Source organism: Cheilinus undulatus, linkage group 5 (assembly GCF_018320785.1).
Source record: "Cheilinus undulatus linkage group 5, ASM1832078v1, whole genome shotgun sequence".
Lineage (NCBI taxonomy): Eukaryota > Metazoa > Chordata > Actinopteri > Labriformes > Labridae > Cheilinus > Cheilinus undulatus.
The window spans coordinates 31,652,451-31,774,346 of NC_054869.1; the positions used below are offsets into that span (position 1 = coordinate 31,652,451).

General features: G+C 38.8%; 8 protein-coding genes across 9 annotated transcripts; 3 read left to right on the forward strand and 5 right to left on the reverse strand.

The window, feature by feature from the left end:
- Nucleotides 1–43,082: 43,082 nt before the first annotated feature.
- On the reverse strand, nucleotides 43,083–52,497 carry psat1 (phosphoserine aminotransferase 1). Its single transcript, XM_041786698.1, has 9 exons — nucleotides 52,343–52,497; nucleotides 48,857–48,917; nucleotides 48,566–48,635; nucleotides 47,777–47,982; nucleotides 46,298–46,470; nucleotides 45,507–45,676; nucleotides 44,972–45,100; nucleotides 43,611–43,748; nucleotides 43,083–43,484 (listed from the first exon to the last, which is right to left on the reverse strand). Exons 1-9 carry the CDS (start codon nucleotides 52,397–52,399, stop codon nucleotides 43,382–43,384), a joined length of 1,107 nt encoding a protein of 368 aa, XP_041642632.1. The 5' UTR covers nucleotides 52,400–52,497; the 3' UTR covers nucleotides 43,083–43,381.
- Nucleotides 52,498–55,710: 3,213 nt separating this feature from the next.
- Nucleotides 55,711–62,676, reverse strand: kiss1rb (KISS1 receptor b). Of its 2 annotated transcripts, none has more exons than XM_041787600.1 (7): nucleotides 62,511–62,676; nucleotides 62,011–62,245; nucleotides 61,665–61,789; nucleotides 60,225–60,360; nucleotides 59,268–59,506; nucleotides 59,043–59,195; nucleotides 55,711–56,694 (listed from the first exon to the last, which is right to left on the reverse strand). In XM_041787600.1, exons 2-7 carry the CDS (start codon nucleotides 62,228–62,230, stop codon nucleotides 56,470–56,472), a joined length of 1,098 nt encoding a protein of 365 aa, XP_041643534.1. In that variant the 5' UTR covers nucleotides 62,231–62,245; nucleotides 62,511–62,676; the 3' UTR covers nucleotides 55,711–56,469. The 2 variants fall into 2 exon arrangements, with proteins under 2 accessions (XP_041643534.1, XP_041643533.1); XM_041787599.1 differs by having other exon boundaries at nucleotides 61,665–61,813.
- A 3,765-nt stretch (nucleotides 62,677–66,441) lies between these two features.
- On the reverse strand, nucleotides 66,442–71,467 carry isca1 (iron-sulfur cluster assembly 1). The gene is made up of 4 exons (XM_041786575.1): nucleotides 71,345–71,467; nucleotides 69,045–69,098; nucleotides 68,005–68,110; nucleotides 66,442–67,401 (listed from the first exon to the last, which is right to left on the reverse strand). The coding sequence occupies exons 1-4, from the start codon at nucleotides 71,423–71,425 to the stop codon at nucleotides 67,253–67,255; spliced, it is 390 nt and encodes a 129-aa protein (XP_041642509.1). The 5' UTR covers nucleotides 71,426–71,467; the 3' UTR covers nucleotides 66,442–67,252.
- A 1,027-nt stretch (nucleotides 71,468–72,494) lies between these two features.
- Nucleotides 72,495–95,968, reverse strand: tut7 (terminal uridylyl transferase 7). Its single transcript, XM_041787300.1, has 29 exons — nucleotides 95,838–95,968; nucleotides 94,478–94,913; nucleotides 94,082–94,230; nucleotides 93,469–93,585; nucleotides 93,135–93,312; nucleotides 92,888–92,976; nucleotides 88,631–88,682; nucleotides 88,454–88,523; nucleotides 88,198–88,324; nucleotides 87,962–88,081; nucleotides 87,699–87,836; nucleotides 87,389–87,566; nucleotides 85,070–85,773; nucleotides 84,743–84,893; nucleotides 83,775–83,861; nucleotides 83,494–83,594; nucleotides 82,656–82,713; nucleotides 79,708–79,811; nucleotides 79,502–79,591; nucleotides 79,286–79,399; nucleotides 78,405–78,482; nucleotides 78,120–78,297; nucleotides 77,782–77,829; nucleotides 77,576–77,667; nucleotides 77,377–77,492; nucleotides 77,080–77,276; nucleotides 76,785–76,858; nucleotides 75,238–75,304; nucleotides 72,495–74,261 (listed from the first exon to the last, which is right to left on the reverse strand). The coding sequence occupies exons 2-29, from the start codon at nucleotides 94,893–94,895 to the stop codon at nucleotides 74,203–74,205; spliced, it is 3,954 nt and encodes a 1,317-aa protein (XP_041643234.1). The 5' UTR covers nucleotides 94,896–94,913; nucleotides 95,838–95,968; the 3' UTR covers nucleotides 72,495–74,202.
- A 2,003-nt stretch (nucleotides 95,969–97,971) lies between these two features.
- LOC121509759 (cyclin-O) lies at nucleotides 97,972–99,929 on the forward strand. The gene is made up of 4 exons (XM_041787421.1): nucleotides 97,972–97,976; nucleotides 98,099–98,693; nucleotides 99,132–99,317; nucleotides 99,396–99,929. The coding sequence occupies exons 1-4, from the start codon at nucleotides 97,972–97,974 to the stop codon at nucleotides 99,927–99,929; spliced, it is 1,320 nt and encodes a 439-aa protein (XP_041643355.1).
- A 1,513-nt stretch (nucleotides 99,930–101,442) lies between these two features.
- Nucleotides 101,443–104,431, forward strand: LOC121509282 (multicilin). The gene is made up of 7 exons (XM_041786533.1): nucleotides 101,443–101,526; nucleotides 101,605–101,677; nucleotides 101,768–101,847; nucleotides 102,303–102,363; nucleotides 102,549–102,775; nucleotides 103,782–103,892; nucleotides 103,991–104,431. Exons 1-7 carry the CDS (start codon nucleotides 101,443–101,445, stop codon nucleotides 104,429–104,431), a joined length of 1,077 nt encoding a protein of 358 aa, XP_041642467.1.
- Nucleotides 104,432–107,950: 3,519 nt separating this feature from the next.
- LOC121509760 (cell division cycle protein 20 homolog B-like) lies at nucleotides 107,951–121,449 on the forward strand. The gene is made up of 12 exons (XM_041787422.1): nucleotides 107,951–108,062; nucleotides 110,297–110,364; nucleotides 114,563–114,782; nucleotides 115,770–115,879; nucleotides 116,165–116,285; nucleotides 116,518–116,634; nucleotides 117,320–117,537; nucleotides 117,697–117,791; nucleotides 119,451–119,679; nucleotides 120,317–120,442; nucleotides 120,527–120,650; nucleotides 121,352–121,449. Exons 1-12 carry the CDS (start codon nucleotides 107,951–107,953, stop codon nucleotides 121,447–121,449), a joined length of 1,638 nt encoding a protein of 545 aa, XP_041643356.1.
- gpx8 (glutathione peroxidase 8 (putative)) lies at nucleotides 111,625–114,082 on the reverse strand. The gene is made up of 3 exons (XM_041787786.1): nucleotides 113,828–114,082; nucleotides 113,407–113,668; nucleotides 111,625–112,222 (listed from the first exon to the last, which is right to left on the reverse strand). The coding sequence occupies exons 1-3, from the start codon at nucleotides 114,032–114,034 to the stop codon at nucleotides 112,059–112,061; spliced, it is 633 nt and encodes a 210-aa protein (XP_041643720.1). The 5' UTR covers nucleotides 114,035–114,082; the 3' UTR covers nucleotides 111,625–112,058.
- Nucleotides 121,450–121,896: the final 447 nt, after the last annotated feature.

Below are 121,896 nucleotides of genomic sequence, written 5' to 3' on the forward strand. Positions count from 1 at the left end.
CATACTCACGGCCTCAGCCATTCAAATACACATCTCTATCTGCCGCACATACAAACTAATATCTCAGGTAAGCACAGGGCCTAAAGTGACCTGCTGTCGTGGTGCGTGAATCCACTAAGGCTCAGGAAAGGTAATATCATGCCCTCCCTCGTTCTCCTCCAAGGCTTGAGCGGTGATGTGGGCGAGCATGGAGGGGGGTACAGAGGTGAGGGAGGGGGGCAGGTGAAGAGGAATAAACAGATTTATTTGCCTGCGCCCCTCTCTGATTATTTTGCCCCTGCCTTTTGTTCCAGACCTTATGAAACCCAAATGTCAAGTGAGGCGAGGGCCTCATATCGAGCCCTGTCAATCACATCCCTCTGCGCACCTGAAGCCCTGACGCCGGATTATTGGCTTCAACACAAGGGCTGCCTTCGCCGCCAGCCTCAACGCCTCAGACCGTTCGACAGCCAAGTTTTTTTTTTCTAAAGAGGAACTTCATTTGGCAGCTGATGTGCGGGAGATTGCATAGGAGCCGATTTTAAGGGAAGCAAGCTAGATTCATGTGTGTGTATGGGGGGGATGGGTGGCTTATCGGGGGAAGGGGATTAAGGTGAAGAGGGGGCTGTGCTTGACTTAGGCGGAGGTGGGGAGTGGGGAATGGGTGGTGAAAAATCCAGCCTTAACATCTTGCTCACTGCACTGATCCTGACCAGCTATCAGCACCTGTACATATGTCTCTTAATCTCACTGCAGCTCTCTCTTTCCAGTCTGCCCTCCTTTTATCCTCTCTCTCACTCACATCTGTGGTTTCCTACACTATCTTCTTATCTCTAATATTACACTCCCCCACTATTACTGGCCTGTCATCACTCACAGCCCAGTGGTACAAGTATTAACTTCTGTCAGGCTTTAGCAGAATTTGACACAAATTTAGCGTTAACTCCAGTCACAAAGTTGAATTTCTAATGAACCATTCTCAAAGAAAACATGAAAACAGATGTGCAAAACCTTGTATACTTCTGAATAAAATTACAAGTGTTATTCTCTCTTGTTTTCAGGAAAATACATTTCTCACAATGCAACTTAATCACAAATACCTCAGTCTGAAGCTCAGTTATGGATCACAGGAGTTCAGATGTGGCCCAATTTGAACACAAGTTCTATCTTACAGCGACAATGAGTTTGCAATCTGCCATCATTTAAGGTGTTCCACAAGCTAAGATAGTTTCAATGCAGGCTTCACTTCTAACTTGACTACTACACCTACCTCCTGGTAGGTGTTCAATCCTCCTTAAAGTGGATTTTCATAGTGACAAGGCTGCCGACAGAATTGGATGAACTAGTGGTTATTTTGGAACCAAAAAAGCCACTTTAACTAATTTTTCATGTATTTTTGCCAGTTTACCAATTTTTGTTGTTTTTGCCCTCAATTACCACTCTTTTACCACTTTACACTCATTTTTGCCTCTTCTTTTGCCTTTTGTTGGTCAATTTCAACACTTTTTGCCACTTTTTACCCATTTTTGTTGTTTTGGGGCCATTTTTTACTACTTTTAACCCATTTTTGCCTCTTAACAATTATGTTATTATTTTTCATCTAAGTTGTCTAATTTCTTCTTTCACCCTTTATTGCCACCCTTTATTGCCACTCAACACAATTTTACCACTTCTTTTTGGCATTCATATCTTATTTTTGCCACTTTCTGCCCATTTTAGTTGCTTTTTAATAATTTTTGACAGTTTTTGACATTTTGTTTTGCTATTTTCCCCGATTTTTGCTGATTTTGGGCCATATTCACCACTTTCTTTTTTGCCTCTTTTCACTATTCTGGATTATGTTCCATCGAAATCATCTTTTTTTTTTCTGGCATCCGTTTGTGCTCATCATGGTAAAGCTTTGAAGCCTAATATTACTTTCCAAATGGTTTAGTTCAGTGTGCCTATCCACACTGTTAACTTTAACAATAAAAAGACCATTTTGTTTTAAGAATGGGGATTTACTTCTTGAAAAGGACTATATTTGTACAATAGCATAAATACATCAAATTCAGGTTTTGCTTTGATAAGAGTGGTTATTATTTAGGCCAAAATAAAATATGGTTATCACACCTAACTTTACACCAGACTGGGATTTTGATGACCTCCATGGGCCCCCTGTTTGACTGGGCCCCAGAAAGCTCTTGCATTTATCCCCCCTTATGGGCAGCCTTGCCCTGCATGGAGATAATTTGAATTTTAGGATAACTTGAAAGGATAGTGAGGAACTAAGGAGTTCATTGGCTATTTGGTGTCAGCAGTAGTCTACTTTCTACATGTTACACACTCAGGAATGGACAAGGATTTGCTTTTGTTTTCCATGAGTGGACATCATTCCCACCATCCAGCAAGATCTCAACACTTGATGTCTTGTTATTTTACACTGGCTGAAGGTTTGAGGAATATGCTGTAATCACGCTATTGTAATGTTTTCACATATTTCATGTACTTTTGCTGCAGTTTGTTCATGAATGGCAGTTATCTAGTTAAGATAATTGAAATACTCAGTGCACTTAATGCCTGTACAAGTATGCTAGCAATAGCCAAACTGATGACATGAGTACCTAAGCTTTTGCTCACACAAGTATTGGCTCATGATGATCACAGACACACAAACATTAGGGATGCACATGTCATAAGTACCAGACTACAAGAATTTTGCAAGTTACTAAACAGTCAGTCAGTTTATCTGTTCAAAAGATGAACAGCCTTCTGATATTTCTCTAAATGTTTCTTGAATGCTGTCAAGAACTGAAAATATTCAGCTAATGTGACGTTATTTGGGTTCATGTCACAAGCCCATGAAGTCCAGGAAACTAATGTGAGCATTTTAACTTGGGAGATTACATGTGGAGGATATAATACAGCATCACCAAGGGCATTTTCAGTGCCATTTCCTTCTTTAATATCTAAAGCAGGACTATTCACAGAGAAGAGCTACTCATCATGTGCATGCACCCTCAGCTGTAACCCGGCTAGAGTACTCACTGCAAGAAGAAACTTAATGTTCCTCAAGACACTTGGGGGTTTGTTGAAATTGTCATTGGAAAGGCCAGGATAACAAGACCTTGTTGAACCAATGGCATCATGCTGATTAGCTCCAAATTTGAAACAAGATTCCTCTCATAAACAGAGAGCGTGAACTCTGTCAGCAGACAGGCACGTCTGAAAACCCTGAGTCAGAAAATTCTCCCTCTGCAGTGACTTCATGGTAACAAAGTTGAAAATTAAGCTTCAGAAAAGTACCTACTTTGTTAACATAAATAAAATATGGATTATTAACAGTAGGCAAATGATTGAAGTTTTTCCAGTCTCCATCCAAATATTAAAAGCATTAACTTCTAACTGATTACATAAATAGTTGACAACTCCTTACATCTGAATACTGTCCTTTCATTCTAAACATCAGATGTTCTAATATGAACATTTTGTTACAGAGCTTAAGTTACTGGTATCAATAAACATTTTGGCTATGACTTATTGTGCACCACATCCATGCAAGTCTATGCATCAATGTGAAGCATGGGAAAAACACATTTGTTGCCTAAAAGGGTTAAATAATTAAATTATTGTCTTTCAGTAGATTGCACCACCAGGAGATCTGCCCTAGCACCTATTTTTTTTCTGCATTTTGATTTATCTTGTGCAGCGTGCCCCTACAACAAAGCTTTTTAATCGTGTTCTCATCTTGGGACCTAAAGTGTTCATCCTTCACCTTTAGACATCAATGACATATACATTAGTCTTAATGTATTTATTACTGCAGTGCGCTATAGGTGAAATCTCCCAAATACTTTTAAACAACAGTGCAGTTTGGATCCTGCTGACATCATAGCTTCTTCTTGTTTTTTTATTTAATTCTTGAGCAGAAGGTTTCATAAAGTTTCCCAAGAAGAAGATTCACGTTTCAAAAAGTTTTACTTTCCTGTTGAGCCTTGTATAAGACGGTTCGTTATTTATGCCAGAGAATGCAGAATACCATCTGCAGAAACCATCTGCAGTGAACATTTGAAACAATAGCATTAGAGGACTCAAATTTAGAATGAGACATTGCACCACAATCATTGTGTTTAACCCCTTAAAGCCTGAAAACACAAATAATAGCCAGGAAATTCTCATTTTTTGTAACTGAAAAGTTCATTTAACTTACTGCTGAAATTTAAAATCAATCCAAATTTCCATAAAATTTAACAAATATATTTCTTGTATCTCACTCTCTCAGGTATCATAAAAGTATGCATCAAATATGCGACAACAGGAGTTAAGGGGTGAACATTTTTGCTGATATTTAGAACTGATATAGCAGTTGTAATAACCAGCCTACATCAGTTGAATGTTAAAAGTATGATTATGAAGTTTTGGGCAAGAACAAATCCATCAGCTGAAATCTTTTTCTTTCTTCATCCTCATTCCTTATAGTGCCTATAAAAGTATTCAGCCACTTCAGTGTTTTACCCCTTTTTTAATAAATCAGTGATGGTCAGTGTAATTTGGCTGTTTTGATCTAAAAACAATATTTTTGAAAAATCCCTGCTTAATGTCTTAAGGAAAAAAGATTTCTAGAAAGTAATGTCAGTTAAACAAAAATATGTACTGTAAAATAAGTGACTGCATAAATATTCACCCCTTTTAAGTGACTGACCTATTTCAACAGGGGACCACCCAATTGGTGCTAGTGGTCTCACAGTCCGTAAAGTAGGGATCACCTGAGAGCAGTGAATGTGTCTCAAGTGATTGTAGTATAAAGACACCTGTGTCTGGAAGGTCCATTCACTGGTTAAATAGTATTCCTGGCTACCATTACACCGTGAAGACATAAGAACACTCCAAGCAACTCAGAGAAAATGTTACTGAAAAGTATAAGTCAAGGGGTGGATCAGAAAATTTCAAGGCTCTAAACTGAGTTCAGTTAAATCCATCATCAAGACATGGAAAGAATATGCCGCATGTGTAAATCTGCTTAGATCAGGCCGTCCTAACAAACTGAATGACCGTCCAAGCAGGAGACTAGTGAGAGAGGCCACCAAGACACCTATGACTACCCTTAAAGAGTTACAAGTTTCAATGGCTGAAATAGGAGAGACTCTGCTTACAAAGAACTGTTGCCTTACCAGTCAAATTTTATGGGAGTGGCAAAGAGAAAGCCATCACTGAAGAAAACTCAGTTTAAATCTATCTAGACTAGAAGTCACCAAGGGCATGTTGGAGACTCTGTGGTCAAGTAGAAGAAAGTTTCTTGGTCTGATGAGACCAATTTGGTGCTTTTTGGCCTTCAGATGAGACACCAAACACTGCACATCTTCACAAACACACCATCCCCACTGTGAAGCACAATGGTGGCAGCATCATGCTGTGGGGATACTTCTCAGCAGCCGGCCCTGGGACAATCTTATTCAGTCTGCAAGAGAACTACAACTTACGAGAAGATTTATTTTCCAGCAAGACAATGACCCCAAGCATACAGCAAAAGATACACAAAAATGGTTTGAAGACAACAAGAAGAATTTTCTGGAATGGCAAACTCAAAGCCCAGACCTAAATCCGATAGAGAACAGTGTTGGGTAGCGTTACTTTTTAAACTAACTCGTTAGATTACTGCATTACATACTGAGAAAAGTAATTTGTTATGTTACTGCGTTACCTACTTCTAAAACTAATGCGTTAGAGTACTTTTGTGTTACTTAATATTAAAACCCTTCAGCCACTTGTTCCACTCAGCAGTTGTAAAAATGACAGATAACGACCACATGTCTGCATTTGAATGTGTAGATTCTAATGCCAATATACAGCCTAATTTACAGCCCATAATCTGTATCTCTGCAGCCTGAGAACACCGCTAACAGACAGGAAAACGTTTACAGCTCTTTAACATGCTCACAATCTGACAAGCTGAACAGAGGCAGACAGAATCACTCGCATGCTGTGCGTAATAACAGTGCGTAATTGGAACAGCTGCACAGCTGAAAGCAAACGGAGCTTTTAAACTTACGTTTCACCATGATGCTGTTCTTGTCTCTTTTATCCAAAAATCCAACATGATGGGGATAATTCCACAGTGGCCTGCTGTCCTCTCTGTCATGTCCCTGGTTCAGCAAGCCAACAATGCGCGCATAATGGCACAGCATGTTTACCTTCCGCTGGCACGGCGCTACGTGTCAACGTGACTACAGGAAGAAAGAAGGACAAATGAGCAAGGAGTTTCTTCTTTTTTCCTTCTCTCTTTTTGAAGCCACGGAAGAGAGAGGACATTTGGGATTTTTCTTTCAGTAATTGATTACTTTTATAAAAATGTAGCTAATAATGGGATTACTTGAATCGTAAAACTAACGCGTTACATTACTCGTTACAACAAAAAGTAATATGAGCACTCTAACGAATTATTTTGTAACACGTTACCCCCAACTCTGATAATTTGTGGCTGGACTTGAAAAGGGCTGTTCACGCCCGATCCCTGTGCAACCTAAGAGCGCTTGAGCAGTTTTACAAAGACGAATAGAGTAAAACTGCTGTTTCCAGAGGTGCAAGCCTGATTGAGACCTATCCACACAGACTCAGTGCTTTGATTGCATAACTCAAGGAAATCGGCCTTCCTGATGTGAAGCTGGATATCAAGTTGTGTGTTGGCAAGTATATTGCTTGTTTTTGCTCCTAGTCATGTGAACCAACTGTATGTCTCACAAAGTTTCCCTTTGACGTAAATTCAACTAACCAAGAATAGAAATTAAAACCTTGAAGGATACAGACAATACTATTCACAGCCTCATGAAGGTAAACAAGGGAAGGTCATTTGTCTCACTGCATGTCCAAGAAAATCTTAAACAAAGAAAAATAATATAATAATAAATCTCAAACTTTCACAACCAATGTAATGAGGCACATACTCACAATGCAGAGACCATAACCCTGCAGACCTCTGCTTTTTTCCTATAGGTCAGATGAGTTATTCTGATATATTTACTACAAGACAAGCACAGTGTTATTGTCTTTTCACCATCACACCATCCTCTTGGTTTATAGAATCATAATATAGCACCTGTCTGTCACTGTCTTGTGTGTGCAGGTGTATGATGAGGGTCCACTGTCTAACTAATCATACTTCAATGAGCACTAACCACTGGTCTGTGTTCCTAAATCTCCTGTCCTTACAACAAGCTGCGTCTAAATCCCCATGCTCGCCCCTTTAACACGTCATTAATCCCCGGCGGTCTCCCCTTTGAACAGGGAGCTTGTGTGAAGGGATAACCAGGGCTCCTCAGACACAGAGACAGGGAGGCGGAGGCAGCGTTGGATTTACCCCGCTACCAGCAGGTTAATCCTGCCTCCACACTGAGTGAGTAAGGGGAGGTAGAGTTGGTGTGTGTTTGTGTGTGTGTGTCTTTATTGGAGACAGTTAAGGATGGGCTCCATCGCGGTAACGACTCTGGGGAAACATCAGCATCTGGTGCTCAAAGTCATCCAGTCCCCCAAAAAGGAGCACACAGATTGCTGCCATTTCTTTATTAGATTACAAATAGATGGATGCAAGTGTTTGTGCTGGTAGAAACCGAAATAGCACAGAGCGACAAGATGACAAACAGACCGAGACGCTGAAAGCAGAAAAAGGGAGAGACAGTCTCAGATGAGAAACAATTAATTATCAGGGAAGTGATGACAAAGAGGAGAGCTGAAACAGAGGGACATCCTCAGGGTCCAAATAACGCAGCAAACTGATCAGAGCTGTGTTGTGTTGTGATGGACTCCAGGAAGAATAGCTGTTTCCTTAGCCACAGCTAATGGAGATCAAAATAAATGAGAACATAACTGATACTTGCTTATACAGACCCTACGAAGACTGAACCATTAGAAAGTTTACACTGAAATCTAGTTTTTATAGCCATGATACACAATTTTAATAAAAATGGCTTTACATCATATTATTGTGTGCTCTTGATGTTAGTTTATTGACTTAGGATATTTTTAGACATTAAAAATGGAACTCATCAGATGTTTTCACCACTATTAGGATGCTTTAGAGAGGACAAACCTTTGTGAGCTATAGAAGAGGTACATGAGTGAGCTCTGGCTGTAATAAAATAATTCCATCTATGCTTTTTGCAGATGATGTGGTTCTGTTGGCTTCCTAAGCTGGGGACCTCCAGCAGGCATTGGGACGGTTTGTGGCTGAGTGCGAAGTGGTCGGGATGAGAGTCAGCACCTCCAAATCCAAAGCCATGGTTCTCTGCCAGAAAACAGTGGATTGCTCCCTCCTGGTGGGGAGTGAGTCTTTGCCACAAGTGAAGGAGTTCAAGTATCTTGGGGTCTCGACGATTGAGGGTAAAAAGGAGCATTAGATTGACAGGCGGATTGGCGCAGCATCATCACCATCATGGTGAAGAGGATGTTGAGCTGAGAGGCAAAGCTCTGAATTTAACGGTCAATCTACCTCCCAATCCTCACCTATGGTCAGGAACTTTGGATAATGACTTATACAAGTGGCCAGAATAAGTGGGAAGAGCAGAACCTGTCATAGGTGTACAATGGCTAGGTGAGTAAAATACATCACACAAGGTGTTTGTTTTTCAGTGGAGCCAGCTGGAGAATGAAACTCTTGCCGAAACTGTTTGGGAGGAGAGGGAAAACATCTCTTCCGCCAAGAAAAAGCTTTCTGTGAGATTTTTAACTCTTCTTTTAAAAAAAATATGCTGTCCAGTTCTGATAAAACTGCTGCTATAGCCACTGTACATTCAACAGAACTAGATAAACTCATCTCAGCAAAATCTAGGAACACCTGCCAGCCCAAAAGCACTATTTAGCACTCATTGTGAAGCTCTACACTTTTATATTTCAAATTAAATATAAGCAGCAAACAGAAAATGACATGTTTGAACCCAAAGCTTTCAATGTTTCAACAACACCTGTGGGTTGTCGTATTTACCTGTCCATTAAATAGGTAATTATTTGAAACATGTTTAGTTTAAAAAAAAGCATCACTTTGAGAAAAGCAGGTTAGATATACCCCATCAAGCAAAAACAATGACTCTCCACACATGTATTAACTCTTATCTCCTTGTTACCGTTTACCCAAACCAACTCCTGATGTTGATTCTTTCAATCTGCTTACTGTTTCTACTATTTCTGTGTTATATGCTATGGTCCCGTCAAAACTGTACATTATGGAAAATGTATGGTCTGCAAACAAATTAATCTCCTTTATTTTATCTGGGGTGAATAACTTATTATGGAAAGTGAAAATTAAGTCTTGAAGAGTACAGAGGGTTAAAAAAACACACAAATCCATACAATAAAATGAATACATGTTACAACCTGACTAAAAGGCAGTTTTCCACCAACTGCCATGCCTCTATTGATTCCCTAAACGCTTGCCCCCAAAAAGCTGTGTAACCCTGGCAAAAGTCATTATTGTTCAGTTTAGTGTATCATATTAAACAACAGGGCTGCTAACTTTTCTTTTCAAAATAAAAATGGCCTTTGTCTGGTGTGCAGCAGAGTCTGGGACAGGCAGTCAGACTTTTAACATTCTGCCTCCTCCTCAGTCTAAAAGACTAATCAGCCACTCGGCGGGGCTCTGGCTGCTAACCAGGACTAATTCTGCCTCCTGCTGGCTGGCGACACACACTGAGACAGCCATGATTGGCTGTTTAGCACCAGGGGGTACACCTCTGATTGTCTGCTTAGCATATTTTCTCCCTTCATTCTGATGGCACACTCTCGCTCTTATCCTTATTGCAGGGCGCAATTCACAGGGACATTACAGACGGCTGTGTGTGTTTCTGTGAGGATGTGTGTTTAACATGAGTGTATTTGGACAAACAGAAAAATCCAAATTCATCACCATGCGACAACCTCCCTCCTCCTTTTTCTTGTCTCGTTTATTGTCCCCCCTCCCTTTATTCCTCCTTCTTCTTCTTCTCCACTGCGGCACAGATCAGATAGAATGTCACCTCTACAAACTGCCGCGAGCTAATTAGCTGTTAGCCATGTTTGTGTTCTTGACTGATGACAGGATCATTTACTCTGGTCTCCAGCTGGCTCTGTTTGTCGGAGCCATCTCATTAGCATGGCAAATTAGTCCCACTCAGTCAGGGTTCTGCCTCGCCCAATGAGAAGTGATTGGAATGCAAATCAATCAGGAGGGCGGGGACATGGACAAAATAAAAATTGTGGTGAAGAGGGGAGGATGAGAATATTGTGTAAACTTTTATTATGATGAAAAATTACATCAGGTTGTTTGCAGGAAATTAGACAGAAAAGGGTAAAGGTCAAGATTGTTCTGATTTGAGATGTATTTTTAAGAGAAAGAGTTCAGAGAACAGATCTCAGCCTGTGTCGGCTGCTGGTAGCTGAAAGAAAAATATAAAAAGGAGATGTATTGTGCTACTGCGAGCAACTGCTGTTATTCCAAGAAAATCTGCTGTAAATAATCAAAACATTACTACGAATTTGTGAGTTTAATTCCACTCAAAGCTCAGCTTAATTTGTAATACCACAGCCAAGATTAATTAACAACAGCCAATCATTGAACCAACATCAATCCAACCAGGTGGAGTATTTCTCTAAAAGAAAAATTGAACAAATCCTTGAGGGTTTATGTGAACAAATCCAAGAAAAAACAAGGTTCAGCTTATTAACAAGTAGCTTTGCTTGGCTAAGGAACCATGTTTGTCATCAGTGCTTTATAATTCTGCTAACAGAGATGTTAATGTGTTCCAAGCGTAAAACAATCACTAATTTAATATCCTGTCATCAGTATTATTTCTCCACATCAGCAGAAAGTTATTGATCACACTCAAGAGCATTTTCTCTGAGTCATTCACAGTAGTTTAATTTCCCTGCTCATACACCTTATTTATTTCTCTATTTAATCTTTATTTAACCAGGAGAAAAGAGACACAGAGATTAAAAACCCTCTCTTGTAAGAGTGTCCTGGCCAAGACAGGAAGTAGCACAACAAAGATACAAACAATAAGCAACCATACAAATAAAATGTCAGACACATTAATACATAGAAAGACAAGATATAGCAAACTAGAAAAGCACTCGGAGAGCGCAGACCTCCGCCATCAGCCTTATCTCCCAATAGTGAAGAATCCTTTAATAAAATTCCTGGTTCCGTTCCCCTGTGCCCCCCACCACGGTATTCGTCAATTACTCCCTCCCCGGTGGGGTGAAAACACAGTGAGGCAAAGCATTGGGTGAACATGGGTGAACTGACATGGTGGAAGCATTGCCTGCTGGAGCCAACAGATGTACTGACAGTCTCATCCATGGTCTCACTGGACAACTGGAAGTCATGGCAGAGGGTGAATATTCCTCTATTCCTCCCAGCATTGTGAGTATTCTCTCTGCAGTTCGCTTTCTCTCTGTTATGCTCCAACTCGTCTCCTCGACCAGGCGTGCGTCTTTCAAACTCTTAAAAACTCCAAAACTTTGAATAAAAACATACCCAAAAATGCTGCTGGGATTGAAATTACTCATGTCCGCCATCTCCTGGTGTAAAGTGGTAACAGTACAGACCTCCACCATTAGCCCTATCTCCTAGCAGTACAGAGTCCTTTAAAAAAATTCCTGAATCCAGACGGTGATCTGAATCACTCACAAAATCTAATCAGTTCTGACATTTCTGACATTTCCTGAAAATTTCATCAAAATCCGTCCACAACTTTTTGAGTTATGTTGCTAAAAAACAAACAAATGAACAAACCCATCCGATCACATAACCTCTTTGGTGGAGGTAATAAAACAGTTCGTTAAGGTATTTGTTAAGGTCAACTACGATGAAAATACATCTGCAGCATTTAACTTCCTCTTAAAAGCATCTAATGAGACCTGATCACTTTATCATCTTTAAATCATTCCTGGCACAAGGGGCAGCTAACTTGCACACTTTTTTTCCAGGTTCACTTCTGACCTTTGGAGCAGACGTCAAGAAAAGATCCTGAGATTAGACATTTTGAGTTCCTGTACTGTTCTGACCGATGTAGGTCAAAAGATATGAAGGAAGTAGACCAAGAATAGCCTGGTAGAATAGAATACCTTAAAACACCAAATAATAGCCCGGGCGTTTATTTGTCTCAATCACTGAGCAGACCAGGTGTCTATTTGGGACCAGGCAGCTATTTGGAACAGGCGTTTAATTCCTTTCTCACAAAAATCTTGCTTAGCAAAAATTGGAAAAATAAGGTACATTTGATCAAACTATTTATTTACACCAGTATGAATATCACTTTTACATTTCTAAGACAAGATTACAGTACCATAGTTATACTTTTGTCTTCTTCTGTCAACTCAACACTCTCTAAACACTTTAAATACATGAAAGGAACTAAACAAACACAAAGTTGACGACAGTTAAAAGTTAACGTCAAACTTTTTACTTTTTGGCTGCACCGGGGCATGGCGCTGCTATCTCACTTGAGAAAACAAGCAAGGGACGGGGGTGCCCCAGCCAATGAGGAGGCTAGTACTTGCAGCCAAAGCCAAGAGCTTAAAAAAATTAGCTCTCAGATGAAACATGCATTTACAAAACATTACCATAATCCAGCACAGAAATAAAAGTAGTAGTAACTAGGGATGATAAACACTATTATTGTTGTGATTTGGTATCAGCGGATATGAGAATTTCTGCCGCTATGTACGGCTGATTTATCTGCCATACATAATGGTCATAAAAATAAAAAACGGCCCCTTAGTACCAATTCAGCATCATTAAAATCCCAAAGCCTATCTGAATACTGTTGCTGACCATGTCCATCCCTTTATGGCCACAGTGTACCCATCTTCTGATGGCTACCTCCAGCAGGACAATGCACCATGTCACAAAGCTCAAATCATCTCAAACTGGTTTCTTAAACATGACAATGAGTTCACTGCAATCTGCAATCTCAATCCAATAGAGCCTGTTTAGGATGTGAAGGAACGGGAGATTCGCATCATGGATGTGCAGTCAACAAATCTGCATACTATACTACTGTCAATATGGACCAAAATCTCTGAGGAATGTTTCCAACACTTTGTTGGAAGTATGCCACGAAAAATAATGGCAGTCTGAAGGCAAAAGGGGGTTAAACCTGGTACTAGCAGGGTGTACCTGACAAAGTGGCCAGTGAGTGTAGGTGATTTTGTAGGGAGCTACACAATCAAGGAGGCCTAACATGAGTCCTGAACATTTTGAATGGTGCCTCGAATGTAAAACAACTACCAGACTGTCTTCTTCTCTGCTCCTCTCAGCTCTGCTTGACTCAGCCTCTCTTTGCACCAGGGATACCTTGTGTATTTTACAATACCAAAAGGTGTGTATGCATCAGTATCAGCTAAAATGATTTTGGGAATATCTTATATTGGTAAAAATCCAATGGATATTGTGCATATCCACCAACCAGTCCCTTTTTAGACTAAACGAAAGTCATAATTTGATTATGAAATAAAAGCCAAGTGTCATTCTGAGCCTTTAAACCATCTGCTGAACATGAGGAGAAAAATAGAGATCCGTCAATTGAAATACCAAGATATCTGTAACACAAATTAAACTTGATCTTGGTATCCTGAGGAATGATCAATGGCAGTCTCTGAGGCTTAGATTTAGCATTTGGTAAGAGTATGACTTTTGTTTTGTCTTTGTTTAAAACAAGTTTCTAGTCGTAGAACTTTGTTGGACAGTCTGAAAATCAAGTATAAGAGGAAGAGAGCTTGGTCTGGGGTGGTGGCTGAGCAGTATATTACAGTGTCATCAGCATAAAAATGAATCTGGGATTTCATTTAGTGGGGGAAGCATAACACTATAAAACACATATAGGTATGAGGCTGCACAATATAGTTATTTTTAGTCCAGTAAAGAACAACACATGTCAAAGCCACTTGGGTTTTCAAGGTACAGTTATGTTGTTAGAGGTGCAGGAGGTCTCACTCTCCCTCTTCTGTGTGTGTTTTACTCCTTCTAGTCAATCTCTCTGAAGCTGCCGCTTTCTCCAGTTTCATTTGTCGACAGGTCTGGCAGCAGGGAGAAGGGGGGGCAGTAATGTAAGAAAATTGGAGGATTAGACGGCGAGCCCTCTTCCTGTCTGCTGCAACCACCCCGCTCCTCCTCCCTCTTCTCCTCATCTTCCTCCTTCTCATGCCTCCATCCAGCCCTCAGACTATAATAACACAGCCTGACATACTGACGACCTCCCCTCCCGTTTCTCATCCCTAACAGATCTGTCATCCCTCCTGGTTCCTCTCTTTAAACCCAGACTTTCTTCCTTTTAATTCGCCTTTTTCACTTAAAAGCAGGATTAAAGCCCATCTGTGTCCTCTCTATCTTCCTCCCTGTCATTCTCAATTACCTGGCTCACCTGCTGCCATAATCAGCTCCTGTAATCTTTACCCAGACCTGTCCTTGCTGCAATGGAGGTGCGACATCTCTACATCCAAGTTTGAGTCACATTTTCATTGTCAGAGTGTTCTTGCATGTGAGTAACAGAGTGCAGCAATGTGGCACTGACACGACACAACATGACACGACACAAGGCTAAGAGGTTGTAGGGGTGGTGGTGGAGGTGGAGGAGGAGGAGGGGGATGTGAGCTATGAGCGAGAGTTTCAGAGTGTATGTGGAGGGGTCTGAAAGGGCCTAAATGGATCCGCGATTGGACTCTCTGAGGTCGTCATCAGCCCAGATTGGAGGCCATTAGGGCCTATTTAAAAGAATTACTTCCAGGATGCAATCAAAAACCCTGATAGGTAATCAATGGCAACTCGATCAGGGCACAAAGGCAGTCCATGTGTCTCAATCAGCCACTATTCAGCAGGACAGGGAGATCAGTACTGCACAGAACCTGCAGTCACTTTTTTGCATTGCATGCAGCCACATACAGAAGCATTAAGTACAATCATAAATACCTGGAACGCATGCATGCACACAAATACACACCATGATAAAAGTGTAAAATCACTCATTGCAGGGATAGAATATCCAAGCAAGCACGCACAAATGACAGTAAGTTGATCTGCAGATGGCAATGTTCCCCTGACCTGCTCCCAGACAGTGATTTATCAGGAGGCATGTAATGCCTCAAACACCACCCCTTGAGCTTTATAAGAAGAATTACAGGACATAAAGGGGAGGGATGAAGGGAGAAAGAGAGGAAGAGCATGAAAGGATGAGAATGGAGAAGAAGGGAGGGGGGAGTGATGGGGGAACCAGGCATGAGCAAAAGAAGAGAAGAGGTTGATTTATAAGACCTTCTAGTTAACTGAGCCCTCTTCTGTACAGTGCACACATACACCTGCAGCATCCAGTGAGAGTGATGAGCAAGGAGGGGCTGGTAATGCTGCTCAATGATGCGTGTGGCATTTAGTTCAGTCTGAGTGCGCCCGTTTCTACAGCCATGCAGACTCACAATATGCCCCGGCAGGTGGACAAAAACGAGAGAGGCAGACAGAGAAAAAGAGGGGAGGGGGGTGGTGAGGGTGGGAAGGATCCAAGGCCACAAATTGGGACAATATGCTCGCTTCATAAACAGAGCAGAACCCTCAAAGCAGCCCGGCACACTGTGGGGCCAAAATTAGCACCCACATCTGAGCTGGAGGGACTTCAGGGTGCACGCAAACATGCACACGTACATATGCAAACAGAAAGAGACACTCAAGAATGTGCAATAACTTGATTTATTAGGTTATATACACCAGCGCATATAAATGCAGAAAGACACACACACCAATAGAAACAATAATAGTCCTGACATGATAAAACACCATCGAAAAGGGGATATGAAACACAGCGCGCTCTCTGCAATAAGATTACAGGCTATCAGCCCTCAGTAGATTTGCCAGCGGGAGTCCCCAGTATAATAAAATCAGATTAAAGGACAATCATATTTATTTCTAGTATATACAATATATCAAGGTTGCTCAGCAGCTCTTATTGTGATAGGCTGTGAAAAGGCGAGGCCTCTGTGTACTCTCCTTCTTCTAAGTTGACGTTAGGCTGTGTTTAATGAGCTTCAGGTGTCAAGGAGTCGCAGATGTAACAGGATATGTTGGCGAGGCTTATTGATTTATTGTTTTTCAAAGAAGTTTTTGTGCTTTTGTTATTGCCTGGCTGTCACCAGTAATGTCATTTCAGAATCATTCCAGGTGAATAAAAGTTGAGGGACGGTGTGTAAATGTGAGCATGTGATTGCTGTGCAGTGGGGTAAAATATTAGAAAATAAGACGACTTGGAGAGGTTAATATGACTTGTGACATATAAACACATCTCCAGCTCTGGGAAAAGGAAAATATATGTGATTATATGCCAAGATTTTAATTTAGATGTACTCAGAAGTCTAAATTACTTATTGCCACCCCTATCACTGCAACCAACACTCATACACTATGTGCATACATAAATAGATGGCAGAATCGCACCATAAAGCTTCTTCTGTAAAGAAATAAGCTGTCACAGCTGTCACTAAAGCTAAAAAACCTATCTGACTTGGTCCTATAGCAGAAGAAGCTGTGAAAGCCAACTTTTGCCTCCACTGAATTGAAGCTTGGTGCTCTTTGCCCCCAGCCAGACTGTGATTATGCAACCAGCTGTTTGTCTGCACTGCTTGTCTTGTCCAGGGAAAACATCTGTCTAAACAGTACCTGTATCATTGGATCATAGAGGCTGTTACCACCGCCTGATAATACAAAAAAAGGTGACAAGCCCGAATAGATCCAACAGATTCAACCAGAGGGAGAGCTGTCTCTTGTGATATTTAAGGCTGTTGAAAGAATTTATATCAGCTGTAACTGTGTCATGCAACATGTCAGATTTTACTGTCAGGACAGAGGAGTAGTAGGACAAGTTAAGACTTAAGGCATGAAAACATGATTTTCTGTTAGGTTCATTTAAAGCCAGAAATAAACAGTAACACTATCAGAAATTAGTCCACAAAGATGTGAAACAGAGTGAATTTGCAGTCAAATCATTTGCAAAGTATCCTAATGTTCTCTTTTAAGTCCTATATTTTAGGATGTTTTTACCTGTGCCCACCAATTCTGGCAAAAAGAGCATCACCCTTTCTCTGCCTGATCCGTTCTTACCCCTTAAATCCATAGCATCTGTGTGTCCCGTCATCCATCTGTGCCATGGTTTTGCTCTATTCGATGGTGTACACTCTGCCTCTGAGGCAAAGTGCAGCCACAGTTCAACCCAGAGCAGCTGGAATCCAGAGCTGACAAGATCACACAGAATTAAATAGTTGCATACGAATGACATGTTATTAGCCTTTCTAAGGTTGATTTGCTGCTCTATCATTGCCTGTTTTGACCTAATGTTGACATACTATTGGATCATAAATGATTGACAGTCTGTACATTGTGTTTTATTTTGAAATTTTACAACCATAATCGGCTGTGTGTCTATCTGTGTGTCTATCTTGATTTGTTTCTCCAATTATCCTTGATACCTCTCAGAAGACTTCTTGGATGAACTGGTTTGAAACTGGTGCCATAAAAAAATCCTAAATATGTACAGATTTTCTATAAAATTGGTTTGTGCCTTTTTTCCTCAGTTTAAAGAGAGTTTTCGTTCATCCACAAACACTGAAAGATGGAACCTACATCTTGCTAATGACACGCTGTTGAAACACACCTGCACCTGAAATACACCTGCTCCACAATCCCTGATTTAAGTAGGTTCTCTTTAAAAGCACTTCTCCACACTCAACAAAATAGTACAGAAGATGTCTCACACATTGGTGTTAGAAATTAGAGATGGGCACGATTAAATCTGTGTATCAAATTAGCCAGCACAACATTTATGAGTCGTTTAAACTGATTACCTATCATTTTTTATGAACACAGGTGTGAAATCCCGGTCTACAGCTCTTTAAACCAGAATTGAAGCCCAGCCACAGGAAACTGCTGTAGATGGTCACAGCCTACCTGTCAGAGCTTTCCCTGGAACATCACTGGACGTCAAAATGAAAGGCTTAGCGGTTAGCATGTAGTAGGAACAGTGCAGTATGACCGTTTTTTTAAAGTAGAAAATGGAAATAAAGTGGTATGTAGGCTGTCAAGGGTTATACTTGCGTAAAGCTACTGAATCAACGTAAATAGAGGCCACATATCAAATATTATTGTCCAAAGAGGAACCAAGGCTGGTGGAGATAGCTGCTAATGTTAGCCATGCTCCACAGAGTATATCAGGCTGATATCCTACCCACAAAAACAATGACACTGTGATGAACTTGACTGTTCTCTAAGTATTAAATGCAATTTAAACAGACTTTTAGCTGAATGGGGAAATAGATGCCTTGGAACCTTATTTTATCTGTCTTATTATCATTATCTGTGTTTATTTGTTTATTTCTCGATCGTATTTTGCAGTGCTGCGTCTCCATGCAGCCAAATGATGTGATGCTTTCGTAAAGCTTGACAATAAAGTGCACACACAAAAACTTTGTAAAAAAAAAAAAAAAAAAAAGAAAAGCTTTACTTCTCCCCTTATTGTGTTGTAGGTCAATCACCTCAAACATGCACTGGCTAGTGGAGATGCTGAGCCATCATGCAGTTATCTGTGAAAAAAACACCTCGTTCCATGCAAATTGGCTTATGGCATCAAGCATCTAATGACAAGGTTGATTACAGCATAAATAGAGTAAAGATTTGTCTACTGTCTGTGAGAGCTAATGCCAGTATGTTGGAGTTTTATGACGCGCACAAGTTTCCAGAGATCAGGAAACAATTCCACCTCTGTGACTTAAAAATATATGATGATAAATGATGTGTAAATCAGATTGTAAATATTACTTTAACATTGCTATTACTAAGGCATAACCAGGAGTTTAATCAGTCTGAGACTCTAGCTGTTCTTTTTAAACCATGTGTGGACCCTTTGAAATGTCTAACATTGTGCACTACAAAGGTGTGAGTGTTTCTTAGAGATTTACCCCATACAGAGAGGAAACTTTGTTTAGTTGGTGCATAAATGAACACATTAATATTATCATTCCTTTCATCAATCTGTAATCTGTTATTCTGAATATTAAACATTGATTGTCAGAATCTGTGCGGGATGTGAGTGGGATTGGACACACCTGTTGCAGGTGCAGGCGGGAGTGGATGGCATGCACTGGAGCATGGCTGTAGTGGGATTGACAGCTCTAGCTGACCTAATCCTCTATGCATTTCCATATCTGACTTCCCGTCTGCATAATGCTTGCACCAGCTGGTTATGTTCACAAACTAGTTACTGCCCGTGTCTGCTGCTGTTTCAATCAGGAATAGTGCAATGAGGACTGGTAGTACATGTACTGTAAGTGTTTTAAGACCCTCCCACTAAAGAAACAGTAAGATACCACTATTGTAAATTATGCTTATGCTGAAAAGTGCGTGAAAGTGAACCAAAACAATGAAGCCTCATCAAAAATATGTTAGAATTTCCTGTTATTAATTTCTGTGTTCATTTATTCTTTTGAGACTGTTCTAGCTCCATAGATAAAAGTTTCTGACAAGGTGAGAATTATTGATTGCTGCATCATCCACGAGGTCATCGGTTTATTTTAGAAGATTGAGCAAATTTTATGAGCATAAATTCTGGCTCTTTTCAATCACACATTTTTATACCATGATTTTCTTGCTGATTTCAAGAACTAATTTACAACTTAAAAATGTTGCATTCATTAGAGTCAAATCCTATATACAAGCTCTGTGTTAGACACCATTTATATTTGCAGCCCACCTTTTCAAGCTTGGACAAATTACAAATAATCATTCTCAAACAACAGCCTCAAATAAAGGATTTTGAGGCTCAGACTTTCAGCGGTAAACTCACCCACGCGCCTTGATGTCCCTTTCCACAGCCTAAATGCCACACAATTATGAGTGGCTTCAGGTCCTGCAGGCCAAGATGGCTGGAGGTTGTTGAGGAATGAGATTGCATGTGTGAGTGCATAACACATGTGTGTGTGTTTGTGCATGTGTACATTGTGTGAACAGGGAAGTCATCTTATTTACCCACCTTGGTGTTAGGGGTGGCCATCGCCCGCCCGGCTAAATGCCATGCAAATGCTGCCGCTGCCGTCAAGCTGCCAATCACACCGGCGTTGGCATTCACGGCGTACCGCGGAAGCATTTACAGCGTATGTGATCTTTACTAAATGAGAAATAACCCAAGCCTGTCCAAGCCGGCCGCAACGTTTAAACAACGCCATCCTCAAATTCCCATTGGAAAAATGCTGTGAAGCAAAGACATCGCATTGTGTCAGAGGAATGATAAAGAAAACAAAGGAGGTGGAGGGGAAGTGGGTGGATGTGTGGGTGGTAAGGGAGGTGTCTTACTCCCATAGTACAGCCTCATTATGATGATGTGATTTGCTGGAATGGCAGCAGTGGCTCTCGTCATTAATACCAGCTCCCCTGAGCCACGAAACAGCGCTTTATTAAACTTTATGAAAGGCTTAGCTGTCCAATTTATGAGTCTGCCTGCTGAGGACATGAGCGTGCACAGACAGGGGAAACACTGCAGCACTACATCAGATGAGATTACACAGAACAAAAAGTTTTACCCCTGACAGCACTTTTTCTCTCCCAGTATTTAGAAATGCAAACACAAGACAATGTGGTAAATTGCTCTTACAGGATGTAAACGAATTAGATCAGATCCCTAACAAAAAGACATTTTAATAATCTTACATTTACCCATTTAGACCTAAGAAAAGCACCTCCTACAACCTAAGTATTGTCTGAAAACAAACCTTCTGAATAATGGACTTTTCTCCTTTTTCTAGTTCTCAATGATTTAAAAAAAAAAACACTTAGAAAGAACATTTCTGTGTGTCATTCAGTGTAAAGTAAATACAGATTTTTCATATTGTTATGTTTAATGTACTTAGGCATCATGTGTACATTTAACTGGCTGTTTTACATCTTTTAATGTGTAACCTTTGACTTTATCATGTGACTTCTAGTAGTCATGTGACTTGTTGAGAACCTTTAAAGGAAGCAGCTTTGTAACTACCCTGATGAAGGCCTGTATGGCTGAAACATGTTGGCATGTTTTTATGATTCTGTAGCCCTCATGAAATAAAGTAACCTTGTAACACAGATGGATTTGCCTGTTCCCATTTGAACCGTTTGGGCCAAGTTAGAAAGTGACAGGACCAATCAGCGTTGGGGGGCAGTACTTTTGGGCACGGCAGAGTCGTGATGTATGCAAGCAGCGAGAAGAGGCCAGCGCAATTATGGCAGAAGACATTAGCATGGATGCTGCTAAAGCGTAAGATTTAACAGAACTTGACACATTTCTTCATTTAAAGAAGAACAAAGAACAGCAGATAGTTGTTTTCTTTTCAAAAACGACAAAAGTCGAGCACTGACATGTCTACAGTCCCCGCTGTTCATGTTATGCAGCTCTCTATGGAGTTTAGCCTACTCGTTGGTAGGGGTGCACCTCAGTTCAAGGCTACGACGTCATGTGTTTTGTTGTTCTGACTGGCCCATAAAAGTGTGATGGACAGAACGTTCATCCAGTCACTCTATTTTTTTTTCCAAAGGCTCTGCCCTTTCACAAACGCCATGTATGGAAGGTTTCCCAGATGGATGTGTGAAACGTGTCAGGTTAGAAATAAAGGCTTTTATCAACAATCCCTCTGAGTGCCTCAGATTTCCTCAAAGCAATAATACAATGTTTGTGAATTTAAACAGAAGAAGACCCAATAAGTAACCTTGAGGAGCCTCATGTTGCAGAACATAAACTTTATCTATTAAATGTCTGGACATAGTGGATAGGTGTGTGCAACTCTATGGCACCTAAGGGGTTGCAGGTTGCAATCATCTACAACTGCTCTACCTTTACAAGCCTTCAAGGGCCAACTGCTGAGAAGTTTCCCCACAGCTCGATGCTGCCACCACCTTGCTTCACAGTGGGGATGGTGTGTTTGTGGTGATGTGCAGTGTTTGGCGTCCATGCCAAACATAGCAACTAGTCTGATGGCCAAAAAAGCACCACTTTGGTTGCATCAGACCAAGGAACTTTGTCCACTTCACCATGGAGTCTCCTACATACATTTTGGTGAACTTGAGATTTAATGAGTTTTCTTTAAAAGTGGTTTTCTCTTTGCCACTCTCTCATAAAGCTTTGACTGGTGAAGAACCAACAGTTGTTGTATTCAGAGTCTCTCCCTTCTCAGCTGCTGAAGCTTGTGACTCCTTCAGAGTAGTGACAGGTGTCTTGGTGGCCTCTCTCACTAGTCTCCTTCTTGCACAGTCACTCAGGTTTTGAGGACAGCCTGATCTAGGCAGATTTACACATGTACCATATTCCTTCCGTTTCTTAATGATGGATTTAACTGAACTCTGGGGGATGTTCAGTGTCTTGGATTTTTTTTTTGTATTCATCCCCTGACATACTTTTCAATAACCTTTTCTCTGAGTTGCTTGGGGTGTTCTGTTGTCTTCATGGTGTAAAAGTAGCCAGGAATACTGATTAGCCAGTGACTGAACTTCCAGACACAGGTGTCTTTATATTACAATCACTTCAGACAGATTCACTGCATCCATTTCACAAACTGTAAGAATACTAGCTCTAATTGGCTAGAGATCTGTTGAAATAGGTCAGTCACTTTAAAGAGATGAATATTTATGCACTCACTTATTTAACCTTAAACATTTTTGTTTGTCACTATACACTATAACATTAAAGTTTTTTAATAATGTATATTGACCATGACTGATATATGAAATCAATAGAAGGGTAAAACATCCACAGGGGTGAATACTTTTTTTGGCACTGTAATTAGCACTGGTGGCCCAGATCTGGCCCACGGACCACCATTTGGGATCACTGCCCCACAGTATGAAGTCAAAACTTTCTGCAAATTGCTGAAAAATGTAAATTCTAAAAAACAGAAATCATACTTGTACTTGTTTTCAGTTAAGTAAATATAATGAAACATGTTTTTAAAATTGTATTCCGTTTCCTCCAGTTCATCCCTGTAAATCTAACATATAAGTGCCTTAAAGAAAAGTCAAATGGAGATGATTGCTTCACCTTGATGCGACAAGGTAATCTATTCTTTCTGTACGCTGATGAATAAAATATTGAAGATATTTACATACAATTAATGTGCAAGGGTGAGGTGAGGTGAGTATCTACAACAAAGAAAGTCACCATTGTATCACAGAAGTTTATCTCAGTAAGCTATGAAAGGGAGAAATAGGGAACTATTTCCTGGTGCTTGTTGGCAAAGCAATTTCATCAGCATCCAACATGTTTTACTCTGGATTCAGTGATCTATTTAATCACAGTTGAGTTACAAATTCTCACATATCTTTGCATCCATATTAAACAAGATGTGTTTAATCAAATCCAACATACAAAGCAAATTAACTCATCCTTAAGTCAAGTTGCACTCCGACATAGTAAAAAAAATTGCTTTCAAGTCACATGCCTGTCTTCAATAAGGATGCAACCTCCCCACTGTGACAAATTTTAGTTGATATACATTTAAATATTTGTCAGTTAGTTAATAATGCAAAGATGAAAGAATCAAAATATTCATTAAACATTTGGACTCAAACAAAGTAGCCTGCTTCTATACTGATGATGTATTTGACTTCTGTTCTGATATCTCTAAATCACATCTGCACAGATTACTCCTAACACACAGAGGTTACGTCCATAGAGTTTTGTGCACCTTTCTCAATCCCCTCCTGGTGGCAAAACCCACCTCATTAACTCTTGTGTCTTTGCTGACATTCTGTTATCACACACTGACAGACACTCTCTGATAATAAACACTTGCATGAAATATAATCTAATGTGTTTATTTTGGCAGACAGGCAGCCAATCAAACACGTTTGCATGCTCATACGTGCAGACACTCATATAAGAACACAGATCCCCAGGCAGCAATTAGTTCTGCCCCACTAGAGTTCCCTCCCTCATCTCACTTAGCTGTAGGTGCAAATTAAATTTGTCTTAATGCACTGACTGTGGTCTCTCACCACGCACTGCAAAGACAGGTGTGCTAAATCACACCAGGATTTTTATTTCCTCTGAGAGGAGTTGAAGAGTTTGGATATTTAAGCATGGTGAGGGCTGATAAACATAATCTGATTAATCACTCAAGGAGCTACAGGAGCTTTAACAGAGCTAAGACAATACAATAGTATTTTAACTTTCCATTATTAATGTGTGAAATTATGTAAAAATGCCTGTCATGTCAATGTGGTGAATATATTTCTTTCATCTTTTCTCTTTACACCGCATTCCAAATTATTATGCAAATTCGATTTTAGGGTCATAAACAATCAGTGTTTTGTTTTCCATTGAAACTCATGGATGGTATTGTGTTTCAGGGCCTCTTTGGATCACTGAAATCAGTCTCAGACACCCATGATAATTAGTTTGCCAGGTGAGCTCAATTAAAGGAAAACTACTCAAGAAGGACTTTCCATATTATTAAGCAGGCCACAGGTTTCAAGCAATATGGGAAAGAAAAAGGATCTCTGCTGCCGAAAAGCATGAAATAGTGCAATGCCTTCGACAAGGAATGAAAACATTAGATACTTCACAAAAACCTTAGCATGATCATTGTACTGTGAAGAAATTTGTGGCTGATTCAGAGCATAGACAGGTTTGTGCAGATAAAGGCATAATGAGGAAGATTTCTGCCAGACAAGTTCATGGGATTAAGAGAGCAGCTGCTAAAATGCCATTACAAAGCAGCAAACAAGTATTTGAAGCTGCTGGTGCCTCTGGAGTCCCATCAACCTCAAGGTGTAGGATCCTCCAGAGGCTTGCAGTCTTGCATAAACCTACTATTCAGCCACCCCTAACCAATGCTCACAAGCAGAAACAGTTGCAGTGGGCCCAGAAATATGTGAAGACTCATTTTCAAACAGTCTTGTTGACTGGTGAGTGCCATGCAATCCTGGATGGTCCAGATGGAGGAGTAGTGGATGGTTGGTGGATGGCCACCATGTCCCAACAAGGCTGTGACATCAGCAAGGAGGTGGCGGAGTCATGTTTTGGGCCGGAGTCATGAGGATAGAGCTGGTAGGCCTCTTTAGGGTCCATGAAGGTGTGAAAATGACCTCTGCAAAGTATATAGAGTTTCTGACTGACCACTTTCTTCCATGGTACAAAAAGAAGAACCGTGCCTTCCATAGTAAAATTATCTCAATGCATGACAATGCACCATCTCATGCTGCAAAGAATACCTCTGTGTCATTGGCTGCTATGGGCATAAAAGGAGAGAAACTCATGGTGTGGCCCCATCCTCCCCTGACCTCAACCCTATTAAGAATCTCTGAAGCATCCTCAAGCAGAAGATCTATGAGGGGGGGAGGCAGTTCACATCAAAACAGCAGCTCTGTGAGGCTATTCTGACATCTTGCAAAAAAATTCAAGCAGAAATTCTCCAAAAACTTGCAAGTTCAATGGATGCAAGAGTTGTGAAGGTGATATCAAATAAGGGCTCCTATGTTAACATGTAACTTAAGATGTTTTTGATTGAAATAGCTTTTGATTTCACTAAATATGACCTCCTAATGCTGCAACTTTAACAAATGAACATTTTTAGTTCTTTACAACCTATAAAATCTTTTGAAACTCTGTTGTGCATAATAATTTGGAAAAGGGCATTTAGAGTTTTTTATTTAAAAAAAAGTTATCATTGGGAGGTTAGTTCAATAAAATCAAAATAATGCTCTAACGGTTGAAGACTTGAAAATTACACTGACTGTCATTTGCATCAACTATTTAGGAAAATCAGAGAAAAATATCATTCGCATTTGTATTTGGAACAGGGTGTAATAGATAAAGTTACTTTCATGTTTGTGATCATTTTAAGGTTTTATTGAGCATTTGTGAAAGATGAGTGGGTCTACCACACAGCATCTTAACCTCTCAGCCTCTAGAGGATGTAACTACAGGCTCGCAGGCAGCTGGTTCAGTACCATAGATTCAGGACTATAGATCTAGGGCCCGTGTTTTTCGCTGAAGTTACACAACTTTGATAGGCAGAAATCTAAAGTTCACTTGAAGTACTTTTTATGTTAATAGTTTTTTTCTTTAATTTTATATAACTGCTTTATGCATGTTCAGTTGTGTCAGCCATATTTTTTCCACTAACATAACTCATTCAGTACTACGCCCTGATTGTCATCCATTGCTGTGGTGAGTAGTAGCAATAGTAATAGCTAGCAACCTGTATTTAAAAGAATGCCCATGAACAAAGTGCATTTGCACAAGCAGGGTCCTCGATCTATGGTCCAGAACCTGCAGTCCTGAAACTGCTGCCTGTGAGCCTGCAGATACTGTACATCCTTCTCTCAGCCACTGGAGTCATTAAAGCGTAATTGCATTTCATCATCTCATTTACCTGTTAAGAAAAAAGATGACATCATTCGCTTTCACACTTTTTGGAGATGATTTTGGTACAAAAATATAAAATTATGTTAAGTTCACAGTAAGTTTCATACTGCATGATGAAAACATAACAAGGAATTAAATGCTATTCTAGTGTAAACCAACATTCTGAGCTCTCTCCTTTAACAAGTAACTAAAAGTACTGGGTGATGCTGCAATGAGCAATTTACTATTAATACAGTGTTTTCATATCTGTAGTGAAGGAAAATATCTATGTTATTTGTAACTGATTTATCCATCCTGATTGGTTCTGCCACTTTCTTTCAAGATCCAAAATGTTCTGATGGAAGCTTTGCAAGATGGATTCTCCAGTGAGAAATTCGGACACGAATCATTCTGCTTTGCAAGGTAACAAAAAAAAAAAAACAGCAATACTCGCATCGAGCACATGCAACATGACAAAACTAGCTTTGCTGGTACCTTAGCTCATAGATCTTACCTACCTTATTAATGCAGCCTACATCTCCTCACTGGTATCACCCTGGTTATTCTCTCTGGTTACTTCTAGTTCTCCTCTGTTAGATTAGCAATTTATTAGCAATCCACTGTACAAAATCAATACTTGAAGTAATTACTTGACTAGATAAACATGCTAGCTTATGGTTATGGCACAATGCAAACAGGCCTGAATAAGACAGCTAAAGCTAACAAGAATAAAGCGAGCCACCTTTCATTCGTGTAACTACTTCTAAAACCGGTCTATATATGATTTACTCCTGGATTAGACATCTTATCTTTTTCTGTTTCATTTATGAGATGTTTCTTAGTCTGTAACTGCCACACTGTGTTTTATAAATGACCTTGAATTAAAAAATAAAAATGAAAACATTGTACAGGCAAATTATGGCTCAGATATACGGTCTGTGAGAGTGGTCGTCAGAGATGTACTGTCTGCAGCCAGACTCTGTTGGGCACATTTTTGTGTCTATCATAGAAGGGGAGAGATGTCTGAGGAAAGCTCATTAACGGGAAAATTTCTCTAGGGGTCATGTTGGAGCAATTAATCCCTCAGGGCAGGTGCCCTTGACATAATGTCATCAACAGAAACACTCAAGTAATATGATGCAAGATTTTTTGTTTTTGTTTTTGTTTATGTCATACTGTTTCCAGGTGACCTTTGTTGAAGTTAACATCTGAGAAACTTCTTTGAAATGTGTTAATTCCCCTCACCTCTGGTTTTGACTTCTTACTCAATGCCCTCCTCGGTATCTCCCCATTTGCCTTTATGTTTGTACTGAGAAAACTTGGCTAGGAGTAATAACAGGAATGTTTCCTATGTGCTAACAAGAAATAGCATGGCTTGAACCAGATGTGCATTTGCATGATAAAGCCAAGGACAAGTAGTGTTTGTGTACCACTATAAAAGGGGCCGCAGAAACCGGTATAGCAATTTAAAATCAGGATTAAATAAATGCAATGCAGAAACAGGTTTCAGGCATTTCAATACCATGATTTACCCCAGTGTGCTTCTAATTGTTTTAAGTGACTCAGCAAATGAATGAAAAAACTGTGCCCATGACTTCAGCACATGAACAAGTTAAGCACACTTGTACCACAGTGCTGCTGAATGAATGGGTGTTAACATTGGCAAAACTTAACACTCAAATCAATGGCACTCTGCTGCTAATGAATGACAAGGCTAATTGCGGGAATGGCTTGTTGCTCTTTGGTTTAGATAAATACTCCGACAAGTGAAGTGCTTTAATTATCCCCCGCGTGTTTGTGCCTGAGTGGCGACGCCACCGCTTCACTCGAGAAGCCTGCCGAATGAGACAAGCTAATTAAGAGTGATTTCCCCACTCCCCACTCATTAATAACACAACAGCAATTAAGAGGAGCTAGCGGAACACGGTGCATTTGGTGCTAACAAGATTAGCCTCATGGAGCAATGAGTTTACGAGAGACGGAGACACAAACAGAGACAGAAAGCTGGGAAGATTCAATTAAGAGAGGAAGATATTTCAAGGTGTTGGCAGGAAGCAGAGTGAGGAAATAAAGGGAAAAGTGAAGGGAAATTAGACTTAAGGAGGAGTAGAGGAAACAGAAAAGATTTGATAGGAGTGAAAAGGAAATGGAAGGTGCAGAGAAGACAAAACATTGATATTGCTTTATTTAGATTCAGCCACAGCCTCTGTCTCATTTTTTCCTTCATGAATCGCCAGAGTGGCCTTTAAATGAGCTGCTGCATAAAGGACATTTAGTTTAATAGCCCACTGAATAATAACGGAGGAGGGAAGAGACTGCACCTCTGAGCAAGACAGCATTTAATTACCAACAATACATGGGCCATGTGAGAGGGACCATATACAGTGGTAATAAATGTATTCAAAAGAGTGTATGTAGGTTATGTTTACATTCTGGTTCCAGCATGATTCATCACTGCAGACACAACAAACATAATGAAATTAGATGACCCCCTGCAGTCAGCCACATGTGCTGTGGTTTGCTGTAAAAGTAGGCCGACTGGAGCGTTCAAGCAGTAACGACTAAATTGAATAACAGGACAAATTAAATCAGGGGTTATACTGTATGTGACAGGACACAACTGTTGATCTTTTGGTTGTTGAGTGAGTCCTTCGAGGGCAGCAAAAAACAGCAGACAGACCAATAGCCTTATCACACATGCACAGATATTAATTAGCTTATTCATAGCTCTCAGTCACGTGACTAGCACAGAGGCCTGAAGGTCAACATATGCTTAGAACAGTGGTAGCTGCCATTGAACACTACGTGGAGCTGCAGCACCAAGCATTTTATTCTCCAGCTCCTCAAAATGATGCATGTTTGCATGGCCTGACAACCACAAAAAAAGCTGAAACATTAATTTAAATTTAAATTTGCATGTTTTTGTCATGTTGGACCCATGTACATCCAAAATTCAGTAATGCTAACATAAAGGTACATTGGCCATAGCTGAGAATCCTTCTCCTTACAGCCCCAGGATGCAAGTTTACAAAAGCATGGACAGTACACATTTTGATATTTTGGGGTTGATTATGCTGCCATTTGGGAGATGGATAAGAAATTCTTCATCACTGAATCACAGGTGAGTGATAAAGAGCTATAGTGTTCTAGAGCTGTAATGTAAGTTAAAAAGCAGTCATATTTCTATAGAGTTAACATTATTTGATGCCAGGAATGAAGCCTTGCAATAGTTTATACAAGACATGGTAGTCATCTGAAGGCCAGCTGATCCTTACTATTGTCTACCAGCTCCCACAGCCAACCATCTTCTTTCTCTCAACACAGGGGTGTATTTAAATATAATGTACATATCACTAATACCTGCTTGCATTAATGCTGATGCACCACGCAGCTGCTGCTACTGGCAAGCTTAACCTCCTCCACCCCGGCCTCCTCCTTTATAGCACAAAGCTTGTTGCACCCTCATATTCAGATTCATGCTACTATGGGTTGACTAATTTTATTGGGTTCAGTAGGCATTGTCATAAATGTGTCTGTCCATATGGGGGTGTCTGGCCATGCGCTCTCTGGAAAGTCAAAGCATGCTGCTTGACTAACCCAGGCAGCATCTTTTTTAGCAGTGCCAAGTAAAACTGTATATCCATTTGCAATAAAATGGTTAAATGTATGACTAGAGTGTTCCTGACTAAACTAGAATAAGTCTGTTCATTGTGCTACAGTGGAGCATATAACAGCATTAACCCACGTCCTACATCTCTCTGGGTTTTTCCTTCTCTGATGGGGTTCTGTAGGGGTATAACATGGCCTTGTTCCCCTGCTGGTTTGTGCATCCCATTGAACAACAATTTTCTTTTATTAAAAAATAAATATAACTGGCTAAAACACCTAGGTGGTTACCTGGACTGTCAGCTTTTAATAGCATGCACAGTAGGAAACCTCTCTTGCCTACCAGAGGACGCACCATGGGTGTGTAATGCCACATGAAAGCTAAAGCTAACTGTAGCCCATCTGATAGGCTGTGCGTGGCCTTTATCAATTATAGCTCAGTCAGCACTCTGTCAAGAAACACATAATTTGTGGCTATAAATATGTATTTATTAGCAGTTATCAATTAGTACTTTTGCTGTTATTTATGTTTGGCGGTGTGGCTGTTCTGAGATCCCCCTGCCCTTCCATGAGCCTGTGTGGAGAGCATTAAGCAGGATCAGCACACTTTCCTGCTCTTCCTATGCACATAAGGAAAGCATAAGGCAGTAACCTGACATGCCAGATGGGTTTTTTCTCTATTTGCTTGCAGGTTGGCTTGTTTTTTTTTTGTGAACAAATAACTCAGAGATCGGGGCAGGGTTTCCTGAAATGTTGAGAAGTGAATTTCTAAAAAGGGCTGAAGTTCAGGACTAGCTGGTGCACAATTTTGAGCATCTAAAGCCAATTATTTCCCTCAACAGTTGGTGAAGACCATTACTGAGCAAAATGAGCGAGAGAGTATAAGACTAACATCAACTGCATGGAAAACAAGACGAGGTAAAAACCTAGTATACGGCTGACCGCAACTATCTGGTATGCCTGCTATAATGCCTGACTGGCAGAGTGATTTTGTCATTATTATTTTTTGTTAGCCAAATTTATTGTGGCTTTTTAAATGTACATAGCTACATGCTGGTGTCTCTCTGTCTGTCTCCTCTTAATAAAGCTCTTCTATGTGTACACATGAAACTCTACAGAGCCCTGTCAGAATTCACTGATAGATACAGACAGTGTCACTGGAGATTTTTTTTTTTTTTTTTTTTTTGGTCAGATTTAAGTCTTTAATGGTAGTCATTTTATATTACCAAAAAAACACTAATTTTTAATGAACAGTTTGTTATACAATAAAATAAAAACTGCAGCAGGTGTCATGAACATTTCTAATTCTCCTCAGACAGGTGTGTAAGGGTCTTTATATGTGTAAAATTAAGCTGAATTTCTACTTTAGTGTTCCTATCCTTTTTTATATCCGTTAATTGTCTATTTATTCATTCATTCATTTATTTTGCACATTTTAAAATACAATAAAACAAAACAACAATAACAATAATGGACTGACATTAACAATAAGCAATTAAATTTTAAAAGGCATGCCAGGGAAATCCCAAAAAAAACTCAAGGGGCTTGAAAAGGAGGGCTCCCCAATATAACACTTAAACTTTAACTAAAGAAAAAAAACAAGACAGAAAAAAGGATGACAAGACACCAGACAACAGAAACACAGTAGAAAACAGAAAAAATAAAAAAAACAATTAGAACAACAACAATATCGAAAAAAACAAATAACAACAGATGATGGATTATTCACATAGTAGTAAGTTTTTGAAAGAAATTTTAAATGACCTTGGGGAAAGTTTGACCAAGTGAGAAGGAAGTGAATTCCATATCCTGGGACCTCTAGATGTTATACTAAATTGTGATGAAGTGGTACATGATTTGGGGGGGGGGGGGGCTGAAGCTGGAGAGCTGTTTGGATAGGATAATTATGAAATTGATTATTGGCTTTAAAGAAATCTATAAACAGCCCATTTATCATATTTCCTGCAAATGAAGACGTGCTAAATGTTTAAGTAGCGTTCTCTCAACACAAATGTGGAGATTTTATTATTATTTGTTCCCCATAAACATCTAGTATCAAGGGAATATTTACCAAATATTTTTTTACTTTTTTATTTTTGCTGCGTAAAAGACGGTCAAAGAGAAAGGGCTGATAGGAGAAAGTGTGACGGGGGGCAGGAGCTCATGATGGAAAAATTGAAAACTGAAGATTGTGCACAAGTCTCAAATCACGAAATATATTCTGTGCACAAGGCAAGCTGTCAGTGTGGCTCTGTGCTCTGGATTTAAAAATAGCAGTGGCCCAGGTCGGAGTAAACTGCAGCAGTCTTACAGCAGCATCCAAGCTAACAGCTAACGGCATACAATATGTACAAGCCCACCGCACGATTGGAAAGCCATGCCGAAACAGACCAGGAGTAGAGCTGGCATGACTGCGTTTGTTTGGATTTAGACACGTCTGGTTCAGACAGAAATGCTGCTGTGGCTCAGTACCAGCTAATGACTAGCAGGCCTGCTGGGGAGGAGGGGACAGAAGTGCGACAACATAATTTTCCTGTCGCGGAAAGATTTCCGTGTTGTGAAATGTGTTGGTCTGGCTAAGGCCAAGCTAACGTGCGGCGAGCAGCCGTTGTATACAAGTACAACAAGTAACCCTTTCCCCCTTTAACTATCACACATGCTGAAGCGGTTTGGCAGAGGAGCAAAAACACCCTTTCTGTTACAGAAAGCTTTTAGTGTTGCTGTCTTCACTTGTTTTAATAAGGAAATGTCCAGTTTTGTCTAAGTCCTGCTGTGACTTAGTCAGAGCTAATCGCTACACAAGCAGCCGTTGTACACATGCATTGACACAAGAAGTTACCTTTTCCCCTCAACTATCACATAGTCATGCCAAAGCAGGTCAGCAGAGGAGTGAAAACATCTTTCCCAACATGAAAAGCTTATAGGGTTGTTTTATTCTTTGTCATACATAAATATGGCCCAGTTCTGGTGAAACAGAGGCTAAAGCTATATCTGAGGTATTTAGTGCAGTGGAGGCAGCCGTTAGAGGGCTTTCAGTCCCCCTAAACCCCGCCCATAGTGCAACTCTGTATGTATGGGTCTAGTTAACACAGTGGAGGCAGCCATTAGTGACAGCATTCAGTCCAAGCAAATGCAACTCTGTATTCTCGGGCTTATAAATTAGCAGCACTCAGTCAGTCAGTCATTCAGTCAGTACACGGACAGAGCCATATTTAGGGCTGACCTCAGCGGTCAGCAAAAAAGACATTAGGCATCAGTTTGCAAATACCTTAGGACAGCTCCAGCTGCCATCCTTTTGACATGACAGGTGTCATTTCTGCCACCAAGGGTTTCTTAAAGTGGGGGTATTATGCCTTTTCTCAAGGCTTTACACCATCTCTCTGATACCCACGTAGTAGCTTTACATGGTTTACAGCTCAAAAAACTCTTCATGTTTCTCGCACTGGCATCCTGAAAAACCATTATTTTAACCTCCATCTGAAACGCTTCATTTTCACTGCTGTCTCTTTAACACCCCCACTCCCCATGGACCTGCTTTCCTCCGACTGGCCTATTTTCCGGAGGCTGGCTGGCAGCAGGACTCAATGTTTTGTGCCCGCCCCCTCCAATGTGGCTAATGTTGTTATGCTAGTAGTTGTAAACTTTGAATGAACAGGTCCAAATGAGTAAAATATGGCGAATTTTGATATTTGTCCGTAAGTGTTAGACCCGGAGTCTGATCCGGGTCTAACTGATAGAGCAGGACGTATCTGTTTGGTAAGTGTTTAATTACTGTGTTACTAAATGGCTAAATGGCTTAAAGGCCTTGTGGGGGCGGTCTGTTCCGCTTTGCCGGCAGCACGGTCGAACCACGAACCAGTCAGGAGATCCTACTGCGATGACCTCATCAGTTCGCTCCATCGAAATCTCATCTCGGGTAAATCTCGGAGAGATTTTCAACAAACTGTTTTCATCAGTTTACACGCAAATTCCAAGATCACTGTCGCATACGTTTATCTCACGATTTTAAAATTTGCATACGTGGAGTATGGACACCCAACATTGTGACTTTATATTTATGTTTTAAAAATTGGAAAGTATTATACCCCTTCTTTAAGCAAAGAGCTGTTAGCATTAATTCATTAATAGTGATGAGATGACGGTCCAGAAAAGAGCACTCTTAGGTTTTTTTGTACATTAATCCCATGCTGTATTGTCCCTTTCAGCACATGTTGGCTAAGCCACTGAAACGTTTCCTTGCAGTTCTTTTGCCCCTGGATAAGTTCATGTCATAATCTTCAATCTTCATTGACAGCCCTGATTGTTTGCTGAATGAGGAGGCTGAAATGTTGGACATTTTTGTCTCCTGGCCAATACAAAGATCCAGGCATTTGGGGATGACTTGGATGCTGTCATTGAATCAGTGTCCGTGAATGATGAGCACATGGAAGTTGTAAAGCAGTTCACCTACCTTGGCAGCGTAATCCATCATGGGGCGACTGGTTCGCAGGGCAAGGCAGTGTGGCAGTCCCAATATCTGAGCATGCAGAGGAAAGTCAGTCTTTGGTCCTTGGTCCTCCTGGTCTTTCTATACTCTGGTCAGGCCTAGATGCTGACTCATGGCAAGACACCTTTGTGACAACCTCTTTTCGAAGAATTTTGGGGTATTGGTGGCATTACCATGTGTCTAATGCTGATGTGTTCGGGAGAGAGAGGATAAAGGGGAGGCAGCTGCACTTCTACAGGCACTCTTTCCTGGATCTGATCCAGCTTATTGGTCATGGATGCCTAGGACCTGGTGGGCTGGACCAGACTTCGCGGGCAGTTGCGGGCAAGCATCGTAAAGTGGTCAGCTTGGAGGATACCTGGAGAGATGGGGCATGGGCCTGGCGCAGGCCTGGACGATGGTCATCAGGAGGCCAGAGCAGTACAGGACCAAGGCTGAAGTGCTGTAATGTCAAACAAGCTACATTTCATCCACATAAAGCGGCCCTTTTTTCTCATAGCTTGGCTTTGAAATTTTGTGTGCAGCAGGAAGGTAACATATTTTAAGGGGAAAACAATTATTCTCCTTCTTTTGTGAAAAGTGTTTATAATTCTCCATATGCTCTGAGTATTTTCCATAAATGGGAGGAATTAGTTCAAGGATAAATGTGGAATACTTTGAGCAGACAGTATATACATTATCTGTAGAAAACAGATACTGAGGCAGTGCATGTGAGTGAGTGTATATGTGTGAAATAGACTGTATAAAGGGCGTCAGTCACAGTAAGTTTTCATGCAGCAAGCATGGAGCTCTTGACAAGAGACTCAATCAGCAGCACTAAAGCCTTCCTCTGCCTCTGCCACCCTACTTTTGTGTCGACTAATCTCCACCGTAGGATGTAGAGGAGCCTTTTGATATTGTCTTCCCCGGTGTTTTTCATTATCACCGTCTTACCGCAGCCTGCCAGTGGCATTACCTCGACATTAGTGGGCTTGACAGGCCGAGAATCACCACACAATCCAGTCACAACCTCCCATCTCTGCTGTAACCCTACTCACATTTCAAAGCCCCTCTGCCTCTTCTTATCTTTCACTGTCTTTTTTTCCTGCTTTGAGGTGGATCTGCAGCACCGTCATGGACAATATTTTGGGGGGAAACTGCAGAGAGGTTAGACACTTTTCTTAAAGAATTGCATTTAAGCCAGAATAAAGTATACAGAAAAAAAAATGCAGTACATATAGCTATGTATTTTTTCCAATACCTCCCTCAAAAATATATCATTATTCTTACATATCATTATCTAATTAACCTTCTTAAATTATTCTAACAAGGACTCTTTTCCTGCTCTCTGTCAAGTCTTTTCCTGTTGGGTATTTCTGAGCTGATTTTTCTCATTCTCCACAGTCCATTTCACCAGCACAAACAGAAACAGCATGGTTTGTTCATCACAGTAAGGCTCCTCAAAAAATGCACAAATTGTTGACATACTTGATGCAATTTATGCATCACCGCTATCGATGACTGTGCCCACCAGTGGCTGTTGTAGCCCACGACGGACTATCACTGCTTCATCATCAGCACTCAATGAGGGATCTTAAATCAGTGCTTGTCATTGAGATGGCTTGATTTTTAATCAAATACGCTAGAAAAAAAAAGGATCTTACTGCATTTCTTTTTAATCTTGCTCAGCGTGAATGCTGAAACTCTGATTCACTCATAACTTACTTGTTTGTATCCTGCTGTTTCCCACACTCGTACACAAGCTAATCCAGTCATCCTCACTGCAGGAAAAGCCAACCACAATCTTGACTTCTGTCTATGTGAAAGGCTGAATTAGCTAACAAGACAACTTTGGTAAAAGATGACTCCAATTTCTGCAAATTAGTGCTGGAGTATAAGTCTAATAATGCTTCAGTTGTATTAATTGGATACTCAATATAATAAGCTGCACAGCAAACCAAATATCTGATAATTGTTGGAACAAATCCTAAAGAGTTCACCATTTAGTGAATGTTTTTTTGTTCTTAAAGGGAAATTTATATATTAAAAAAGAGGGTTTCATTAATTTTCATTTAATAAAAACTACATTGAAACAAAAGTGATTCTCTTAACTGTTGTCAAAAATGGATGAGCAACAGTTTGAAAATATTTTGAATTTTTGTTTATATTTGTTTCTATTTTTGTTCATGTTTTGTGTTCGCGTTGAGCAATGTAGCCAACAATTCAGTCTGTTACAGCACCTGCAACACTGCTGATGCTGTACCAATCTGCATGTCAATCTCACAGTCTGTTCTACCCCTAATCATAACCAAACCCTGAGATACTTCAACTCCTTCACATGGGGCGAAGACTCAAGACTAAATCCATCATTTTCCAGTAGAGAACCATGGCCTCAGACTTGGAATTGTATATTGTCATACCAGCCACTATCCTCACCTAGCTGAGAGGATATTTGTATGAATCGGAGTACACAGAAAAAGAACTTATACAGATAGAGAGTCAGCGGGGTGAAAAAGAGAGCAGAGAAACTTCATTTAAAAGTTTTGAACAGGAGAGACCTCGAGCATGGGTTTGGTTTTTCCACACCTACATCACCAGGTAACTCGGGACACAAATATCCTCTCCTTTGTTTTAGAATCACTTAGGATCAGTGCACGACGGAAGGAGACAAAATGCCAAAAGCTGCATCGTAAATTAGTGCCTGACACAGAGGGTTTCTTTGGGAGAAATGAAGTGCTTTGTACGTTTTCGACACAGCATACAGGCGAGCCAACATACTTTATTGGCCCATTTTTTCGTAAAACTGGTTAAACTACGCAAATAAAATGTTCCCATCTATAGCCATTACGCCGTGGATCTCTCTGAGCTCGTAGCAACCACAGGAGCAACTTTCACGGAAAATCACTGGAGGCTAATGCCACTACTCTAGCCAACTTGAAAAATCACGGAAGACCCCTTTAATGCCAGTGGAAGTCTGAAGCTCTTCAAGTAATGGAATTTGCAGAGCATTGGTGACTTGTATCTAATGGTGACGCTGATCTGTGATTTTACGTGGTCTTTCGCTTTGTGGCTGAGTTGCTGTTGTTCCTAAATGCTTCTACTTTCTAATAATATCACTTACCGTTGACTGTGGAATATCCAGAAGGGAAGAAATTCCATGAACCGTCTTATTGTTAAGGTGGAATCCTTCAAAATACGTTTGGAAATGGAGACTGCATGGCTAGGTGCTTGATTTTATAATCTGTAGCAACAGGTCTGATTGACAAACCTGAATTCAGTTATTAACAGGTGCTGCCACATATGTTTCTTTGGTTCTCATATAACCTTGCAAGAAAAGTTCATTGATAAGATTTTAATTAGAACAAAGTCAGAGTTTCTGACAGCATAAAAAGGTTGTTTAAAAACACCATAAACAAAGACAAGCTGTGACTTCAGACTGAGAAAGCTGCAGGTTTAAATGTAAAGAGAATAATGATGCGTTGTCTCCTCATACTGACACAAAACTTGTCTGTATTAAAGCAATACCACGCTCTGGCAGAACATTTTTACCTTTCAGCACACAAACCTTCGCAGCAGGTCCAACATCTCCCGCCCAGGGGATCCACAGTCAACAGCAGCACTCACACTCTCCCCGGCTCTCGGTATTGATATTTGCTAACAGCCAAAATTACTTTTTTGGAAAGAATCATCAGGGATGTTATATAAAATAATAACTCCTGGATCAACTTTACCTTGTGTTTCATTACATCTCAAAATGAAAGTAAGAAAAATAGCTGGGTGTTTTTTTTTTTCTGGGTTCACCAGCCAGACTTAGTGAGTTGCACTTCATGATCACACCATATCTAGTTTTTAAGAGGTGTCTGAAATCTACAAGGAGAAAACTACTTAATGAGAAATAGCACTCAAGGTTTTTTCTCTTTATAAAAGTGGCTGCAGTATGAAACAAATGCTCAGCCAGGAAACATGATGAGAGGATGCAAGGTTAGGATAGTTTAATTGCATCCTATTTTATGCAGTCAGTGCATTGAAAGAGATAAAAGCAGCAACATTACACCCCATCCAGTCAACAGTCAGGAAAACAGCAATCAGGAGCTCTTCCAGTTTGTTACAATATTTAGTACCTTTATAGAGTTTTTCAAAGATTCTTTGCATGCAGTGATGAGTTGAAATAAAAGAATCCACAGGAATCAGTGAGTGATTGACTGTGTTTGTGCATTTGTAAGTATTAAGGTGTAAAAGTGAGTAAACTATTTTTTCACTTGTATGATTCAAAATCTGGTTTAAATGCTTTTATGCATGAATTGGCATTATTATGTATTGGTTTATACTGTTATTTATCATTTTAATTCCTTTCTACCAATCTACAAATCTTATGTGCTTTGTAACATGTCTTATTCAAATCATCATGCAAATAAAGCCTCATTGACCGGGGTGGTGAACACTTAACATTACTCACAAAGGAGGCAGACCCCCATTTGATGTCTTTTACATTTTGAGTTTCTTGCTGAAGACTTCCACCTAGAGGTCACTTGCGGCAAAACATCTTCTAGCTTCATACACTGCAACAGCACAGCATGCATGTCATGGGTGATTATGAGTGAGTTTCTTCGTTGGACGGAAGTCTGTAACAATGATATTTTTTTTTTTACTTTACACTATAATACCAACAGTTAATTCACATGTCTATTTCAACACTATTTTTCTGAGTCAATAGAACACATCTAAAGTTTAAACATTACTCAGTCATTTAGAGTGTGTGGGCAGTTTCTCCAGCATGCCCTTGGTCATTGCACTTTTGGACTAATAGTCACAGGAAAGTGTTTTAAATGTGGTCTGATGTTACCTGATGTGCAGTAACCACAGCTGAGATTCTTTTTCACATTGGTATTAGTCATTTTTTGTGTTAGACCCTTTTGCACCCTGAGTGAAATTACCCAATCAGTTACTAAGCTGCTGACAGGACACTAATGTAGTGTAATATGAATGGCATGTTAAAATTAACGGATGAGCTCTGTCTCACATTTCTGTCATTGTTACCTATAAATCTCAAATTTAGCCACATGGAGATGTACTGTACAACCAGACAAGTTGTAACTGCCCACATTTCTTTGTTGAAACTCATTATGTCAAAGTTTTAAAGTAGTGGAAATACTGTTCCTTGTTTTTTTTATTATACATTTATGTTGGGTTAACTTTATTTTTGTAAGTGCAACTACACTGTGGAAACTTTTTAGACTTTGAAATTGTGTTTAAATCCAACTCAAAACATGTTTAAACTCTTTTCATAAAATTACATGGTCTTCATTGGTTGTAGATTTTCTCTAATATCCATCATGTACCTTAATGTAAGGGACTATAAGTTACAATGAGTGTTTTAATATGCACGCTCAAGTCAATATGTTCAGTAAACCACCCACTATGATTTAAAGGTGCTTCGTACAGATGTAACTTCTCTTACTGAATCAGTAACTTCACTCATGGTGCAAAAGTGTTGCATGACCAAAAGCATTCTGGGAAAAATTACAAAAAAACACTTCAAATGATTGAGTAGTGTTTACTTGCAACTAAAAATGTGTTCAATCAACCCAGTAATAGCTATTTTTTTAATTTTTAAGTCATAACTTATTTTTTTAACAACCTTCAACTGTTTGGTCTAAGTGTGGACTGTGTGAACATAAATCAAAGATGTCGAACCATCTTTTAAAGACCATCTTTAAGTTTTGTGGCCAAAGTGTGTTTCTTGAACTGTTTAAAATGTGTGAATGTGTTTACAATTTAAAAGTACATTAAAATATGTGAATAAAGATGTCAAACACATGGCTAAAATTTATAAGTACAGGAAAGTTTCCACAGCTTAGTGAAACTTATTAGAAGTTAACAAAAAAACAAAACATTACTGGCATCCGGCCAAACCTCATATCTCCAATGTCACCACTTTTCAGGCAATGAAAAAAAAAACCTGTATATTTTAATTATTTTAACACTGAATGTTCATAGAGAACATCTTTTTGACAATTTATGTTGCTTTAAAATTGGTGACTTTTTATGGAATAGTCAAAACCATATAAAAAGGAGGTACAAGGTTTTGGCCAGTTATATGTAACATGTATAAGGATAATGAGTCAATTCACCTTAAAATGGCAAAGTACCATCTATTTAACAATTAATATTTCTTTGTGTAAGTGTTACTTTAACATTTGTAGGTATTCACTTTGACAGTTTTTCTTTAGTTCTGTAAACTTATCGCCTGGCCAAGATAGGCGGCAACAGTTAACAGATTTTCAGACAAACAATGAGCAGTCATACACTGAAAACACAATACACTTCATCAAAATGCATTAAAAGACGCGAGAAAACAAATGTCAGCAGTAAAAATTTTCCAAAATTGACCACATTTCTATTTTTAATTCTGGCAATGGAAAAACTGTGTGGTGCATATTTTTCTTTTTTATTTTAAGCACATTTTCACTCCATTTTTATTGGCCTTGCCTGTTTGCTGGGTTTCAAAATTGTCAGAGGAGTTCCAAGTCTGTAGTTTTTCACAGGTAGAGTGGTGTAGATTAATACTCCAGTTCCAGTATATTTTTATGATGTTGTGACTTTTTTCCAGTTTCAGTTAAGTTTTAATGAGTTGTGGAAGCAGCTTTGCTGGTTGTGTTCAGCTTTTATATTTTGAAAATGCTATATGGGGGCGTTATGGTGGTCAGAGATGCCTCACAGCAAGAAGGTTCCTGGTTTGTATCTACATCAGACAGACCCTTTCTGTGTGAGTTTGTAAATTCTGGGCAAAACAGAAAAGTCTGAACATCAGAAGCTGCTCTGAAGCTTGTGTAATAAAGATTATCACCACATACTGAATGTGACGTTTCGGACCTAGATCTGTTTTTATGTAATGAGATACCTCTCAGGCATCACAGCATTTCAATAAAAAAATCACACAGCAGTCACCTCACCCCTTCAAGACATCTTTAGTCATTTTAAACCAAACGTTCATTACAGTTTTGTATTCTTGAATGGTCTGAACGTCCACTACACTGATCCCTGTTGATATTCTCATTTTTCTCTCCTTCTGCTTCTGTTACTTCCCCTTGAGGTAGGTCAAAGATCAGGATTAGATACTCTGAAGCATAGCCTCAGCAGGGTGGTTGCAGCTGGGAATCAGCCTCTAGACATCCAGATGGAGGATGGTCTCTCCTGCCGAGAAGCCGTCCTGCCGCCCTGCTGATGTTATTTGGACCTGTTCACTCCTACACACTGAGCTGTCAGCGTGCAGTGAAGAGAACGTGACTGTTTGAACCTGCAGAGATGAGATGAACTGTGTAGGGAAAATAGTTGTGCTGAATATTATTAGGTTATTCAAAAGATGGCAAGATGTTTTTAATGTTCTCCCTAGTGGAAAGTTTCATAGCATTGGCACATTTAGGTATACTATATAGTAGGTAAGGTAGCATCTGAACGGTCACTACCTGGAGATTTTGATGGGGTAGCTGAGATAAAGGAGGCCTTCATGCTGTAGGATGAGAGAGGGGGTTAACCCTGGGACGCCAGAGCTCACTGTCTGGCTTTCTCCAGGTTCACCTGTGAAAGGAGGTTCCCACTTCACATCCTGAGTAATGTCTGGGCTCCACTGTCCATCTGTCTACATAGTTAGGTTGGGGGTCCCATCAGGAGCCGTGTGGTAGGATAGATAGCATTGGAGTTGTCACTACCTGGAGCTTGCAAATATGGAGCCTAGGCAGTGATTCTGTGTCGACTAAAGGCCATGTGGTGTAGGGTAGGTAATGCATCAGTAGGGCATAGGGGCATAACTGAGATTAGGGGCCTCTTTATTTTCATTAGGGCACAAGAATCTTGTGTTTATTTAAAAAAAAAAAAAAAAAAGTAAGATGTAGTTTGCTTTTAAAAGCCACACTTATTTATTGAAAAGCATTCACACAAAGGTTGAGGTGAACAGTAAAAAGACGAATGTTTGAAAAAGCAGGGAGCGGATGACTTTTGACCTGTCCACTGAGATGTCAGAGTTTTTAAACTGAAATTAATCATTAAGGAGCAGTGATGTACCTATTTTATATCACCGTTGCTGCAGGAAGGTGCTGCAAAGTGCAATTTTAAAAAATTTTGCTGTAGCCTCAATTGTAATTAATTGCATTAATACTGGCACCAATACATGTAATTTAAGAGCTATCAATGAAATAGAAATGATCTGTTAAATTGATGAGCTTCTTTTCATTTGTCTTCACACTGACAAAGGTGTTCCACTTTCGTTTACTACTGATATGAACATAATAGTCTACTCTGTCTCTGTTCCTTTAAATGCTGATTTTTTTCTTTTTAATTTTGTGTTGCATTTGTTTTAACATACCTTTGCCATCAATGCAAGTGAAAGCATGCCCTCAATGACATCAAGATTAAATGAAGGTTAAATAAACAATGACACATCAGTATAGTCACTTGATGAAGCTATTAATCTCACAGAAGAAAAATTACTGCATTCTTTTAGTTTTTGTACCCCAAACTGACCATAAGTGCAAGTGAGAGCATGGCTGCATGTGTCAGTCCAAAGACGGACTGGGAATCAGTCCAGGGTGTACTCGACCTCTCACCCAACAAGGGCTTGGATGCTTGATACTTTTGATAACACTGATAAGAGTAACTCTCAAAACAAGAAGTCATGCTACAAAATGTCATCATTGCCAAGTAAAATTTACTGGAATATACATATATGTGGAGGACAAACCAAGAAATAACTACAGTATATACATGAAACGCCCCTCAGTCAACAAATAGCTTAAAATAGTTGATCTATGGGACAGAGATTTTTAGATTTTACCTAAAGTTTAAGCTTCCCAGGAACAATAAAAGGTTATTTTTAAACATGTCTACTAATGCATCCTCCCAAGCCACCATAGATCTCTACTCAAAGTTACAAGGTTTTTTTATTGTATTGTAGCAGTGAGCAGATACTGCTGACTTTACAAAAAACATTTTATTGGTGCTCTTTAAGGAATTCTCTCATGTAGGCAGCCAGAGCCTCTGTGTCCTCCAGTGTCACAGCGTTGTACAAGGATGCACGTATTCCTCCAACTGACCTGCAGGTGGAGACAAACAATCATGTCTAAGTAGAAAAAAAATGTAAAACCCCTGTAAAGTGGTATTTAAAATTTTTTAAAAAAATGTATAAAGTGTCCAATTACTAATGTGTAACTATCTCTAACCTGTGTCCCTTCAGTGAAATCATTCCACGTTTGGCTGCACCTTCCAGAAACAATTTTTCCAAGGCGTCATCTCCTTCTTTCTTACCCACACGAAATGGGACATTCATCCGACTCCGACAAGCAACTTCTACAGGACACCTGGCGGGAAAATTTTAGAGTTTAAAATAACTGCAGAATTGGTTTGATTTTAAAAAAAATCTAGATTTACAGTGTCTATCAAAGTATTCATACCCTTGGATGTTTTATTGATTTTATAAATCAATCATGGTCAATATTATTTGGCTTCTGTGACAAAAAAAATCATCTTTAATGTCAAAACAAAAACTGATTTCTACAAAGTAAGGTCAATTGAATAAGAGTATGTATTGTAAAACAAGTAATTGCATTAATATTCACCCCCTTTAAAATGACTGACATTCCACAGAGGTCCAGCCAATTGGTGCTAGCAGTCTCACAATTAGTGAGACAGGGATCACCTGAGTGCAGCGTATGTGTCTCAAGTGACTGTGTTATAAAGATGCCTGCATATGGAAGTTCAGTCACTGGTTGATCAGTGTTGCTAGCTACTATTACATCATGAAGACAAAGGAACACTCCAACTATCTCAGAGAAAATGTTATTAAAAACTCAAACTGAGTGACCGTGCAAAAAGGAGACTAGTGAGAGAGGCCACCAAGACACCTATAACTACTCTGAAGGAGGTACAAGCTTCAGCAGCTGAGATGGGAGAGACTTTGAATACAACAACTGTTCCCCAGGTTCTTCACCAGCTTAATGGGAGAGTTGCAAAGAGGAAGCTACTGTTGAAAAAAAACTCATTACATTTTGACTACAGTTTGCTAAAAGGCATGTGGGAGACTCCATGGTCAAGTGGAAGAAAGTTCGTTGGTCTGATGAGACCAGAATGGTGCTTTTTGGTCATCAGACCAGATTCAAAAACCAAACACTGCACATCACCACCAACACACCATCCCTACCATGAAGCATGATGGTGGCAGCATCATGTTGTGGGGATGCTTCTCAGCAGCCAAACCCTGAAGGCTTGTTAAGATAGTGGGTAATATGAATGCAATTATAGGAAAATCCTGGAGAAAAATCTTACTCAGTCTGCAAGAGAATTAATGCTTGAGAGAATCTTTATTTTCAAACAAGACAATGGCCTGAAGCATACAGCGAAAGACATGAAAAATGGTTTAAGGACAACAAGGTGATTGTTCTGGAATGTTCTGTGTTTTGCATCTTTTTGAAGTTTTTCCAATTTTTAAAGTGCACCAGCCATCTACCATAAAGGTTCCCAGAAAGAATCAATTATGAACTTTCCTACATGTTACCATTTGCTGGTGAAGTCTGAGGGTACTTACACGTAGAAATCATTGGAAGAACTGATGATGTCATAGATCATGGCAGACTTCTGCTTGTTGAGCATCTCCATGGCAGCACTGCCACCATTGTTCTTGATCCACTCCAGGACAAGTCCCATGATGTAGATGCTAAATAAACAGTAGACACAATTAAAGAGGTAATTTGACTTCATCTTCCATTATCTTTAAAGAGGAACCTTTTACTTTGGGAATATTTTAATAGGCTATACGTTTCATGCTGTTTCATACACAGTACATATGAGGCTAAAGCCTGTGTTTTATAAACAGGCATAAGGGCATATTCACAGGAGAACGTAAAAGAAGTAAAAGTCTTGTTTCCCCAAGTTCCTATAAATGAGTGTATTATTCGTATTTAATTCTCCATCAAATATCCTGAAGTGGATTCTCCACAAGGCCAATTTCCCTCTAAAAGCTTGTCATGCACTTCATATTTTAAAATAAATTAATAAATAAAATAGTATTTCAGTGGTACTTTTATGAGCTTATGATATATAAAACAGCAGTGAATGTGCACCTGAAACATGGCGGTGTGTTGTACAGGGAGTTCATCTCAGCCTGCACCTTGTAGTCAAAAACGATGGGACACTCTTTGAGAGAGTGGCCTAACAAATCCTCTCTGACGATGACCACAGTGACGCCAGCACAGCCCACGTTCTTCTGAGCCCCGGCGAAAATCAGACCAAACTGAAGAAAGCAGAACGACCCATCAAGATAAGACTTTGTTCAAACTACAAATAATCCTGCAAGAAAACAATTAGAAAACTTTGATGATTAACCTCTGCATAATAGATTTGTACATCTGGTAAATGCTTGTGCTATCACTGGCTATCATATTAGCATAATTGTTTGTCATGCTAATATGCAAGTCTGCACAAAAGCATGTGTAAAGCATGCAATTTCGGTTATGCAAAATTTTAGCATGCAGACAATTTAAAAAACAAAAAAAACAAAAGTACATTTCAGGTAATAGTAACACTGACTATTTCAGCTTTTAAGCATGCTGGCAATGCTTGTAAAAGGTCTGCATTTATCTAATTCTTTAATTTTCTATAAATGTCTTTAATATCTTGCTTAAAAATGCTAAAAAAAATAGAATCATCATATAATTTGCTGTACCTCTAAGTTTTTGAAATGTGTTGATACTGGTGATCTATTTGATTTTGGCATGGGAGTAAGAGTTCCTCATTTATTAAGTTCCTCTTCTTCAGGGTAAATAAAAGGATTTCCAGACGTCTTATACAATGTAAAATTTAGGAAAAGAGCCACACAATCAAATATTCTTTTTAGTATCCTCCTCATCCTCACCTTTGACACATCTACAGGTCGGGAAAGGAAGTTGGAGGACATGTCGCTGACGAGGACCACCCCGTTAGTTTCAGGTATGAATTGATATTCGACACCATGAACCGTCTCATTGCAGCAGTAGTACACATAAGAGGCTGAGGGGTTCAGGTTCCAGCTGCTGGGATCGGGGATTTCTGGAGGGAGCAACAACAGAAAACTTAAATTAAGCTTAATAAGGTTAAAGCAAAATTAAAGAGTCTACGGACATGCTAGCTGCTCTGTGAGGCTAAACAGTGTCAATAACATTTTGAAAATGACAGTATATTATAACATTGTCAACATCTGAGCTTGAGAAAGACAAATTTGAGTCATCTTTAGGATATCAAACATTTGAATCAACTTAGCAGTTTTCAGCTACTTCATAAAAAAGAAAAAAAAATATCAGCTTGCTGGTGAATGAAGAGAAAAAATATGTTTTATTTGGACAAAGAGTGGGATGAAACTCTATCCCACAACATATCATAGTCTTGAATTAGGATACAATTATTGAACTGCTGGCATTAAATACCGGTAATGTTTATGTTAAATACAGAGCTATAGATTTCTCTCCTAGTTTGGCTCGCTGACTCACAGTCGAATCGCATCACAACTTAACTTAAGAAGTTAACAGACCAAAGACTATGCTGACAGCAGGATAAAAGAAGAAGGATGATAACAGTGAAATTATTCCAGGCAAAATAAGAAGTAAAGGTGCAAGCGTGGTAAGAGGTCAAACTGGGACCTAAATGCATAAGATCTTCAACCCTGCACTTAACCTTTTTGGGGCATTTATGTTCTTCAGTTAATCAAATATATTGAATATCTCTGCCTCAAACTAGTTGTTTTCCCTTTTGCTTAATCAAGAGAATAACATAAAAGAGAAAAAACCTTTAAACCCTAAAAAATTTAATTTGTCCAATAAGTTGATCTGAGTTCAGATGCAATCAAGGGGCAAGTGTGGTAGAAGACAGTAAATTAATCCTTGTTATGGTAAACTATAAATTAACTTATTCGGTACAAGACAGCCAGCTGTAGGTCACACAGCAGCAAAATATTTGGAATTTTATTTATTATTGCAAATCTTTAAAGCTGCAAATCTGCACTCAAATGTAGTTATAGAAAACTGTCCCAAATATTGGGACAGAAGTGAAAACCAGTGAAGTCTCAGTGAAACCCCAATCGGGAACAACCATGTGGAAAAGGCTGCTCACATACCAGAGGCTTTCACTGGTCGTCAAGTCTTTTGTTTTCTTACGTAACAGCCTGAACTCACAGCCAGATAATTCAAAGGCACCGCTCTAATGCAGCGTGAATGACAACAACCATCTATAGGAGAGGACTGAACTTTGGACAAGGTGAAGGTTGTTAAATGTTTACTTCTTAACTCATTCTTCTTTTAAATTTTGGAAATGGATCACTGTTATTCTGCTTGTTGTAACATCCCCCCATGCACAAACTTACTTGTGTAACTGTCCAGTTTTGGGTGCACAATGTTGACTTTGCCGTATTTTTCTGCTTCCTTTGCTGCTTTCGACGACCATGTGCCAGTCACCAGGTAATCTGCACACCTGTCCGCTTTAAGGCCAATCAGGTTTAGTGGTACAGCACTAAACTGTCCAGACCCACCACCCTGGAGAAACATCACCTTGTAGTTGTCTGGGATTTTTCTGCAGAGACACGAGTCATTGTGTGCAACAATGTGGACAAGCGGACAGCTCAACATCATGTGGTAGCAGCAAACAAAGTCTGAATTTTAATTTGATCTACAAGAAATATTTTCAATTTGCATACAAAAAAAAAAACAATACATTAGTATTAGTGTTGGACACAATGATGATGAAATATAACAAATGAAGCTGTGTTCTCAATCTTAATGAAAATCAATGCTTTCTGGTGCTTTTATGAGATGCTAAAGCAAATGTTAGAGTAGGTTAAGAATTAGAACATATACTGAACATTGACATGGCAGCTAAACAATTCCAAATATTAGGCATAGTACAGTGGAGTTTTGTTCATGTTTCTTATATGTACTATAATGTGGTTTTAGAAGTAAGCTGATATATTATGAAGTCCGTCATGGTCCTCTCTGCTTCCAAAAAGTATTTAAAACTTTTCATATTTTAAAAGGGAATTGAAAGAAGATATAAAGTAACCCCCTTGTTTTGAAGTGTGCTGATGGTGTTGCAGTGCAAGTTCAGGAGTGAAGGGGTAGAACAAGAAGGGAACAGTGGGAGTAAACACAAAACTTACAACAACTCTCGGAGAAGACTTTCTGTTGTATTGATGATTTTGTTGAAGTCCGATGATCTGTGGCTCATTTCTAGTTTGAAGAGAATATTTAAAAAATGAATAAAACAGCAGTCATCATTTATTAAACAAATTTAGGCAGAAGAAAAAATATGCATCAATAAACATTAACTTTCTATAAATTGAACAGCAGTGCACAAAAGATTTTGCATAATAGGTACACAGCTTGATAATGATGAATACAGCAGTTAAACTCTCAAAACGTCATTAAAAAACGTCTTAAGCTCTACTTACCCAGAACACTGATACCAGTGTTGCGGTAGTTGAGAAGCTCCTTCTGTGCTTGAAGCAGCACCTGCAACATAAGGGACAATCAAATGAAAAATCACTCAAGTCCAGAACTACAGGAGCTGATTTTTAGGTCTTTGCCAGTATCCAGGCAGTTTTACAATTTGCATTGCAGCTTCAACCCCTATGGAGTTTCATAAAGCCTTTTTAGTGTACATTCAACTCAGTTTTACTGAAGAGGGCAGTAAAGAACACGTTACTATAGATGGAGGTAAGGATAATTATAAAGTTGAGGGGAAGAGCAACCCAAGCATGTGACTACCCAGAGTGCACTGTGAAGCAATGGCAGAATCAACGAGACTATGTGTGACTTTATTAACTAAAGTTAAATTGTGTTTTCAAGTTCCCTTCCTTTTTTGAGAGAAAAAATTACCTTTATCTTTCTTGGTAGGTCAAACCACGCTGCAGCTGTCTACAGATTATTTTTGAATTACAGTTAGTGAGATTATCAGACATTTTTGTGAAATTATGATTAGTAAATTACTGACGTTTTAACATATTTCCTTACATAATTTCTTTCTGGTACTTTGGTCCCCAAAGAGTTGAGTTGATCAACTACAACTAACCTACATTCTCAGAAGTATTACCACCTGTCAATTAGTGGCAAGGCCCCTTATTAGGCTGGGGTCATGGCCCCCATAATCCGCCAGACTCCTGACACTATCATTCACTGGCCAACCAAAGGCTAACAATTGTCCTATAAAGTTTCTTTGGTTTTGTATGAACATAAAATAATTTTACTGACACAGCACCTGCCTGTCACACGGTGAGCTCAGATTTAAAATTGTAAGGAGAGGAGATGAAGCGGATTTCTCTTACAAAAATCAGAAAGTGTGAGAGTGAGGAGGGAGAAAGGCGGGTTTTAAAGTTGTTACAATTTTCACTATGTTTTGAGATCATCTATCAAAATATGTTTCTAAAAATTAGTTCCTAAAAGAGAAGAAAGCTAGGATATGTAAATATACTTTTTAATTCATTTTTTTGAAAATCAAGTTTTATTTTAATATGCATTTTATACATGTCTGAGTTTTGCTTTAAAATACAAAACCTTTTTTTACCTGAAAAAAAAAGAAAAATATATTGCATAACATTTCGTTAATACTTTATATTTTGATGACGTATTGTAAACTACGCAAAGACCCAGTTCTTTAATATACAGTTTAAACCAGAAGTTTACATACACTATATAAAAAGACACATAAACTTTTTTTTCTCACCGTCTAACATTAAATCAGATTAAACTTTTCCGGTTTTTGGTCAATTAGGATTACCAAAATTATTTCTATTTGCTAAATGCCAGACTAATGAGAGAGATCGTTTTTTAGACATTTTTTTTATTATTTTCTTGAGAGTCAAAAGTTTACATACACTAAGATTACTATGCCTTTAAACAATTTGGGAAAGCCCAGATGATGATGTCATGTCTTTGGAAGCCTCTGATAGGTTTATTGACAACATTTGAGTTAATTAGAGGCACACCTGTGTATGTATTTTAAGGCACACCTGAAACACGCTGCTTCTTTGTGTAACATCATGGGAAAATCAAAAGAAATCAGCCAAGATATCAGGAAGAGAACTGTGGACTTGCACAAGTCTGGTTCATCCTTGGGTGCAATTTCCAGATGCCTGAAGGTGCCACGTTCATCTGTTCAAACAATTATACTCAAGTATAAACACCATGGGAATGTCCAGCCATCATACCGCTCAGGAAGGAGACGGGTCATGTGTCCTAGAGATGAATGTGCTTTGGTCTGAAAAGTGCATCTCAACCCAAGAACAAAAGCAAAAGACCTTGTGAAGATGCTGGCTGAAGCTGGTAAGAGTGTGTCATTATCAACAGTCAAACAAGTCCTGTACCGACATGGGCTGAAAGGCCACTCTCCCAGGAAGAAGCCATTACTCCGAAAGAAACATAAAAAAGCCAGATTACAGTTTGCAAATGCACACAGGGACAAAGACCTTAATTTTTGGAGACATGTTCTGTGGTCTGACGAAACTAAAATTGAACTTTTTGGCCATGATGATCATCGTTACATTTGGAGAAAAAAAGGGGGAAGCTTGCAAGCCTGAGAACACCATCCCAATTGTGAAACATGGGGTGGCAGCATCATGTTGTGGGGTTGTTTTGCTGCAGGAGGGACTGGTGCACTTCACAAAATAGATGGCATCATGAGGAAAGAACATTATGTGAAAATACTGAAGCAACATCTCAGGACATCAGCCAGGAAGTTAAAGCTTGGGTGCATATGGGTTTTCCAAATGGACAATGACCCTAAGCATACAGCCAAACTGGTTACAAAGTGGCTTAAGGATAACAAAGTCAATGTTTTGGAGTGGCCATCACAAAGCCCTGATCTCAATCCCATTAAAAATTTATGGGCAGAGCTGAAAAGGCATGTGCGAGCAAGGCGGCCTAAAAACTTGGCTGTTAGACCAGTTCTGCCAGGAGGAATGGGCCAAAATTCCTGCAAACTATTGTGAGAAGCTTGTGGAAGCATATCCAAAACGTTTGACCCAAGTCATACAGTTTAAAGGCAATGCTACCAAATACTAATGAAATGTATGTAAACTTCTGACTCTCAAGAAAATAACAAAAAAATGTCTAAAAAATTATCTCTGTCATTATTCTGGCATTTAGCAAATAGAAATAATTTGGTAATCCTAATTGACCAAAAACAGGAAAAGTTTAATCTGATTTAAAGTTAGACGGTGAGAAAAAAAAAGTTTATGTGCCTTTTTATACAGTGTATGTAAACTTCTGGTTTCAACTGTATGTTTAAATGATTTAATAACGCACTTTTTGTGAGAGAATAAAACAAAGTCCAAGGAAACAGCAAATACCTGAATAGTACTGTATGAGACCGAAGAAAGTAACAAAGCCGTCTGCCTTAATGCAACTATACGTAAGTTTTTCGCTTAACATTTGATGTTATTTGCATTTATAATGTGTTGGCTGAGGTGATGGCATGCATGGGGTATTTCTGCCATCTAGAGGCTGCCTGTGTTTCTGCTGCTACCAATGAGGTACAAAGGAACAGGTTTCCACATGAATGAATGAGGCTGATGCAATTCAACACTGTGTTTTCAGCTTGTTGGAGCTGCTGACAAACGGCAAGCATACTTCACCAGAGTCATTAACCCACATATAGCTGCAGGATTGTCTCCGTCTGTGAGAGAAATATGCTCCCCACATTGACCACTCATGTGAACACAGCATTAATAAATGTCGTTACATTGACAGATTAAATAACAGACTTAGATAATACGCCTAAGTGTGTATTATGCAGAAACGTCTTCAACACAGAGAGTCTCACGTCTGCTTCACTCAAGTGATATAATTTTCGCAGCACTGCGTTAAGCTCATTTTAACGATCTTTCCTCCTTTTATAAACGTTACACAATCTTAAATATACAGGAGTATCTACAACTTACTGTCTGGGGGAGTTTTGCAGGCCCAGCGCCGAAGTTGATGGTCTGCGTTTGCTCCATAGTGTGAAATTATTTCCTGTGTTATTTGATGTTTTCTTGGTTTGATTTAGCGATGCGGACGGTCCTCCTCTAAACCTCGGCTCTGCTGCTGCCGCTGCTCTCCTCCAGCTCGCCCCAGCGTGGATGCTAGTTTTCTAGCTAGGTGGGCGATGGTGCGTTCACGTTAGCCTCGTAAATTTGGACAGTTAGACTTGAAACCTCGCGTGAAAGAATGCAAAATAAAGAAAATATCAATTTTTATCTATTTTATCTATATATTTGAAAAACATTATCAAACTTGAGAAATATTAGATACACACTAAATAAAAACACATTAGTAGCATTATTCCAAAATCAACCTTGTGACCTTGGATGCCGTGAACCCTTTCTGATATGATGAATATTCATTTAAATGGCATTAGCAGATAGATTTACATGTAGCTGAACTTCTGGGATCCAATGCTACGAGAAAGGCACCTGCTTTTGCCAGGTGATAGTTCAGCTATAAGGTGATATAAGGGAATATCTTCATATTTCGGTATCTTTTGAACGTAGCACAAGACCAAAATCTTACGCTACCCATTTCATTGGCTGATGTCACATGCCCTATTTTCAGAAGGGCTGTGATTTGTGGATATGGACTCTGGTCTGCACTGATTGGCTACACGCTAACACAATGAAACCATGAGCGCGCGCTTAGACGTCAGGAGCAGGAACCAGGCTGACGAGCTGACAACTTGTGCACAGATTTCACCAATGCAGCCCTGTAAAATTATTAAAATTATTCCTACAGTCTATGTGTAAAACATTGGGTCGTAAGATGCAAACAAGACAGTGATGTATCCTTCACTCTCTGTAATGTACATCCAAAGACTATCATTTATGTTGAACTTGTGAACACACTCGAGCTCTATGGCAGAGCATCTGCTGCTACTTGCTGGACTATATTTATGATGACTTTTGAGCTCTTTTTAAAGAATTTCTTATTTGGCTGTACAGCATTTGAGAGAAAACTGGAGAGTGAATTTTACATATGTAACCTCATTATTTTGCTCTATATACAACTACTGTGTTTTTATTTTTCTCTTCTTTTAGCTGTAAATGTAATTATTTATAACAACCATTGCTATTCTGTTTACTTTGCTTTCATCAAACCCCTGGTGCTCTTCATCTGTTCCTATTTTTGTTTCATACCCCTATTTTTGAACAACCAAAGATATCAATAAATCATTATTTTAAAAAATATGAGCACAAATTACCTTGAACTTTTTAATTTGATTTTATTAAGTGAGTCAGGGTCAAAGTATTACAGTACATTTAATAAATAATTACATTCAATAAAAGAAAATCATTGTTCCAAAAGGAAATAAATAGATTTCATGTGACAGACCCCATTTAAGTAGCTCATTCAGAATTACTGTAGAGTTACATTAAATCCATCCAGGTATGTTAACCCTTACTCACAAAAAAATTATTCACATTCACTAACAATTTCAAGAACCAACACATACAAACACTCACATAGACATAGAAATGGGACAAATTAAGGTGTTTCTTAGAACTTATGGAATAGGGTGGTTTGCAGCTCCATTTCTTCTACAGAGCATAAATTTTGCTTCATATACTATAAATTGCATTTCTTTGTTGCTGCCTTCTGACATTGTCCTTTCATTTTTCAAACATTTCATGAGTGCCTTCCATTTTTGAAGCGTGGGTGATTGTTTTTCAAGTGGTGCAGCACAAACTTTGTATAAACTAATGACGAAAATAAAATTTGTGATTCAATCAGATATTTTATTTTGCCACAATTTTGAAAGAGACAAGTCACTGTTGAAAATTCCACTCTATAATGACATGTTTCTGAAAACATTTTTTGATTTTATCCCCAGTTTCCCTCTTTTGACACAATCCCAAAAGGCATGTATGAGGGAGTCCCTCTGAGAGCTGCATTTAAAACATTTATCAGAGGAGCTGGAGTGGAATGTGTGGATTTTGTCTGTACTATAACATAATCTAGTCATTAAATCATACTGAATCAGACATAGATTGTCACTGGTGGTAATGTTTTACGTAAGTTTAAAACAGTCCCTCCATCCTACAACACTGACATATTGGTTCCAATTGTAAATGTTTTGTAATAATTCAGCATTGCTTTTGGCCTTGATAATAATATCATACAGAACCTACAAGTCATCTCTTTTAAACCTTTTAATTGAAGTTTAGTTTTTTTTTTGTGTAGATACTACAATTTCAAGATCCAAGTTTCTCATCATACAATTTCTCAATTGTAAACACCTGAAAACCTCAGTATCTTTAATTTATATGAAGCCTTTAGTTATTGAAAGGGACAAACAGAATTTCTTTTTGTTTTGTTTTATTGTTTTATGTTTGTACAGCATACGGTAACATATGTTGAACACCTGCCACTTTACTGTACACTGCTGGACCTGAGTACAAGTTTCATTCTTTCATGAGCCATCATATTCAGAATGACAATATGTAGCTAATCGGCTTTTTTCTTTCCAAAAATCACAGGTTTTTAATCATCAACCAATCAAGATTCAGATTTCTCTTCATTGTCCACTGCAGATTCATTGATAGCATTACAATTACCTAATAATCGTCTCTCAAAATTTGCCAGCAGTGCAAAACAGTGTGCATTGTTTTATTCTACCCTGTAGCTGGATGTACAAGTTGCTTGCTATATCTAAACAAAAATAAATAGCCTTAGCAAATAAGAGCATTCACAAACAGTATTCACATGTGTGGTTAACGTTGGTTGTGATGGACTTACAGTGCTTAACAAATTTATTAGACCACCCTAACCCTAACCAGAGTAAGGTTTATGCCACAGCTGCCCTAAATTAACAGCATTGGTAATTACCAAAATCATTTTTTATGTTTCTGCAATGGTTAATACACCAATATGTAGAAGTTCTTTAACCCAAATGATATTTTTAATGCTAAAATATAATTATTATTGTTATCCATGAATTTTCAAATTAACTGATTTACAAAAAAACTGAAAAAATAGTAAAGCACATTATTATTTATTGATTACTATGTCAAATTATAGTTATTTACTTGAACAGAACAGAAAAAGGAGTTTTAGTGGTTGAATGTTATGCTTGATTAATTTCTGACTTCTCAGAGAAGCCCAGTGAGCCGGCTCAAATTTGGGTGAATTCAGTTTGAAATCCCTCATTCCTGTTCAAAATGGTAAAACGTGGAGAGCTCACTGAAAATGAAAGAGTCCGCATTAAAGCACTTCATGATGCTGGATGGTCTCTAAGACAAATATGACAGGTGGTCTAATAAATTTGTTAAGCACTGTAATTCTTGAATATTTTGTTTAAGGCTGCAAAATTTTCAGAGAAAAAGTGAAAAAAAGCTTTCATAATTACCCAGAGAGTAAAAAGTGGCTGTTTAATGATGGTTATTTTCAAAATACATCATCACGGTTTTAAACCATAAAACATGGAATATTTTCACAAAAGCAACTTTTGAAGAAGTCTAATCAATACCAATTAAATTTCGATGAATAAATATACTAATAACATGGTTCAGTGGAAGAATTCGAGTGTATATTGAAACTAAAATATCTCTCTGAATTGTTGGGTGTTAGTTCATGAAAAAAGACGTCTCCAGTGAAGGACAGTAGATCCATTGAAACCCTTTTAAATACTTCAACATGGCTGCTGATTATAAAGAATGCAGTTACTTATTTTGTTTAACAAGAAACCATCATGAAGCCAAACCATTTTAAATCTAATGAACTGATTCATTCGTGCAGCTATACGAGAAGAGTGTGACAAAAATAACTGTATTGAAGCAGCTCGTGGAGGTCACAAGAGGCACCTGACTGGTTTGTCCTTCTGAAGAGATCACATGATCTGCAGTGATTCTCAGTGTGTGTGAGCCTGTCACTTACTGGTGTTCTAACAGCTTTCCATATTGGGTTCACAATGTGCCATGTTGGTCTGTGTGTCTTTGTGTCAGTATATGATACACACACACTGACCAGACCGTCTCATCTCCTGACTATAAATAAATTAACAATGTGCAGAGAGATGGAGTGCAGAGTGTAACCTTTAGGACCCAGATGAAAGAAAGTGCATCTCTGCATCTCCTTTGGGTTTCCGATGATCGATCTCTGTGTCCATGTTTCCCACCCTAACTCGTCCTCTGGTACGCCCCAGAAACACGGTGGGGAAGGCGTGCTTGAAAGCCTTTCTGAAGTTGTTTCCCATGAAGGCGTAAACTAATGGGTTGATGGAGGAGTTGGAGTAAGACATACAGTGACCCCAAATCTTCAACTGTGGAAAATCAAGACCTGGTCAGAAAAAGGCACTGACACATTTCAAAGTATTTTAAGCAAGAGCATCAATTTCTGTCTCAAAAGGGCTTAAATAAGGCTGTGCATCCTCATCTCTTGACAAATATTAGCTTTTGTTAAGTTTGAATAGGCATTCAAAAGTCTGACCACTTTTTGTTTATGAGAAATCATGTTTTGTTCATAATTTTGGCTCAAAATTCGACTAAACATGAGCACCCTTAATGGTGTGTTTCCACCTAGCATTACAGTTATGTTCTTACAGTTTGGTACAGTAAACCCTCATCTTGCTTGTGTTTCACTGCCAACCAAATCCTTGCTTGGTAGGCAGGGTTATCAGCCGGATGGCAGTAGCATGACACCATATCATGGAAGGTAGTTAGTCTTTGACCTTATCAACTGCTGTGTCTCTAGCTTCACTCTTTGGGGTTGATCTGGTATGCTTGGTACCCCAACAAAAGGCTGCCAAAAACGTTGGACAGTACAAACTGATTGATTGTTCGGCTCCTAACTTTTGACAGTTGAAGTGAAAAAAATTGCGCACCATATCGAACTAAACCTAACCACTTGTTAGAAACACAAATCAAATAGGCAGTAAATTTAAAACATTGTGTTGGTTTAATTTATGAGCAAATACATGTCATAGCTGCTGAAGTCATCCAAAAACCACCGATTTTGAAATGTTTGTCATGATATCTGACCTTCTGTTTTCACTGCACACAGTCTAAACTCTTTGATTGGATGTTAATAGAAATGAATAAAAATAGAGTTTTTCCTTTAATAATGAGTAATTTTCAGTTGTTTTTTCTTAAGATGTGCGCACGTTTTTCTTGTATACCAAGAATGATTGATTGATTTAATTTTACTAATGTGTCATGATTTAACAATATGCCAAGCCCAAACATGCTTACAAGACATCATTATCTTTACAAAAAGAACCATAAACCAAGAGTTAACACTTAGTAATTAAGCAGACTAATTAAATAAACCATCCTGACACTTCTTTCAGGCTTTTACCAAAAAAGAGGCCAACTTATAAACACTAAAAGCTGTAAAAGCACAAAAGAAATAGACTTAATTTACTTCCTGGCATTTCTTGGTCTGGCCTATCACAGTGACCCGTCTTTTGCTCTGTCTTAGGATGCCAGAGGACTGGTTTTTTATCGTGAAAAACAGTTTGTTTTAATTTCACGAGAATGGCATAAATTAATCTGTTATGATGGGAAACCTGTTTTGACTCCTCAAGATCATAAGAAAAGTGAGCAGAACTCTCAGGAAAACAAGAAATTACCATTTAATCTGGTGTATCAGTCTCACTTTGAATACCAATTTTTTCACTGAAAATGTTGCCTGCGTCCTATATACTGATTCAACCAATGTTTATCTGTTTACCTATTTAAACCCAAAAGACAACCATAAAATTCTGGAGTTAGCAAAACTGCTAATCTACATCTATATACCAGTATAACGTGCAGAGATACCGTTACCGCAAGTGTGTGCAGTAGGCATTGTTACACACTGTTCAGGATCTAGCAAGGTTGAAAATTCATCCCATTCACGGAGTATAACAAGAGACTTCTATGCTGCTCGCTCAGAACATGCTGGAATACACAACGCAGACCAGAACTGTGGTAGTTGGAGCAACTTTTTAACCACTTTTCTCCATTGTTAGGCCATAACAATGCATGCATTGAAAGAAAACTGGGAGTTAAGTTAGTAAACCTTGTGAAGCCCTGGTTTAACTAAAAGCATCCGCAACACGTGACAGGTGAAGTAGGGCAGCGAGCGGGGAGTCTGTCTCTTAACAACCGCAGGCTGAGAGCTCAACTACAGTGGCATTGCGAGTAGACGCACAAACTCCATATGGCAAATACAGATGGTGCTCAAAGACTGAGACAGGTGCACAAAACTGCATGAACAAATCTGAAATTGCAATGAAGGAGGACACATCAAACCTTTTGCCCTTTTTGTCCCCCAAAACTGACTGCAGCTTACACACCCAGACAATTTATATTCTGGATGTTACAGTTCTTAATGAATCAGGAATATGTCTTCCACCATGATTGAGCTTCAAGTTCAGTAACTAAAGGATAATGTGATTGAGACTATGTCCATGTTTCATACAGTCTAGGAATCTGTGTTGCCTCTGCTAATTTTATGGTTGCTTAAATCAATCAGGTGCAAAGTCCAGAGAGTGTGCCTCAGTCAAAATATTAACTACAAATATCTATCTTACTGTCTTTATGATGTACCAATCATCAGTTATGTTCCTATTACCTCCCTACCTACCTCTGAGTGAGTTTCACCTTATCAAGCATAAGAGCGTGTTACCTTGTATAAAATGTAGCTGCGGAAGCCAAAAGCTTGCAGGAGGATACAGATCTGAATCGGCCCCCAGCAGATGAGGAACAGAACCACCATCACCACCACCATCCTGGAGACCCTCGCCCGCACAGCTGCTGCTCGCACCGCCTGAGCCTGCAGCTGGAGAGAGAGAGACGCTAAGTTACCATCAAATAAGAATTTGTGTTAATTTAATGACTGTATAAATCTTACCTGGTAGCCGCTGTCAACAGGATTGACGCTTGACTGCCCCATGCGTTTTAGCATGAAGGCATAGCAGGCAGTGATGGTGAGCAGGGGCAGCAGGTAGACAGACAGGAAGCTGTAGATGATGAAGGCTCTCTGGAGATGGGCGGAAGGGAAGACCTCACTGCAATAAGTCTGAGGGCCAAACCAGTACCCGTCCTTTAGACGCTGGTACACAGCTACAGGGATGGACAGAAGGAGGGAGCCTGAACAGGACAGGAGGCATTACAGTGAGACCCTGAGCACTGCAGTCTTTCCACACAGCAGCTTTAAGTTTGATATCTAATTCAATTTCTTTTAAATTCTACTTACTTGTGCATGATTTAAAATAGCTTTAATATAGGGTTTAAATGAAGCTAAAGTTGTTACAAAAACATGATGGTTGCACATTAATCCTTTAATGTCTGCGATAGATCTAGGGTTATATTATCACTAAATTCAAGGGTTTTTTTTATTTAACATTTAAATAAGAAACAGTTATAAGCCACATGACTTTAGTAAAGCCAAAATTTAATCATTGGTGACAATAATTTAAGGCAAATTCTGAAACTAAGGTATTAAAGGTTTTATGAACAGTAAGGACAAAAAGACTCCAAAAAGGAAAGCAATGTAAAAAGAGAATTGGCCTTCTTTTATCACTGTGCCTCTGGGATTAATTCAGAAATATTATGTTGATGATATTTTGTTGTCCATTTTCTCTTTGTGCCACTGAAATCCCAGAATTTCCCCCCTGGAAATTTAATAATCATATTGTAATTTATTGTATTCTAATGTGCCAACAAAACTGAATAAACATTGGAACAAAAAAGTGAATAAAAAGGAAGGTAGTTTAATGTTAATAAAAGAGTAATATGATGTCTTTTTTTCTTCATTTTTGGTTTTGATTACAAAGGGTTGGATGTGTGTGTTGCGTTTTTAAAATACCTATCCAGATAGACACAGAGATGGCTAGAGCCATGCGTGGTGTTCTGTGTCGCAGAGACTGCAGAGGGTAGAGAGTCACGTAGCAGCGATCCACACTCATGGCAGACAGAGTGATGCACGTCGCCTGAGCTGTCACCTGAAACACAATAATGCACACATTTGAAAATCAAACAAACTTAAAATGTGCGACTTTATATGGTACGTCCACTCTGTATGTTCTGTTGTCTCGCTTTTTCCTTTTTATTATCTTTGTTGATAATGCATCACTGTATTGAACGTGCATGCCCTACACTCTGTGTACTCTGTGTACCTTATGAGAAATCTTATGTGCCTGACATGAGGAGGATACAGGACAGCCCAGTGCTTCTGTTACAGAGAGGACAGTGGATAGAGTCAGAAACTGGGGGGAGAGAGGGTGGGGAGTTACACAGAGGAAAGAAGCCAAGGGCCTGTTTCAAATCTGGGCCTCCTGCTGCGAGGACTGCAGTCTCTGTACATGGGTCACACAGACATAAACACTTGGCTATTGACACATGGTAACCCATAATTTTGACAGAAAAGTCTGATTAAAGTGTAATTAATTTTTTCACAAATCATTGAAGAAAATGCTGCAAATTAAGCTACCTCTTGATGCAAAAGTTTTTTATTTTGGGGCAGTACTCAGCCTCCCTTGTCATACCAAGAAATGAAAAAATTCCTATCAATATGTGTTTGCTTCAAGTGAAACGTTCAAAAGCTCTTTCATGGAAGAATACTCAGAGGCCAGAGGTAAGTCAGTGGCTAAGAGAATGAGTGGCTTCTACGTTATGGAGAAACTAACGTGTCTTGTAAAGGAAAGGTGAATGTTATGAAGGAACTTGGGCCCCTGTCTACTAACTGTTGGGCGATCTGAAGATGTTGCAAATACAATAAAGGAATGAGGCTGGGAATATAAACAAGACTTGTTTTTACTCTTAAGGTAAAATACACATGATCACTGCCCTGCCTAAGGATAGGCTGTTTGTTTTGTCATTAAGTAAACTATTAAGAAACCGTCAGACCACTCATCATCTGTGTCTCACTACAGAGTTCCTCTAATAATGATTAGGGGCATTTTATACAAATGCTTTGCCCAAACTCAACCATGACTATCATTATTACTTTTAAAATTATTTATTTTTGTTTCATGAAGGTTTTTTGTCTTGTGTTTTGTATGTTTATTTTCATTCTATTTGTTTTTTTTTTCTTTCTTTCTCTTTATGTTTTGTTTGGATGATATTTTGTCTTGCCCTGTACTTATGTAACTAAATTTTAAAATAATAATCTGCACTTAGATTAAAAAAAAGTTTTGAGTGAAATTATAGCATGGTATTTTACTTGTCTGTCTTATTGACTATAATTTTCCAGCATTTCCAGGTTTGTATACACTTCTGTCTGAGATCATGTGTGAGCCTATCTTACTTGCTGAAGGTAGTTCACCAGTCGGCACATAAACTCTCCAAAGATCCAGCTGGGCAGCGGGTACAGGGTGGCAGTGAAGGGCACACAGCAGACCAGGAACAATATATCAGTCGTAGCTAAATTCACTACAAGACAGAAGAAGGACAATCCTAAACAGAGAGAATTACATAGAGAGAATTACATAAGCATGTGTCAAGTTAAAACAGTGATGAGAAGGAATCATAAATAACTGCATCATAATACTTGTTCTGAAAGGTGGAATTACTTTGCAAACACAAGATTTGTCAGTCCGAAATAAAGCATAAATTACACTAAAAGAATTAAAAACACAAGTTTGAGTGTTCACCTATGTAAAAGTTGGTGATGGTCTTCATCTGCTGATGTTTGGTGACCACATGGATGACCAGCGAGTTCCCCACCAGGCCAACCAGCATGATGAGGCCAAAAAAGGTGGGGACCAGCCAGGCATCCACAAACACTGGTGGCCCCTGGCCTCCCAGGGCAGTGGACTTGTTGCAAAGCAAGCCACAGTCTGGACCTGGATCCGCTTCTGATTCCATGATCATTACGAAGAGACAAAGCTGAGAATATCAACAGCACATGAGGATTTACTTGAAATCAGTTATATTTCAGTTAATTCTATTGAAATGTTTCTCTAATGTCAACAGGCAAATCTTGCACACAGAATGATAATATTGAAGAACACAACCCTAGACTTTAATCATCAAATGCATGCATTTAACATTTCCATTTCATTTTTTTTCAAATCCCTGTTTTTACTTTATGACAAATCAATTATTTAAGAGAAATAGAACAGCTTATTTTTGTATAAAAAGCTTTACTCACCTGTGTCCGTCTGCAGTGATGATCTCTCTGCTCTCTAAGGTAGGGTTAAAAAGGTTTAGTCCTGTGTTGTCTGTGATCGGCTGCTCTTTAGTTCTCTGCAGGTCTGAGATGACAGCACAGTTATAGACCACCTTAGCTGGGGAGGGGAGGGGGTGTTTGGAGGAGAAAGTTGTCCATTTGCTTTTTAAAAGAGAGAGAGAGAGACTGAGGGGAGGATTAAGCCCTTAAAACAAAATCACCTTCACCTGTGATCACCCAGGGCTATATCAATCAACCAATCAAACTTTATTTATATAGCACTGTTCATACAAGACAACGTAGCATAAAGTGCTTTACAAAGAGACAAATAAATAAAGGGGGTCCAAGGAAATATGACCCAAACTCACCATCAATCCATCAATCCATACACAATACTGGCAAAATAGATAATAAATAAAAGACATTGTAAGAACAGGAACGTATGTACCCAGTATGTACTGAGGAAACGCCATCTTAAAGGTTTAAAATAAGTAAACACTGAAGGTTAGGTTAAAGTGTAGAATAAAATATCATCAAATGAAATAAATATAAATTTAAATGAATTAAAACAAAATAAAAGGGTGCGATAATGAGAATAAAAATACTAAAAGGTAACTCTGGTCAATATGCCCGAATCAGAAAATAAAACACTGAAGAAGAACTTGGTGAAATATGATAAAACAAGATGATAAACTACTAAAAGATCATTCTGAAGATACAACATAAAAAAAAAAACTAAATTACTAAGATAGATTAAGATGAGTATATTAAATTCAGGTAAAAGCCAGACTAAAAAGGTAGGTCTTGCCTTTACTTTTAAAAACATTCACATTAGCATACCGGTAGTCGAGTGGTTAGGGCATGCGCCATGTACGCAGGCGACCTGGGTTCGAATCCGGCCCGTGGCACTATTTCCTGCATGTCTCTTCCCTGTTTCTGACTGTATCCACTGTCCTTTCTAAAAAAGGCCAAAAATAAATCTTAAAAAAAAAAAAAACATTCACATTAGGTATGTCTGACATCGAGCCTTGTGCCACCTGACATTTAACTGCTCAGTGAGGGATATAATAAAAGGACAACAAAAGTACTTCTTTAGGTCAAGAAGAAGAGCTGAGGTAGTTTTTTGTAGTAGTGTGATTTGTAATAATCATAATGGAAAGGGATGAACATGGGACCCAACCTTGACCTTTAACCTTTTAGTCTGTTCATCCTTGACCCTGAGTGTACATTTTTCAAAGTTTGAGAAATCTCGCAAAGCATCATCTTTGACTTTCAAAGTCTAATCATTTCATCCCTGAGTTAGAGTGAGCATTTGTGCAAACTTTGAAGAAAATCTCTCCAAGGGCCAAGGGATGAACATAAGGCCCATTGTCCTTTACCCTTGACCTTTTTAAAACTAAGTATTTTACCTTTGAGTCAGAGTGAACATTCGTGTGAAGTCAGGAAAATCCCTCAAAGGGATCTTGAGATAAAATATTCAGGGATCGATGAACAACCCTAAAATATAATGCCTCGGACCTCCACTAATAAAGTCATCAGAGCATAGTGTGATTTCTGACTATAGTAAAATATTAAGTGTAAATACATATGTCAGTCAGCTCATACATGTTTTATTTCATCAAAAATATTGATTTTCCTACAAAAACAGGTAAATCTTAATGCCTGGTACTAAGTCTAAACAAAACAAATGAATCATGCAGACAGCTGGGGTTCATGGTGACAGTACAGCTCGATCTCCCCCACCAACACAAAACAGTTTAAAGCTGTCATTACAGCCAGCACAGCATCAGCTGGGAAGCGGAAAGTGACTCATCTTGCAAATCACACAGCGTGACATAAATGTGTTAGTGAGGGTGACGTTTGTTGTTGAAATCAAAATTATGCTTGTTAGTGCAACAACAATTTTCTATCATTTTAGAATGAACAAGCTGGATGACAGTCATCTTAAAGATGGTGTAATGTTTTTCTGCTTTGATTGAAATGCTAACAATTATAAATACCTTGATTAATCCATTTGCTATCGACGGAGGATAATATACCTATGCGTGCTTGACCCCTCCCTGGTGATGAGGCACTGACGTTTGCAGGCTTCTGCTGTAGCTGCTGATTGAAGACCAGCAGCTTAAACTTATTTTTTTCTCACTGCCTTTGTTTAAAGCAAGAGTGATGACTCCTTGCTAGAACTGTTTCAAACTAGACAAGAAGGTCTCTGACACTAATCTCAAGCTCTTCTTGAATAGGGGCACTGATCTGTAACAAGTCTGTATGATGGCAGTAACTAAACTTTAGTTTTAACAACAATCATGCGAAGATTCTTTTTTTTAAAAAGCTCATTTTAAAGAATAAAAAAGAAATTCCCCTGACAAGAGATGACTGCATTTGTGAATGAAATGACTGATCATTTATTCATATTCATGTTTGGTCCAGCTGTGCACACCCAAGATGTATGGATGTATCTCATGTTTCTGCAGCCGTTCTCCGATAGAGGAGATCGACTCTGAGGAGGACAGTACTCTGGATTGTTTAACCAGGTGTGCAAGAAAGACAATGTTTGAGGATAGAGACGAAGCAGAAGCAGGAACAATTGCAAGCTCTCTTAGGTGATCCTGTCTCTGAAAATGAGGCTTGGACAACTTCCTGATGTTTTCAGGAAGCATGGCTCGGGATCTGAAGGTTCCATGGGTGTTTGAGGTCCCTGTGTTCTTTAAGGTGGAGAGGGACATGGAGATGTTTTGGGGGTCTAGGGGGGAAATGTCATGATGTGGTTTCCTTTCAGCTAAAGCTTTCAATAACTCTGACATCTGATAAAAGCAGAAGAGATAGAAAATGAGAGAATGACAGTAGACTTATACAAGGATTACATTTTATAAGACACCGCTCCAGTTATGTAAACATCATGAAATTAAATAGTTTAATATCTGGTTCAGGGTGTTTTTAAGCATCTAGGTGTTGCTTGCACATAACAGACAAATAATACCAAATGAGGCAAATAACATCAAATTTTGGGGTTAAGAGTCTCCCCTAATGACACATGGACATGTGGCTACAGGAGCTGGGGATCAAACCCCTAATCTTATGATTGAAAGACAACTGACTCTACTCTCACTTTTCACATTTCCTTAGATGCATCAAGTTGTTTGCCCCTTTATACTATTGTATTGTTGTTCAGACAGATTTTTATTGTCCTGCAAAAATTTACATCATTTATTGTGTACTTTTCTCATTCTAACCAAGCTAAAACAAAATTCTTTTTATCATATTTTATTGTGTTGAAACATGTTTTCCTCATAACTATCAACCTTATAAAGCCAAAATGCAAAATCTAAAATTGAAAAATTCTGCATACCTCTTTAAATCCAGATGAATACAGGCTGCAACATTTAAAAACATTCTACTCTCCCTCTCCAACTTCCCATTTCTTGTTAAAAAAAAACCCTAAACAATACAGCAGTTTGTTCTATGAGGTACGTATATCTTGCAATCATTCTGAATATCTTTGTGTAGCTACCTTAATCCCACAAGACTCTTTGCTGTAAGAACCTCCATCCTTGTTTTCATCCTCCATGACACCAAACACCTCAAAAGGATGAAGAAAAACACCCACTGTTACATTAGAAAGTCAAACCTTAAAATCGAAAGAATTTAAATAAAGCCTTAAAATTGGTCACACCTCCTTCTTCTCTGGCCTGAATCCAAAAACCAACAATAAAACAAGTGATGACGAGCCATCAGATTGCTGTTTGCTGAATTAATAGTGACACGCAAACCAGCATGTGGTCGCCATAACAAGTGAGATAAAGGTTCAAATGACAACAGGTTGGTTTCTGTATTCTCAGCTAATGTTAAAATCACCACAGTACAAATCAAACACACTGATTATCATGAAACAGCAGCCAATCAATTTCATCTTATTTATTTTTTTTATCTGTTTATTATCTCATATGTTCACAGACATATTGCACAGTTACAAATCTTCAGGGCACACACTATTAAACAAACATCTGGCAAAAAAAGAAACCAACATAAACCTCATGTACTCTTATGTGAGGGATACACATTTGGTGCATTTAGTTTTTTTGTGCGTTTGTGTGGTTCAAGGTAGATTTACATTCTTTATATTTACACACAGAGATAAATATAAACTTTACAAACTAAGAAAGCAAGACACTCGTACTCTTCCATTTTAGATACTGCTGAAACGTAACTGGATGTTGGCGTGTTGTTTTTCAGCGTTTATCAAACAGCAAATGTTGGCCTGTGGGTGTGTGGATTTAGGGGGTAGATTCAGGACATAACACCAAACATGCTTCTTTCATCTGTTTTAACCAACTTAAACCTGAACATGAGACAAGTTCTTGGGCCAACTTGATCCACTTCCTCCTGCATTCAAGTCATTGTACTGACTTTCTGAAAATGATGTGCATATATATGTGAAGGCAGCCAGCCACTAAATATGAAAAAACAAGGTTAGTTGAAGACATCAGATGTTTCAAACCTAAAATCAATGTGTTGTAACAATTTACACTGATAGTGCTGAAACCTCCATCTAAGTATAAAAGTCAGTGTATGTGGTACTAGTGGTCCGAGGAAGAGCAGTGGCAGGAAAACAGGCACGTCCACATCTTAAAGACCTCCTCATTTCTGTCATTCTCAGTCTCTCTGTCTTTAGAGATGTGACGGGGTTCAGAGCAGGGCAGTTGCAAGGAGGACACGCTCCATTATGCTCAGATGTTGAAGCTTTCTCCACATCCACACGTGCCCTTGATGTTTGGATTGTTAAAAACAAATTCACTTGATAGCTTTGACTCCACAAAGTCCATCTCTGTTCCTAGTAGGGTCAGCTGAGCTTTCTTCTCAATAAAAACCCTCACGCCTGCAAGAGAGACAAAAATGGAGCTGTAAGTACTCCATAGCTGCAACCTTGGCATCAACAATCAACAAGTTTATTCATGGTTTTATTAAATCTAAACAGCAAAACAGCCCTTTAATGCCCTGAAACTTTTTGTTTGTTGTTTTTTTTTTTGTTTTTTTCTAGCTATGAGGCCTATTCACACTTGCACAAAATTTGTCCAAAATGGTTGAATTTGCCTGGGTGAGCCATTTCCTCCTGTAAGGAACTAGTGTAAATAACCAAGTCAGGAAATTTTAGGTGGGTTAACCAGAAAATTTCCAATTTATTACAGGACTGCGTGTATGAAAAGAGATATGATGTGTCAATCTACAAAATCAATCCAGTTTAAGCACCCCCTAAAGGTGGTTTTCTTTATTCTTATATCTCAGCTGTCAATATTTCACAATAAAAAAGAGGATGTTTGTTCTCTAACACACTGTACACACTAGGACTACTCCAAGAGTTTCATAAAGTAATTTGACTACAAAAAATATTTACTCACTTCAGAAGAACATCAAAAACAGAAGATTTCACTTGAAAAGTAAACTAGAGTAAAGGCAAGAAGAACCATGTGACATAAGTTACCATCCTGCAGCACTTCCTCATCAGATTTATCTTTCTCCTTTGTGTAGTCCAGTGTGTAAGTCAGTCCATTACAGCCACGTGTTCTCACTCCCACCTTCAAACCAATCTAGAAAGAAAAACACAGGCATAACAAAGGGATTTAAGAGGAATGTTTGAATGAATGTACTAAAAACTATTTCATGATTTCATCCTTTGCCCCTTGAATGTCCTAGACCTCACAGAGCTTGGAGAAGATGTGTTTGGCTTGACCAGCACTAACAGGACATATTACAAATGCATTGTCTAACCATGATATAAATAAACAGTTTTTAGTGGTTTAAAACAGCCACACTCAAAGGAATAAAAAGCCAGCCATTAAACAAAGAGAGACAAGGCAGTAAAATCTTAATAGCGGTATATCTGTGCACATTTTCAAGCTTATTTTGTCCACATACTGTATTTTTTACCTTTAACACACATTCAGACAAATGAAAAAAATAACAGTGCAGGAAACACACTATGACCACAAAAACTAAATTCCTACCTAAAATCTCAAACATGACATAAAACAGTCCATAGTTATTGCATTAAGGCTGTCATGGTGTCTACACAGGTGTAGAAAACCCTTATTAGTATAACAGCTGAAAGTGATGCAGTACTAAAAGTACATAAGTGTAAAAAGCAACTCAGAAAGCAAAGCATAAAAATAAAGGACATAAGATAAAAATGGATAAATACAATTGAATCACGTGAATTATTCTGCCCTGCATCCTAAGGTATCACTTTTACAGTTTTCAGGGTTGTGATCTACATTTTCAGATAGATGATAACAGTGTAGCACGCTGTCTTTGTCATGTACATGAAAAGAAAAACAAATGAAGGGTCAAAGTTTCTTTTTTCAAACCAACCAAGAGAAGATGATACATCCAATACAAACAAAAAACTTAACTGAGAATAAAGAATTAAAAAAAACAACTTTGGTGCACTTACAAAATCTGTAGAAATGAACTGTGGCTTCATAAGGTCATGTTTATGTAAATGTTTTGTCAACAATTACTTACATACTCCGGCTTGTCCTGCAACAAGATTCGGATTTTATTCACAGCTGATGGAGTCTGGATAAATAAAAAAAAAGAGAGAAAATGATTAGTAATTTATGATTCAGGTGGAAACTGCTATGTAAAGAAAAAGATTATACTTTAAGTTTCTATATCTGCTATATCTGCTTAGACAGTTTAATCCCCTCATTTCATATATACATATATATATATATATATATATATATATATGCTGCAGAAGCCAACACATTTGCTTTCCTCACATGAGCAAATGCAGTATAATGGCACAACCTTCACCCTGTAGCCAACTGTAACTGTTTGTTAGGCCTTTGAGGTGGACATATTCAGGAAATTGATGTTAACTGCATTAGCTCAATCTGCTAAGCCATTAAAGCTGACGTGTGTCTGTTTGTCCGACTTTGTTGCTAATGCCAAATGTACTTCCACATGTGTTTGAGGTTGTCATGAAATGTGATATCAAAACAAGAAGTTCACTTCAGGCTTACCCCTTTGAGAAACTGCACTAAATTTGTGTCAATATGCTTAAAATACTCTATCTTTTTGAAAACTTACCTTAAAAAAAAGGGGCGGCCAAATGTGCCAAATCACTGGCCTATTTTGAGTTAATAATTGTGTTAAGATGGTAAGTTCTATTATGTGCAATGCAATACATAATTTTTAGAGCATTCATAACGGTGTTTGCAAGGGATGGGGACAATTAATCAATGATCGATTAATTGGTCATTAAGAATTTGGTCAATCACAGGGAATTTAGTCAATCTGATGTTGGCATTTAATAAAGAGACTAAGCACTTCTTACTCTGCACTGCACAACAATATCTACCGTCATAACATTGTGAGTGGGTTTTAACAAAAGCAATAGGTAATACAACAGACCATGCCTTGTTTATGTTTAAGAGCCCTAGGCTTTCGAAGGGTGAAAATAAATAAATCATTGAGAAACACACTCATTAGTTACCTATTTTTGTTACATAGGGAATGTTATACATATATGCCCATGTATGTATGTTTTTATACATATATAACGATTAATCAATTAATTGATCATTAACATTATAGATGCTGGAGTTGGCAGGTTTCTTTCAAACACCCATCCCTAGTGTTTGCTCTTAGCCATGTCCAGGGGAAAAAATAATTAAAACAGAACCCCCTACTACACAATAACTACCGTTGGCGCTGCATTGAGGCAAGTCTCATAAATGTAGCAAACTTCCTTTATCAGCTCTCCCCACCATACAGACACACATTATCATGTAACAACACTGAAGGCCAACTGCTTCAGACTGATAACCACCATCAGAATTTCGACGCAACTAGCTTACTTTATCCAACCTCAATAAAAAAAACACGCCCCTGCGGTTACAACTAGTCTAGTAAGAGTCAGAGCGAACTCTGATTAGTTCTTTCTAGACCTTTAAGGTCATTTCCTGATATTTTCGCTCTCTTGGGCAGCTACAGTAGAGATGGTCAGTGAATGTATGGAGGTCCTGAAAGTACACAAATGTTGCAGGGCAATCAAAAAAGAGATGTGACAACATGTCATGAAGAAGTTAGTGTATATTTCATATTCACCCACGAATAGGGATACCTCTGGTCAACATATGACATCATTATGTTGTCAAATGTATGTCAAACAGAAGATATAATTATGTTGTGTTATTATGTAATTGTATGACGAAGATCTTATTTTGCTGCAACAGATTCAGATCTGGCACTGATGATCACAAACCATAAAATATTGTCGTTGTGCTTTGGCTCTGATGTCATGAATTGATGAAATTACCTTTGTTAACTAACAACTTAAAAATGAATTTTATCGAAGAAAATATGGGCTCCACACAGCCTTTATTTGTAGTATGCGTTGGTTTATTGTCCATGATATAGGCTGTTAACAGTCCGTTTTATGAAACAGGGCGGTTGGTGGCACATTACCAGGCAAAGGCTTAGCAAGAGAAACCTCAGCATCTGTTAAGCCCAGGATAATTACGCTCGTACGACCTGGTTACACTTACATAACGACTTTAGTCTTGTTTACATCTAATGTGAGTTTATAAAAGAGATACTTGTTGTAATGTTACTAGAAAGTTCCAAAAAGCAGAACTAACTGTACTGCGCAGGACGTTCAAGTCACAGATGGTTAGCTAGCCTGGCTAACTTTGGATCACGTAACGTTGAGGTAACATAACGGCAGTCGGTGTAAACGCGGTAAACACTGCTTAACGTTGCAATCCGTGGTCCTAATATACTCTTACAGTACTCAAAATCAAATGCTTAACACTTACCAGTGTCAGTGCGGCTCTTGTGGGCAATATCTTCCTTTTGCTGACCGCTCGGACGGTCGCTCGAACCATGGAGGCAGACATGTTTCTACAGTTAAAATCACAACATTGAATTGCGCAAGCGTCAAAAAATGAGAACCGCCCTAAATAAACAGTCTCGTTAATGATTGGCTGATACTCTAACTGACATTAGTAACAGCCAATCGGTTTATGGATCAGTAGAAAAACACGAACTTCTGTTGTGTAACCCTACTTGGAATATCACAGAGGTACTGTAAGGTATTTAATGTCAAAAATGATGTAGTTATTCCTCTTTAAATGCCGTTTAAAAATCTTTTTAAATTTACAACTAATATAAACTGGAAATAAAGAGCAATATTTCCTTAAAGCCAGGACTTTTATAATTTTTGACCATATTAACCAAGGTCAATGCTCAATTAATTTTGCGTTGCAATAGCACAAAATCCCTAAAATCAAATAATAGCTTTGCTATTCATAACACCATGGCATCATTTTTACTAGACAATCAGAACTGGGTACTTTTAAATCCTACATCTAAGTGCGATCAAAATTTTCAATTTATTTCTCATAGGAGTGAAAAAGTGATTGAAAAATGTATGCTGATTAATCACAGTCTGATGCAATCATCCAACTGGCTAAAGTAGCATTGTAACTTAAATTTGAACACGTTCAAATTCTCTGTGCTCTTTTTTATTATCACCTTCTGTTTCAAAAGCTAGTAGAAAATATGGATGCCACTTGAGGCAGATCCCTTGTGATTGTTTTGTTACTATCTTTAAATCTACCTGTAATGCAATCTTGCTCAAATTATCAACATATATGATTAATTAAAAATATTATATTCTAATTTACTGATTTCACTATTTAAGTCCAGTAATAATTCAAGTTCTTTAAAATAGCTTTTTGACTGTTCAATATTAGACATGTAACCCCCAGAAATAAGGATACAGACAGCCTCATCTCATTTCAAAACCTCTTGTATAAATCAATCCAAAATGTGTTTGGTGGCAATGTAATTAAAAATTATGGTTTTAAATGCATGGAGATTATTTAAGCAGTGCAACTTTAGCGGAAATTCATGTTTACAAGAAACACAGCACTATAAACAGACTACTGAACATTTATCAGTTTCATTAGCTGGGCAACTTCCTTGACAACTTTGGGAAGCATTTTTTTTTTTTAAACGTACCACTGAAAAAAGGGGGAAAATGATAACACGATACAAAAAAATCTTTTAAATAATCACACACATGGATTTGATTTTAGTTTAATGATTTCTTTGAGACACAAAATGGATTGTAAGCTGACTTTTCCTGGCAGGATGGGGCTCCTTTATAAAATAAAACTTCAATTTGAGTCCAAATGCAAAATGGCTGGCATAAAAACAAAGCTACTTTAAAATGAAAAATTGGATTAGAATACCATTGATTACACTGTTTTAATAAAAGTCAGCCAAATTAAGACAACAATAAAGCCAACAGTCCATATTCAAAGTCAAACGATAGCAGGTTTTTGAGACATAAACTAGCAGCAACAAAATTCAAGGGCACAGACCCTCACAGTGCAGCCTTCAATCTGTGGCACCATTACAAAAAAGAGAAGCCTTCAAGGCAAATAAATACAATAATCTCTTCAGTGAACTAACTGAGATTACCTCTAGTTTAACATAACTTGAACAGTGTTTGCAGCAATCTACGCTATCAGCTGGACCAGTTCATTGCATTGTGAAAACTCCTTACCATGAACATTCAGGATGAGACCTTTTGTAAAACTTCCTCAACTAAATGTGCGCTATGAAGCTATGACACTTCATTGCATTGTGTGGGGACAGAATGATTTGGATAAACAGAGCATGTGTTCATGAATTGAGCAGTAGATATGCAGTCTGAAAAAAAAAAAAACTACTACAACCCTGGAAAAACATCTACAGGGGATTCTTCTAACACAGAGACACACAAACACTGAGATATTTTGTACGTTGAGCTGCATTGAAGGCTAAAGGAGAGATGGACTGATGTCAGTGCAGATAATTCAATTAAACTGGATTAAAAAAAGAGAGAAGAGACCCAAGCCATTCTAAAAGGTACACTGCCATTCAAAACTTCCAATGTTTATAAAAGAAATGTCTCATAGTAAATAAAATCTCAAGAAATGTAAGGCGACATTTGCCCTAAAACCATTTCATACTAAAATAAGGAATAAGTGAGGTGAAGTGACTCTTTTTTTCAAAATGAGTGATAAACTTAATCGACTTCAAACCACTTTAAATAGTAGACAGCATCATGTACATTGTGATGTCTGCATGTCTTACAACTTTAGCTTTTTTAGGTGAAACCTTTTTTGATTGTAGCAAAAAATCTATCATCAAGTATAAGACAACTATGCTTTATGTTGTCTACAAAAGCTATCTTGTTATGGTAATAAAACCAAAGATATAAACTATCAGTCACCTAACAGACACTTCTCATTTATTCCATTAATTTATAATTTAAAAGATTTCACAACAATTCTGCAAAGACATTGCTTGAAAAGTAATGGGTTAAAAAAAACTGACTGGCAGTGTAGGTAAACAAAAACATGAGGTGCGTGCACAATGGCTCATCTTGTTAAAATGAAAGCTTTAAAAAGCTCCTCTGAAGAGGAGGGCTTTGAGTGGAGAAAAGAAAAACACATAAAAAGGCCCTATTTGGCTTCAAGTCAAGGCGTCCTGGCTTTGGCTTTTTTTAACAGGCTCACATTAGCCCGACAGTCCCACTGAGATTTAAGAATCTCTGGACTTTTGGTTGCTCTCTGCCGGGACAGGAGTGGAACCTTGTGGTCTGTGTTGCCACAGTTGCTGCTCATTCCACTGGGCTCTTCCTGTGAGCAGAGCGGCCCGAATTTCGGCAGGCTAAACTTCCTGAAACAAACCAGGATGCAGCTGTCAAAATTTATGAACACATTAAAACCAAAACCTAAACCCATTTTCGTCTTATAACCACTACAGCTCATCTTATCAGGCTAAAGGATAAAAACCAGACAGGCTGTCCTGATAAACTGATTTCTGTATTGGTTTTAATTGCTGCTTTATTTGTACAAGAACATTTTATGTTACAAGTATGATAACTCACAGAAAATGTTCTTGGAGGGTAAAGAAAGCAAGAGATAAAATCAAAAGCAAAATGCTAAATTTTAGCCAAGATAACAGATAATCTGGTCTCCAGTGTCCAGAGAAAATTAGAGGAACCTGAGCCTGCTGTGTAAGTTTCTTGCTCTCATTGTCTCTCCTCACCAGCCCTAGAATTGAGACGATGACAACAAACTGTCAACTGAGACTTATGACAATAATCTACAGCTCAAATTTAACAAGTAACTTCACTTTGCCATTCATAAATATTTCTGTGCATTAAAGGAATGCTTAAGGACAGAAGGTCCTTTAATGCAGTGGCTTTCAAATAGTGGGTTGGTACCCAGAATATCAGCCCCTTACAGTGGGTCACAAAGGCATTCATGGGGAAAAAAAAGGTACATAGCACTTGTAAAAGATGCTCATTTTGTCACATTTCTTCGTTTTGTCATACATTTAGTACTATACAAGGTCAGAACTACTGTTTTCATTTAATAAATCTTATTGGTCAAAACATATCAGATATTTAGGTTAAAATTTCTTTTCAGGTGTTGATGGTAGGTCCCGAGGCGCCACCAGTTGAAAACAGATAAACAGATGCAGATAAGGTGACATTTAAATACAACCTAACCAACTGCCCATTAATAATTTGGTATTAAGAATTAAATAGTGTTAGAACCAACCATATAAGCTATACAATTTGACAAGTAGGTGATCAATCTGACTTTTGATTTTTACCCTAGGTAGAAAGAGCAGCATATTTACATACCTGCTTGTGGACTTAGTATCACATTTTGTGGCCTTTTCTTCTTCTTCTCATCCTGTATTGGTAAACCCTTAACAAAACAAGATAAATACAACATATATGAAACAGTTTACAATGTTTCCCCCTGCAGTCACTTAGTTTACAACTTTGAACAGATGTTTTTTTATTGACTATTACAAACTTATAACATAACTTGACACGTCAAATAGACTGTTTTAGATATTCATGGCATGGGATATGTTTCACATTCATCTGGGCAACAGCCTATAGATCAGAGCAGTGCAATGTCACTTCTTGCTCTCCAATGTGACCACGCCCCCATTTGGTGGACAACAGGCCCTCAGATTGAATGCTGGTGGGTAAAAAAATGTTGGCAACAAAGCAATAAAAAGCCATTTTGTTGTGTTTTGTGCCTTAAACAATTAAAAAGCCATAATTTAAGGCATGTTTTGTTATTCTGAAATGATGAAAGAGTGTCATAAAAGAGTTGTGTCTTTGGCTGAAACTAGAGAGGACTAAAGCGTGCAAATGTTGGACCAGTGCTATGTTCTTAATGACTTAGTGACAGCAGGAACTGTAGTTGGTCTGCCCATTAACAGCTTTTTCACACATTCACTTACTTATTAACCACATTTGAGTGTTTAGATCCAACACACATAAGGTATGTGATGTCGGTTTATGAAATATCACACACAAGATGGGACTGGTTGTCCAGTTTGACAGAGGGAGCCTGAACACACCCTTGTGTACATCTGTAATTTTATTTATTTCGTATTGTTAAGATGAAAGTATTTTTTCATTAATGTCCTACACTGTTTACCTCACTGGCCATTAGATTTTGGCTCTCAATAATAGTTTAACAGTACGTGTTCTCATATTTCAAGCTTTTAAATCTTTAATGACTCAATCTTTCCCATTGACTGCCGTACATTTTTAAGGAATGTGTTCCCCCAGAAAGGGGAGGGGCTGGCATTGTTTGGGCAATGTACCTGAATGGGTTGCTCCGGTCTATACACGATGTTCAGAAAGGGCGGAACCTTTAAAAGAAAGTCTCAGGATGGTGACCGGATGTTTTTTCTTTTTTTTTTTTACTTGCCATATTCATTATTTACCAGTCAGAGCAACAACATATATGCTAAACTGCCATGTATTATTAATATAGACACTACATAACACAGCTCAATGTTAACTATCAGTGGGGCAAGTTGTTAATCAGACTCTTGCCAACAGCGTTCGGGAGGAGAGCAAAAACATCTCTTCCACCAACAAAAGCTTTCAGAGCAGTTCTTTGTTCTTCTTTTAATAGGGAAATGTCCAGTTCTGATAAAACTGCTGCTAAAGCTGCATTCATGCTGATCTCTTCACTGGCTGCCATACCAGCACTGCAGTAAAACTAAACCCTTCCTGTAGCTACTACCTCTTTCTCCTCAAATGATGCTGACTGTCCTGGCCAATCTCTAAATGTAAAAGAGCAGATCAGCTTGGAGCTTTGCAAGATGTAGCTTCCCAATGACTCTTATCCTAAAGGTTAGTAACATTTAAACACACACCTGTTTTTCTTTTTCTCTTAAATTCCTCAGGTGGGCTGGAGAGGGTGAGGAAAAGCTTTCCATCCTCATATTGCCTGCCAAATGGAAAAAAATTTAAAGATTAAAAGATTTAAAATAATATATTCCTTAAGTTGTCTTAATAACATCCCCTCATAAGGAATTCCTCAACTTTGCTCTTATTGCAAGAAAACAACACCACTTTTAATTCTCCCGAGGTGTTAGAGAAATATGGTTGAGAGGGGCTACACAATGCAACAGGGAAAAAGGTTGAAGAGAAGAAAATGAAACTTTGAACCTGCAGGGCTTCTGTACAGCTGACAGTCCTTCTTGATGTGGGCACTTGATCCACACAGGAAGCAGCACCGCATCTCCAGTGCATCTCTTTTCCTCCAGTGATCACTCTTTTGTCTGACCTGATCTTTGCCATCTTCTCCATCTATTCTGTCTCGAAGATGCTCTGGCCTTTTGTCAGAGTCCCTCCTCTGTCTGGATCTATACAACAAAACATGTGTCTTCTGACATGGGGCAAATGGAAATTTAACGTCTAGTAAACATTGTGACATATTCCGACGTGTATCACGAGTTAACCTACTTCTTACGCATGGGGCAGTCCTTCATGAAGTGGCCAATCTTACCACAGATACGGCAGCAGCGGTCATTTGGAGCCACTTCTCCCTCAGTGAGGACTTCAGGATCGAAGAAATACTCCTAAGACCAATAGAGAAGACATAAAATGCTTAGATAATGCCACCACAATGGACAAATGTAAAGTTTAGAAAGCAAGTACTGACCATGTGACTGGGGTACACAGGAGGGAAGGATCTGACTGGTGTACCAAATACTTTTCGGCCATTGATGAAAGCCTTCATGATGAAGTTTGTCACTATTTGGAAGGAAAAATAAAATGTGAAAGAACAAGAAGCATATGAAAAGAAGATAAATTTAAGACAAAGAGATGGGATGCCATTGGAAAAAAGAAAGACAGAATCAGTCTTACTTTTCCTGGACAGACCAGCACCAAGATTATGATTCAGGTCAAAAGGATCTATAATAGGAACACAGGAAAAAAGGTAACACAGTTTATCAAGATACATTTTTCCTAATTACTTGTTTCCAGTTTTGTATATTAAAAACCCAGGTACTCTAAAGGAGCTTGAAATGCTTCCAAAAGTACTATAAACAATCCATAAAACAGTCTAAAAGTAAGCACCTTAAAAAGTATGAATTTTGAAAATATTAATACTAAACATGGGCAAGACAACCTGTTACATCTGTATTTTTTTCTCTTTTAATTACTGTACAAGTCTGCCCCTCAAGTGTATCATTGAAACTGACCTTCAATGACGATGTATTTGGATGTCCATTGTTTGCTGAAGGTGGTGAGGCAGTCGTGCTGGCGGATGCAGACGACATGCTCTCTGAAGTCGAAGTCCTCGGTATAAAATCGAAGCAGGCCGAGCCACAGCTCCCCCACTGTCTCTGTGTTCGTCCTGTACTGCGGCCAGCGACTGGGCTGCAGAGGGAAGGAAGAGAGAGTGACCTTTTAGTAAGACTCTGACTTTCGCATAGTGATTCACCAGATTTGTACAGGACCACCCAAGAACTATTTGAAACACTTACCAGTGATTCTAAATCACCAAAGAAGTAAACGTTCCAGTCATCAACTAGAATCTCTGGCTTCTTTTGTCCATCATAAATCTGTTATGGAAACAGAAAAGTTTGTGTTCATTTTTACAGAAATCAATGGATCACATTTGTGTGTATCCACTTGAAACAGCATTTCCAATTAAGGAGGTGCAAATAAATTTTACTTTTTTGTGAGACATCATCTTTGTAGCTGAGAAAAAGTTGGAAATGTGTTAAGATTTGTTGTATAAAATACTAACACCATGAGAAAATAAATCATCAAGGGCCCACAGGCACTTTTTAAAGGAAGATAAAAATAGAGCCTTCGATAGGTATACACAACACTGACAGCATAATATCTGTGTTGTTAGATACTAGCTTAAAAGTTAAATATTAGTATCAGCAGATATGAAGATTTCTGATTATATTTACAGCCAATATATATGCAGTATAAAGCATAACCAAAATCTAACTGTAGTTTATCAAGTTTAGGTGATTGCTTAGGGCGCCAGACACTCAAGGAAGGCCATCAAGAGCCCTGAACATTTTGAATGAAGCCCCAAATGTAAAACAACTACTTGCTTCACAACTCCTCTCTCAGCCATGTTTACCCCAGCCTCTCTTGACTTGCAATGGAGATACCTGATGTTCTTTATGATAAAAAAGGTGAATATATATAACGGTACTGGCTAAAATGAATTTGGAAAGATTGGCATATCAGATGTCAGCAAAAAAAAAAAAAAAAAAACAAAAAAAAACTGTTGCTAGTTTCCTAGTTTAAATGCCACTAGACTCAATCATTTGATAACATTTAAAACATTAAGAAGTGAGAACTCAAATTTGATTTAAATGAAATCTAAACATATCATTAGTACCTCCTGCAGCACTGGTATAACTGGTGGATTTCTCTGCTGCAGGAAGAACAGCACCATGAGGGTATAAGCGTAGGAAGAGAGGCTGCCGCGTGATGCATCGCCAATGTCACACATCTATAAAAAAAATCCAAAGGAAATATAAATGGGCAATAGAATTTGTGGTTTACATTGTATTATACCTGAGACAAATTCAGTTGTTGTTTAAAGCATGCTCACCTTGGCAAAAACCTTCATAACATAACAGAGGATCTTCACTCTCCAGTCAATAGCAGCATAAGAGGCCAGCAGGTGTGTGTTATGTAGAGCCTTAAAAAGAGAGAGAGAGAGGACAAGAGAGAGGAAAGAAAAAAGGTTACTCCTAAAGCTTTGGAAATATGAGACAGTATGATTCTTTGAAAGAAGTGGGAGAAAACATGCCCTACCAGTGTGTTGTAGAGACTGATGTCTCCCTCAAGGCCGGTGCGAACATGGTAGAACTTCACAATGGGGACTTTGGCTGTGGTGATGGGCAGAATGTTCTTCAGACCTGGTGATGGGGTGCAGATTTAAAATAGGTGACAAACCTATGCTGACATTTTGTGTTTTAAAAATGCTATCACTCTTAATTTTTAGTTCTTAAGTAAATTTGAATTATGGCAAAACTATGACAAACACACATTAAGAACTTCTATTTAAGCCAGTAAAAGTAAATAAATACCAAATTTTCTGTTGAACCACCATGGACTCAAATCCCTCTCAAAATAGAAGTCAAAGGGTTATTTAGATTGTTTTTCCTTTCATGTCAGGATCAGACTACCATATTTTGGTAACAGCAGGCAAAACACAAAAATGTAATCCTATGTGCCTTCATCATGTTGTTTTCTTTGTGAATGTATGCAAGTTCATAGGTTGTCAGTGAGGCAGGTCTAGGAATGTCATAACAACAACAGAAGTGATGTGCGTGCTGCTAGCAGTCTTGTGCTCTAAAAAGAAGAAACAAAGAAGAAACTATTGTGGGCTCATTCCCATGTTTCAAAAGAGGACAGTATAAACTGGCTATCTTTCAAACAGAACTCTAAGCCTCTGTACAAACCTAACATCCCCAGTACTAGCAGGCTTGTGTCCTGGTGGTCAGTATCAGGATGCATGTTGTTTATTTCATGTTAGGGTGTCAAACTTGGCAAAGAGATATTGCAAGAGATATTCTGACATGCCAGTCTTGTAGAGTCACCATCTGCAGCTATCCTATACCCATTGTTGATTATGTCACACTTCAAGAGAATTTCTCTTTCTCCACATTCATATTCAGGCCCATTTGAAGATGGGTGGTCTAAATGCAATCTGAGGCCTGTACGACAAAGTTGGATTAACAAGCCCGGGATATCTCTCCATTAGCTGAATTGACTTATCAAGACATTCGCAATCCGGATCAGCTGTACAATGAAGCTGGTTATCAATTCGATAATTGCTGCCAGGGTTTTCCAATCTGGATCAGTTCGCGCTCACATAAAAGGGGTGGTGTTTGTAGCATCTGACCAATCGTAAACATAAAGAAACCCTGCAGAGCAGTGTATTTCTCAATGGAGGAACAGACAATCATTCTTAAAAATATATGAGGAATTTAAAAAATCATCCAGGCCAGAAGCAACACTGTGGCTGCAGCAAAAGCCAGGAAGGAATGCTGGCAGAAAATTGCCAACTCTATTAATACATAAATTCGTCAGATTATATAATATTAATTCATCGGACATTATAAACGGACAGCACTCTGATCACTCAAGTCTCACTCTATTATGGCACAGATGTTTGGGACAGAGCTTCCTCAGCGAATTTTGTGTTGTAATATTAATTCCGCACCTTGATTAGTACAACAAAATACAGTTTATGAACATGATCAAAATATTAAACATACAGTTGTAATACCCTGCTCAAGTTTCTGTGACAGTGCAGACTCCTTGATAATCCGAGAGTCATGAACGAACCCTGGCCACTTAACCACAAGGCTGGTGACTATCATTTGATGGTCACATGTCATCTTCAGAAGCATTTGGGGTTCACATTAGTCAATGTGCACTTGAAAAGACTTGAATAAAGTTCAACTGTGACAACAGTGTTGTGTGGGCCACTTTGTATATGTGGACTGTTTAATTATGATTTAAAATGATTATGATGTAAATTATGGAAATTGAGACAAGACATATTGATAACAAACTAACTGAATGTGAAATGTTTGTGCATTGCAAATTTTTCTGTATTATGTGAACTACCTGAATGTTGAGGCTGTGAAAGTTTTTTCTACAAAAATTACTACAGAAAATAGATTTGCGAGAGCCACAATCTAAGTGCTGAAAAGTGGCAATTAAAATAAGTTAAAGGTAGCAAAAATGGCCAAAAAGTGGCAAACACTGGGAGAAAAGTGGCAAAAATTGGGGAATAATAAAATACAATACAACACAATTCAAGAACTTTATTTATAATTTAAGTGGCATTTAATGGCAAAACGCAGCTTAAATGAGTTAAAAAAAAAAAAAAAACGCCAAAAAGAGCAAACATTTGCAAAAAGCAGGATGAAATAGGCAAAAACTGGTGACAAATTTGCAACAACAGGATGAAAGCGGCAAAAAGAAGTGTCCAAAGTGGGCTTAAAGCAGTAAAAATAGGTGACAAGTGGCAAAAAGGGGGAGAATTGGTTGACTATTAAAGCAAACTGTATAATTGTGGGAAACAAACAGATTAATGTGACTTGCAATGGATAATTTCTGAAGTTAAAGTTTCTCTTTTTTATGGTTTTCCTGGGGAATAATATTTGAAATTAAGACATAAGAGAGCCACAAATCATCACAAAAGAGCCACATGTAGTTCCAGAGCCACAGGTTGAGTATCACTGATCTATACCTTTAGTACAGGATGTCATCAGGTAAATTGAAAGGATTTCATCTATCCCTAAATATTCTTTCTCTCCTAAGTGCTCTTCTCACAACCCCTGCACCAACGTCTACAGGATCTTCCAAGAATGGGCAGGCCATTTTCCAAGAGAGCTGATTGGTCAGGAGGCGGTGCTTTTATACTCCCTGATCTCATATCCAGAACATAACCTGCTCCAGAGCAGGTTAGCCGTTCAGCATAAGTTAACATGGTGATTTATCCCGGTAAGAAGTGGACCAGTGTCGTCATACAGAAAATCCAGGGTTAATCCTTAAGTTATCTCGATAAGAGAAAATCCAGCTTTATCGTACAGGCCTCTGGCCAAAATCTAGCCAAATTTGAGTAGTCTGTCCCGGCCTTTAGTAAATAAAGGGTACATGAGCTAGTAAGGTATGTGAGGTCTAAAAAAAACATTTTAGAGAAGTTTGTTTTCTTAAGCTACATTCACAAAAATGCCTTCACTAACCTGGGTGTTTTTTCAACAGTCTCGCCAAGCCTTCAATGATATTAATGCAGTCAACATCCTGTGGAAGAAATACAGTTCAATAGGTTTTTGTAGTTACATGTAACATTTGTGATTTGCTGTCTCATTCCGGCTTCAATCTATAAACACTCAATACCAACAATTACATATTTGCTGATTTCATCCATCCAATGTTACTCTTGGCAACGTTTTTTTTTTTTAATTTCAGTCTTAGTCAAAGATTAAAATGTTCATTAATTTTAGTTATATTTTAGTCAATTCAACACTTTAAAGTTTTGGTCTAGTTTTAGTTGATGAAAACTACATAAAACCCTCTAGTCCAGTTTTAGTTCATAGAGAGTGATAATATTTTAGTCTTTACTTCAGTCAAAAAAATGTATTCTCTTTGCCTGAATGTAGTAAAAAAAAAAACATACTTGTGTATTCTATCCATTCTGCCAAACCTGGTTTCCCTGTTTTCTACAGCTGAGAGGCAGAAGAACTACGGATACATTACGTCGTGTTTTTTACAGATTTGCCCACAGTGGATAAATATCATGGGTTTTGAATGTCTGATGAAAAATAAATTACATTTAAGTCTCTTTTTAGTCTCTTTGATAAAAACTAAACTTACTTTCCATCAGAGATTTAGTCATCAAATATCTATTTTTAGTCTTGGTCTCATCTTTCTATATCTATATCCACCAATGAGTTACATTTCTTGGTGAAGAATGTAACCAAGGAGCCAAACTTAAATTGCTCATAAATTACAAATTCTTAAAGGCCTTTTCTTATTAGTGAATGCAAATAAAACTTACAATATGATAGAAGGATAACTTACACCTATGGATTCCTGCCCCTCTAGCACCATACAGATGTCCAAGTCACTCTGTCTGAAACCAAAGCCATTTTTGGAGGATCCAAAGAGTTGAAGCCGAGCTCCTGTTCATTAGAGAAAAGAAATGTTTGGTTGGTGTCACTGTAAACGTGCACTTTCCTCCACCAACTAGATGGTCAATGGACAAGTCAATAAAACAAAATCAAATATTTTGCATTGAAAATGTTCTTTCAGGAATGTCTAGAAACTGAAGATGCGAAAGTGAAAATTGTGATCGTAATTACCAGCAAACTGTCGTCTGATGAAGGTCTCCAGGTCTTGAAGGATGTGCTCTCTTACACCAACTTCCAGTTCATCTGGGGCAAAGTCAGCTAAAAAAGAAACAGAGCAATGGTTTGATGGTAGAATAGCAAGGAAGTGGGCTGATGTCTTAACTTTACAGAAATGTCATCACATTTGAATGCATTCAAAATGGTAGTCACACGAAGGTGCAGTTACAAGGAGAGGTGAGGTTATTAAATCAATCAATTTAGGCGCAATTTGCCACTAATGCTAAATGTTTGTCCAGATATGATTCTAATTTATGATCTAAATTGTACACATCAACTTTAGTGCCTATTCTTGTATGCATTTTATTTTGTATCATTTTGACTTGCAAGGGTTTGGCTTTTTTTTTTTTTCTTTTTTAACTTTGTTGCAAGTTCCATTTGAATTTTTGTAAAGATAAACATACACAGTGAGTGTCTTAGATGTAACAGATGTTTTTTTCTTCTCCTTTTTCTCTACTGGATGCTTGAATTTCCATTGGGATTAATAAAGCATCTACCAATCTTTCCAGTTATCAAAAGAAACCCTGCTCCAGCAGGTTTATTCCAGTTACATAACACAGTTCATTTCCATATTTATTTCTCCAACTTTTTGTTTGTTTCTGTCACAGTCTGCCCTGCAATGACATGCTGCTAATAGATGCATTAACACTGTTTCGGACAAGCTAGAATCTTTCTGACAGCAGGACTAGAGGCTTTTATCCATTTTAATTTATAACCTTATATATGTAGATATTTGGGGATATTGTTATGCTTGAGTGTGCTGCTTCATGAACAGGTGATGTTAATCAGTTTAACATAAGCAATTTACAACAAGGTTGAGCAATCTAGAGAGTCTGCCAAATCCAACCTGACACACTCCCATTAATGTATAAACCTTAAGCCACAATTTTCACACAATGTTTAAACATCCAGAAAATACTCACTGTAGCACTGCTCACAGACTCTATTAAGGACACTGAGAAACTCTGGAGTGATTGGTGGCAAAGGATCCAGTTGCTCTTTCTTGAAATCTTCAGGACAGTCTTTCTTCAGATGTCCATCTCGCTTGCACAAACTGCACACGACCATGTGGGACTGCAAGAAATTAAGATTGAACCTCAATTTCTTCACTAGGCTTTCAGTTACTTAAAATCCAACTAACTGCTATGACACTTTAAAATATTCACTTAGATGTAATATAGTTATTGTTTCTTTTAAGGGTTTTATTCACTCTTACTGTCTAAGGATTACCATCATGAGGTCTCACTCACCTTTCCTTTGGTGAAAGCTTGCTTCTTGAATTCGTAAGATTGTTTCTTCTGTTTTTGGTTTGTACTTTCCACGCTGTCATCTTTACTTGTGCTCTCTGAAGGTTGAGATGACATACTTTCAGATGCCAACTCCCCCTCCTCCTCTTCCTCCTCCTCCCCCTCTTCCTCATCCATTGAACCAGGAGTGTCCAAATCTGGACCCTCCTCATCAGACAGAAGCTCCTCCCCTGAGATCTCATCAACAGGGAAAATCTCCTCGTCCTCTGTAGTGAAGCTGTCCAGGTGTTGTCTGTTATGAGAGTCCACATCGATATCACCATCCTCGTCCTCCTCGTCCTCAGAGAGACTACTTTTACCCAGGTCCACTTTTTCCTTCTCCTTCTCTTCATCGGAGTCACTGCATTCTTCGACCTCCTCCTCTTCAATGATGCAGTCAGAGTCTTCAGGACAGTTTTCCATAGTTTTGGGTTCATGCTGTGCCTGAACATTGAGCTGACTGAAATCTGGAAGGATCTCTTCATTTGGAGCCTGAACATTTGCCCCTTTAACAGCTCCACGCTGTGCCTGTGTCTTATTACCAGCAGCTGGTGCGTTGAGTGGCAGTGCAAAGTATTTGTATGTGGTTTTGAGGCAGTGGACGATGTACTCGAACATTTGCTGGCTGTTTACAGTGCGGGCCACATTTCTCTTCACAGCAAATGGATCTGAACACAGAAAAAGGTGATATTAGTCTGAGGGAACAATATAACTGGAAACACTTTATTTATATTTTAGAACAAAAAGGATTATACTCCTAATTTACAAAGCCAAGACATTCAATCAACAAAGCCAGGCTTTGGTGTGTTGAACTTTTTAATGGTGCTGAAAGGCCTGTAAGCCTTTCAACAAAAAAAATACTACTGACAAAATCAACAATATTTATATCCTGAAAGACGTTAAAATAAGTTACTGGTAGAAATTAATGGTTTAAAATGGCAGTATTTCACACAACTGCACTTAAGATTGTGGATACTTACTTGCAATAACTGGGGCTGTTTTGAGAGACCTTACCAGCCAACTCCTGGCCTTTTTAAACTTCTGAATTTAAAAGCATGAACTGCTACACTTGAAGCCAAAAATAAGTTAATAAAAGTTGCATTTGCTGTGTTCAAATAAAACAGTTCACTCTGAACACTCTGAGCATCAATTAGACAATGCTCCATGCGTTTTGGTGTGTTAACTTGCCACTACACAGGCATGGCATACTTTTAATCGTCACACTAGGCCATTCGTACCGTGCCGTATTCTAACCATGCTGAAGCCCATTTGACCCCCTCCATGGGTTTCTGTCACAGTCAGTCCCGACTTAAGTCGTACAGTGTGAGCACACAACTCGTTCGCTATGGTTGTGCGTCGTAAACAATTCAGTCACACAGTATGAGATGACATTCTGCCACAACAGTCGTACGGTAGGCTTGAAATCGCACAGTGTACACCCAGGTTAATTCTCATAGTACAGCTCTAAACTTTTATATTGTGTCATATAAACTGTTAAAGACTAGATGTATTTGCATATTAATGTACCTTTACAACTCAAATGTTTCTGTGCATGTATCCCATCAGCTGAGGATCTGTACTAACTGCAGTTAACATAACTAAGATGTAGTTTTTTATTTTTTTAAAGCCCTATCAGCTGAAATAAAGATGATTAGTGCTTATTCCCTATGGATTTCTGTCGCTCATCCTTTCTACAGCTCAGCGGCTGAACCAGCAGGCTTGCGCTGCATATGACTTCACATTTATAACCTTCATAGCCCACCCACCAAGTGAGGGTACAGGTGTCTGAGGAAACGCTAAGTATTTTGGTGTTTAGCGTACTGAACCATACCAAACCGTACTCAATCAAACCGGACCAACCGATGGAAACGCGGCTCTAATGTCAGCCCTGTGATTGCCTGGCAACCAGTCCAAGCTGTACCCCCATCTCGCTCAATGACAGCTAGGACTGGCCTCAGCCCGCTCAACCCCCACTGGGATGAGCAGTGAAGAAAACAGATGGCTCTCCATTTTTGAGCTGTGAAGATGAGCACTACAAAACATGTAGAACATATTTTTTGAAACATCAGATTTGGTCAGAATTACATTATTTAGTAGAATTATAATTGCATGCTACCCTCAACCATACTTGTAGTTTTTACTTTTAATCTAAAAGCAGATACAACCCAGGTAAACACTTTTAAACTTAGTACTGAGCCATGTTAGAACATAGGATCATGTGAATGTATTTCTAATTCTCAGAAACAAAAACTTTTGAACTTATAAAATTAGAAGATTTCTGACCCTCCACAGCAATGCGTTTCTTTGGCCAGTCTTTCATCTCTCTGGAGAGGATGGCATTTGTCCGTACGCTGATAATGTTGTCAGCCATGACGAACTCCAGGGAGTAGAAGCGAAGCATTTCAACCCAGAGAAGCCCAACTTGCACAGGTGGGTGAGCATTCTGAAACACCAGCGGAACCTACAAGGAAACACAAGTGACAGCTCAGACTTTGAAAACGTATTTATTATTTGCACTAGAAAATATGTTGAATCAAAAAAGAAACAAACACACTTCTCTCTCAAAAAACAACATCAGTGAATTCCTGATTACCTTTCCCTTTACACTGGAGCCCTCTCCTGGCTGTGATGAGTCTTTGGTGGTGGAGGGAGAGTAGGCCCAATGTAAATATCCATCCTCTACATGTGTAAGATTGAAGAGTGATAGTCTGCTGAGCGAAAACAGCTTAATCTAAAAAAAAGAGCAATCAGGTGATTTGACTAGTTCCAACTGGGAACAACTTCCAAGACAAAACACTGAACATAGTGATTTTGCAGATTTGCAGATTTTGTGTTAGTAACGACAGGAAAAAACACCTCTTGTTTTAGGTAGGTCGGCAGGAGAGGCTCTCTGCGCTGCTGCAAGAAGAAAATCACCATGAGTGCGAAGACATATGGTGGCAGCCCACCTTCCTCTGCATGGTCGATCTCACAGATCTAAAAAAAGAACATTGAGAAAACCAAAAGGAGATGGTTGAAAAAGTAGCTGTGACACTTATGATAGTGTGCTGTCTGATGTAAAAAACAGATAAGAGTCTGAAATAAAAACATACCCGGGCCCAGTGTCTGAGTGCCAGAACCAGGGGAAGGAGGAGATTCTCCTGGCTGGACAGAGCAGACAGATAGGAAGTGGTCTGGAAGGCATTTTCATTCCCTGCACTGACTTTGCAGATCAGGCCGCTGTTGAGAAAAGCAGTTCCAGTTTACATTCGTCGTCGCTACATAAACCAATGTAACATAACAGCAACATAACAACATAACCTGATCACACGATCTGATTCAGAAATCTAATTTGTGGATGAAACATACCTCTTTTTCTCTTTACAGATGACTACAGGCACCCTGGCGTGAAAATCAGCTTCCAGGTCGAAAAACAGAGCTGAGGACACAGCAAAAAGCATTAGTTTTCACAGTCCTGCATATGACTGAGATTCCTTTGTGGAGCAAGGAAAAATGTTGCTGTTGAATGAATAAGAGGTGACTCACAGCTCGCGGAGAGAGTTTCCTTAACCAACAATAAGACATCTGGCTGATGCATCTGTGAATACAATCCATTTAAAACCTTAGAATATTACTTCAGCATAAGAGTAGTTTACATCTGGTACAAACTAATTCAAAGGTTAGAACATGACAGCAAAATATTACAAATTTAGTCATTGTGGCATGATTGTACCCTTCTTTATACCAGAAGGCTGCCATTTAATTATGCAGTATCAGAAAATGAGTTCATTCTTCCAATTTCGAAGTGATATGCAAACAGCAACATCTGTGGTTGAAATATAAAGCAAATGTCAAAGTGCAAAAACTGCAGGGTGGCTGCAGAAGCACCAAAATGTTTCAGCAGGGTTGTGATAGTACACGACTTTATAGGCTCACACTGCATAATTGGGGGCATAGATAATATGACTGTAAGCCAGCTCAGTGTAGACACCTTTCCCAACTGCTCACACTCAAGTCGGTGCAAGTCGAACTCTGACATTATGAATGAAGCTTCCTCAGTTTAGGTGGAAGGATTAATACAGCAGAAGGCTTTCCCTCACTACTAAGAAAACCTGAACTTTTAGCCGGATTTTCTAAAACAGCAAAGTGCCCACATGAATAACGACAGGAAGGCTCGTTAAAATAACACCACAAAATTAGAGAAAAACGAAATGTTTCATAATTTTAATCTGTTGTTTTTTTAAATGATTCACTTTATGTAAACGTAAAACACTTCACAGAAATAAACAAATGAAACGTTTTCTGAATTTGGCAATTAGATCCTGATAGTTATGCAATGATTTTTTTACATCTAAATGATGCTGCTAATTCTAACTTACTTTGATAAAGTTTGTGTGTGTGATCGTGCGAAACTCAAACCCATGGAGCACTTCCCATGACAATGACAGGTGTTACACCTATTCATTAAGTCAGCATCAGTACAGACTCGCTAATGGAGGGTTTATACAATCCCACTCTGAACTGTAATTTTTTGGATGGCACTTAATGTGGCAGACCCTCCATGAGAGTGCATACAAAGAGTGTGTAGGAAGCAGTCTGACAAAGGCAGGGAGCACAGTGGCCCCTAACTTAAAATTTTAGGGGTGCAAGCAGAAAATTTAGGGGCGCACACTGTAAATCAACTTGCAAAGTAAATATTCACATTTAATGCAACTGGGAGTGGAGTTGCACTTTCATTACACAGGTCACAGCACATTTTATTACGGCCCTATGAAATCTGTTTTATTTTTGCCCAATTCTGTTTTATTTTTTTCCGAATTCCGTTTTATTTTTTTGGAATTCCGTTTTTAACCTTTCCACTAATTTTACCATAAAAAAAGTGTCCTGTTTAAGTAAATGAATCAAATGTTCACTAATTAAATAGAAATAACCTTAATTTTATTGAAAAAGGGCCACAGTTGGCCCAGGAGCCATTGTTTGGATAACCCTGATACAAAATAATTATAACCAGTCAGATATTTCCAACATAAGACACATTCATGAGTATAATCACATCCTAACTTATGTTTAATGTAAATGAAGAAATCCTTCTGTTCTCTCAAACACAGAGTGATAGTAACTTAATAAGAAGGTCACATTAAAGTTAAATAGTTAAAAGTAAGCCTGTTACCTAAACTTTTCTTTACTCTCTTAATAAGTAAGTGCATGCAGTCTGATGCTGCATTGTGTTTTACTCCTGACTGTAACGGTTCTCTCTCCATCGTCACTGTCTGGCCGCCTGCCTCATATCGGACCACTACGTTAATACAGACACGCATTGGCTAGTTAAACAACCAAAGGGAACAACAGTATCTACAGAATGAATTATTAAGCTAACTGTTACTCAAATATAACATCATTTAGACTATTACTTCATAAAATCTTGAGTCCATCCAACTTGATTTTTAGCCTCTGAGGGGTGAGCGGTGTGGTGAGGTAAAATAACTCGAAGCATGGATGAGTCTTCTTGAAGGCGCAACACTGTTTCCCACGGTACTGCCCTGTACGGGGCTACGTGATGTTCGCTGGTGTTTCGTGCAGCCGCTTTGGCATGCTGTTATTGTTTAGGAGGGGGCGGGGTGAGTAAGGGGCAAGTTGTGCCCCGCTTTAAAGTTCCCCCGGGAACATATTCCTCAGATGTACGTTCCTCTTTCTCAAAAAACACAGCATTTCAGTCAAATTCATTCAATTTCCGCGATTTTCGCGTTAAATTGTAAATTCTGTTTTTATTGGCCAATTCGGCAATTCCGTTAACGCGGAAATCATAGGGCCCTATTCCATGTTTCAGACTGGCATTGTGTTTGCTCAAAGTGTCGTGTTTTAATTGTGTAGTGCCAGTTAGAAATGGGCAATACCTATGTTTTTAATTCGATACAATACTGATACTTTTTGATGTAATATTATTGATACGGATACAGATACTTTTGAAAAAAAGAATAAAATATTGGACTCGCAAACTTTCAAAAATTAACACATTTCAGGCAGTTAAAAAGGCGTATGCAGGTCATTCAGAAATTCATTTAGGGAGAAACTTCAATTACTTCAAAATGTTTAAGCAGGTCAAAAAATAAAATAAATAAACTATAATCAAAGCAAAAACTTGTCTAAAGAATTAAAATGTCCATAAAATAACAAAATTCTTTTTTTTTTTTTAATTCAGATAGAAGGGCTATATTAGCCATTTATACCCACTAATTTGAAACAAAAATGTCAGAAATACAAGTCATCAAAGATTTTCATGAAAATATATATCTTGTTATTTTTCTACAATTTGGTCCATATACATTTTATGGTATTGGCATGTGGACTCAGTATTTTTTTGAAGTTTTCTTACAGTTTTGAAATTTACTTAGAGACCACATTGAGTGAGAAAGACAGCCAGGTTCACATCACAGATTATAAAATGACTTCATATGCGAGCGAAATCTTTATGTTCTGAAATCTGTTACTCATTAATAATTGGTCCTCAAAGTCACATGGTACAGCAGGATCGACATGTCCGATTGGTCCTTAAGCCATGTGACACGGACGAGCAGGTAAGGCATGTTTGATTAGTCTCCAAAATCATGTGACAAAGACTGGCAGTAAAGCAAAAACAGTCTGGAAGAGAGAGGGGCAGGGAGGCACTCGGCGGAGAAGCAGTGGTGAGATGTATTTTATAGAACTCATTTGGTATTGATACTTGGCTAAAAGGATCCATACCAAAAGAGTACTTGGTAAATATAGATACATCGATACTCCCACCACTAGTGCCAGTATTATCAGCAAATTTCGTGTTCCCCGCATGCTGTGGGTATCAACAACAGAATTTGCAGTTCATTTAATTCACCTCTCTGAAATACCTAAGTCAGGTGAACTCGCACAGCCACTCATCCAGAAAACAAAATTTCCTGCCTTTTTTTGCCATGACCTTTTCCTCACAAAACGAGTTGGACTCATCAGGATTTGTCTCCTCTGGCACACTAGTTTTAGTGGGGAGAAAGTAAGCACCGATAGTCAGCTTCGCCATTGTTCATTGTTTACAAGAGTTATGGGAAACCTTTAGATTCGCGTGATAACCCTAAGACTCGCCTCACCCTCCTGCTCTCATACACATTGGCCTGCTTTCTTCTTCTTTGGTGTTTGTCTCCTTTCTTCTTCTTTTGGAGTTAATGTCAGATGGCAAACCAGCTCATTTGTGCATTATCGCCAACAACTGGGCTGAAGTGTGGAGCAAAAAATATTTAATAAAAATAAAACAATCTGCAAATTTACTGGTCGCACATGCGCAAGTAGATGAAAAATTTACTCGCACTGTCTCAAATTTTAGGGGCAAAATGCGGCCATTTAGGGGCATTCTGGAGCCCTGAAAGGCTCTTGCTGTTTGTCCGGAGGGCTATGGCCTACCTCAGCTCCACCTCTTGGTTTCTTACTAGGTTGACAAAAGTAAGCGAGACAGCATTTTCAATATGGCAACAACTATGGATTGGCTTCAAAAGATGGATTAAGAAAAAAAAAATCAAATGGCAGACGTCACTCAGACTTTGGTCAATACTTTCTGCAGTCTATGGTCATATGGCACAACTTTCTATCAACCACAACTGCATCCTGTCGGATGAAATTTGAAAATGGTATTGTCTAACAGTATAACTTGCATGTCATCTTTGATAACAAGCTGCTTTTGATGAATGATTGTTTTACATGAGAAGTGTTCGTGCTCCAGTAAGTGAAAACACAGAAAAAGTATTCACAGTAACAGCATTAAACTCACACTGGGCTACTCACGTGAGCTGGATACTGAATGTCAATGTTGACATCAGAATCCTTGAATCCAAACTTTGTGTAAGATGATCCATAAAGTCTGAGCCTGATTTCTTCAGGAGACAGGAAGAGATTGAGAGAATACTGCTGTTAAAACTAAAATACAAGTCACAGAATAATGAACTGATTTAAAGCAGAATCAGCCTGTGTACTATAAGGCAATATTACCAGTAAGAGAATTTATGCCACATCCATTAAGAGACCAGCTTACCAGGCAGGACGGACAGAAGAAGGTCTTGCATGATGGAGACAACACTTTGTCTCAGTTCAACATCCTGGTCATTCAACCCATGTTCACGGACAACAGCCTCAATTGCAGCACTCACTGCAATGATCTGCTCCGGACCAGGGGGCAGAATCTCTGTCAGCATTACCTGCTCCTGCCTCTCCTTGAAACACAAACACATCAAATGTTATTTGATAATCTAGTATTTAATGCATAAAGACCATTACTGCACAGTGACAAAATATTAGCATCATCCATCCCAAAACATTTACTGTGGTCATGCAAAGTGTGATTTTCATACTGAAGATGGAGCTCTAACCTTGGCCCTTTTCTTGTGCCGTTTGTCTCGGATATGTCTGTAAGCATCAGACACTGATTCCAGGAGAACATCACACAGAGCACACGTGTACAGAGCAGCAGGATTGCTGTGGGATCTCTGGAATGTTTGAAAAGCATGGGAGTAATGAAATCAGTACACCCACTTTTGCAGAGAAAGAACATCTAAGGTTAATCATTTATTAAATGACTTCTTACTGAAAATTAAGGCTGTAGAAAAAGACATTTTTCTCACAAGTTTGTCAGATATCTTCTCAAAGCCTCCTACAGCATTACATGTCACATTTATCCATGACATATTTTTTATATTTATATATATATATATATATATATATATATATATATATATATATACATATATATATATACACTGATTACTGTCACTAATCCCTCCAAAAAGCAGTTGATTCTCAGATTTAGGAACATGGAACCAGCATTTCCTTCAGATTTTAATAGGAAAACAACTGAATTTATAGACAAACTATCAAAAACGATCTTTTTTTAGCAACAAATTCAGTAATTATAGCTTCTATAACTAATAATACCAAAAAAATGAATGTTTGGTGTATGACACTAGTCTCACTGTTCTGCTCTACCTTCTTAAGGGAATAGATCTCCTCTTTGTTAAGCCGCCTCTCTGCTTGCCGTAAGCTGCGTAGTTCCGAGGCTGAGAGTGTGGACTCTTCAGGACCCCTGTTCTCTTCAGCAAAAGCTTTCTTTTTGTTTCTATGTCTCCGTCTTCTCCCTTTGAAATGAAGAAATACATGAAGATGAAGTTAGTTATCAAAGTTCAGCAGAAGTGGTTAATTTGTTATGTCAGGTTTTTACTAAATTCGAGAATACAGCATACTATCCTACATTCCTTAGATCATGATTTAAAGTTTCTGTAAAGATTGTTGCTGTCAACAAACTTCCTGTTGATGGCCCAAAAAGTTGAGACAGTCCTAGAAGTGTTAAGATGTTTCTCTTCAGTCTGATTCCCAAAGCCTCACCTGATTTATTAGGACCTCCATCATTGTCTTCTCTCCTCCCCTGCTCTCTGTCCTCGTTTGGACCTTCTCCATGGGTACCTCTCCTCCAGTGCTGCTGCTGTTGTGAACGTTCTCTCCAGTTATCTTCCCGACTTCCACCGCTGCTCTCTGGACCAGAGTACCACCGCAGGTCATCTCTCTGCGAGGGGCTGTGACCTCCTCTGAATCCACCAGGTGAGAAACTCATAGGCCCCAGCCCTCCCTTCTTGGGACTGGCTCTATATGGCCCGCCATGATTTCTGCCCTGTTGACCTCCATCTGATCTGAAGCCCTGTCCTCGACCCTGGTCCTGGATCCTCCAGCTTTCCGCCTTGTCTGTGGCTGCTCCCCTCTCCCAGCCACCTTGCCTGGCACGATAGGGCCTGCCTGAGCTTTCCATTATTCACTTATGCTAAAACTGAGAGGGGAAAGATTCAGTTAAATTGGAAATGGTATTCATGATAGTGTTTAAAGTAGTGCATCAACATGCAAATCCGCAGAGTTATGTTCTTTTGTTTTTCAGAGAAGTGGTGTGGCATAAACTTTCCTTTTTTTCCACTAAACATCTCTTTGTGTGTAAAATCACTCGCAGCATTTATATCTTATTACTCTGTATATCTGACAAACTACTGCAGAACTTTGCGACTAAATAAAGGACTCAGTAATAATTTTAAAAAGCTTCTGCTTAAGTTTAGCTAGTATTAAGGTTATAGCATAAAGAGTGTACAACAGTTAGCATTGCTTCAGCAAACCATTAACTTATGAAGTTATGAACGCTGACAGCTTTGAACTCAGCGTTTGACCACTTCAAAATAAAAAGAGTTCATCCTGGTCCTCATCGTGTTACCACACCTGCCACTAAAATACCATCACAGTTAGGTTACGTACGGCGACTGTTCAAGTATAAGGCTTGACGTTATCTCTCCAGTTGTAACATTGGTAAACACCTCGTCTGACTCCAAGGGGCTTGTTATGGCATGGTGTTAGCATCAGTTAGCTGCTTAGCTTTTGATCACTGCTTTGTCTCAACCCTTAGAGCTTCCTCTTCCTCTGGTTGACGACGAGTAACTTACATGACACGTAATAAACATGCCTTAAAGACATTAGAGCTCACAATCAAAGTTTACGTTAGCCAACTGGTCATTTATAGCCCAGCTAACGTTGCTGTTAGCTGCTTTAGCTCGCTGTCTATGACAGCTAACAGCTAGCTAACTGCTCAGCTAGCAACGGTTAACGTTACTGTTTATTTCATAGTTTACTCAAAACAGCTACTGTGGTATAGCCAGTCATGAGCAATATCAACTACGACAATACAAAGCGGTGCTAAAAGTACCCTCGATACCTTTCGTATGTGCAGAGAGGGCATGCTTGAAGCCTTGTTCAGGTCTGACTAGGCATGATCGCTGGTCTTCTACTGGAGTTTGAAAGGTGACGTACGGGCTGCTGTTTTGTAGCCGTCAGCGTTTAAGTTCCGCCCACTGCAAAAACAAAGCACTGATATTTTGATTTTGTGTACACGCTAAAATCTTTTTCCTATCACTTGCACTAATATTTTGATGCAAGCTGCAACGAGATGGGTGACTAAACCATTTTAGTGAGCAAAGTTCAGAAACTACATTTGCAGGGCATATGTCAGATGGGTAAACAATGACATAACCACAGTCTCCGCCTCCATCTGTTTTTCACTCTATTTTTAGTAGTCTACCTTGATTTCGCATAAAGACAAAATATTAAATTCAAAGATAATGGCATTATTTGAAAAGAACAGATTTGCGCTTGAAACAGCAAAATTCATTTCCTCATTGGGGAGATTCAGTTTTAAAAAACACCAACAACAATAGCAGTGATTTATTGAGGAAATCGATGTAGGGTGTGTAGAACTGGTGCTCATGTCCTGGCAAACGGTTAGGCCGCTTTATTTTGGAGCTGAAAAGAGTGTCGAGCTACTGGGTTCGAATGTTCAAATTCTTTATTAATACCACTTTTAAACACTTTTTAATCCCAGTTTCTTCCCATATTGCCATATTTGTTTCCCACTGAGCCAACTTTGACCTCTTTTAACAAATGTTCAGATCTTTTTAACTCCTTTTCACTACTAAAGCAACCCATTTTTGCACCCGTTAACCCATTTACTTTTTAACTGATTTTCACACTTTTGTAAACCATATTTGCCACTTTTATCCCATTGTTTGCCTTTTTTTCTCATTTTAACCCATTTTTGCGACTCTTCAACCACTTTTCACTACTTACTTCTGCTAGTTCTTTGCAACTTTTAACTGACCTTGTCAAGATTTCTCCCCTTTTTTTTTTTTTTTTTTTTTTTTTTTTGCAAATATTAATTATTTTTCCCTTATTGCTGTTGCAATTCCTTATGCTTTATTCCAGTGGTTCTCAACTGGTCTAGCCTGGGGACCCATCAGTTTCCTCACTGACAAATTGGAATACAAAAAATAAAATAAAAAAACGTATCTTCATTAAATAAATAATGCAGTGTGAAGAACAAATAAATAAATGATTGCAAAAAGAGACATAAAGCATGTTTAACACCCCATTTCCCCATGATTACTTTTTTTTCTTTTTTTTTAGAAATTACCTCATTATCATGGGAGAAGCAAAGTTGTTTTTGTAGGAACAGGAGATAAATTGGTTGAAATATTGAGAAAATTTTTACATTTACCCATTGTTATGATGCAACACAGTAAAATAAAGTATGGATGCATGTCCACTAAGACTGCAGTAGCCTACTTCTCAGGCCTATCGCCACCATTTTTTTCCCAGACACGGGTAGCGACCCACTTTTGGGTCCAGACCCATCATTTGAGAATCACTGCTTTATTATATGGTATCCTGACATTTATGCACAACATGGCTTAGCTATGAAATCTGACATTATACCAAATGGTTAAGTCACTGTGCCCATCCACATCGGTAACATTACAAACATAAAGGTTATTTTGTTTTAAGAAAATAGATTTACATTTTGAAAAGGCTATATTGTGCTCATCATAAACAAATGAATAATAATTATTTTTGCTACTTTGATCAGATTGGTTCATAGTCAGGTTCAGGTTAAATATGATATATTGTTATTAAAGATTACTTGAGAAAGGACCATGATTTTTGTGACTTACATAGGGTCCCCATGGGCCCCAGAAAGCTCTCATCCTTCTTTATGAGCAACCTTTTCCCCGTCACGTGTGTATATTATGTGTGTAATACTATTAAACAGTTTTTTTCTACTTTACTATGCAAGAACTATTACGATGATGGATAACTACATCGAGTTGAACTCTACGAGAAAAGGTGAAAACTCTGCCGTTTTATCAGCTAAAATTAAAACAATGCTGTCCCCTGAGTCCACCGTAACAGTAGCCTAAAGTGTAATAGACAGAAATGGATTTTTGAGGACTTCCTGTGCTTCTTGTGCTCTGTCAGATCAAATCAGATTAACTGTCCCACAAACGCTGGGAGCAAACATGTGGTAGGCTGCTGTATCAATAAAACGATGGGAAAAATCGCGTACTTTAATGGAAACAATGCCTGTGACTACACGATTATAAAAGTAAATACTATGTGTGCGTTTTGTTTTGTCTCTCGAATCAGGCTTCCAGACAGCACAGGAAGTAACATATGGCTCAGGGTTTGGGCTAATTACTTTCAACACGGGACAAATGATGTTTACCCTCGGTTGCCGGGTCGACGGAAGAAAGGTGCGCTGCAAGAGCGGGGTAGATCCCGGGAACGTGACGTCAGCAGACGTATCTCTCCGCACAAGCTCTCAAACAGCATTCAAGACTTCAGCATGGTAATACACTGCCAGGATACCTATGGTCTAAGTGAAAACAGGCTCCAAAGAGAGGTAGCGGACATGGTGTCATTTGAGGACAGTGAGACTGTTTACAAACGGAGGAGGACGACCCCAACAGACGCGCTCACACCGCTCCAGCAGCGCCACGCTGGCCGCCTCAGAAAGCAGAAGCTCGTGTCCAAGATGAGTGACTCGGGCTTTGAGGAAGACTTGCGATCCTCACCGGTTTCCTCCTTGGCTAGGGTAGATGTGTCCCTGCTCCGTTCAGACGGACCTCCTGCAGGAGAGCTGTCCACCTGGTACCTGCAGTATGGAGACATTGGCTATAGGATCCAGAGGGAGAGAGAGGTGCAGTTTCATCCGTGCAAGAGCCTGGCACGCCAACCAGAAGTAGGTTTTAACACTTTAGTGATGAGTCTTATGGGATGGGATACTGGTGTAGTGATGTCTGATCTATCATTACAGATAGGTGAGGAGACTGTTTATCAAAGAAAAGATGTTTCAAGTAGGCTATTTGTTAATGAATGCCATTTCTTAACAAAGGTCAACCAAAATTTGTTAACTCTCTACAGTTTTTTGTTTTTGCCAAATTGGTGTGCAGAGCCTATTACTGTTTCATATGGAAATTACTTTTCCATAACTAATTTCTGCAGGACTTATACAAAATCAGTGAAAATGGCTTAAACTATTGGCATTTAAAAGCAATGGCAGGGTTAAAAAATGTCCATTTTTTCTGTCCACTTCCAGGGAATGCTTAGTTTCAGTAGTAACATAAATATGTACTTTTCCCTGCTAATCACACTGATGGTGTCTGCATTTCACTTGTAGCTGACTGCAGAGGCTCGGTGTAAACTGGTCAGTTGGCTCATCCCCGTGCACAAACATTTCTGTCTGTCCTTTGAGTGCTGCTGCCTGGCCGTGAGCATCATGGATCGGTTTCTTGCATCCACACCAGTGGCTTCTGACTGCTTCCAGCTACTGGGTGTCACTGCACTCCTCCTAGCCAGTAAACAGGTATTTCTGGTCAATGCTTGAAAATTAGATAGTTTGTTTTCTTTGGAAACAACTAATTTCTTTTCTGTCTTTCCTCAGGTGGAGGTGGGCTCACCGCAGATCAGTCATCTCTTGTCTTTCTGCTGTGATGCCTTCACTAAAGAGCAGCTCTGTAACCTGGAGTGTCTCATCCTCCTGCGTCTTAACTTCCGCCTCTCTGCACCCACCCTGGCTTTTTTCCTGGACTATTACACCAACTGCATTGAGGCTGCCCAGCTTGCATGTGCACAGAGTGACAGGTTTGGAAGAGTGACTCCAGACACTAAAAGACCCAGGCAGTGCAGCAACCTTGCACAAAAAGTGTGTGAGTTGAGCCTAGCAGACTACGCTTTCAACAAATATCCCCCATCTCTGACTGCTTGCTGTGCACTGAGGCTGGCTAGTGAGCTACTAAAACATCAAGAAGGTGTGACAGAGTGTGCAGACATGCAGCCACCAGAAGACCAGTTGGGCAGCCTTATGGGTGAACTATTCACCCAGTCAGCCACATCCAACTGCAGTCAGTTCCAGGAATGCAGAGACAATCTGAAGCTGCTGGTATCATTAAACCAGGAGGCACTGGATGGGATGTAGCTTAGATATGGCAAATCCCTTTCCTTTTATGTTACATTCTTGGGTTGATGATTTCATTTTTATGCATTTAAAACTCATGTATACCTCATAGGCAATCATTTGATTGCAGTCACTGAATGTTTTACAGTCTAGCATAGCTGCTGTATCTTTATTTATAGTTTCTTTTTTTACTATTAAAGTATATTAATATATTTTGTTCATTTTTTTAAAATCAAAGTCATTGTTTGCTTTATATGCACAGGCTTGCTGCAGAGTTTTGTACTGATGCAACATGTTGTTTTAATGAAGGGGCCTGAAAATGTGCTGTATTAACTGATTTTTATTTTATGAAATAAATGATTACAAAAGATTCTGTGTTGGTCTTTGAATGGGTAATAAAATGCAAAGATAAAATTCAAACTAATGTAATGTTTATAAAAAAAATCACAAAGGCACCAGTGTTTACTGAGCTGTCTCCTTAACACATAAGTAGCCTGACAGTTAAAAAAAAGTCTGTCCAAATGTTAAGAAGAAATGGATTAGATTTATAAGAAATCAAAAGATATACAAGAGTATCACATCTCATCTTAGTATCTTGGTTTCACTGCAGCAATTAGACGTTTTTTATTTACTTATCTGTGAGGACGCAGAAGGACAGAGCCAAAGCATTATTGTTTTAGACTGGCATTGATGTATTTTGTGATATTATTAAAGCCTCTTCGGGTAAATGGGAGAAGTGTTCTCACAATAACGTGTTCTCCTGGCTTATAAACTTTTGTTTTTTTTTTCCTTGAGATCCGTTTACCTACTCCATTACTATCTCTTACATCACTATTGGCAGCTCCACTGTGCCAACACTGCCTGGTCCACTGAGAGTCTTTCTCTGATAATCCATTACGCGTGGCGTCTTGACCTGCTGACACGGTGTCGACCACACAGGTTCATTGAGCGTCAAGGGCCAACAAGGCTTAGTCATGTTTGTTTACTAATCGAGGCATTTGTCACCAGTGTTTACTGGGCTGTCTGCTCTAATGACCCTTTTCCTTTTCCACTCGAGAAATGTGGCAATAGGCCTTGACCTAATCAGGGGAGATGTTTTACGCACAGTTGGGAAGGAATTACGCATTGGATAACGTGGAAGAAGTACAAAAAATACTCATATAAACATAAAATTAGAATATTTATCCTATCAGTCTCAATAAGCCTTGCATATGCGCTTTTGCCAATGTGCAGGGCATATTTGGCCGCAGGCGGAGGGAGGGCAGCTCTGGCGCAGAGAGCACCTGCTATACTGGTAATGGCGCCGTTATTGCGCGGTACCACTTCACACTTCAGACCAGAAAACCGTTAAGTCCACACCAATTTAATCTCCGAGGACGCTGTCACTCCCTGGAGACCAAAAGAGGTGCATTTGATTGGGCCAAAACTATGAAGCCGCGGCACGGAGAGACACAAACCGGGAGAATTTTGTCTATAATAACTCTACATCAAAGCTGGGCGCCACAGTCACACAGCCACAGCTCAGCTGATGAAGATGCAAAGAGACAGAAAGATGACTGGTGCTGTGTGTCCCGATCAAATGGCGCAGCTGAGAGGAAGAGCAGCGGGAAACAAGAAGGTTTGGCATTTCTCTCTCAGTAGCCTATAAACACGCTACAGCTCTGTGTCGTGGATTTACATGATTTTGTGCTTGCAGGATAAAGTGCTGGTTCCTAGAAGCAGCAGCCCTGTCACAGTGTACGTGGATCCCCCCTGCATCATTGAGCAAGGTGGGCATATCTGACATCATTGCTGCACTGTTATCATGAATCCATTACGCTCAAGGAGCTCAGTGTCGATGCTTTCTTCTTGTGTGGCAGCTTTTTCAACAATCGCGTGGGATGATTTGGAGGACTGTTCGTCCACAGTGAGAACGAAGATCGACTCCATTGACTCACAGGTGAGAAAGCAACTCTAACGTATCTTTCTTTGGGAAGACTTCTCGTGCGCAAACCGCTTAATTTACTCGAAAATCCACCAATCCATTCATTTCCAGTAATTTCGATCTATCTGAGAGGGATTCTTCAGCAGGAGCTGATCCCAGTCACACCCACGCTGTCAATGTTTAACACGCTGTGCTGGAATTCTGCACATATCAGACTGCTGTTTACCCATGACACGCAGGCTACCGCTAATTGGCTGGACCTCACAAGTTTTTGTCCACAAGCTGCCTCTTTGGAATAGCTCACCGTGCGTAAAAACGCATTACGCGACGGCACGCTAACTAAAATGACCACCAAGACATGTTCCGCCATAAATCCACATCTCTCTGCGTGGTCGGGGGCAGCTATGATTAACCTTTGTTGTAATGATTTTCCTTCATTCATTTCTTTTAACGGTGAGTCTTATGCACAGGTGAATGAATCTGATGCAGATGACCAGGAGTTTGGAGATTATGCGCTGGATTTCATTGCAGGTAAGTAAATAAAACCAGATCTTCCACTATGGAAATGAAATGTTAACATCTTAGCAATCAAAGTAGATGCTATCATGTTTCTGACAAGGAAATACGCATCTTTGTGTGGATATGATTTTCTTAATATGGAGAAATGTAGTTAAGACCTGCTTGTTTACCCCCTGGGTGTCTTTCTCCTCTGTCAGATTCTCCTGCCACTCTGGAGAGCAGTCTGTCTCCTGCTGAACTGGTCCCATTTCAGGGATGTGTCATTCCTCCACTCACCCCTCAGAGGTATCTCTCCTCAGAAGATAATCTGATTCACTTCTCCACAGAAGCCAGAAACACATCTGCTCAGGATGGAGCTCACTGGAAGGGCATCACACAGTGCCAAGAGAAAGTGTGGGTAGAGTCTACAGAGGTCAACAATCAGGTACATTTTTATTCTAAGATATTAAAGCAGCGTTTGAATGACTGGTCTCTTGTTTGGCTCTTTGGGAAATTGAAGCTTAGATTGACGAGCTGTATATCAAATTTTTTTAACCTGTTCAAATTCTCTTAAAGTCATGGTAGTCAAATAAAACAGCAGAAAAAACATCATTCAAACACAGTAAGAAAACTCTGCTTCACACTCTTAATTTGTCCTCCAGTGTAAAGCAGCTCAGTAGGATTTCTCTGGTTATGAATCAGGCTTGAATTAATACTTATGCCCACAAAGAGACAACACCATTTGGAGAAAGTTTGATTATTTCTTGGAAGTTCTTTCATCATCTGTTATTGATGCCACCAGGTGTCAGACAAGATACATAACAGCAGTAACAGCTTTTGTTTACATTAAGTGCAGCAAGGATGCACAGTGGTTGAAACATTTGACTGTTAAAAGATGTGATGATGCAAGGAAAGATTTCATCGTCCAAAAAAAGGTGGTGAAACTTGCACAGTACATGACAGGATCAGCAAAAAGATTAAAAGATATTACTGCCAGCAAAGTCAAGACAAAGTGAAAGCTCCTCACAAGAGCTTTAAGCAAGTTGGAATAGTCACAAGTCTGGAGACTAACTATAATTTGCTATGTATGTGAATATAATATATATAATTTGCTTGATTTGAGTACATTTTGGGGCTTTTTTTTATTCATTATCAGCATCTTATTTACATTAAGTACATCTTGTAATTACTGAAAGTAATTTCAAACATGTATTATATGCACACCTGTAATGATTATATCTTGAGGCCCCTTGGAGAACGAGGCCCCAGGCAATTCCCTGCCTGACTAATAGTAAAACTATCTATGCTTGTTTCAAGTTTACATTTGATGTGCACATTCATACAGCATCCAAACATAAAGTTGTGCATTAAGTAGTCATGCTGAGGCAAAGGAAACTGTGATCTGTGGTCTGTTATATTGTTTTAAAGTCTTACTCTGTGTGTCTCTACAGCTGAAGGAGACCCTACAGAGAAAACAGGAAGAAATCAACTCTCTTCAGGAGAGAAATCTTCACCTCAGACAGCTAGCCAACCGGGCAAAGCACCTAGCCTCAGTGCTCGAAGTGAGTGAATGTCTAATACAAACACTCCGTGTCAACTAAATGTCACTGTTTTGTTACTAATCACATCTGACTGTTATTTTTTCACCTTTTCCCTCCAGAAGCTGATGACAGTCAGAGACACAAATGTGAGCGAGTCAGTGACACCATGTGATAACAACACCTCCCTCAGTCCCTGTAAAAGGCAGCGTCTGGATGAAGGATATGAAACCGAGTCCTCTGACTCAGTGGAGGACATGCTGAGGGACATCAGTACACGCTGCAATGCTGTTCTGTACAGCACTGCCAACAGAACAAAACCACAGCAGGAATCAGAGACTATTCATATGTATGGCTCATTCTCAGGCCTACAGACTTGTTTTTCTAACAACTGCAGCTTAACAACAGATGGAGGAGAGCCAGAAGAGAGCATCCTATCTTTCAGGACATCCATCAGAGAACACAGCACCATCAGGACTCAGGTGTTTCCTCACGGACGAGCCTTCACCTCGACGACACAGCAAGGAGGATACCGCTTTCGCTGGGTTCCCAATCACAGCTGAAACCAGGGTCAACACATGAAGAACTGGGTGTCTAATTAGGGGCCATAAGTCTGTCACAGACTGGGAAAAGTGTGGGTGGGCTTTGACTGTTAATGCTTAACTGATAATCAATAGTGATATCTGTGAATGATTCAGTGATGTCTTCCTCAGGTAGCATGTAAGCTAATCAGTCAGAGGCGCCGCCTTACAAAGGAAATAACACTGCCTGAGCTTTTGTTTCCTTTGTGTGTCTGTTTACATGCCTCTATATGTGATAATCCTGACAAAAAGAGTAATGGTATCTATTATTTTTAAACTTCTTCATGTTTGTCTCAAAAGTGGAATGATTTTTTAAAATAAAAGTTAAGATTAATAAAGCTTTTCCCAGACAATTTTTTATTATGAAGAGGACACGCCATTGTTAAACAAATGGAAAGAAACTGTTTTCAACGTGAACTTTCCTTGTTTGAGCAGTCACACAAACATGACCTTGTGACCTCTGAAGAGGAGGACTTCCGTCTCTGTTGTCCCCTGTCTGAGTGGCTGTGTGGTCTGAAGAGGGCAGCAGGTCTTTATGGTCCACAGCCAACATCCTTATCCTTGTTTTTGACATTGAAATAGACCCCAAGCCCCCTCTTACTTCATGATTTATTGGTTTTATAAACCAGGTAGGTGTCCCAAAGTCAGCACAATCCAGAAGTTAGCACGTGTCATGTGACACATCTATCTCAAAGAACTTTTCGTTGAGCAACTTTGTTTAACAAATCAGATACCAGTAACACAGATGTTACCAAAATAATGGCAAGAGAATGCAGTATCCTGCAGAAATAAAGTTGGAAAAAACTTGATTAATCTCCTAAAATGTGAAGACAGTAACTATGAACTAAATGGTAAACTGACTTGAATTATTGCAGTGCACATTCTGATAGCAGAGGCTGCTGTCAAATGGCCGTCAGTATTAATCGTTCGTATGGATTTAAAGTGATTCACTCACCACTGATGCAGCAGTGGGAGAATTTGGAGCCCATATCACTATGTGACTGCTGGAGCTGGAGACTGAACCGCTAAACTTTTGTTTAAGAGATGACCAACTCTACCATTGGATCACAGCCTCATAAAGGAATGACTGCTGTTTGATTTAAACTTTTTCAGTGAACAGTGTACTCCTTGTCTCCCAGTGCCTTTTTCTTTAAAAGTAATAAAATAAAACGGTGTTTCTTTGTCTTATTATGTCTTACCATCACTGTTATTTGTCTCACTTTTTTCATAGTATAAAAGCAGTGAGACTGATTCAGACAGTTTAGTTACAATTAATTTCAGACTCTCTGGAGCTGATTGTGATTAATCTTCTTTTTGTCACATTTCTAAAATTCTGCTGGGTGCATTTAAAATGTGTTGGGGTGCAGGTGGCCTGGTGTGTGGCCTGGTGTGTGGCCCGGGTTCAAGTCTGGCCTGCGGCACCTTTCCCCACACATCTCTCCCCCACTCACTCATCCTGTGTCTGAATCTATCTACTGTCTTCATCTTTCAAAAAAGCATAATATGAGCATTTGTGCTAATTAATCTATTCACTGTAACTCAAATATATACTATAATAGACCTCATAATGCACTGAATCTTGAATTATCTTATGTATCTCATGTAGATCTGCTCATATCCTTGCATACTTCTCACCATATCAAGGCAGCATTCTTACACCTTTTGCACATCATGCAACCATACTATCAATGCACACTGACTCGTATGTACTAGATAGAATAACTAAAAAGAGCTTGTACAAATTTAAATCTTAATTGTTTTAACTGCTAACTGAGTGTAATTCCTTGTTGCGTAGGCATACTTGGCCGATAAAGCTGATTCTAAATTTGAAAAGCCTACAAATATATCTTTAAGTAAAAAAGACAAGTTTTGTTTCATTATTTGTATCATCTTATATTAAAAGAAATTGACGTCAAGGGTGGATATAGATCTGCCCTTATTTTGAAAAAAGTAAAGAATTTCATGTAGATCGAAGATTATGACATGAACCCATAAACCCCTTATTGATTCAAAATCAAAGTTAATTTGAAAAACACTTTTTCTACAAAATATTTAATATTAATTGTTCTGAAAAATAATAATGCTGCACAAAGTGCATTACATACAAAAAATAAATTTAAAAAATGACAAGGAAAACAGGAGTAAACTGTAATGTAAAGTAAATGTTTGATAACAGAGGATGTAATTACTTTTTACTTGTCCACATGGCTACAGGGAGACGCTGACTTGGCTTAACAAAAATGTGTTTAAAAAGGTGTTTAAGTATGCATGTTTTTTTAAAGTACAGATTATGGACCTTCATTGCATCATGATTAATGCATCAATGCAGACATTTTCTGAACTTTGATAAGAAAACAGAGGAAATCTAAATTAATATAGATAAATGAATCTAAAGTGGATGTGACCTCTGTTCTCTGTAATCTCACCTCAGCCTCAGTATCAACGCTTCTGCTGTAAAAACTGATCGTTTAAGCGAAGCTGCATGAACCAGAGGACATCTTCTCAGGTCAGACACCTGTTTAAACTTCCCAAAGCTGAGCCTGTTTACTTTGGAGCAGTGAAGGCATCACTGGGGACAGTTTACAGGACTGCTGCTGCTGCTGAAGATAAGAAGAAGCTGATTGTGAGATTGAGGACTGATTAACACTCATGACATTTCTTGTCTACTCTTAATGTTTGTCCACTTTTAGTCACTTGGACGCCTGCATGGTAAATATTGTAGATTTTCATGTACCGATGATTATAAGTTACCTTTACAAACTTTTCAGGATCAAAATCAACAACATGATCAGTAAACATTTTATCGTTTAACCTATTATATTTTAAGTTTTGCAGTTCTTACTACTTCATTATTTAATTGTGGATGGAAAATAAATGTCAACTACTGAATCTGGTAGATTATAATTTATTTATATTTTCTCAAATTGAAGAGTAAGGTGTTCTTGTTAGGGTTACTGAGAAAACTTTATCAGAGTAGAAACAAAATAGAACAGGGACCATTTCCAGACCATCAACACATTTATGATTCTCTAGTGGCAAATGTTTATAATACTTTTACTTGCAGAAGGTTTTTAAATATTGTGGTTTAATCATGGTAAATCCAATTATCTTTATTAAACATAAACACATTTACAATCATGTTAAATGTTGCATATTAAATGGTGTTATACAGTTCCATCAGAAATACATGCATTATTGCATCTGCTTCTGCACATCTATCTCTCTATCTAAAAAAAAAAATTGTCTTAGAAAATGTAGACGCACGCCATGTTGCTTCCTGACTGGCCCTGACCCCAGACCGTTAACTGTTGAAATTCCTGCTGACAACGTAAATCAGTTAGGACGCTTGTTGTCCTCAGACTCTTAAACAACAGCACAGATGCTGGAGTCAGCTTTGCTCAACACCAGCAAACACTTTTACTGCACCAAGTACTGAGCTTTGTTTAAGCTGCTTGTGACACATTTGACCGGCTAATCCACCGCCAAACTGCGGGAGGGTCGATGCAGGAGGGGAGGGGGAAATCTACCTACACCCACGATGAGTTTCTATGGAGACTGAAGCCAAACCTGCAGGGAGGCCGCAAACCAGGCACAGTGTCGCGGGAAAGAGGAGGTGAACAGAAAAAAAGGCTAATTATAACTCTGAGTTACCAGATTCTATGCAAGCCAGGCCTATCCTTCATTTACCGAGGCATTTAGAAGAAAATAGGCCTGCAGATTATAAAAACATCGTACATCCGTTTGGTCGCCTTTAATCGAAAAACCTTCATGAAAACAAAAGATAAATGCAGAGCTATTCTTTTTTCTTTTGCTTAGTAAGTAACCTGTAGCCTCAGCTAGGGGAGTTTAACTGATATTTTCTTCAAATACGAGGCTCAAATATGTTATGGAGGAAAATGTAGCTAGGTCTATCCCTTCAAAAAATGATTTTAAAGAACATTAATGACCTATAAAGTAAAACAAACTTCTCGGACGTATCGTTTTTGGTTTATTTCAGGACAACTTTCTTTTAGTATAGCTGTAAAGCGATAAACTAGCCTATTTCAGCCGTGGATTTGGGGTGGCTTCCTGCACAAGCTCGAGCTCGCGCTGTGAGCGCATATGGAGGTGGCAGGTGGCGAGAACGTGCGCTGCTCTCGCGCCGTTCAACCCACTTAGCGCCACGCAGCTCATCATTTAAGGGGGTGAGACCCGCGGAGTTGCGGCCTTTTCCCGCAAAACTGCGTGATTTTTACACAGAGAGACTTAAGTGTAACAAGCGTATAGTCGCTATGGCAAATGTTTATCTCAAATATTAACTTATTTACACTTAGCTTTTGCTTGTGGGCGTATTTGCTGCTTTTTTTCATGATTATTTCTGTTAAAAATGTAAGCCTAATTCAGATTTTTTTTTTTTTTTACATTTTTTGTTACAAATTCGTTTATGACTAACAGGCCAAAAAGAAATAAAATAGCTTATTGAAGGATTTTTTTTTTCGAAAATTGCACAAAAATATCATGTTTAAGTCTATGGAAATAATTAACTCAGCAATGACACTATTAAAAAATCCTTTTAGAAGTTAGATTTTCCGCGTATTATTACTGTTGTTCTTATATAGCCTAGTAATATTGTTATATTATTTATATCAGTTAGCTTTTTAAAAAGAAATTTCTTACAATGTAATAAATTTAAGTTCTTTTTTTTTTTTTATCAGAGCAGAAGTCTTTTGTGCTTATTTATTCATTTGTTTTAACATCCCATAGGCGTGCTCTTTGCCGCATCCATCCCCAGTAATAAAATAGTGGCTAATATTGATAGTAAGAATTTTAATTTCTTTTCCTCCAGCAAAGCTTAAAACATAAATGTAGGATAGCCTTACTGTGTAAACGTACACTTGCTTAAAGAAATAAAAGTCTGTCCTTGTCAGGGGTTATTAGCAGATAACATCGTTGCTCTTTTATCTGTGTCCACTTGTCTCCAGTGGAAACCAGGACGCGGAGGGAATCCCTGGACACGAGCACTCAATTGAAAAAACAAACAAAATAAACTCCACTTGTCAGCACCAATAGCAGAGCAGAGAACGGCCGCTTCCCGCTCCTCTGTCCGCGCGGGGAGACTATTTAGAGACGAGCTCGTGCAGGAGAGCAGACGACAGGTGCACGAGGCATGACAAACCGACTGAGAGGAATAGGGGATGGAAGTTTTATTCAACTTTTGGAAACTGAAGATGCTTCAATAAAGTAGAAATTCACATGACTGGGTGAGTAATTCAAATAATAAGACAGAAACAGTAGTTTTATTGTAGGCATTAACTTCAATATCACTTATGACCTGTTGTTGCTGTTGGTGCTGCTTCTAGGCAACCACTTCAAACTCTAAACACATGGATGACACTTACTGCAACACTTGTTTTACTTTTGCATGGTGTTAAAATCAAAACTAGCTACTATTGTTTATTTTAATGAAATAACCCCTAACTTTGTGCATTGAAAATCAAAAGGAAGGACTTTTTGGTCAAAGAGGGAGCTATTTTTAATGATACTGAGCATTACACAAAAGTCCTGTGAGGAGTTATTAGCTGGTTATGAAACAGACTGAAATTAATGCCAACTGTCATCTATTAAAGTGAACAAGACCATCAGCATGAAGACTATTTCATTAAAGTTACGTTTAATGCCTGAAACTGCTGCCTCTGGCTGTCAGACAAGGAAGCTATTGTTCTTTATACTTTTTAAGCCCAAACATTCTCGATGAATAATATGACTCTTAAAACATAGCAAGATATATTTTTTGTTGGAAACACAAGCCCATTTTATTTACCAAATCAGTAAACCGATAGAGCTTTAACTTTGCTTTGTGTTTTCAAGTCAAACAGGAAAGCCTGGAGAAAATGCAGAGAGACATTGTGGGAAAAAGAAGATACTGCCTCTTTCAGGTAAGAGCAAAAATGAAAGAATTGTGTTTGTAGCATCCTCTCCTGCAGCTCCTGCTCCGGGCTGTGACAGTGTGGCAGTGTACTGCTGCTGGCTGTGAGCTCTTTGATTGACAGCTCTCAGCTGCACTCCTCACTGCAACTGACCTCAAACATCGTCAACACTAACGTTATTACATACTTCATTCACCTCCAACAGGAAAGGCAAGGGAGATCAGGAGGGGAATGTGTGGGCAATATTACATTTAGCTGATTAACATTCAGCTAAGCTCATGGTCAAATCAGAACATTTCTTGATTTGTGTCCGGTTGGGAGGCAGTGTAATGTTAGCTGACGTTTCTTTCACCAGCTCACACTGCTCTGCTACCTTAACGGTCACATGTGCATATATAGACTTGTTGAATACCCATTCCTCCAGGGCTTTTAGTCATGACAGAATGTTGGTTTGACATTGCCAGTGAGCCAGACTCTATGATTAACGCATATATTCAGAGAAAAAGTGATGCTGAGAATCTGTGGCTGGCTGGTAGGCAGTGTCTTGTTAGCTGGTTGATAGTGTGCACCAGCTTACCTGATGCTGCCCTCCAACTGTCCATTTGAATCAACAAAACTTGAAATGATCTACCAGATCAAACAGATTTGCTTTAGAGATCCTCTTTTGTGATCATTTATCACTTTCCAAACACTAATATTTGGCCTTCAATGTCTTGTTGATTAGTTGGTGACTGTCTAATTGATTTCTGACTTTATAAACAACTAATCCAGCTGAGTGATTTTTATAGTAAAAATATAATGATTCCAGTTTTATGAAGTATTCAAGGCTTCCTGATTTCTTGGAATTTGTACCTTGTATTGTTCCAGTTGAACCAACAGGTCAGCTTCTACACCATCATTTATGTCGGCAAAGTTTACATGGACAAGCATTTTTAAAAGTTTACCTATTTTCAACTGAGGGTGCAGTAAATTCTGTGGCAAAAAAAAGATCTGTCGACGCTGAGGGCATTTTTGAGCACAGACTGCAAAGTGTTGAAAACACTTAACTGCCTTTGTTTGTACTGAAAATGGGTACTAACAATGCAGAAAAAACTGTGGCAATGGACACCAGCCCCTATACTACAGTGAAACAACTGTGCTGCAACAAAACCACGGAATCAGCAGAACCCAGAAATATCAGCACCAAAATCTCATGTCTACTGAGTTTTCCCTTAGTTTAATTAGAATCAACGACTTTTTTCTTACTTAAAAAATCTTACTAAAACAGGATAAATCAAAAGGTCATTTTATTCAACAATTCTGTTTGCGTGGCTCAAACCAGTCAAAATAGAACAACATGTTTTGCTGAAATGTAAACAGGGAAAAGATGGTATGTAAGAGAGATGATTTCTACCTCAATATTTATAAAACCCAACACTTCAATGGCTAAACAATCCTTCAGCTGCAGCAGTGGTCCTAATCAGGAATGTTCATCTTGATTGTCATTGTTTACCACAGGGTGGTCCCCCCACACAGACTCACACACAGGCTATCTAGCTGTGATTGAGTCTTCACCGACCTTTCTTCACTGATCTTTTTATCCTGCCTGTTTCCTGTAGTGAGAGATCACCTGACCAGATTCACTGTAACAGTGCTCATTGTTCAGTTAGTCCTCTGCTGGAAACACAGATTTATGTGCAATATCAACAGATGTAAACTTTCCATCACAGCTCCTGACGCTTCTTCAGGATGATTGCTCGAACCAGCGTCGCCACTTCTTTTCTAATGCTCTCCATGGACTCATCCGTTCTCCAGAAACGGACCACTTGACCCTCCGGATTCACCAGAAACTTCCAGAAGTTCCACTTTGGAAGTTTTTGCACAGAATCTGTAACACAAGACAGCAATATACTCAGAAATTGTCAAACTTGAATACCGACTTTGGTCAGGGTTTAAGAAGTCATTTGCTCATTAGTAAATGAGGGAGATACAGATAAAATATATGAAGATATTTTAAGATTTATTTAACTTTTCTGCACAGCTGTTAGAAAGTTAGAGGGGGAAATGGATATGATTTAATTACTATTTAATTTGTAATTAAAGAAAATCAAGAGACCTTTTCCAGATTATGCAGAACATAAAACATTAATAAAATACAGATGGATGAAAAATCTTCTGACTGTTCATTTTATTGAGCAGAATTCAAAATAATGTTCAGCTGCTTCATTTTCTCTAAATATGTCATTTAAAACACTATGGGGCAGTAACACCACACAAACCCCAACCAACAGGTCTAAAAAAAAAACACACAATGAGTTTAAAGATTAATTCTGTGGGAATGTTTGGGAAATGTCAATGTTTAGGTCATAAAAAGAACTATTAAAACTTCAGTGGTAAAGGCAAAAATTTAGTTTTCTCATGATTTTCAAAATACAAATTTACAATAATTTGAGCAGTTGTATTAATATTTTGGCTATGCCTTTTTTTTTAAAGACAGGATAGTGGAGACGAGAACTGACAAAAGAGAGAGTGAGGAATGTCCTGCTGGAAAGAAGCCTCAGGGCTGATGTGAATCTGGACCTCCCACTTTGAGGACAACAGCTTCTGTACATGGGGCAAGCAGGCATAACCATTAGGTTTTCAGCACCTTGCAAAGGCCTTTTCAACACCACTTTAAATTAAATTTATAGCCAATGTCATAGTAATAATGGAACAGGCAGGAAGATAATGCCAAATGTGTGTGGATTTAAACTCTTACAAAGGGACTGGTTAGACTTAATGGTCTTTTAAATAATCATAAATAAGACAGTTACAAAACATCTGTTTAACACACCTAAATATTTAGTGCGCTCTACTTTGAACGATAATTTGACCCCCAGATACACACATTTAGTACCAGGCTCAATAAAGGTCTGTACTTAATGTCCCTCAACTCCATCAGTGTGATACAGGAGTCATGGGTTTTTTTACCTAATAGAAAAACACATGCATATCAAAGTCACAGTGCCACGTTGGAGCCAACTGTTGTTTACATAATGCTCAGGCAGATGTTGAAAGTGATGTTTTGCCCACCTGTGAGGAACCTGATAGCAGGATCCGCCTCTGAGCCCATTATTTTTATCTTACTGAAGAAAGGAAAAGTGACTCCGTAGGTAAACTTAGCGAAAGCCTCGATGTCTCTGCTGGCTCCGAGCTCAGTTTCCCCGAACTGACCGCAGGGGAAGGCCAGGACGTTGAAGTGAGAGGTGCCCAGCTCCCGGTGGAGCTCCTGCAGGGACCTGTAGTTCGCCTCTGTGTGCTCGCAGTGACTCGCCACGTTTACAACCAAAGACGCCTGGAAAAGGAGGATAAACAATATCCAGTCTGTTTTAAGAAAAGCTGTAAGAAATACACCTGTAGCTATGAAAACCCCATTAGATGACACTGGATATTTTGCACAAAGTTAGCACAGATTTTTCCCAGACTTAGCTGACTGGTGATGATGTGGACCTACTTTTCCTCGGTACTTCTCCAGAGAAACAGTCTTCCCCTTCGCGTCTTTCACTTCGAAAGCATAAAAATCCTTTGGCTTTCTGGGCTTCGTCAGCTGTGTTTGCAGGAGGAATAAACAGCCAACACCGACTGTCATGCTCAGCAGAACAGTCAACTTTTTTGCTTTGGGATTGGACGACTTGTTACGGTAGCCCCCTAAGGCCTCCATCTTGGAGGAGGAAGATGGAGCCGTGCGGGAGTAGTGGGGGCTTCTTTGGATAACTTTGGGGCGGATCATGAAAAGTGCTGAGTCAAGCTAGCGAGAAAACACCAGGAACAACGTACCGGCTCATACACAATAAATGCAAATTTGCTAAGAATTCAGTTTATTTATGCCTTATATTTACTCTTTTAAGCCTTTGACCAAGTATCTTGAAGCTAATTTAACATGAAAATAAAACAAAGTCGCAGTACCAACTTCTGAAATATTTACTATGTGGCCTGTTTACATTAACATTGTATTAGCCGCATTTTATTTGTCTCCATTGATAAATTACTGTGTAAGAAATTAAAATACGTGCAGTAGAACTTTAATTTGAAAGTTTAAACCGGAAGTCCCCCAACACTTTGTTCGACACCATTAAGTTATATTTGCTAATTGAATATCTGTTTTCGGAGAATTTGGTCGTTAATACATTTCTCTCTTTTTTTTTTTTTTTTTGGTGTGTTGTTTTATTGGTATTTTTTGTCTTTCCAGGAACAAAACGACGTCCATTACGTTTCGTACAAGCGGTTCCGGAGGAGGATAACCCAGAAGAGAGGCAGCTGTGAGGGTCCTGCTGTTAGTACACCATTGACCACTGGGGGGAAGTGTGAGCCCAGCTTTGAGTTTGATACTGTCTGTCAGAGGCTGGAGCTGGACTCTCCTCAGAGAGACCATGAACAAGATCACAGAGACCTCCAGGGAAACTTTCAAGGTATTTCAACAACACAGCAAAGGATTGTGGAGGGGACATTGTAGCTGGGATTCTGATCTTATCCACATACACAATACATCCAAAACTGTGATCTCTTCCAAACTTTGCTCACAAGAGAGCAGACCCAGACTGTTAAGCAGTGGTGGGTTCAGGATGTTTGAGGGGCAGTGTAATAAAAAGGCCAGCTGCTCTATGCAGTGGGGCACCAGCATACAAAAGTTGTAATGCATTTTTAGTGGAATACTAAGAAACCCTGGTTAAGATTAAACATTTTCATTATGTGATTAAACCTGCTACGCCACCAAAATTTGCATATATTGTCTAACCATGATAAAATAGTTAAGTAGTTTATGCAAAGGTCATTTGGGAAGAAAAACCTGCATAGGTCTTTTTAGGGGCTTATTAGCTAAACAAATCATATCATTGCTGGTTTTTCACAGCAATGTGTAATTTTTTTCCTCTCGTGTGGGTCTTTCGGGCTCAGCTTTTCTTAGGTAATGGTCCCACACCAAAGAAAAATTGTTGGGGACCCCCCTCAATGGGGGCTTTCCACCCACTTGTAAAGTACAGCAAAACTGTTATGCTTTAGTACAGCTGGCAGTGCATAGCAAAACTGTTCATCGTACCAAGTTTGATGCTCATATTTAAATTTGATATGGGCCGTGTAGAATTTAAATGAGTTATCAACTGATTTCTGAGGAGTTTTAGAAAATTTTGCTGTCTTTGCCTGATAAGCAACTTTTATATTTATAGATTTTTTTTTACTCAGATACAATACATGTCTGTAAAATACTACATTTAATGCTACAAGCTGCAAGTGCAAGCAGTTAAGATTGATTCAAAAATCAGTCATTTATTTTTGTTGTCTGAATGGGGGAATACCCGATTCTCAAACTTTAATGTCCCACTTATATGACACAAAACACTGTCACTGCAAAACGGACTTGTGAATGTTCTAATGTTGTAATGCCATCTTGTCCCAATCAGAGACAGTGATAAGAGGAGGCGTGGCCCTCTGTGCAGCCGTGTCAACCACAATCACACCACACACCATCACTGCACATGGGAGTCCTGCCACAAAAAATGCCCCAGAACAGGTTTGTTCAAGGAAACTTTACTCTTATTACAGCATGGAGTGTTGAGGTGTTTGTCATCAACCAAGAAAACAACAAAGGATGTGCAAAAACATGAAACCCATTCTGAAGTTTAATATTATTGAGGGGTGACAGAATATTTGAGAGTATTTTCTTTCTATTTGGTTCTTTAAATGTTTCTGAAAATCGTCTAATATAGTTAAGCTGTTTTTATAAAAAATCTCAATATTAGGTGTGTCTGGAAAAGGAATATAAGGTTGTAAAAATGATCAGAATTATGTTTTGCAGGGCTGGGTGTGGAGAACTGCAACTGAAGAACATGAAAACTCTCAACAGGCTGGTAAAGCATTAGTTGTTTTCTTTCTACACAACTACCAACAATGCTTCAAGACAAAACTCTGCACTCACTGCAAAAGCTGATTGTCTGAATGATATGTAGAGGAATACCGCATGATGTCATCAAGGAAATGAAATGAATGTCTGGTACAATCTGTTAAAACTTAATGCACAAGTCATTTTGCAAAGTCACAATTATTGTTATTCCACTTTGATGTGCATATTCACTGACAGATCAGTAAAGATGTATTACTTTGTGTAATTTTTCTTGTCATTTTTTTTAATGATAAAACCTTCCATTGAAGCCTCTGATGAGAGCCACTGTGACTTGCTGCCGTTTGCTGTTCTGAGGAAATCTTCTGTAAACCTGAAGGGAGAGGATGTGATGAAGATGGCAGCACCGTCACTACTCAATGACTACTGTAAGAACTGATATTCACATAAAGGAGTCATTTATCTTCGTCAGTACTTTAAGGGTGCAACTAAATTCATAGCAAAACAGCAGTGGCCTGACTTTTACAATAGAACCATTCATACTGCCAGGTGAAGGTGGGATAGGTAAGTCACTGTTACGCCACCTCTGGGATGTGTAATGCACAGGGGCAGAATAGTAGGGTGACGTTGTTCCACCCCTGAGTCACCGTCTGAGGTGATAACAGAGGCATGATGGGGGAAGCTGTGGTGAAACCGTGGACTAAGCAAGATGTGATCGTGTCTAAGGTCAGCCATATTCTGGATGACCCCCAAGATCTCAGAAACTTGCATGGTCAAACAGGCAAAAAATAAATTAATAAACAATAGTGATAACAATAACAACTGGAGCCCTGCCTCTCGTGGTATTTCTAACCATTACCACCTGCCCTTGCAGTGTGTGCCATCCACTTGTGCCTGCACCTGCAACAGGTGTGTCAAATCCCACCTGTATCCTGTTTGGATTCGGACAATCCGTGTTAAATATTTAGAATTACAGACAGTGTATTTAATCAAAGAAAATCTAAAAACTGCCCACACTACCCTTTGCTCTCACCTCAGGCTCAGCCCATTTGACTCCACCAGGCTCAGTTTATTCTCTGTAGTCCTTCTCTCCTTTCTTTCTCTTCTCTTCAGACTCTAATCTCCTCGACTGCAGTAGTAATGGTATGATTGCATTAGCACTGGGCTCTTCTGTTTACCTTTGGAATTCAGAAACTCAGACTCTGTTGGGGCATTTGGAGCAGAATCCACAACCAGGACCACTGTACCTTCAGACACAATCAGTCTCGTCTCTGAGCTGGAGCAAAGATGGCAGCTCTCTCTGTATCGGAACCAGGCAAGGGGAGCTACAGGTAAATACTGTGGGGATTAATGTCAATGAGCAGAAGATGGGAACGGGTTCAGATACGTTGTGGTCAGGGGAGGGGGTATGCGTAGGATGTGTAACAGCTCTGGCTGAATCAGCAAGCTGACGGGTTGTGGTATCTTCCTCTCTCTCTTTGAGTCTTTAGTTGTGGGATGTTGAACAAAGCCAAAAGATGAGGTGTCTGTCTTCACACCTGTCTGTGGTCAGAGCTGTTTCCTGGAGGCAGCAGTTAGTCAGCAGGTATGTGCTGTCACACACAATGGAACCAATGCAGATTTGTGGCTTCTATAAATCAATCTTTATACATAAGCCTGCTCCTTTTCCTGGCAGCTCCTTGCGCGATCAGTAAAATACTTTTGTCACTCATGCAGCTTGGGACTTCATTTGCACTTGCCTTTAAAACCTTTTAAACTTTTACCTGAGGTTCAAATCTTAAACCCACTCATTTTATTCTGGATATATGGGGCTTTAACAAGCTTTGTACTATTTGCAGAGGTGGAAAAAGTATATGACTATTGCACTCAAGTAAAAGTACAGTACTCTAGTTATAACCAACTCAAGTAAAAGTACTGGTTTATGAATCTACTTAAGAAAAAGTAAAAAGCATTTTATTTTAATTGAAACACTGAGTACTGAGTTGCTACTGAGGAGTTGTTCAGTAAAATATAATCTTTCCTTATTGGCAAGAACAAGAAGAAAATAGATCTTCAACCACGTCGGACTCCAACCACCAACTCTTGAAAATCTCCTCTGACAAGAACAGAGTACAGAGTCAACCTTATAACGAAACATTTCCTACTGATGAAGAATATGCTCTGTCCTGTCCTTTAGATGTACCTTAAGTAACAGATGAGAACTCTAACTCAGTGGATAACTTCACTCATGGTGTAAATGTGTCTTACATTGAAAACAATAATAATCCACTTGAAACATGAGCAGAAGACCCCCAGCGGGGATCAGTGTGCAACAAACAGCATTCAAATACAACTGAACACAGTTATACACATTTACACACTCTGTCCAAGGGGCATGCTGAGAAACTTACACTGTCAACTTTAATACTGAAGGCCATTTCACTCAGAATGGAGTTCAAATTACACTGTGGGAATTAAAATCAACTCCAAAATGTTTAACTCTTACGATATCAACACCAGGTTTTGGCCATTTTTGTATTTGATGTGGAACCATTCTCTCAGACATATGCTCCTGTGTAGTCAACAAAAGTGCAGAAGTACAAGAGTGTTGTACTCAAACAACTTCAGTTACTCTGGTTAGAATCTACATAAGTAGAAGTGAAAGTACTGGTTTTAAAATGTTCTCAAAAAAGTACAAGTACCCAAAAGAACTACACAATTACAGTAATTTGAGTAAATGTAATTAGTTACTTTTCACCCCTGACTATTTGCAACTTTTGTTCTCTGGTAGCTCTTTGATGTTGAAGAAGAATAGGTTTAAAACTAAAACATCCCTACATGAATCCAAATCAAACTGGATTGAATTGAATCATCAATTTAACTGGGACCATGCCAACTAGAATCGAATCGATTCAGACAATCAGTGGCAATAGCTAACCCTACAACAGAAAGTAATGAGACCAGATGTAAAAGCTATCAAGTCCCTCACACTGGCAACTGAGGCTAAGGTTAAAAAAAATACAGACATATTTCTGCTTAAATGGAGCCAAAAAGCATTGTATCTGTGGGAAATGCTACCGGCAGTCTGAAGCTGAAAGTTAAGATTTAGATATTCCCGATATCCTTCAGTGCATGAGCAGGTTTAACATCTTTAAGAACCTACACTGATTAAATTCTTAAGCTACAGGAAATATAGTTGTCATGATAGGTGCAACAATATGTGCCAAAGTCTGCAGTGTTCATGTTGATGGCAACATTCTTCCAGCGGCTCTATCATTGGACATATCCATCACTTTGACCCTCGGGCTTCTACACCTCTGGTAGGCACAGCGTTTCAAAAAGACGGGATCTGCAGCCTGCAGTGGTCTCCAGGAGACGACATGCTGGCCAGCGGCTCCACAGAGGGTCTTCTCTGTATATGGGATAATGATGTTGGGGTGTTCACCATGTCACGCCGGCCGATTACTGAAATGAAACAGCCCAGCGCTGTAAAGGTCAGTATATGATTCAAGATGGGTCCTATGGGAGTCTAAAGCACTGCTACGTGTATCTGCTCTCTGTGGTTCCTTATGACAACTCTGGAGAAAGTTACTTAAGAAAAAATGCAGGGACAATGGAACATTGTGTTTGTAAGCAAATAGTTTTCTTTGGTTGATACAGGGTGTAATAAAATAATATGCTTAAATATATATTTTTTAATGAAATTGCGAAATATAGTTTTATAGCTATTAACTGCATGTGCCTACGTTATTGAAAAAAAAAATCTACCAATCATACTGCCTCAGCTCTTCTTCTTCTTGACCCACCACTGTACCTTCACTGTGGTAATTATTTAAAACTGTTCAGTAGTAGTTCTGCTTTCCCTAAAAAGAGCATAGTTTATGATCCATCCTGTACTGCCTCTGCCTCCAGACAGCCCCACTGTGAAAGCATGACTTTGTCTCTGATTTGTTTTGCTGGATCAAAATCATCACTCATGTGTGTTTGAATGACCTATTACTGGTTATGTCTAAAGATTTGGCTATTGTTACTGTTTGTTAGTTTAAAAAAGATCTACATCTAGTCAGTTTTCACTGGCTTTTGACCTTCAACAATCAGCCAGTATGTTGGGGATTATGCTTGTGTTTTTAGGCGATGGGTTGGTGTCCATGGCAGGGGAAGATGATAGCTACAGGAGGAGGATGGAAAGATGCAGAGCTGAGGATCTGGGACACAAACTCAGAAACTTGTGTTAGCTCTGCAAACACAAACTCACAGGTGCTAATGACTTACAGCGTAAGAAGCCTCTTTTTTACTGTTTATAAATCTGATATGTTCTCCCTCTGATGACTCCAATTGCAGATCTGTTCTCTTCAATGGGCTGAGAAGAAGAGATATCTGGTCACAGGTCATGGTCTTCCTCATCACCAAGTCACTTGCTGGACTTGGGACTTTCCCTCCCTCAGACCAACTCGCCAGCTGAAAGGTCAGAGAACCAGAAACACCATTAATGTGCAACTACAGGCCTCAAAAATGTCTGTATACCATCATCACAACAGAAATTTCAGCTGTGCTTACTTATTCATCTCCAAGCCTAGGAGTAAATGTGAAACTATGACTCAAAAGTCAAAACTTTAAAGTTTCTGTTTCATGATATGGTGGGAATTGTTGTGTTCAAAATTTACAAATTTATCAAAAATTTAAGAGACCTTTATAGATAATTTAAAATATGATTATACATTTCTTAATACTACTCAAGTATGTTATTTATTCAGACAAATATTGCAGTTACTGTGGTGTCAAATGAGCCTGAAACAAGAATTACTTACTATTTGGTTTCACTTCATTACGTAGTGATTCATCGTGAGTGTTTCTGTTTAAATATAGGGACTATTTTATTACTACTAGTAAGCTATGAAAGGTCTTGTGTGTGTGTGTGTGTGTGTGTGTGTTTGATTATTATAGCAAATTGGCATTACCAAGATATAAGACAGTTGAATCTTTAAAAATCCTTTTAAATTTATAATGTTCTTTAACCATTTCAGTTTCTTAACTTGTGAGTGAATGACAGGTCCCATGTAGTTGCTGCAATGTTGGTCAGAATATTTTATTTTAATGCAAAAAAAAAAAAAAAAATCATGATACTTAAGTAAAAGAACAAAAAAATGTTTCCTTTCTTTTGTACAGGTCACTCCCAGCGAGTTCTGCACTTGGCCCTAAATCCAGAGAGTGCTCAGATTTTCTCTGCTGGAGCTGACCAAACCTTCAACATCTGGGACATTTAATTACAAAAATCACTAATTATCATGAGCGACAAGTGTTGCTTGTGTCATGTCAGGCATGGGTTCAGCATCTATCCACACATAGAAGTAGCTCATTTTCTTGGTAAAACCACTGTGTGGAGAAACACACTTCCTGTCCCATTTTCTGAAGAAACCACAGTGTCAAGATAGTTCACCATTTTAGCTCTAACAATGAAGTGGCATGTTAGGAGCTTAAACTTACTCTCTACAACAGGTTTCTTGTATGAGATAAATATATATATTTGTAAATAGTATTTATTTTATTTTATTCTACACGCATAGTTAAACTACACTTTTGACAGTGTCTTTACAATACAACAGAGCTACATTAACTCTGGAAAATCTGTAGCGGGTGTGTCTCTTCAGGCAGGAACAAAGTAGAAAGTCAGCCTAGCAAAGCAAAGCAAACTGATGAAGAATAGGCTATGT

Coding starts and splice junctions, on each gene's coding strand:
- psat1 (XM_041786698.1), bottom strand. CDS start 52,399: ATGGAGCAAACGCAGACCATCAACTTCGGCGCTGGGCCTGCAAAACTC. Junction 48,636..48,856: donor CACTGGTATCAGTGTTCTGG/GTAAGTAGAGCT, acceptor TCTTCAAACTAG/AAATGAGCCACAGATCATCG. Junction 47,983..48,565: donor AGTCTTCTCCGAGAGTTGTT/GTAAGTTTTGTG, acceptor GTGTCTCTGCAG/AAAAATCCCAGACAACTACA.
- kiss1rb (XM_041787599.1), bottom strand. CDS start 62,230: ATGATCATGGAATCAGAAGCGGATCCAGGTCCAGACTGTGGCTTGCTT. Junction 61,814..62,010: donor CATCACCAACTTTTACATAG/GTGAACACTCAA, acceptor CTCTCTGTTTAG/GATTGTCCTTCTTCTGTCTT. Junction 59,507..60,224: donor CTCTGTGTCTATCTGGATAG/GTATTTTAAAAA, acceptor TGTCCTGTTCAG/GCTCCCTCCTTCTGTCCATC.
- isca1 (XM_041786575.1), bottom strand. CDS start 71,425: ATGTCTGCCTCCATGGTTCGAGCGACCGTCCGAGCGGTCAGCAAAAGG. Junction 68,111..69,044: donor TGCAGGACAAGCCGGAGTAT/GTAAGTAATTGT, acceptor TTTTCTTTCTAG/ATTGGTTTGAAGGTGGGAGT. Junction 67,402..68,004: donor TGAGGAAGTGCTGCAGGATG/GTAACTTATGTC, acceptor TCTCTCTTGCAG/GCGTGAGGGTTTTTATTGAG.
- tut7 (XM_041787300.1), bottom strand. CDS start 94,895: ATGGAAAGCTCAGGCAGGCCCTATCGTGCCAGGCAAGGTGGCTGGGAG. Junction 79,812..82,655: donor ACTGTTGAAAAAACACCCAG/GTTAGTGAAGGC, acceptor CCCCATCACCAG/GTCTGAAGAACATTCTGCCC. Junction 79,400..79,501: donor TTATGAAGGTTTTTGCCAAG/GTGAGCATGCTT, acceptor TTTTTTTTATAG/ATGTGTGACATTGGCGATGC.
- LOC121509759 (XM_041787421.1), top strand. Junction 98,694..99,131: donor GCCTGGCACGCCAACCAGAA/GTAGGTTTTAAC, acceptor TTTCACTTGTAG/CTGACTGCAGAGGCTCGGTG. Junction 99,318..99,395: donor TCCTCCTAGCCAGTAAACAG/GTATTTCTGGTC, acceptor GTCTTTCCTCAG/GTGGAGGTGGGCTCACCGCA.
- LOC121509282 (XM_041786533.1), top strand. CDS start 101,443: ATGCAAAGAGACAGAAAGATGACTGGTGCTGTGTGTCCCGATCAAATG. Junction 101,678..101,767: donor CCCCTGCATCATTGAGCAAG/GTGGGCATATCT, acceptor CTTGTGTGGCAG/CTTTTTCAACAATCGCGTGG. Junction 103,893..103,990: donor ACCTAGCCTCAGTGCTCGAA/GTGAGTGAATGT, acceptor TTTTCCCTCCAG/AAGCTGATGACAGTCAGAGA.
- LOC121509760 (XM_041787422.1), top strand. CDS start 107,951: ATGCAGGAGGGGAGGGGGAAATCTACCTACACCCACGATGAGTTTCTA. Junction 108,063..110,296: donor AGTGTCGCGGGAAAGAGGAG/GTGAACAGAAAA, acceptor TGTGTTTTCAAG/TCAAACAGGAAAGCCTGGAG. Junction 120,651..121,351: donor ACCAACTCGCCAGCTGAAAG/GTCAGAGAACCA, acceptor TCTTTTGTACAG/GTCACTCCCAGCGAGTTCTG.
- gpx8 (XM_041787786.1), bottom strand. CDS start 114,034: ATGGAGGCCTTAGGGGGCTACCGTAACAAGTCGTCCAATCCCAAAGCA. Junction 113,669..113,827: donor TGGAGAAGTACCGAGGAAAA/GTAGGTCCACAT, acceptor CTCCTTTTCCAG/GCGTCTTTGGTTGTAAACGT. Junction 112,223..113,406: donor TGCTATCAGGTTCCTCACAG/GTGGGCAAAACA, acceptor CTTGTGTTACAG/ATTCTGTGCAAAAACTTCCA.